Source organism: Neophocaena asiaeorientalis, unplaced genomic scaffold (genome assembly GCF_003031525.2).
Source record: "Neophocaena asiaeorientalis asiaeorientalis breed wild unplaced genomic scaffold, Neophocaena_asiaeorientalis_V1.1 scaffold648, whole genome shotgun sequence".
In the NCBI taxonomy this organism is placed as follows: domain Eukaryota; kingdom Metazoa; phylum Chordata; class Mammalia; order Artiodactyla; family Phocoenidae; genus Neophocaena; species Neophocaena asiaeorientalis.
In genome coordinates this window covers 5,356,868-5,496,979 of record NW_020172781.1, presented here as the reverse complement: position 1 = coordinate 5,496,979, position 140,112 = coordinate 5,356,868, and the positions used below count along the sequence as shown (strand labels likewise).

The following is a 140,112-nucleotide window of genomic DNA, read 5'->3' as shown; positions in this document are numbered from 1 at the left end:
AAGAAAGGAAGGAAGCAAGGAAGGAAGGGAAGGGGGGGGAAGGGAAGGAGGGAGGGAGGGAGGGGAGGGAGGGAGGGAGGGAGGGAGGGAGGAAAGAAGGAAGGAAGGGAGGAAGGAAGGGTCCAGTTCAGCAGAGAGCAGGATAATAAGCAGTCAAAGGCAGGTAGGAGGCAGTGAAGGCTGAGGGACCAGTGCACCTGAAGCTGCCAAGTCAGGAAGGAGCAGAGCACGGACGAGACAGTGAAAGAACCAAGTGGCTGGCAGGTGGGGGAGTTTGAGGGGAGGGCATGTGGGTGGCGTGAGCCTGGGAGGATGCAAGGACCAGGCCACACGGGGCTTGAAGGTCAAGATAAAAACCTTGGACTCAGTCCCATGCAGATGGACGGCATTTGTGAGTTTTAATCTGGAGGCAGGTGTGGGGGTGATAAGAGACTCAGTGGGACAGGGGAGAAACTGAGGCTGGAGAGAAGGCTCATCCTCCTGGCTGACATTTATTGAATCCCTACCATGTGCTTATCCTTTTTCATATATTATCTCATATAACCATTTTCCCATTTCCAAATGAGGAAACAGGCCCAGAAAGCACCGGGTCGCACAGCTGGGACGTGGCAGGGATGGGACTCACACCCTGGTCCCTTCTAAACAGGCTCCTTCTGATGTGCCCCTGCCACTGACCCCTGTCTGTGCCCTGCCCTTTGCAGACAACCGCTGCATGGACAGAAGGTTCCTTCCAGCCAAGTCCAAGCAGCTCATCGCTCTGGCCAGCTTCCCAGGTGCCGGCAACACGTGGGCTCGCCACCTCATCGAGCTGGCCACCGGCTTCTACACCGGCAGCTACTACTTCGACGGTTCTCTCTACAACAAAGGTGAGGAGGCGGAGGGGAACAGGGAACGGGGGCAGGAGCTCGGGAAGGACCCCCTGGGAGGGCATGGGAATACCCCTTCCTGAGCACCTACTATGTGCTGCTCAGCTCACCTGGGCATGTTTATCGAGACCTACTATATGCTTGGTACCTTCCCTTCACTTACATCCCACAAACATTTCCTGAGTATCGTGTCCTGGGTACCTCACCTGCTTCCGTCAACATTAGACACTTATTAAGCACCTACTATGTGCCTGGGACCTTCCCTCCATTTAAGTCATTCCTTCAGCACTTACTGTATGCTGGGCACCTCATACAGGAAACTGAAGCCCAAAGAGGTGACACGATGTCCCAGATCACTCATTTGAGTTGGAAACACAGCCAGTGTCTTGAAGGTCTAGTATTGATACATTAGCATTCTAACTGGCTTCGAAGAGCCCATCCAAATGCCTTAACTCTCATGGGCATGGGAGGCCAAGATGGAGAAGAGCACAGTCTTGGGCGGCAGGATGGCTTAGCTTTGAACCTTATTCGCAACCCCTACAAGGCCCTCATGGCAGAGTTCAACCGCAAGTATGGCGGACACATCGGCTTTGCTGCCCACGCCCACTGGAAGGGCCTCTCGCTAGCTCTGTAACTTGGGCAAGTTATTTGCTCTCCCTGGGACTCAGTTTTGTCATCTATCAAATAAAACCCACAAAGGATTATTGAAAGGATCAGTTGTCTACTACATGAAAAGGGCTCAGAGCAGTGTTCAGCATGGAGTCGGTGCTATAGAAGCATCCTCCGGCTACCCAGAATGGCTTTCAGTTCCTCAGCTTTTGAAATGAGAACCTGATCCGGTCCCTCCTTCCTTTTGCTTAATTCCTTTTAAGGGCTGTGTAGTCTTTTTGGTCCAGTACTAAAACTCTTCATCACATCCCCCTCTTGCCCTCTGCTCTCCTGTACCAGTCGCTCATGCGCGACACATTTCTTCCCACCCACCACAGGACCTTTGCACCTGCTGTTCCCACCACCTTTCCCTCCTCACTTGGGTTGGTAAATTCTTCCTCGTCCTTCAGTTCTCAGCCTAAGCACCCCTTCTCCCAGGAAGTCTTTCTGGATGCTGCCTGACTAGGTCAGTGACCTTGGCCAGGCTGGCTGGGCTGCTCAGCTGCAGACTGCAGGTTGGACCCGTGTCTGTTCCATGGGTCTCTCACCATCTGGGACCAACAGGCTTCCAGGGCATGTCCTTCTCACAGTGACAGCAGAAACACACAGAGTGAACAGAAATGTGATACATCCTGAGACTTTGGCAGAGACCCATTTCCGCCCTCAATCCGCTGGCCAAAGCCAGTCATACGGCGTGCCCAGCATCAGTGGGGTAGAGATGTAGACTCCACCCAAAGAGGAATCCTCCAGCACATCACTGTCAGGCCCCTCTCGTGGCACGTAGGCATGCTTACTCCTCTTCTGAAGCTCTAACCACGGCAGTGACTTTACATTGATTTGTGTCGCTATTCAAATTATCTGGCTCTCAAAAGCTAAGACCCATGGATGTTTTTGTAAATCATTTTCTCCCTGCACAGTGCCTGGCATGTAGTAGGTGCTCTATAAGTACGTGAGTAAATGAATGAGTAGACAAATGAACGTCTGAGGATTCCTGAAGGGGTCCAGGAGGGGGTGGGGTGGACCTCTTGTCTCCCTCAGCTCAGTGCCACGTTCCCTATTCCCCTGGTTGTGGGAAGGGTTTAAAGGTGAGCGGGACCACTGGCGCAGCGGGAGGACCATCTGCATCAAGACGCACGAGAGTGGCCAGAAGGAGATCGAGGCCTTCGACGCAGCCATCCTGCTCATCCGTAACCCCTACAAGGCCCTCATGGCGGAGTTCAACCGCAAGTACGGCGGACACATCGGCTTTGCTGCCCACGCCCACTGGAAGGGCAAAGGTACTGCTTTGGAGTGGGGGGGGTGGAGCCCTAGGGTGTAGAGGGCAGTGCGAGGGGCTAGTGCTGTCTCCTGCCAGGAATCCAGGAGGGCATCCTTGAGGGCATGTGTGTAAGTGTCCAGGTCCTGCTTACAGATGAGGAGGTATGCTTTGCACATCCCACCATACCCACCAGCATCACCCTCTGTGAGCTAGGTTGTTACCGTGGCACAGTGGTTAAGGGCATGGGCTCTGGACCAAGACTCCCTGAGTTCAGATCCCAACTCCACCACTTCCTAGAAAAGCGCCTTCACCTCCATGAACTTAGATTGTCCTGTTTATAAAGTGGAGGTAGTAAAATCCAAGAATTTAACCCTTTAAAAACACTCAGTGGACCCTCGTATTCAAGAGCCCTTTCCTGGGATCTGAATCCAGCCCAAGGTCAGTGGCTGAGTGGCCATGAGGTCACCTGTGAGCTCCTAAGATCATCATTCTATGAAACCCCTCCACTACTCTGGATTGGAAAACTCAGAGAGGTTAAGTGACTTGCCCCAGGTGTAGCTGGGAAGTGACAGTGTCAGTCTCCGAGCGCTAAACTTCATTCAGATGATCTGAGTTTGATGTTCACCTCTGGTGCTTAGTAGATTCCAGAATGGAAGAACGTCTCAGTACAGAGCAGCAGCCCACAGTAGTGGGGAGAGCTCCGAAGTCAGACCCAACCTCCTCAAAATCCCATGTCAGTTATCACCCATATCTCCATGACCACAATGAAAGTCACCTCCATGCGTGACCAGAATGTCAGCAACACCCCAAGGTGAGAGACAGCCTGGTAGCTAATGCCTGGGTTAGGTTCACACAGTTCACCCTGTGTCGTGGATGGGGCAAGCTAGTTTCAGGGAGGTGAAGGCACTTTTCCAGGAAGTGGTGGGGCAGGGGTTTGAACCCAGGGAGTCTTGCTCCTGAGCCCACACCCTTAACCACTGAGCTATGATAATGAGTTAGACTGAACGTCAGTGGCTACAGATCCACTCAGAGCTCCTGATGCCAAGTAAGTACTCTGTGAATGTGAGCCCAGCCGACCTCATCCAGCTTCAAGGAACCAGGCTGCTGCAGCCTCTAGGCCCAGGGGTGCTTCCCACTCCTCCAAACCCTCCCCCTGGCCCCCAGCTGCTCCACGCTCCAGCCCCTCCCCAGAGAGAACCGGAGCAGGCAGGACAACGTTAACTCAGCCAATCACATTCTCAGCACTGATGTCATTGATGAAAACTCTTGGGCCTGCCTGACCAACTGTGCCCTGGGTTCCCAGTTTGCTCAAGGGGCCTGTCTGTCCCTTCCCCTGCTTCACCCCCTCTCTCAGTGAGGGGATGGAAGCTTGGACAGGTAATGACATTTGTTCCCAGGGGTAAAGAGACCTCTGAATTATTTATTTGTAGAACAATCAAAAATGACCACTGTTTGGGGCCAGGCTGAGAAGTCTGCAGGTGCCAACGGCAGGATCCTGTCCCAGGAGCAGATGTTCTGCTTGTCAGGCTGGAAAGGACCTGGGAGATCGCTGAACCCAGGCGTCCTCAGCCCCAGCAGCACATCAGAATCCCAGGATGTGTGGAAGTCCCAGTTCCAAGGCTGCACCCCAGACGATTACTGGAGTGGAGCCTGGGCACTGGTATTTTTTAAAGCAGTGTGCAGGCAGGCCTGAGAACCACGGATTCATTCTCTATTAATGGGGAAAATGAGGCCCAAGAGAGGCAGGGCCTGCCAGAGTCACTCGGGCACATAATGGCAAGACTAGATAGAGTCCAGCTCTCCACCTCCCAAGCATCCTACTGCCCCAAGTAAAAAGGGAGGGAATTCACTTGGGAAGCTCATATGGGACCAGGCACTTAGCAATAATTATCTCATTTAAATCTTCTAATTACCCGAGGAGGTAAGAAGGGCTGCCACAATCACCATCCCAGGAAGGGAGCGAGTCGTGTGGCGGAGGCCCCAGGAGTTGAGCGAGCTGAGATCCAAAGCCAGGCGTTAGCTACCAGGCTGTCTCTCACCTCGGGGTGTTGCTGACATTCTGGTACATTCAGAGGCTCCCCGCTCCTGGCATAACCCCTCGTCTCAGGTTTAGGCAATTTCCTAATTCCCAGGAGCCACCTTGCCTCTTCCTTATTCAAGACAGTTGGGAGCTTTAAAACCAAAGATAAGGGAGGTGTCAGGACAGGCTGAGCCCAGAGGCTGCAGGGGATGGGAAAGAGGAGATTTCAGGACACACACCTCCTATGGGGGGCCTGGGGCCCCCTCATTAGTCTGGGTTGGGAGGGACCTTTTCCCAGTGCTTCCTCCCAGGCCTGACCCAGGTCTTCAAGTGCTCTGCCTGAGAGCCTTCCCCAAAGAACCCCATCCCCACGGACCCCACCCACTCATTCCTCTCATTTGCATTAACATCTGACCCTGTAGGCACTTGAGTTTGAGACCCTTGCCTGCTCCAGCAGCGTCAGTATCACTTGGGAATTAGTTTGAAATGCAGATTCTCAGGTCCCACCTCACGCTTACTGGATCAGAATTCTCATTTTAACAAGATTCCTTCCAGAAGCTTCTTGTGAGCTTTCAAATTTGAGAATCACTGCTTTAGGACACCCTCGGCCGGGAATGTGAGGGTTACTCCCACCTAAGAGCAGAGGTCACTCACCTGCTGAGAGGTCACTCACCTGTGTCCCCCTCCCAGTTATAGCTGGGTCGAGGCTCGTGTCACCACCACCCACCCACCCCCGGCTTTTGTTTCCATAACATTGATTTTATGATATCCCTGGAGTGGGCCCAAAGCAAAGTTTTATGTGATATGATTACACAAGGTGAATTGTCCTGGATCTGTTTAATGAAACAGAGACCGTGTTTAATGATTCCGTGGAGAATTAAATACAGTTAAGCTATTAATCAGACCCCGGTTCCTCCCTTTGACAAGAAGATGAAGCAGAGAGTGGCCAGCGCGTGTCCCGCCGGGCCCTTGTGGGGGACAGTTCTGGCAGAGCCAGCACTCATCACCTGTGGTCCATAGCATAGTGTACCTTTATTACCCAATTTGAAGGCAGCCATCAATTACCGGGAATCCTGAGCTAAATGAGGGCTTTTGTTTTTCATTTTCATTCTTCTTCATTCCAGCGAAAGCGAGGTCATTCAGGAGCTTCAAGTGAGGGATCTTTGCTCTAGGAAGGGGTGGGGAGGGGGCGAGTATCTGCTGCCCCAAAATGATGGGCCACTTGGGGCATCTCAGAGATGCTGGGGACCAACATCAAGAATAGTTGTAGCCCACATTTATCCAGCGCCTGCTATGTCCCAGGCCTGGTGCCAGGGTCTGCAAATCTTATTCCATTCCATCTGTATGGCATGTCTAGGATGGAGTTCTTAGCACAGTTGCCATTGTGCAGATGGGTAAACTGAGGCTCAAGGAGACCTCCTGACGTCCCCAAGGTCACACAGCCAATATGGGGAGGAGCTGGGTTTTGAACCCTGGCAGTCTGACTCCAAAGTCTTCTGTGAACAGACCCGTGTCTTAGATGACACCTGAAGGTGAGGTAAGCAGGATCTGGGGCGAGAAGAGTGCTGGAGATGATCAGATCAGGTGCTCTTAAAGGGTTTGCCGGGAGGGCAGGAGCCAGGCTCATTCCCGTGTGTAAGATGGAGCTAGAGTAATTCCTACTCTCCAGGGGCACTGGAGAGGTAGTGCGTGCAAAGTGCCCAGCACAGTCCTGGCACACAGTAGGTGCTCAGGCAACATACATTCCCACCCCAGGGAAGTTTGCAGTCACAGGGATGCCATGTCATCTCCCCCTCACCTGTGTCCAAGGCCAGGGGCACCACCTGGGGGATCCAGGCCATCATGCAGACAGGCCCTTCCTTTTTCTTGAGGACCACCCTCCAGGAACCTCTTGAGATGGTCACAAGTGGCTAAGCCTGGAAGTCCATCCAGATGGACTGAGTAACTGAGTGCCTTCTGCATCCATCTGGGTTTCTGCCATGGGAGCGGCAGTTGTCCTGAATCACCAGGGATGCTGTGAGATGACTCAGGAATGGGGACATTCTTTCTCAAAAAGTAAAGCAGAGTATACACATGCTAGATTTTTTCCTAATCACACAGATACATCTGGTCTTATAACAGTATGGGCCCAGTTAGCTAGATACATTGTAAATAATCTATTTGAAGGATAAAAAATATCTTTGTCAGGGGCTTCCCTGGTGGCGCAGTGGTTGAGAGTCTGCCTGCTGATGCAGGGGACGCGGGTTCGTGCCCCGGTCCGGGAGGATCCCACATGCCGCGGAGCGGCTGGGCCCGTGAGCCATGGCCGCTGAGCCTGTGCGTCTGGAGCCTATGCTCCGCAACGGGAGAGGCCACAACAGTGAGAGGCCCGCGTACCGCAAAAAAAAATATATCTCTGTCATCAGCATAAATATTTCCCAAGCAGCTGTGGTGTTCCAGGGGGTCACTGGGGGAGCAGGAGCCTCACCACAGATTCTGATGTGCTCTGCGAAGAAAGAGGAGCCCTTTATCACATCACAGCTTGGCGGCTGGGAATTTCAATTTAGTTCAACAACCATTTATTAAGCCCCTGCTGGGTGTGAGGCAGTGGGAGGGAGTGGGGGTGAGGCTGCTGGTGCCTAGGAAAGATGGGGGCCTGGAATCAGGCAGGCCTGGTCTGGATTATGCTTCCTGGCTGTGTGACCTTGGGCAAATTACTTCACGTCTCTGAGCCTCAGTTTCCTCACTGGTGACAAATGAACAGTAGTCTTTTCCTTTCAGGGTAGTTACTATGATTAAATGAGATAAGGGGTATCCATCATCCAGCAAAGGATGAGGATTTAGTTATTAAGAACCAGCTGGGCTCCCCAACGCAGCTTGGGAGACTCACTGAGCCTCGTTCAGTAAACATATCCGTCTGGAGGGTGCAGGGTGGTGCTGCCCCTGTGAGAAGCAGGGGGTATGGCTTCAGGGTTCCGGAGTACAGGCCCTGTGATTCTCCAGCTGGGGCTCAGAATCGAGGCTGCAAATCCCTCTCTCTGTTCCCAACATCCTCCAAGACCCCCCGTCCTGGGTTTCCCTTTATCAGAGTTTCAACAGCTCCTGGGGCTGGCTGGCTGTCTGTCTCTCTGAGGTCTTCTCCAGGGCTCTCTGGTGAATTTCCCACATTCTGTTGTAGCCTGCCTCTTTCTTGAGTCAGGGGATCCCAAACACACACTCCCAATCTGGGTGACAATCCATCCTGTCCTTTTACCATGGCAAGGGAACAAACAGCACAAAGAAACAGTGTGTGATACTTCAATAAAAAGCAAAGAAAGAAAGATAGGATAGAAAGGTGTCAAAATGACAATGTAAATAATCTGATTTAAACTGCCCTCAGCCCAGGGGAGGTACCTGCCTGAGCCTGGGGAGTCAGGGAAGATGACATCTCACCTGAGAACAGGATAATCACAGTAATAATAGCCAACGTTTACTGAGCACCTACTGGGTACAGGGCACCATGCTGAAAATTTTGTATGCTTTTTCCACTTCTCTGTACAAAGACCCTATTACTATCCTGTGAGAAGATACTGTTACTACACAGGATAACTAACTTGGTAGTTGAAAGCCCAGACTTTGCTGCCAGACTGTTTGGTTTCAAATCCTGGCTCTGCCAGTTACTAGCTGCGTGACCTTGGGCAAGTTACTTAACCTCTCTGTGCCTGAGTTCCCCCTTCTGTGAATGAAGAAAACGATGATGCCTGCCTCACAGTGTTCTTGTGAGGAATAAGTGAACTGATAGCTCTATTAGTATATTTATTACATTCTATATTAAGATCAATATATATTAAAGTATAAAAATAGAGTAACAAGGATTTATATATGTCTGTGCCTGGCATGGAGTAAGCACCAGACAGATGTCATTCTCCCCAGAGAGAAGGAAGGGCTAAGATGATTCCAGGCAGAAGCAGCAGCCCCGAGGTGGGAGGAGGGAGGCGAGTTTGGTGATCTAAGGGTTAACAGTGGTGGCGCTGTTGTGAATAGCCAACGCCATCTGACCTGTGTCCTCCCGCTGACCTGGGCCTCCTTGCTCTGTCCACAGAGTGGCCAGAGTTCGTAAGGAACTACGCCCCGTGGTGGGCCACGCACACACTGGACTGGCTCAAGTTCGGCAAGAAGGTGCTGGTGGTGCACTTTGAGGACCTGAAGCAGGACCTCTTCGTCCAGCTGGGCCGGATGGTCAGCCTGCTGGGTGTGGCTGTCAGGGAGGACCGACTGCTGTGTGTGGAGAGCCAGAAGGACGGCAACTTCAAGCGCTCGGGGCTCCGGAAGCTGGAGTACGACCCCTACACGGCGGACATGCAGAAGACCATCTCTGCCTACATCAAGACGGTGGATGCGGCCCTTAAAGGGAGGAACCTCACGGGCGTTCCCGATGACTACTACCCCAGATGATGGGTCGGAGCGGGGCGGGCAGCTGGCAGTCCAGACCAAGCAGGCCCTGGGGACTCCAGACCCCTGGGGGCCCACACCCATCAGTCCCCTCTTCGATTTGGGGACAATCCCCATGGCTGCTGTTGCCTTTCACTGAGTTTCCTGCATGACAAAGGAGGCTCAAGCGAAGAGATTGTGCAGGCACGCCCCACCTACTCACACCGTGCCCCCAGAGATGGAGGGGGCAACTGGGTTAGGGAGCTCTAGCCACATGGACCCTTCTCTGTCTCCCGTGTCCCTGTGCCCACCACTCTGGGCTCCACTTGTGGGAAGGAGGGCTCATGGGTGTCCCAGAGACAAGGGTGCCCCACCGCAGGTTCTGAGAACCCTGGTGCAAGAGCTAAAGAGAATGACATGGAAAGATGTGGCCCCAGACTCTCCTCCGTGCTGAGCTGCGCACTCATAGCTTCCCCGTCTCTGCCCCACCCAGGAAGCACTGACGCCAGGGTTTATCCTAGCCACTTCTGTTTGAAGAAAGATTGCTGGGAGGTTCCTCTGCGGCCTTAGGTTTCTGACATTCTGGGTGGGTCAGGGAAGCAATGGTGCTCAGAGCAGGTTAACTGGGGCCACCGCGTGGGGTCACTGACATCCCAATCCACCCCCCTACCAGGTCACAGCGCTCCTGAGAAATGACCCGGTTCCTGTCCACCTCGAGGGCTGGAATTCTTCCCTTTCTTCCCCAGCTGTATCCAGGTGGTGACCCACTTCCAGGGTCCTCAGGCACCAACCATTCTCTCACCAGGATGGCCACAAGCCACATGCAGAATCTGAGTGAGAATGAGAGCTCTGGTAACACACCTCCCCACCGTGGGGTCCAACACGTTGATCTGACACTGCCCTTCTGACCCCTACCAGTAGGTCCCTTGCTATCCAGGAGAGAGAGCAAGAGTGCTCCGAATCGGGTGGAACCATGAGCGAAAGTGACCCCCACTACCTTCCCAGACCGTAGACCTCCCTTTGGTCATAGGCCAGCTTCTCTTAGGGGGTTAAGGAATGGGGTGAATGGGGTGGTGGTTCATGTCCAGACAAACGCTGCTCTTTTGATGCTGAGACATCAAACCAAAGGATTCCCGAGGACCTGAATCACTGATCATCTATCTCAGAAAGCATTGAGATCCAGGATCCCATCTCTCCCCCCAACCCTGGGTACCAGTGATTTCGCATCCGGCCCACATTTGTGCACCTACACCATCCCCCCACCGTGTAGGTGCAAAAGCCATAGGTCACAGCTCTTTGCTCTTCTGTCTGGAGCAGCCCCCCAAGCAGCCACCTCTGAAGCCTTGGGGTGCGGATAAATGCTCATTCCCAAATAGCCAAGAGACTGTGGAGAAGGCGAGTGTAAAGAGATATATTTTTTTAAGAGGAATATGACTAATACATTCCACCCCTTCGAACGTGGCCATGCAAAGAGAAGGGCCAGGGGATTGGACCTGTGGTTCTCTTCCCTGAGCCCCTCATCTGTAGGATTTGGGCCACCCCGGGGCCCAGCCAGGGGGCTCTGAATGTATTTTGTACCGTGTTTCTTTCCCCCAGGCAAATTTCTAGTCTTCTTTCACGAAGCAGTTAGAGGGCTTGGCCTCCTTTCCCTCTTAGAGGTCAGCTCTCTCTGGGAGACTCTGGGTCCAAGACCTGGGCCAGTTCTTTGCTGGTGGTCACCTCAGACCACCAGCCTCTGTCTGAAGATTCCTCAGGTCAACACCATCATTAAAAACAAGTTTTGTTGATAATTCTACCACGTGATAGATTGTCATGTAAGGCGAGGTCACAAATGGAATGTTTTTCTGGTGTGTGTGTGTGTGTGTGTGTGTGTGTGTGTGTAAGAGACAGAGACAGAGAATGTTCTGCGAGCGTCATTGCTTTGATGTCTGTGCAACTCTAACTGCCTGTGAAGAACTGTGTATCTTGGTGTGTAACATTGTCTCTGCCTCTGTGTTCAACTGCCCTTCTGTGTGGTGATGCTGCATCCCCCGGGCTGGTGTGATGACCGCCCAGTGTCTGATGTGTCTGTGTGCCCTCTCCAAAAAGTGCCACCCAAACCCTGGCACTTGAGGAGGAAGGAAAGCTTTGCATTCCAGTGGTCCCCAGAGCAGGGGACATGCCTGGCCTGCAAGCCGGGACACGTAGGCTCTCATCCTGCTGTCACCTCCGGTACACCTCCAGAACTCAAGGAGAACAAACAGGGCCCAGCATCTGCTGACGGCTGGGATTTCCTCCTGATTTCTCCAGGAACCCTGGAGGCCGCTGCAAACGTATCCCTGGTAGACAATGTGGGTGGGAGAAAAGGATGGGGAGGCAAAGGGGATGGTGGGGGGCAAGGTCCTACAGGGACCCAGCTCCTCCTAGAGGCTTTCTTCCCTTCCCCCCATCTCTCTTGCATTGGTTTGTTTTCTGGCCATCCCCACCCCCGTCACTGTTTTTCTTTACACTGCCTCCTGCTCTCAATTTCTCTCTTTGTGGTCTCTTTCATTTCTTCCAGCTGCTCATTAAACCTCTCTTCTTTCTTGTCTTTCTCCTCTCTCTCTCCCTCCCCCCATCCCTGAATCTCTCTCTCTCTTCCATCGTAATCTCTTTCTTGATTTCTGCTTCTCTTTGTGCAAGCAACTCTCTCCCTGTCTCTCTTAATCTCTGTGTCTCTGCCTGTCTCTTGCTCCCTGTCTCCCTTCCTCCCCACCCCTGTTGTTCTCTCCCACCTCTTCCTCCTCATCTTCCTGGAGAGTGGGGGCGACTCAGTGGGATCCAGACCCAGTGAGACAAATGCTACCCAGGCCGGTAACCAAGGAAGTGGTTTCCTTAGCAACAGAATCTGCAGGCACGCGCTCCACTGCCCCATCCCTTAGCTATTACAGTAAGTACTGAGAGGGCGGGGGGCAAGCCTGGAGATGGGGCAGTTGCTATAGACGCTGCTGTATTGGTCCTCTTGAGAGGGGACAGCGGTCAGAGACCAGCTCAGTTCCTGGCACTTTGGGGACACTCAAAAAAAAATAGAGGGGCTGTGGGGTCAGAGAGAGGCAGAGAGAGTGGAGACAGCTGGGGAAGGAGTCCACAGGACCTGGTGACAGGCTGGATTCAGGGAAGGGGAGGTGGCCAGGAAGGTAAAGGGGCACCAAGATTCTGTCTGTGCATCTCCAGAAGGAGGTCCTTTGACTGAGATGGAGAACAGGGGGCAGAGGAGCAGGTGGGGGTGGGGGTATGGTAAACTGACATAGCTCCCTGTCCCCAAGAGTTCACCATCTAGTTGGGGTGATGTTGTGGGAGGGAAGGTGGCAACAGACAGAAATATCTCACTCAATTCTCCCTACAAATTGGCAACAAGGAGCCCAGGAGAAAAAAGCACGGCCCCGAGGGTGGTGAGAGACTCAGGGACGGTAAGTAATTTGATCGTGTGGCCCAACGTTGGTGGTGACACTTGGATTCGAAGGATCCAGAACCTGTCCCGAAGATGGAGGACAGAAGAGGGTAGACTATAAAGAGACAGGCAGAGAAGGAGACAGGAAGAGAGAGAGATTTAAATCATCCATCTGGCACTTTTTCCTACAGGGAAAACAAAAATATGTTCAGTTTTAGAGAAATGACAAAGGGGGAGGGAGGAAACAAAAGCACCCTACAGGATGATAGCTTCTGCAGCTATAACTATCCCCAAAGAAAACACCTGTCAAGATGCATTCACTCCCAGGGAGACGGATTGTGTCCCTGGTCTAGGTTGATATTTAAATGACTCAGAGCGGGTTACGGGGGGCGAAGGGCAGAAAGTTGATCAATGTAACATGAAAACCTCGCTCTGCTTTTCCCCAAATGCAATAAAGCATGCAGGCGAGGAGAGCTGTAAATCTGGATGATAATAATATCCGTCCCCGCAAAACCAACATGTTTATTTATCACGTTTGCACATTTACTATTTCCCCTCAAATTTACAGTCTGCAATCTGCCGGCGTGCAGGGGGAGAAGCATGGAAATGAGAACAAACTGGCAGAACATCAAGAAGGGAAGAAATGATGAAATATTTATTCCCTCTGTCCACTCGCCCCCCCCACCCCCCACCCCGGCTGTCTTAAATCCACTTTCAAACCAAGGTGGTGATTTATCCGAGCAGTACCATGCATCTCTATTTCAGGCCTCTGCCAGCTAATTGAAATGATGTCATTATAGAATGGAATGTGTTGCAACAAAATGATTTTTGTGTATTCTGGAATCATTTGCTAAACAATTATGGGGAATGAACAATCCTCCAGAAGTGAGAGAGGGGGTCGATCTTGGGGGGGACAAGACTTGTGTGTGTCCTAATGTCGGGGTTGAGAGGGAACAGGAAGCAACTTAGAGGCCAGATTCTCTTCCAAGACCTGAGTTAGGCACCCAACCCATAGTCAGAGTTCCCCGGGCTTCCAAAACGTGGAATGCCCATGCCTTATCCTAGACCTTCTGGATCAGATTTCCCAAAAGATGGAGTCCAGGTGTGGATGTGAAGGATCTGGTGGGCTTGCTGGGAGGCAAAGTCGTATTTACAATTGCCTTGTTGATAATTACTGGCTCCGATCTATGCTCCATGGTAGAAGCATTCAAAGGATTGTTGTTACCATCCCTACACCCATGGCTTTTCACGCAAAGTGATCTACGTATCCCTAGAACTAGCACAGTGCTTGGCACACAGCAGGTGTGACCAGAATGCTTGTTGATTTTCTGAATGAGTCTATCACGGACTCTTAAAGGATATTCAGAGAAAAACCACAAGTCATCAGCCAAAGCAGGCCCTTAGCTGCCCTGAATTTTCTCTCCAGTAATACTGAATTGTTTTTCTATTCTCTCACCCCCAGCCTGAGCCCCTAAAGCCGATGGTGTGGTGCAGCCCACTTATACTAGCTCTCAAAAGCCCATTGTGCACATCTCTTCTCAAATTCACATTCAGTGACATCACATCGGTAGCTTGAAATTGGCCATGGTGAGAATATTTACACCATGGAAATTGGCAACTGCTACAAATCAGGTGAGTGGTTTTTTCGTTTTGTTTGGAGAGCCAGTTGTTAAGTATCTGCCAGCATACCACTGCCCAAAGCACACAGGCACATATGTGCTATTTCTAGTCTTTTCCATGCCTTTATTCATGCTGCCCCCTCTACCTGGAAAGCCTCCTTAAGACTCAGCTCAGGATCTTCCTCCTCCAGGCAGCTTCCCCTGATCACAAAGACCAAATTCAACTCCTCCTCTAACAACTCTGGACGTGGCCATTGTTGTGATCTCTTCAGTAAGCTGGTGCATGTCTCTCTGTCTCAGTGCTCAGGGCATGAGCTCTGTTAGGGCAGGAACCTTGTCTTCGCCTCTGGATTTCCACGTGCTTCCTGGCCCAGATGAGCAAACGCTGACCCAGTGAAAGAATGAATACATCGATTACATTTAACACCATCCACCAGCCTCTCAGCTATCACAGACTTTATGGTGAGTGGATAGAAGGATCCACCTGCCCAGACAATGGTCAGGAAGGCAGGAGAATGAAAAACTATTCAGAATGATGACAGTAGCTAATATTTATTTAGTACTAATTGTATGCTGGGCGCTGTGCTAGGAGCTTCATAGGTATGAATCATCGCCAGAACTCTGGGAGACAGGGACATTTAGTCTCCCCACTTTACAGTGAGGGAAATCCAGGTTCAGAGAGGTTGAGTACTTTGCCCAGTGTCACACAGCTGGGAAATGATAGATCTGGGCTTTGAATTTAGGCAGTCTAGCTTCAGAGTCCATATGTTTAGCCACAATGCTGCCTCGCAGGGGGAGAGATGAGCGCAGAGCCGAGAAGGAAGGGGTGGTTTTCAGGTCAACACAGAGAAGATTGCTGCAATGGGAGATGAGGGAAGAAAACACATCATGCAGAGGATTGGCCTTTCTGGGGTTGAGGAACCACCGGGTGAAGAGGAGATAGAGACAAGGCTGGAAGCTGGTGCTCCAGACAAGTCTGGGTTCTCAGCAGCAAGGTTGGTTTATAGGTTCCCATGGCAACTGCCAAGCAATAATCTCTTACTCCACGGCTCAGTGATTCTCTGGAAAGTCCTTCCTACTCTCTGTCACTACCACTCCTCCCAGCCGACAGAGGCAGGGTGACGGCTTCTTCCCCAGGACAGACTGTGCTGGAGGAGAAGAAATGGCCTCAGACCCTTTCATGATGATGATGGAGGAGAAATTTGAGTGGGGGGACCAAAGAAAGAACAAAGAGGGGCATAAAACCTCACAGGTCTAATCATCAGACTGGGAAGGGGGTGTCAAATCAGCTTATAAATCTCATGAAAACCATGAACTGTCTCTCCAGAAAAATGTGAGCATACACATATACCCATGCATACCGAGTTTTGCATAGAGTTTCAAGGAGCATTTAGGCTCTTTGGGACCTAAAGTAGGAAATTAAAAATCATGTAATCCAGTGGTTTCCAAATTAGGGCAGTGGAACCCTATCTTCAATCAAAACCAAATGTGAAATCCTAATCTCTAATACAGTGGTTCTCAATCAAGGGGGATTTAAACCTGGGGATACCTAGCAATATCTGGAGATATTTTTGGTTTGGGTGGAGGACAAGGATGTAGCTCAAAATCCTACAAAGCACAGAATAGCCACCACAACCAAGAATGTCTGTCCCAAAATATCCATAGTGCCAATGCTGGCAAACCCTGGTGTAATACAATAAAAGGGGAGCTGTTCATTCATTCATTCACTCATTCAGTGAAATGGGCAGGGAGCAGGGTATGGAGCTCCTCCAGCATCAGACTAAACTGACTTACCTTTGGAATCAGCTGTGTGTCTCGGGACCAGCTGCCAAAGATCTCTTAGCTTTAGTTTCCTCATCTCTAGAATGGAGATTATCATGGAATATAACTACTGGACTTCTTGTACTGGGCACAGTACTCTATACACAGAGGGAATAAAAAGTGCAAACGTATTCTCTTTATTATCATTACTATGATTATTCATGGTGTTGTGGAAGATTCTTGCAAATGAGGAATTAATTCAGTTTGTAATAACCCGGAAAATTGTCTGCCATTGGCTAACTTGAGGGATCAAGAACAGCTATAAACTATCTGTTTGTGTCCTCCTGAAATTCATATTTTGAAGCCCCAGTCTCCAGTGTGATGGTACCAGGAGGTGAGGCCTTTGAGAGGTGATTAGGATTAGGTTAGGTCATGAGGGTGGGGCCCTCGTGATGGGATTAGTGCCCTTATAAAAAGAAGAAGAGGCACTAGATCACTTTCTCTGTGCCATGAGAGGACACAGCAACATGGCAGCCATCTGCAGACCAGGAATTGGGTTCTCAACAGACACCAAATCTGCTGATACCTTGCTCTTGGACTTCCCAGTCTCCTGCCCCTCTGTAAAACCAGAGCACTGAACTGGGCGATCCCCTAATGATCCAATCATCCCTAGGATAGGACAACTAGGGGCATATGTACAACTTAGAATCACACATGCCAACCCACTGGGAAGAAGGTCTGGAGGGGGAAAGAGGTTTGCTCAAACTGTATTTCACACCTACGTTCCCTTTTGTCAAAACTATGGTTCGGAGAACAGTCACCCACCACGTGCCCTTTCTCTGTGTGTTGATGGGCTAAGTGGACTAAGGCCACTGGGTCTTGATGGGAGGCTGGCAGGAGCCCGACCTGGGAAAATCACACCCTCTTCCTCCTCTTGGTTGCTGCCCTGGAAAGCCAGCCATCCACTCTTCTCTTGCCTCCCAGGGCTGTGGAAAGTGTTTAATTAATAAACACACCTTCAAAGCAAGCTAATGTTTAAAAGCAATGTTTCAGTGCTAATTATTGTTATCAGAGGCTGCTTTCCACCTCATTGGCGGCAGGGATTTGGTAATTGTTAGCTAACCCCCAAGGAGAAACCAGCGCCCCCTCAGGTGTTAGGATTGCATCTTTCCCTAGCAAATGGCCTGATTCCCAAGCCACAGGATGGCTTGGATGAGGTGCCTTCACCTTCCCAGGTTCAAGTCCCAGCTCTGCCACTTCCCAGGTGTGTGGCCTTAGAAATGTTGTTTCATGTTCTTGAGCTTCAGTTTTCTGGTCTAGAAAGTGAGACGTGTATGTGGAGAGCCTGACTCACTGAAGGGATTTAATTATTATTGTTGTCAATATCAGTATGCCTTCCACCGTGGGCTCAATGTTTTCTTTTGCTTTTTGATCAGCTTTATTGAAGTATATTTTGCATATAACAAAATTTGCCCGTTTCAGCTATACTATTTGATGAATTTTAACCATCACCATATACAATCATGTCACCACCATCACCATCGTGCTATGGAACATTACCATTTCCCCCCAGAAAATTCTCTGATGCCCTTTGCAGTCGATTCCTTCCCTCCGCCCCCCACCCCATAGCCTCTAGCAACCACTAGTCTGCTTTCTATCATTATAATTTTCCCGAATTTCATGTAAATGGAGTCATACAAGTCTTGCTTCTTTTAGCTAACATAAGGCTTTTGAGATTTATACTCAATGTTGCATATGTAAATAGTTCATTCCTTTTCACTCCTGAGTAGTACTCCGAGTACTCTTTTTTTTTTCACCCATTCACCAATTTATAGCAATTTGACTTCTTTCCAGTTTTTGGTTATTATCAATAAAGCTACTACAAATGTTCACATATGGGTCTTTGTGTGAACATAATGTTTTCAGTCTCTTGAGTAGATACGTAGGAACGGAATTGCTGCCAGATCACAAGGTAAATAGATGTTTAACTTTAATAAAAGAGACTGCCAAACTTTTCCAAAGAGGCTGCACTGTTTTGTATGCCCTCCAGGAAGGAGTGTATGAGAATTTAGTTGTCTGCATATTTAAATTTTGTGCAGGGATTCACATGACAAAACAATCCCCTGCCCCATCAGTTGGGGATGTTTTGGACAATAAGTATTAGAATATCTGACTCACAGATATGTGAGCCCCCATGAGAATAGGGACTTTGATCCCTCCCCCTGCTATTAGTGGCTGCCATTTTCCTGGACCTATTCAGAAGCAGGCAACTTCCCAGCATGTAATTCTCACACTAACCTTACAGTTCAGAGAACACCACTAACCCCTTTCACAGCAAACTGAGGCTTAGAGGATTAAATGAATTGCTCAAGAGAAGCATGGAATAGTCAGGACTTTGGTGGGTCTGAGACCAAAGGCAGAGGGTTGAACCACTTGTCACATGGCGTATAGCAGCAGGTGGGGAACGGTGGTGGGGGAAAGATGCTGCCATCTCATGTAGGAAGTAAGACATGGACACAAATACACCAGAACGCAGTTTATTAGAAAGAAACCAGAGCCTTGTGCAGGGTGCTTTGGAGGTCCAAGGAAGCAGAAAGTCTGAAATCTCCAAGAGCCCTTTTTTTCTCCAGCTCCTTTGTGGTTTGCAGTCCCCAAGCAAAGCTTTCCCTTAATCCAATTAAAACGCACTTGTTTATGCTTATCAGCTCTTTATTTGGTTTGTTAAAAATGTGCAAATTACCCAGAGGCCTCTTTGTCCTCTGAACCAAAAGGCATCTATAAAGCTATTAAGTTAAATCCAATTAAGCGCAACTGCTGGAACTTGAGTGTGGTAGAGCAGAACAGAAGGGAAGGAGGGAGGGGAAGGGATTTTGCTGCAGAGAGGAGAGATTCTTCCTCCTCCTTTCAAACATTCCGTGAGTGTGGGCAGGAAAAGGACAGAAAGATCCACGTCTACCACATGCTGGATGGTGGATTTATATGTAGTGTATCGTTCAATTATGTCAGTAACTCCAACAGGTGGACACGATGGACCCATTTTGCAGATGAAGGAACTGAGACTCAGAGAGGTGAAGCTGGTAGTCCAGAATGTCCCACGACTGGGAAGTGGCAAGGGCAGGATTTGAGTCCTGATCTGTCTAAACCCTCTGCCTAGAATCTTGGAATGTCAGAGCTTAAAGGGTCCTTAGAGGTCGTCTGGCCAAGAGCAAGCCTCTGGAAACACACAAACGTGAGTTTCCACATCCATAAAATGTGTATAGCCATGCTAGCCTCCCCGGGTTTGGGGAGGATTCGATGAAGTGATGTGTGTCTTAAGTACCTGGTACATAGTAGGTACCTGTTACAGGCTAATTTCTGATAACTGCATTCCTGTCAAAACCCATCTCCTTCCCCTTCCCTATTTTTTCAGAAAGAAAGGCTGAGATCCAGAAAGGGAACATGACCACCTCAAAGTTACAGAGACCCCGTGACAGAGGTAGGACTCAAACACAAGTGTCTTGCCTTCTGATTTAGCACCTCATTTCAGAACCTGCACTGCTTCTCCATTTTGCAGATGAAAAAAAAAAAAAAAGAAAGAAATTGAGGCACAAAGTGTAGAAGACACTTGGTGGCCGGGTCATCAAGTTCAATACTGAGCCCAAGAACTTGGCAGCCGCCATGTCCTAAACTCTAGTCTTGGCACCGCTATTCCTTAGCTGTGTTGCCTGGGCACATGTCTTGACCTCTCTGAGCACCTGGTTCCTCCTCATTAAAATTGGGGCTCATCCCCCTTGTCCCAGTAAACTTTTAGGGTGCAGTGAGGTCAGGCAGGTGAAAGCCTCTTGTAAGCCAGAATGGCTGCAAACAGCACTGCACATGGAACATTTGGGGAATGGCTTGAGCATCTGTTCTTGTAGTCTCCAAAGATCCAGGATGGGTCTCTAATTCCCGGCAACCCTCTGACCCAGGGGACGCAGAGAGCTCAGGAAGGGAGAGAGGATGCCCAGGATTCCAGGCAACATTAATCCTATTACAGATGCATTAGGAGACTAACACTGGCTGAGTCCCAGGTCTCAGAAATCTGGGAAGCAGCTCACCTAAGTGGGCAGAAAATCACATGCGGCTGTACACAGGAGCCTGATTACAGCAACACCATTCCTGGGCTGCAATGATGCGCTCTTCCTAGTGCAAGGATAAACAGCTTGAAGTCAGACAAAGGTGGGTTCAACTCCCATCGCCATACCATCTCCCCAACCCAGTCACCTTGGTCAAGGGACTTCACCTCTCCAAGCCTCCATTCCTCCTCTGAATGTGAAATGTAGAATAATTGTCAATAATTGTTGAAAGTCGTTAATAATGATCTTAATAGTGATCATTATGACTTTTTCATTCCACTTTTTAAGACTCAAACCCTGTTGGGAGCAGCAGAAAGTCAAGAAGTAATGGTAACAGGTGGCTCTTCCGGAAATGATAATAAAAGGAAGCTTTTATTATTAGTGTTCCAAATGCAACATCTTTGTCCAATTGGCCCCAAGAGGCTGTGCGCGTGGGAAGAGAGTTGGACCTGTTGTATAAGAGGAAGAATGATGGGATATTCTGCTCTGACACACGCAATGGGATTTGCAGCAAAGCTGTGGACTAAAGGCGGGCTGTTGTCTTGAGGAAGGATTTTCCAACTGCCTTTATTCTCTTCTTTTAACACACAAAAGAAAGCCTAGCTCCTGGATTCTGCCAGGGTGCAGAGCAGACCCCCTTCCTGCTACCACTCCAAGGCTTACCACCAGATGATAGGGGAATACAACATAGGGAGAGGAAAAGAAAAGATGCTTCTTTTTCCAGAACCAGGAGTCGTAGAAGGAGAAGGGGAGAAGGATTCAGGAGAGAGGACTGCCTAGACATTTGCTTGGCCTTCCTTCTTGCAGCTTTGCCCCAGGTACAGTGAGGACAGGGGGGCTCTCTAGATCACAGCCTCATCTCACTGGCTTTCTCAGCACCCTCAGTTCTCATGTGGTATGGATGTGGGGCAGGACCAGGTGACCTTCACACAAGCTGGGATGCCTCACCTCAGTCCAAACTGGGAAGAGGGCAGAGGAGGGGTGCTGGGGTTCATATTCAGGGGAGCCACGGGAAAGCTAACCAGCCAAGCCCAGGGCAAGACCCTCTTTCCCTGGTCTTATACTCACACACACAGGACCAGGGAGAATGGAGACATTTCTCCACACGCACTGGGTCAGGGAGCCCTCAGGAGCTCTGGACTCCTCCACAATCCCCTGGGACCATCAGACCAAGCCCCGCCCTCCACATGCCCAAAACCACCCCAGGAGAAAAGCAGGAGGACACTTAACCTCAGGAACCTGTATAACTATCATCTGGACTAAAATGTCAAAACGGGGTTAGACTCGTTTGCTAGAGCTGCTGTTAACAAATTACCACAGATCGGGCGGTTTAAACATCAGAAACACATTGTCTCACAATTGGAGGCTGGAAGTCCAGGATCAAAGTGTCAGCAGGGTTGGTTCCTGCTGAGAGCCTAGAAGGAAAGATCTTCTCCACGTCTCTCTCCTTGGCTTGTACATGGCTGTTTCCCCCTCTGTCTCTTTATGTCATCTTTTCTCTGTATGTGTCTGTGTTCATATTTCCCCTTTTCATAAGGACACCAGTCATATTGGATTAGGACCTACCCTAATGACCGATTTCAACTTTATTACCTCTGTGAAAACTCTATCTCCAAAGCAGGTCACATTTTGAGGTACTGGGGGTCAGGAGTTCAACACATGAACCTGGGGGACACACTTCAACCCACAACATGGGTAAAGCTTAATTGTTTGTTTTTTGTTTTGTTTTCTGCCAATGCAGGGGGGTGGGAGAAGTTGGGACAGATGTCATAAGGAAGACCAGATCAGCTGCAGACAAAGAAATTACATTTTCTTCACACACCAACATTGCAGCAAGCATTCGAGGTGCAACCCCAATACTTAATTTACGCAGATTTGCGCAGCCTCCTGAAACAACGGTCTGAATTAGGCACGGCCCCCAGAGATAACAAAGCAAGTGCAGTCTGGTAGCTCCAGTAAAAGGGAAAAAATGGAATAAAACATTACAACAGCGAGAGCTAGCAACTCTGGGGGCATATAATATTGTCCAGAAGCTGTGATAAGCTCTTGACATGGATTATGTTATTGAATCCTCATGCAACCCTGCAAGACATTTTCCCCCACACTCCGAATCATATGGATGGGGAAACTGAGGCTCAGAGAGGAAAAGTTATTTGCCCAATCAACCTGGCCTCATTCCAGAGGCTATGCGTGTGATCACTGCCTACTGCACCCGCCTCTCTTCCCTGAGCTGGCTGAGCTCCTCTTAAGGCCTCCAAAGAGCGTGTCCCTCTCCTCCAAGGGAGAGGGTGGGGTCCAGACCTGAGGTGGGGCTGGTGTGCGGAAAGCTCAGATTAGTCAGATCTGCAGATTTCCCCCGGGCTTGAGGGTCAGGCTTCAGAAGCATAGCTATACCTAGCTTCTCCGGGGAGAATCCATCAGGGAGTTACAAAAACAATAATGGCCAACAATGACACTTCTAAAAAGGAAACAATCTACATGTCCCTCAATAGGGGGTTGCCTAAATAAGTTGTGGTTCTTTTACTAGGTTTGCTAGGAAATCAACTGAGCAATTAATGCTCTATGAAGGAATATGTGGTTGACACAGATTGATGTGTCTGAACCAAAATGTGAGAAAAAGATGGAGCTGTTGAAGGGGATGGACAACCACATTGAAGAGCAGAGGACAGTGGAGCCGGCTGTGGGGATATCTGGGTTCTTGCCCTGGCTCACCTCCGATGAACTGTGGAGTCCCATCAGGGATCCAGTGGAGCGGCTCCACTAGACTGACCATAAGGGTCTTGTCAGCTTTGACGTGTTCAGCTTGAGCAAGCCGTTTCCATAGAACTATCTGCATCCTTGAAGATGCTGTGGCCAGGGGACCAGGATGAGGTTTATAAGCAGGTGACACACCTGGGAAATCCAGGAACAAGAAAGGGGTGACGTTTAAGATTCCAACAAGCTGAAAACCCATTGTCCCTTGTTAGGGGAGCAGGGAAGCCCCCGCTCCATTCCCAATTTCTGGTTCCTTCAACCTTCTCGGTTCCTGCAATTCCACCTTTAGCATGCCATTCGTTTGGGCTAAGCAATGCCAGCTCCCTGATGCTCCTTCAAAGGAGGGAAGGAATATTGGATCAAATCACTCTTCTATTTTGAGGAGTCAGAGATGGGGGAGCAGTCGCTGACAGATGCATCCTGGCCCCCAGAATCAATCCCAGTTCAGCAACTCCCAGCCAAGATGTGAGTCTTCTCTCTCTAACTCCTGGGAGGTTCAAGGCTTTATAACAGAAAGCCTTTCTCTCCCTTCTGTACTAATTTCTTCGTACCTCATTTATTGAACGAGGCAGCAGCATATCTAGTGAAAGGGTAAGAGCCACCAAGCGATACAGGCGTGGGATCAAATCTCAACTCTTCTCCATACTAATATGTCGTAAGATTCAGGAAAGTGAGGACAGTGATTGCTGTCATATCCCCAGAGCCCAGCACAGTGTAGGTGCTCAATAAAAATCAATGAACCTTCCCAAGTTTCATCAATATAGAAAAAAAGGTGAAAACAATTTGGAAATGGTGACTTGTAATAGCCATTGTCATAAACTCGATGATGATGATGATAAAAATAACATCAGCTTGTGCTTATCTCTTCATTCATTCCACAAAAATACCGTGAGCACTTTTTGTGTACTAAGCACAGCTCTGAGTGCTGGGGATACAGAGGTGGGCAAGATATACACCAATCCCTGCCTTCATGGAGCTCACCGCCCAGTAGGGGAACAGCCTTAAGACAGTTAAACACAGAAATAAATGAAATTATTCCAGATGGCAATAAGTACCCTAATGGATATCTGTGTGGTTCTAGGAAACTTGAGCTCTTGAGTTGCAGCTTCTTCATCTCCAAAGTTAAGACACTTTTACGCTTCAGTCTTCTAATGAGGATGAAATGGGATGATGGATGTGGAATTGCCTAAAATCCCATCATGAGTCAAACCTTCCCAGTAAAGCGCTGGACCCTGAGCATTGTAAACTGCCTGCCGTGAACCAGGGGCTCATAGGCTGTTAGCAGCCACAAGCCAAGGCTGAGAGCCCCCTTTCCCACCTCCCTGTGTGTGTCCCTGCTCTGTGGCACCAGCATCTGGGAGCCAACCAGAAACTCATTCTATTATCCAGATGTTTATTCTATAGGTGTGTCAAACATCTGTATGATGGAAGCCAGGGAGAAGATAATCCAGATCCGCCTCTTCCAAAGCTAGGCATCTGGGCTCCAGGGACACTTGGGCATCAGGGAATCATTATCTGGCTGTGCTTCCTGCTGTAGTATCACCCAGTGCCCAACACAGACCTGGGGCCCAGTCGATTGCTCTATCCATGACTTCTAAGTGGAAGCTTGTGGTCATGGTTGTACCAGCCAAATCCTTAACAGAGTCCTGGTCTGGAAAAGAACTACAAAACAGTAGGAGGAGGGGAAAGAGGAGGAGGGAGGCATCTGGTTCCTTTAGTTTCAGGCTGCAATTAATCAGACAAAAGGGAAGGGAAAAAACCGAGGGAGGTAGAAGCACTCGATGGAAGCCTCCTTCATTTGTGACCGCTCCTAATGGTACAAGGGAAAGAACCGTGGCTTCTCCACTTCCAAACTAGGTGACCTGGGGCCTCAGTTTCCATGTCTGTGAAATGGGGGATAGTCCTACCCTTTCCAAGTTCCATCAATATGGGAAAAAATGTGGAGGTACTTTGGAAATGATGTAATAATGATTGTCATGAAATTAGATGATGATAATGATGATATAAATAACATCAGCTTATGTTATTTTTTCATCTGTTCAACAAAATACTGTGAGCACTTTTTCTGTGCTAAGCACCACTCTGGGCGCTGGGGATACACAGGTGGGCAAGATGGGCACGGTCCTTGCCCTGATGGAGCTCGCTGCCCAGTAGGGGGACAGTCTTAAGGCAGCTAAACAAATAAATCAAATCAATCCGGATGGCAGGAGGTACCATGATGAAAATGAAACAAGAGATCTGATAGACAGTGAATGGGGATGGAGGCTACTTTAAGTGGGGGAAGGGGTCAGGAAGGACCTCTCTCAGGAGGTGACACTGGAGCTGAGATCTGGAGGAGGTGGAGGAAGCAGTCATGCAAACAGAGGTCCCAGGATAGCAGACACGAAGGCCAGAAGTGGGAACAGCCTTGGATGTGTTAGCATTGTTGCCGTTGTTAACCTGCCTCTTTTGTTCTGGGGACGCAGAGAGGAATGCCTGACTGGGGAGCATCACGAGATAAAGATGGAGGAGGTGATGTCAGTCCTCTAGGGCCTTGTAAGCCACAGTAAAATGTTTGGATTATTGTACTCTGTGACGGATGGATGCTAACTCTGGCTGCTTTGTGGTGAGTGGTTGTCGGGGGGCAAGGCTGGAAGTGGGGAGACCAGTGATGGGGTGGATGCATGTCTAGATGAAAGAGGGCAGTGAGTGTGAGCCCAACACCTGCTAAATGCTTACATGCCACATCTCCTTTAATCCCCATAGCAACCCCGTGAGCTGCAAGTTCCTATTATACCCATTGTACGGATGAGAAAACTGAGGCTTTGGAGATGTTGAGTAGCTTGCCCAAGGTCATAGAGCCTTAACCTTAGCCCTAACCCTAGCTGATGTAAATGGTGGAGCTGAGGTTCCAACCCACTCAGTCTGACTCCTGAGCCCATGTGATCCTGGACCTTAACCATCAGAAGCCCTTTGAGTCAGGGGACAGAGCTGGGCAGGGTGTGCTCAGTCCTTCCTAAGGTCCTGCCTCTTTGGATAGACCCTGCAGGGATTACCCCCCTCTGAGTTGCTCCCTTGAATCAGAGGGAAGCCCCCAAACCTGGGTCTGTCTATGCTGCCAATGCAAGTGGGAAGTCATTCCTGCAGACGCCATGAATTATTTTATTTTTAAAAATACTTCTAATTGAGGCATAACTTAATTACTGTGAAGTACATTAGTCTTATATGTACAGATAAATGGGTTTTTACATATGAAGACAGCCATGGAACCACCATCTACATCAAGATAGAGATCATCTCTCACCCATACCCAGAACAATTTTGAAGGGTAAAGTTTATGCCCCAAACACAGCATGTCTCTGCCCTGTACCAGGTTTTTCCAAGATCTCCTGTTTCCCCTGGAAGGAAGACTCTGCTGGAAACTCCCAGTGACTCCCAGGTCTTAGGCAGGGGTCCTGCAGGGCAGACCAGCACCAAAGCCCTTGTCAACAAACTGAGAAGTGAAGAGGGTAGCTTGGTGAATGTCCAGGTCTGTAGAATAATGGTATTTAAAAATGATCCACATGAGCATTTCCACACACATCTCATTTCACAGCAGTCAGTGAGGTAGGAAGGAGGTCCCAATATTATTACAAAAAAGCCTCAGTTTCACCATCTGCAAAATGGGGGGATGGGAAGGGATGAACTTGATGAAGCAGAGTTCCTTCCAAACTCAACAACCCTAAGATTCTCAGGCTCAGGAGGAAGTGACAAAGCCACCCAGACACCACTTCCTCCCTCCAAACGAAAAACCTATCTCTCAGATTCCCCCACTCTCACCGCCTCAAAATCTGACACTGGAGAGAGAGCACATGCTTGCCATCGTTCTCCAGGGAGGAGTCTCTTCAGAGGACAGTTTATGTTTGCAAGTTGCTTTGGGGTCCAAAGAGACTGGGGTTTGAATTCTAGCTCTACCACTTACTAGCTGTGTGACACTGGGCTAGTCACTTCACCTCTCTGAATCTCAGTTTCCTCATCTGTACAGGCAGATGGTAATGGTCCTTACCACAAAGATCGCTGTAAGGATTCAATGAGTTAATGACAGGAAAGTGCTTGCAGGGTGTCTGGAGGATCCCCCAGGGCAGAACTCGGTGACCTCCAAGGTTAAACCCCAAGTTCAAGCACTTGGAGTGTCGTCTGCTTAAATTCCCCTCAGCCACCACCCACAACTGCGGCATTAATATGCTTCCATTTCTCTTAGGTTAATATATGTATTATTTATAGGGCTTTATTAACTGCTCAGAGGGCTCCCCTGAGAAATATAAGTGTGCATTGGGAGGTACATTTGAATAATATTTACAATTAATTTCCGTCAATAAAGCAATGCACCGAGGTCTCCGTGCAGCTGAAACGAGCCCTGGGTTGGTTTCCCACTAACCGGTCCCTGGAGAAAGCTTGGGTAGCTTTTAACTAGCTTTGGAATAGTCCGTTTCTCTCAAGCTCCACCTTGGCTCCCAAAGTCCAGGCACCAGGGCATTCACCTGGATGCCACAGCAGCCTCCCGCTTCCCCTCTCGCCCCTCTCCATCTTGTCCCCCAGAGCAGCCCTGGGCATCGGGCATCCTTTTAATAGGCAGGTCTGAGCACATTACTCCCTTAAACGTGGCTTCCCCTTCACCCCCATCCCACCGTCTGGCCCCGTCTCCTCTCCATCCTATCTGGTCCCTATTCATTCTACTTGCTCTGCTGCAGCCTCCACCCACTTTCAGTCACTCAGAGCCATTCTGCTCCCTCCCACATCAATGCCATTGCCTATGCTGTTTCCTCCACCTGAAACACCCTCTCCAGCACGTACCCACTGAATCAGTGCCTACCCATCCTTCACATCTCAGGTGTCGCTTCCCCCAGGAAATTTCCTTGGCCTTTGGACAGGGTCACATCCCTCTACAATATGTGGTAGCATTTACTATGGTTGTTTTCCATTTGGGGTATGTTTTTTTTTTTTAATTGGCTGTCACCACTGGCCAATGAATGTGCTCAGGAGGACAGAGATGGTGTATGTACTGATCATCCCCGCATTCCCAGTGCCTGCAGGGCCTGGCAAAGAGGACGTATTAAATAGATGCTTGTGGAGTGGATGAATGGGTGGATTTATAAACAGATGGTTACGGAAATGGATGGGTGTGTGAAAGGATGGCTAGATGAATGTGTGAATGGCAGCATCTGTCCTTGGGTGGCCCGATGCATGGACTTAGGAGTAAGGAGTCCTGGGTTTCACTCCCTTCTCTGCCATGGCTTGCTATTTTGTCTTGGGTAAGTCACTACCTGTCTCATATCCTTGGTTTCCAGGAAAATTACATGAGTTGGAGGGAATATTTTTCGAGATGTGGATTTCTTGAAGTTCAAAATTTGGGGAATGGGAGGTCGGGAATTTCAGGGCTTCTCCTGCTATCTCACAACATAGCTGTGTGACTTTGGACAGGACATTTCACCTCTCTGAGCCTCAGGTGGTATTCCACGAGTTGGGCGGGGAAGGCAAGGGTCAGGACCCCCCAGCATGGAGCCCCACGCTTGCTTCAGTTTCTTTATTTAAGAGAAATGTTGTCCTCAGAGAGGGGAAGCAAGCAAGCCCCCTACCTCAAGGTCTGACGAGCAGCTTCCTGGTTCCCCTGGTCTTGGATACCAGCCCCAGTAGCAATTTTCCAAAGCCAGAGCATCACGGCATGTCAGGAAGGAACGGGAGACGGAGGCCAGAGGCAGGAGTTGGGGAATCAATGACCACTCCATCCAAGCCAGCACCACCTAATTTTGCAGATTTCTCGAAGGGCAGCTCTTACGACCTCAGTTCCCTCATCTGTAAAATGGGAAAGACCTGGGTGGTTTGAGTCTGAATGGCCCTGTGGCTCTCATGATTGGTTGCTCTCTTCTCCCACCCATCCTGGCCCCTAAGCTCTCCAAGCTTAAGGGTTTAAGGCAAACTCCTCCCTCAGCCAGCACCTGGGTCGGTCCCCCCTTCTGAGCCCCTCCCTCTTGTCTTGCTCCTACTTCTTCTCTCCCTTCCCCTTCCCCTCCCCCTCCCCCTCCCTCTCCATCCTCCCAAGGGCTGAAGAAGCTGGGAATTCAGGCAGCAGACCCAGTTCCATTTACTACTGTGTGACCCTGAACAAGTGAGGTCCACCACCTGACCCTCCCTTTCTGCACTCCCCAAGGTGGGTCTGATGGTTCTCTTCTCACAGGACCGTTTTTGAGGGTTTGATGAGATTTTGTGCCTGACACATGGTAGATGCTTGATAAATGCCAGATCTCTTTTCTTCATTGTCCTTCTCTGTTTCCTTTGTGCTTCCCTCCTCCCTCCCTCTCCCCCACCCTCAAACAGCATCTTCTCTGCTTGTCCCTCTGCCCACAGCCCCGTGCCCCCTCCACCCACCCACCAAACCCAGGAAGCAGCACTGAGGCTCCAACTGGCGGGTCCTGGCCCTGGAGGGAGGGCTCTCGGGCACAAAGCGTGTTGGCTGCCTGTGGAGTAATTCAGGTGAACGTGCTTTGTGAACTGCAGGGCCTTTGTATGTGTGACCTGTGGGGTCGTCAGAAGCTGTAGGGACAAGGTTGAAAAGGGTGTTATGGCTGCACTTAAGCATTTGATGGGGAACTACAATCAGAACAGGAAGACTTGGTGGGGCAGCCAGAAAGAGCGAGCCCTGGCTCCGAGGAGGAAAACAGCTGGCTTTCATTTCGTTCCTGTTCATCAGCTTTTCCAATGACAAAATGATTTCCTGGCTTCCCCAGCCTGGCCTGACCTGCACGCAGCCCGGAAGGAATGAGAAACTGAGCCCCAAGGAACAGCACGGTCCTCCCCGAGTGGCTGGTGACTGTCTCTGGGGCCTGGAACACGTCCCACTCCATCTTGTGCCCTGGATGCTTCCCCTGTGAAGTTGGGAAAGGGGGTGACAGGGGGCGCTGGGCAATATTTAAAGCTCCCTTAGCTCAAGCTAAGTTCAGATTGCTCAAAACAATCGGAGGCCCCAGTGGGGTCAGTTCAGAGCTGCCTCACCAACACACTGACCCAAGAAGGGAAGGAACAGTTTGTCTCTTAACGAGGTGTGATTCCAAACAGCCCATGGCCTCAGGAACTTGCCGCCCGTGCTGTGTTGACGTTACATCTGTTCACTGTATCTTGTTGAAGTGGCTTCGCAACAAAGAAACTTGGAAGAGAGCAGAATATGGACACTTGGAGGCCAAAGGGCCCTCCTGTCAGGCCTCTCTCCCCACTGCCCTCCCCCAGAGAGCTGGGGGGGACACAGGAGGTGGGAGCCAGGGTGGGTGGCTGTGAATGGATGCCAAGGGAGCTGGGAGCCAAGTACATTTTCTTTGCCACGTTGGATCGTTTTGGAAAACTATTTGCAAAGCTGCCTTTAAAGCCCTTAAGATGTTTACATTAATCTGCTGAGGGATGCATATATATTTATGGTCAAAACCCCAAGCCTCTGCTGACTTATTTGAGCCAGACCGACCTAGGTTCAAACCTAGCCAGACTCTAACAGAGACCTGCTGGGTGCCCTTGGGCAAGTTACTTAAACTCTGAGCCCCAGATGTCTCATCCATAAAAGGGAAGGGATAATTGTACTTAACTCAGGGCTGCTGGGAGGGATAAATGAGATACACATGGAAGTGCTTAACATAGACGTGCTAAATAAATGTAGGTTACCAGGATAGTCTAGAATATTCTCCGTAGATACATTCTCCATAAAAGAACAGAGTTTCTGGGACCAGACGGAGCTGGGTTCAGACGGGTAACTGTGCCCCTGGCCAGCTGTGTGACGTTGGGTGTGTAACTTCCCTTCTCTGAGCCTCAGCTGTGTCATTTGTAAATGGGACAATGACACTGCAGCACAGGGAGGTGTGGGTCCCAGAAAAGACAATGTGACTGCACATAGGAGGGGCCCTAGGCCTGTGGGCCCCCCTCGGCCCTGCGTCTCAGGAGCACAGTCCAGTGAGCCAGGCTCCAGATTCTGCTTCAAGCTCGGGGACTGAGCCCTCGGACTCAGCTTCAGCCCGTGAGGTGCTCCGAGGTTGCTTCCTGCAGCTGATTTTGGACTAGCCTCCAGCCAGGCTTTGAGGAAGTTGGGAAGGAGTAGATGTCCCCCACCATCCTCCCATCTGCCTCCTGCCCTGGAGTGTTTTCTTCTGAGCATCTCCAGCAAGAACCAGTGGATCAGGGAAGAGGGAGGAATCCCTGTGATGGGGTGGAGGCTGCTGGTGAAGCTGCCCACCTCGAACCAGCCCAGGGTAAAAAATGCAAAGTGAGAACAGGGCTTGGGACAAGGGGCTGGCATCACCCCCACCCCAAAATAGCTACGGCCCAAAGCACCATCGCCCTGGGAGGTTCGAGGGTGAGTTGATACATGTCACGCACCCTTTGAAAGGTCTTTTCTTTCTTCATTCCTTCCCCCAAACCCCTGAGTCCTCATCACAGCCCTGCTTCTCTTGCCCTCACAAAGAGCCCCATGGCTCCTCAGGACCTGTTGCCTGTCTTTTCAGCTGATCTGAAAGTCAAATGCATGGTCCCGGGAGTTCCTGTGCTCATATGTCACCTTCTCTTCCCAGGGAACCTGGAGAAGGTGTGTGCATTTCCACACACCCTAACCCAGAGGAATGGCTTGAGTGGCAGGATTTCTGGCCAGCTATTGACAGAGGGATATGAGCGAGGCGTGACCTACATCACACTGGGTTTGCTCTGACCTCCTCTGCTCACACCAGGAATGGACCTTGAAAAGCGTTTCTGTCATTCCTGGGAAGCACTCAGGTAGGTAACTGATCCCTCTGTCTTATGCCCAGCCCAGTTCAGTTCATGGCAGTGCTTTTGAGAATTCTCCCTTTTTTGCTTTGCATCAGTCAAGGCTGGTCTCCCAGGATGCATGGGATGCTCTTCCAAGGCTGAGCACTGTAGCATGCTCTGTCCGCCGTGCCCCTGGAAGAAAGGAGTTCTGAGCCCTGGATTCCCAGTTCAAAACACAGTTCAGCCCCATGCAAAATACAGCGGGCATCTGTGGGCGCCCAAGATGTTCTTGCCGTGGTCTCGAGAAGGCGTAGCTTTGAGCCTCCAAGGTTGGGAGTATCCACGGGGGGCGGGGGTGTTCCAGGCGAGGCTCAGAGCATGCTGGTCTCCCTCTCGTTCATGGATGACATCTTGGTGAAACTTCTGTGGCTGGGATAGGAGGAGTGGCCTGTGTCCTCACTCAGAGCATGGACCAGACGGGAGAAGAGGGCCACCTTGAACTTCTTGAAGTCCTGACCCACGAAGACGTACAGAATGGGATTCATGCAGCTGTTGGCAATGGCGATGGCAGTGGCCAGGGGCACACCCAGGCTGAAGACGGAGCCAGGCATGGCGCTGTGATGGAGCTCCAGAAGGTACAGCGTGTGGTAGGGGCACCAGCAGAGGAAGAAGGTGATAATGATGGTCACGATGACCTTGAAGGGCTTCTTAGTCTTGGCCAGGCGGTTGCGCCGCAGCTTGCAGACGATGGTGACGTAGCAGGCGGTGATGATGAGCATCGGGGTCAGGAAGCCACAGAGGAAGCGGGTGATGGTCACCGCCACGTGCCGGCCAAAGCCCACAGCGTCCACTTGGGGATGAGTGGGCCACGAGGAAGAGCTGGTGGCAGACAGGCTGAAGTTGTTAAAGCAGGATATTTTCCCGTGCACATGGGCTGTGTCCCGGAAGACGAGGGATGGGGAACTCAAGAAGAAAGCCAGGACCCAGATGACCATGCAGGCCATGTAAGCCAACCGGACGCTGCGGTGGTTCTGGGACCAGACGGGAAGGAGCACGGAGATGCAGCGGTCGGAGCTGATGACAGTGAGCAGGAAGACGCTGGTGTACATGTTGTGGATGAGCAGGAAGTTGCTGATCTTGCACATGGCTGTGCCGAACACCCAGTGGTAGTCCATGGCGGCGTAGGTGATGTGGATTGGGAGGAAGACGTTGAACAGGAAATCCGCAACGGCCAGGTTGAGGAACCAGACGGTGTTCACCGTCTTCTTCATCTTGCAGGTGGCGATGATGATCACCAAGCCGTTGCCCAGGATCCCGAGGAAACAGATGATGCTGTAGACCACCACCAGGAAGATCCTGACCACCCTGCCTTCCAGGGGAGATAACTCCTCCAAAACCACGACGGGGTCGAAATCATCAGAGTACACGTACTCGTAGGTGAGGGAGGTGTTGTTATCCTCATCCTCCATTCTCTGCAAGCGGAGGCAGGGGTCATTAGGGGAACTTTGATGAGAACTGGCTTTAAAAGGTTGACCTTAAAGCCAGCGCAACTGACCATGTCCTCCCTGGCTGTGAGCAAGGCCAGTTGGGTGGCTTTGCTATTTTATTTACTGGACTAACACCTCTCAGGCACCTCCTATATATCGGGTACTATTCTAAAGGGTTGAGGTATGTAAACTCTTTTCATCCTCATAATAACTCAATGAAAGTTGTTACAAACCCCATTTTACAGATGAGGAAACTGAGGCACAGAGAGCTTGAGTCACGTGCCCAAAGTCATACAGCTGGGAAGAGGCAGAGCCAGGAGTCAGGCCCCAGCTTCAGAGTCTATGGTCCCTCTGGACCACCATGTTTTTGCTTCCTCTCTGGGACCCTCCCCTTTCCCTTACAGTCTAGTGGGAGACAACTATTCATCAAAAAACTCCTCAAATCATGGAAAAAATCGCAACGATGCTAAGCGCAATGAAGGAGAGGTGCGTAGTGCTGCAAACTTGGTTCCGACCATATTTCCAAAACCCAGGGACCCCTGCACTGACAGTGCACCCACCTCATCCTCGTCCCCCACTGATGCCCTTTGGAGAGATGAGTTCAGATTCCGTGTCCCTTACCGTTCCCTGTTACGATGCCCAAAGCTCTCCAATGTGGGTCCTTGGCCAATCAGTTCCCAAACACAGCTGGAAACACCTGCAGGGAAGAATGAGGAACAGCAGTTGGCTCTGGATCTAAGAACCAGAGGTTTGGGTGGACCCAGAGCCAGAGGTTGAATGTATCGCTGTTACTCCCACTTTCCAGAGGAGGAAGCAGAGGCTCAGAGAAGCTAAGTGATGTGCCCGAGGTTACCCAGCTGGGAAGTGGTGGAGCCCCCTGAACCCAGGTCAACAGGTGAACCCTTCATCCCAACCCCCATCTCCACCGACCCCCCCCCCATCCCAGCACATCCAGAGACGAGAGCCCGATTCAGGGATGGGTGCAGGGGAGAGAGTATGGATGGCTCGATACAAATCCACTGCCAGGGCAGGACCCAGAAAACACCATTTCAGGCAGTGTTGGGGACACAGGAGACAAGAAGAGGAACTGCCCAGAGCACCTACTCTGTGCCAAGAACTATAATTTCCTCATCACATTAAATCCTCCCAGAGGTTCTTCCAGGCAGGTGATACTACTCTTGGCTTGGAGCTGCGGAAACTGAGGCTCAGAGAGAAGCATCCTTCTCACCGGGCATCTTCTGGGCCCTCTGTTACCAAGAATTGGGCCCTGGTGTCACAACGGTCCAATGAGACAGACACAAATACATTCCCTGAGCATCTACTATATGCCAGAAAGCTGAACTGGTACTTCATACAATCCCCATAACAACCTTGTTGGGTATTTTCCCAATGTATGGAAGAAGGAACAAAGAGTGGAGAGTTTGCAAGCTTGGGAGATCTTGGAGGAGGTGGTCTCATGCATCGTTCACACCCAGCCTTGGCCACCTGCCAGCTCTGTGGCTTTGGACACACGACTTCTCCTCTCTGAGCCTCGGTTTCCTCATCAGTAAGATGGGAATACTCACTACTTCACGGAAAGGATGTAAGGATTACAGGCAATCAGGAATTTGGAGCATTTGGCTCAGTGCTGGCACACTCGATAAATATTAGCGATTACATTGCAACCCAAGGGTAAACAGCTGAATTCTGAGCTGGAATCCGAGCCCAGGGCGCTGACAACCCAGAGCCCATGCACTTTCCACCACCCATGTCCTCCCCATCTGACAAATGGGCTCTAAACAAGATGTCTCAGCCTGGCGACACTGGCAATCGACACTTCATTATAAGTAAGTCCAACCCTTCTCCATATAAATTCATCATTGCTGCTTGATGGGCTTGAGGTTGTATTTTATTGCATAAAAGTCATCTTTCGCTTTTTATTAAATAAAAGCCACTTGGAAATTTCCATTGAGGACTCTGGGCTCAAAGGAGTGGGCTGCATCATCCCGCTCTACAGCCTGGGTGAAGAATCCGGAAGTGTCCAACCAGGGGTCCCCAAGGACTTCCTGTGGGATGCGGAGAGAAGACGGGGAGGCAGCAGCTGCCCCCTCCCCCAACGCCCACAACTGGGGGAAACGTCACAGGTGTTCACGATAATAATGTATGTGCTGAGCATGTGATTCAGATGGTCTCACTTTGACCCAGGAGGGGCCACAGCGAGGCTGAAGGAGATGAAGACCCTTGCCCAAGACATCTGGGCAGGGGGGTGGGAGAGCCTGGATTTGAACCAGGTCTGCAGAATGTGGGATCTTGCCCGCCACTCCACGCTGCGAAATCGTGATCTCATGACAGCCACCGAGTGTGTCCTTGAGGAAGGAAGGAGCATGCCCGCGTTCCCTGTTCCGGGCTGTGCACGATGCAGGGACGAGGCCATGGCTTCCCAGGTTGCTTTTCCACAGGGGCTCACGGTCAGTCACAAGGGACAAGACAGAGGTGGTGCTGTGTCCTGAGCAAGGCCAGGCTGCACCCAGGGAGCCCCCCGGAGGGGCATCCCCTATCCTGGGCATTGGAGACTTCCTGTGGCAGGTGGGCTATGGGCTGAGGTTTTTTTTTGTTTTGGGGGGCGTTTTTTTGCTGTACGCGGGCCTCTCACTGTTGTGGCCTCTCCCGTTGCGGCGCACAGGCTCCAGGCGCACAGGCTCCAGACGCGCAGGCTCAGCGGCCATGGCTCACGGGCCCAGCCGCTCCGCGGCACGTGGGATCTTCCCGGACCGGGGCATGAACGGCAGGCGGACTCTCAACCACTGCGCCACCAGGGAAGCCCGTACGGGCTGAGTTTTAAAGGGCAGTTGTGAGTTAAGACGGGAAGGAGGGAGGAGGGAGGGCGTGCCAGGCCGTCTCCCCCGCCCCCGCATCCCCCCCTCATTAGCGGGGCGGGGGGGGCGGCGGTGTCTGAGCCCCCAGAGGAGGGCGAAGAGCAGCAAGGTCTCAGGACCCAGCAATTGGCACTGAAGCAGCTGCAGAAATGCGACATCACATCTGGCTCTCCGGCTGGGCTGGAAGCAGCTCGGGGTCGGAAGTCACAGGTCTTTTCATCTTTGAGCAGGGTGGAGGCCAGGCTGGGCCTGCACAGGGTGGTGCTGACATCCCCCGGCATGTCTGTCCAACTACTCCTCACCCCTCATCCCCCCAGGAATGTCAGTGTCCCCCACAGGTGTGTGCCCTTCCCCTCCACTCCCCCCTGCCTGAGCCCCTGGGATCTCCCTGCAGGGGGGCGCGCCAGTCACAGGTTTGCCCTCAGCCTCAGCCTCTGCTCTATCCCCGACATACATCCCTCCTGTCCTGTACTGCCCCCAGCCTGGGCAGTAGAGCAGAGCAGTCAAGGACACAGACCTTGGGGCCCGGCCTAGCTACCAGCGTCCACATCCTCCTCCTTCATGAACTCCCTGTGACCTTGAGCCACTCAGGTATCTTCTCTGTGCCTCAGTTGTCTTATCTATAAAATGGGTATGATGTAATAGTTCAAATGGTTGAGAGGATTAAATGTCACATGCAAAGTACTAAGAACAGGGTCTCTTATGGGGTAAGCACTATGTTTTTACTGTCATTATTACTGTTATTATTATCATCACTTTCCCCCCTCAGTCTTCTACTCTTAACTCCCTTCTAAAATGGCCTTTGCCATTCGAAAATGGTGGGAGGGGCCAGGAAGGCCAGAGGACCTGTGCATCTTGCCCGCTTGTCTCCCCAGCTCTGGGTTCAAGGGCAGGTCAAGGGCGATACAGGCAAGAATTTGCTTCTCTAAGCTCCGGTCTCCTCACCTCTCCAGAGGGGTAAGAACCCTTCCCTCATTGCTGTTGGAAGGGTCATAAGAAATGACAATGACTCCTTTGCCAATCGTAAAGAGCTGTAAAATTCTCATTGTTCAGATTCCTTAAACCCTCTATAACCAGGAAGCTTAGGAAAAAAGGGTATAAGTATACATACATAATATGTGTATACTAACATTGTATACATAATATGTGTATGGCTGACATTTATTTGAGCACTCCCTATATGCTATTGTGCTCTGCAATAGCCTTACAAGGATACATTAGCTTGCAGTTAGGAAAACTGAGGTTCAGAGAGGTGAAGCAACTTGCCCGAAGCCACACAGCTGGGAAATCTGACCCCAGAGCCTGACTTCCAAGGATCCCAAGTGAAAAGTCTCTTGGGTTCCCCCTGCTTCCCTGAGAGATTAGGAGTCCCAATCCCACCTCTCTGAGCTCTCTAAGCCTTAGCTTTGAACCCTGAGAGCCCAGACCTTCATCACATTCTTGATCCTCCCATGGAGCTGCCTTCCCCGGTCTCCCTTTGCCTTGCCTTCAAGGTCCCTACAAGCAGCTACCACAGGGAAATCACATCTGTGATGCTGTATTAGTCCTGGACAGTGATGCTACCCACTGCCTCTCTCAAGGTGCCCTTTATGAAGTTCCCTGCCCAGTGAGAAATGCCCTGGAGAATTCAAGGTAAGGAAAAACATTATTTCCTCTGAGGAACTAGGCTGCTTCCTCAATCTTAATAAACAAAGTTCTACAAAGGATCATGGTTCCCTTTTTGATGTGGCCAGAGTCACATCTGCAGGTCAGAGGCAGCAAGCCCATCCATCCTGCTGGTCTGCAGTTCCTGCATTGGTTTGGGTTGGCTCTGATGTCTACATCTAGCTATACTTCATGTTGGTTTTAGTTCCTTGTGATAGATAAATCGGGGCACACTCTAGCCCAAACATTGTACCAAGCTTTTTAGTGGCATTCGCTCATACGTCCCCAACAAACCCCAGCAGTAGTACTGCTGTTACTCCCAAGGTAAAGGTAAGGAAGTGAGGCTAAGGCACAGTCAGCTAGTAGCCAGTTCACACCCAGGTTGCTGGGACTCTGTGCCCTGCTCTTAACCATCTTGCTTTCCAGGAAGTGGAGCACATCTTTCCATGTCTGTTCACACCCTTGCTGATGCCCCAGGGTCCCCAGCTCCACCCTCCCGGGAAACCTCCTCTTTGCTCCCCTTTCTTAGCCCCTCAAGGAACCCATGTTCCCCAGTTTTGAGGACAATCTGGCTGAGGTCTGGGGCACAGATGGGAATCGTTTGCCAAAGCTGACACTGTCCATCACAGCCCAGGCGGGCAAGCGAGCCTGTAGCCAGACTGTCCTTCTTTCTGCCCTCGGCTCCCCAGGGAGCCCAGGGGACAGATGAGCTGTGCTGGCGCGGCTCCCAGATTCTTCGTGTGATCCCAAACTCACACCCATTTGGAACCAGGACCTAGAGCTGATCTGCTCTGAGGCTCCTGAGACAGACTCTCCAAGCCCGTCTTGGCAGTCCTTTCTTTGGGACAGTTCCCATAGGTCCCCAGAAGGGGATGCCAGGGAGGAGGTGGTAGGGGAGGCAGGAGACCCGCTATGACACCGGAGCAAGTTTCTTCCCCATCTCTGAGCCTCGGTTGTGCCATCTGAAAAATGGGAATGATAACCCCTGCCCTGCTTACTTCTCAGGACCGCTGGGAGCACGCATTAAGGCCCTTCAGCTTGTCCCAGGCTTGGTGAGGATGATGGAGAGAGACCCAATGTGAGTCAAGGCCCTGGGAGGTCTGAGAGCTCCACTTTGTGGAGTGACAAAGCTTCCCGAAGTGAAGTAACACATTTGCTACGTGGCATCTGCCAAAAATCAAAATCACTCTTTTTTTCAGGGTGTAAGAGTTTCTATTCCCTTTTAAATTTCCTCTACAAGTTCAAACTCATCTCTGAAAACCAGGCTCCTCTCCAGCTGGTTTTCCCTTGGCATCCCTCCCCCCACCCCCTGCAGTGGGTTAAATGTCTTCCCTCAAAAAAAAAAGATAAAAAAAAAAAAAAAAATAAAAAAAAAAAAAAAAAAAAAAAAAAAAAAAAAAAAGATAGTTCACCAGAACCTGCAAATGTGACCTTATTTGGAAAAAAGGGTCTTTGCAGATGTAATTAACATAAGGATCTCAAGATGAGATCATCTTGGATTAAGGTGGACTCTAAATCCAATGACAAGTGTCCCTATAAGAGGAAATGACAGAAGGAGGTTTGACACAGAAACAGAGAAGGCCATGTGAAGAGGGAGGTGGGGCCTGGAGGGATGCAGCCATGAGCCAAGGAACACCCAGAGCCCCAGAAGCTGGAAGACACAAGGAAGGGTCCTCCCCTAGAGACTTCAGAGGGAGCACAGCCTGCGATGGCTTGTTTTCAGACTTCTGGCCTCCAGAACCACGAGAGAATATACATTTCTATCGTTTTAAGCCACCCGGTGTGCAGTAATTTGTTACAGCAGCCCTAGGACACTAATACACCTCCGTTCTGGCTCCGCCGGCACCCTGCTCCCCACTGCGGGGCACGCAGTATTTATATGATTATTACTGGCTTCACACATCTGACTAGATTGCAAGCTACCTGAGGGGGAGGACTGGGTCTTATTCAGGCTCCGTATCTCAGGTCAGAGCAGGATGTGGGCACCAAGTGGGTCCTCGGGATATTGCTGTGTCCTCACATGGTCTTCCCTGTGTGCGTGTCCTAATCACCTCTTCATATAAGGACATCAGGCAGATTGGGTTAGGGCCCACCCTAATGACCTCACTTTTCCCTAATCACCACTTAAAAACCCTGTTCCAAATACAGTCACATTCCCAAAGTACTGGGGTTCAGGACGTCAGCATATGAATTTGGGGGAGGGGACACAATTCAGCCCATAACACCTACATAGTTGTCATTATTGTTAGAACTTAACATTGCTATTTGCTGTTCCTCCAGATCGCTCCCTCTGTACTGGGATTGCCAACTGGAATGTACAGGGAACGCCTTCCTGCAAATCAGAAAACACAGCAACCCCAGCAGAAAAATGGGCTAATGATAGAAACAGGTAATTTACAGGAGGGAAACCTCCAAACCGAGGTATTAGACAAACTGATCATCAAAGACATGCGAATGAGAACTGTGGAAAGGTTCCAGAAAGCTGGGATGGAGACCCCCTGGGGCTGGCACAGGCTTCATGCCTTGCTGCTGGTACCCGTGAACCCCTGCGTGCCCCCCAGCTCATGTGCGGTGTTTGGAGGGGCATGCCTTAGCATTGGTTCTCCAGAAGCAAACCTCACATAAGCCTTCCTGCAAAGGTGATTATTAAGGAAGTGTTCCAGGAAAACCCAGTAAGGGAGTGGAGAAGTAGGATTAGGAAAGGGAGGAGGTCCGACAAGGGGGCAACGCCAGGCAAAATCCCCGGGGGAACGTGGCTTGGTTCATGCCGCGGTCAGGGAAGAATGGAGGTTGAATTCCAGAAGGCTATTTATATCCCTCCATGCTGCCCTAGGCCGGTCTGCAGTCCCAGGCCCTCCCAGTGCCCGAGGGCCAGTCCTCCGACAAAGAGCCACAGGTGCCGCTGTCAGTAGCGAGAGCTCACGGGGAGGCTGTGTGCCCCCAAACGGTCAAAGATCCAGGCATCTCGGGCAGCGCAGGGGCATCTGCTGACGGCTGGAAGCTGGAAGCTGCTTACGTCCGGTGTGGGAGAGGCAAAAAGCTACGCAGCTGTTAGAAGCAACAGATTAGCAAGTGTACTCACAGCGAAAGAACACGGCTATTTAAAACCACCTACCCAAATAGCACTTAAGTACACTGAAAACAAGCCTCCAAAAGCAGTAACACACTTTCTGCAAGAACAGGGCCAAATAATGAGATACACGCTGAACAGATTAGAATAGCTCCTTGGGTGCGGGGGTGGGAGGGAGAGGGAGAAGGAAAAGGGGAAAAAGGAAATGAATGCAGAGAAGAATGAAAATAAGACAAGGGCGGGGGCTTCAGAGGCCTCTGAGGCAGATGGGGATGGGTGGAGGGGTGTCATTATGTCAGCCTTCCCTCCCCTCCTGAGGTCCAGAAAAACCCAAAGCAAACAAACACACACCCCAAATTCCTGCCCCCGGGGTTCAGGCTTGGGCAGTGACCAGCCCATGCCTGGGTCACTGAATCCCTCATAAAGCCACATTGGGCAGGAGAAGGACCAAACAAGCAGCCTTGTCCCTGCCCGGGGCCTTGAGAGCCCCGCCCTGCCAGCCTTCTCCATCAGGCTGGGAATGAACTTGGATGAGCCCACAAAAGGAACAGCATCAACCCAGTCAGAGGTGGCTGTGCGGTGGCCAAGGGCCGATTCCTCCTGCCGGAGGCCAGATAGACCAGGCAGAAGACCCTGCACAGATGGTCCTGCCCTGCCCACCTGGCCAGGGCAGACAGACCTTTGCTGGGGAAGGGGTGGGAGAGCTCAAGGCCACATCTGGTTCCTCCCACCACAGAGAGCAGAAGCCTCAGACAGATGTTCTTTGCTTAGTTTTTATTAAGCAAATGTGTATAGAGCCCTCACCAAATTCCAGGCACGGTTCTAAGCACTATTACCGAAGAGGAAATTGTGCCAGAGAGGTTAAGTGCCCAAGGTCACACAGATAGCTCAGGTAAGCAAGATAGGCCAAATTCGTCATTCCAGACAGGAGGGAGCTCAGAGCCCGGTGAACTGCCAAACCCACTCTCCTTCCTTGTCCACTGCCTCGCCTCCTTGGGACATTCCAGAATCCTCTAGTCATTGCCCCAGTGGAACCTCCCAAGAGTCCCCACGAGGTCAGGGTGTGCATTTTCCAGGTGGGGCAAGACGAGGCTCTCCTGGGTTTCCCCCAAGCCCCCGTGCCTCTAGGTAATGGCCTTAAGGGGAGCATGTCACATCCCAGGTGCTGCAGGAAAAGCCCTTTGGAGGGGGGCTCATTCATTCATCCATCCTTCAAGGATGCGTGGAGCCTGCTGCCCCCTGGCCCAGGAGAGGAGGCCAGGGTGCCATGGGCACAGCTCTTCCCACCTGGACCTCCCCCTAACCCTGCAAGGTCACTGTCTTCAGTCCTGATTTACCGAGGGGATGTCTGAGGCCAGGCAGCAGTGGGAGAAGGGTCATCTGCCTGCAGTCACACACCTGGTTAGTGGCAGTGCAGGAATTTGAACACAGGTCCTTAGGAATCCAGGGCCCCACCTCCTCCAGCTGCCACCTGCTGGCCTATGTCCCCTGGGCTCAGGGGACAGCAGGGCTGAGAGCCATCTGGGCGGCAGACGTGGCCTTCAGCTTCCTCTCCGTGTCATTGCCACGCCCCTCTGCCAGACTCTGCAAAGGACTTGCTCCCTTTCTGTCCGAGTCTGGTCTCTCCCTGCTTGCTTCTCCATCGTCAGCCTCTATCTTGGTCTCTCTCCCTTTGTCTCGTCTTGTATTCTCTGTCTGTCCCTGTCTCTGTGTCTCGCCCTGCCTCTCACTTCTCTGTGCAGTCTCCCTGTCTTCTCTTTGTCTCCCTGTTCCCTCCCTCTCTCCCCACCCTCCCGCCTGAGAGGCCAACCCCTCACCTTCCGGCATCACTCACCTATGTGCCTAGCGGGCTACACCGCAGGCTGCCACCCTGTCTCCCAGACCGCTGCCTTCCAGCTGCTGCGTCTCCAGCCTATGGCTAACCGTCTCCTGGCTGCAGGCCCCAGGCCGAGTGCAGGGGCTTTATCAGGGCCCGTGGGCGTGGGAGCCCATCGGGGAAACTGGAAACTCTTCCCCCCATGTTTGCCCTGGCTCCTGTCCGCGTCTCCCACCTCCCCCATGGCCCACCCTGACAGTCCGGGCCGGGCGGCCCCGGATGCCTCTCCTCCAGCTTTCAGAGCCTCCAACAGGCTCTCAGGAGCTGGGAGGCCCCTCAGAGGGCATTCTGTTTTGTAGCCGGGGAAACGGAGGTCCAGGAGAGGGACTGACCCTCCCTAAGCCTCAGAGAAGAGGGCCTTAGCCTGTCTTGCCCGTGATGTATCCCAGAGCCTAGAAGCCAGCCTGGTGCTTGACACACCTTATGCCTCAGCACTCCGCCCTCAGGCCCTCAGCTTGTGACATAGATTTGCAAATGAAGCCTCACTCAGAGAGGTGAAGTGACTCACCCGAGCTCACACAGCCTTTAAGCGTCAGCCCAGGGTTTGAACCAAGGACCCTCTGACCCCCAAACCTTGGCTATTTCTACTTGCCCAAGATCACAGCCTGAGCCAGCAGGTGAAACATAATGGGGCCTTCCAGGCACCACTCTCCCTGTCACAAATGTCCCTCCTCGGCAGTGTCCCCACCTCCCCCAGGCCCTGCCAGCCAGCTTTGGTCCTGATACCTTGGCCTCTGCCACAGTCCCCTGTCTGGTCCCGTCCACCAGTCCCTCATCCTTCAGGGCAGAGAGAGGGGGCCTCAAGCCCCACCACCGGCTCCACGAGATACTCAGGGGTTACCATCCCTGGATCCCTAGCCCTGAGAGACTCGGGAATCTCGAAACTGCACGGCAGCAGCTGTTCCAGCCACAGCCCTGGCTGCCAGCGCTGGGACAGAATTAGCTCTGTGTTGGGAGAAAATTTCCTCCCTGGTCCCACGCCCACACCCGGGAGCTCGGGCTGAGTCACCGTAGTGGGGATCGAAGGAGCTGGCTGCCTAACAGCCTACCCCATTTTCTTTGGGTTGGGATGGGGCTGCGTTTGGGCTTAGGACTCTGCAGCGGTGGGAAAAAGCAAGGAGCTTATGCCCTTCGACGTGGGCAACCTGCTTGCCCAGAGGCCCCAGGAAACCTCCAGTGCCTGACGGGAGCACTGAAGCAGGAAGACTGCCCCCACCCCCCCCACCGCCACCGCCAAATGTCCACTCCGCTGCCTGGATCCCCCCCATTAGAATGATCCATGCCTTCTCCCCAGTGTGCTGTCTTCACATTCACTGCTCCCTGCTCTGTGCCCTGCAGGCTGAGCTGTAGGAATAATATTATTAACTCCCTGCCCTCTGACCTCCAGTTGACTCAATCCATGAAGGCCCAGCAGGGGCTGCAAGACAGGAAGAAAGCAGGTCAGGTGTTTATTGTCCCAGTGCCCTCCCTGCAGGGTCTCCATGAGTCGGTCACAGCTACACAACCTGGGTCCCAGTAAGCAGTCCCTCCCTGACCCCTCGGCCTAAGGGCAGGAAGGTCTCCTTGTATCTTAGACCTTGGGTCTAAGATACAAGGATACATCATTTAGGCTGTCCACACTTTCTAAGTCCTCCCTTGCCTAAGCACTCATCAAGTCCTCATTTGAGTGGGTCATCTGTTTCCCGCTGAGACCCTGACCCAGAATCCAGACTCTCTGTGTCTCCCCCTCCGACACCCACATATCTGTTTCCTAAACAGCTCACAAATCTGTCCATCATTTCTGCCCGCCTGGGTGAGTGCTAGAGATCCCTAACCAGCATGTGACTTCCACTATAATTTCATTTTCCACCTAGTAGCTGGAGAGACCATTTCAAAATGCAAACTGCATCACAGCTCTCCCTGCTTAAAAGCCCCTGCCTACCCTAGGACTGAGCGGAGGCTGGACCCCAGCCCCAGAGAGAATCCTGACTGGGAAGCAGATTCCTGGCCCAGGTAGAGGGCGGACTCTTCCTTGCAAACCCAGCCCCACTATTTTACTGCAGACCCAGCAGCTATTCCAGCCACAAAAGACCCCCAAGATTGTTTGGATGTATGTGTCTCTTTGGACATATGTCCAAGATTGTTTGGACGTATGTCTCTCTTTGTTTGGATGTATGTCTCTCTTTGTTTGGACGTATGTCTCTCTTTCCAGGCCAAAAGGCTACTCTGGCCCCCACCGTGGGTCCAATGCACAAACACTACGAATTCTCCCGGCCACTCAGCTTACATCCAAAGCGGTCAGGGAAATAGCCTGGGTCTCTCCCCCGTAAACAGTGCCCCAGCCCCTGGAGGTGGCCTGTAAACAGATTTTCTCCCATGCTTATAACCCACTGGACTGGGAGGCCTGGCATCCCGTTCGCTTAATCACCTGAAGTCAGCCTTGAGTCCACTCACGTAAATAATCCCCAAGCTGTGTACACAGAGTATCTGGAAGGCAGCAGGCACAGGGGTTTTACGTGAGCCGCTCAGGATGTGGTCGGAGGAGGCTGCCAGTGGTGGTCGCCGTCTCCCCAGTGCTGGCAATGCCCTCAGTGTTCTGCTCATGGCGTGGGCTTGGAGCCCAGACTCTGAGTGGCTCCTGGGTGCCCTGCGAGTTGTCATAGTTCCAGCCCCTGTCCCCCTAAATCCAGGCCAGCACAGCCCACCTTCAGCCCTGAGGGCCAGGCTGCATCTGATACCGCCCCAGAGCATGGCTTCTCCTCTGGGTACCTTGAGATGCGTGGAAGGGAGCAGCCAAAGGAACTGTCCCCATCTTTAGTGCCCCAACCTGCTGCGGGAAAGAAGGGCGAGGAAGCTGAAGACCGGCCTCATCTGCTTTTGCAGCCCCTCCCTCTCTCTCTGTTACTCTGAGAACCTTACCAGGCCCCTGAAAGTCACTCCTGGACATTCTGGTAAAGAGCTTTTGACCCTAGAATGCCAGGGTTAAATATTATAATAATCACCAAAATATCAATATTTTATTGAGCACCTACTATATATGCCAGGACATTGAGAAGCACCTTATGTGTATCATCTCACACAAACCCAGGGGGATGATTATGGCCATTTTAGAGTTGAGGAAGCCAAGGCCAGAGAGGTTAAGAGTCTTACCCAAAGTCACGTGGCTAGTGAGAGGCAGAGGTAGGATTTGAACCCAGATTAAGAATACAGTACTCTTTCTTTTATACCTTACAGGATCTACTTGGCAAATGTCTTTAGATAAATCCCTGACCATTTGGGGCCTTGGTTTCCACAACTATAAAACAAGGAGGTTGGAGTTGATGGCATCAAAGGCTCTCTTCCAGCTTTAAAATATGCCATAATTGAACGGGCCAAGTGTCTGTCTATTCCTAGCCTTGTGCCCATAAAAAGACAGCATGGCTCAGCTCCACGCTGTGTGACCCTAGACAAGTTGCTTTACCTCTCTGAGCTATAGTAGGGTTGCCTATAAAATGGCAATAATAAAACCTTCCTTTCAGAAAATCCAGGAATCTGGATGAAGCGATCTCTTGGGACCCCTTGCAGGATTAAGATCTCTGGGATGGAAGTTCAAGGTTAATTTACAAGCCTCCCCACCACAAAGACCCCAAGTCTGGGGTCCTTACTGACTGTGACAGTGTTGTCTCAGACTCGCCCCCCTCCCCCTTCCCAGCTGCACAGTGGCTAAAAGCCCATACTTGAAAGTCAGTCAGACCAGGTTTAAAGGCCCTTCCTCATTCAGTGGCTGTGGACATATTACCTCTCTTCTCCAAGCCTCATTGTGCTCATTGGTAAAATGGGGCTGATATTATTACCTCCCTCCTAGGGTTACCGTGAGCATATCACAAAACGATGAGGTGAACGTGGTATCTGGTGCGCAGCAGGTGCTCAGCAAACGTTTGTATAGAAAAATCAGATGGTGACGTGCCTGTGAGATCCGGTAGCATCCCTGTCTCATGGAGGGAGGGGAGAAAGCCAGGCCGAATATCCAGTTTGCAGATGCTGAACCAAAGCAAAGGGCTGTGTTACCAGGAAACTCACAGAGCTCAAAGATGAGCCTGGATGGTGTCTGGAAGTAGAGGAGGGCTGGGAGCCAGCCAGCGGTTGCTCTCAGCCTCCTCCTTCCAGACCAGATGCCGCCCGGGGCCGGATGAGGAAACGGTGGCTACTGCCATTCCCTCCCCGTCTCGGCCCCTTCTCCCTTCCTGGCATCCCCACATCCTCTGCCAGAGCTTCTGCAAAGCATTTTTCAACTTGACTATAGTCCCTCGGTTAAAACAAGCATTGTCCCACTTCCGGCCGCACAGGGCATTAAAGCATAACAAGGAGGTGCCCGGGCTATGTGGCCTCGGGCCCATTCTCCACATCTCCAACCTTCCGTTTCCAACCTGGCACACAGAGATGGCCCAACATACTGGGAAGATGAAGGAAAATGATTATATGAAGCACCTAGCAAAACAGCCAGCCGCTCATAGGGCCTCAGACGATGCCAATTCCCCCTTATGCCCATTTAACAGATAAGAAAACTGAGATTCAAACAAGTTTCATGATCTTTCCCAAAGTTACCCAGAAACTGAGCAATGGGTATAACCAGGAGCTCTAGGCTGGACTTTGGGCTTCTCCTCTCCTGGTTTTCCCTGGAATCATTTTCCGTATCACTTAGAACTAGATTTCAATTCCACCTCCAGCACTTAGAGGCTGTGTGACCTTGTATAGGTTGCTTCACCTCTGTGAGCCTCAGGCTCCTCATCCATAGCATCTTTCTCTAGGAGTTGTGAGGATACAGTAAAACAAGGCTGGTAAAGTGCTTGGCATTGTGCCTGCCATGATCACAATTACCAATACTATTAATACCAGTAATTAGTAATTAGTAATATTACAGGAAAGGGGGCGATTTATCTCACAGCGGTAAAACTGGAAAATATGTTTCCACCCTCTTGGTGGGGTCCTTTATTTTAGGATCCAAGGAGAACTTGGCAGGACACAGCCTTTTCTAGAATTCCCAGAATGTCAGGGAACATTGGGTAAATTGGAGACACCAGGAGGCTGCAGCGTCACGTCACAGACCCCTTTTCAGCCTTCTCCCATGTCCCATCTGCTGGTCGCCTAAGCAGCCCTGAGGCCCCAGCACATCTAGACGAGAGCAGCCCCGCCCAGGCCCCTCACTGTCTGCCCAACAGCCCTGTTCACTCCGGGCCACTTTGTTTCGGAGACTTCCTGCCTCTGGCCTGGAACGTTCTCCTCCATGGCCCTGTCACAGGAGGAAGTGTGCGCAGCATGGGCCTGGGGTTCCAGGAGTGCGGTTTGGCACCTTTGCCTGGGAGAGGTCAGAAAACAGAAGCCTTATTGGAGGGTGAGGGAGGGGAAGGGAGGGCGAGGTGGGGTCCCCTCCAGACAGGCTGACTCAAACCCTCCAGGAGGCTGAGAAACTTCCCACAGATGGCCTTGACATTGGGCTAACGGAAAGCTCAGAAGGCCAAGGATTCTTCCCTGCAATTCTCCGATCCTCCTCTCTCCCTTCCTCCATCCTTCCAAGAAATATTTATTAAACACCTATTGTGTGCCAAGCCCAGATCCAGATCCAGATCCAGGGGCTACAGCAGGGAACAAAATGGACACATTGCTTCCCTGGAGGGGCTGGCATTCTCAAGGGTGAGGATTGGGTAACAAACAGATAAACAAATTTGTAATAAAGAGGACAAACACCTCTAGAGCCAAACTGCCTGGGTTTGAACCCCTGCCCTGCCATTCACCAGCTGTGTTACTGTGGGCAAGTCACCACATCTCTCTGTGCCTCAGTTTCCTCATCTGAAAAATGGGGGTGATAGCTCTTTCCTCATAGGGTTGTTACGAGGATTAAATGAGTTTATGTTGGTAATGTTTAAAAGCATGCCTGGTTCATTGGAAGCAGTATGGAAGTGCTGGAAAAATGAAACGAATATAACAGATGATGATATATGCTATGAACTAAAATATAAAGAGGAGTGGGGCATAGAGATGGGGGCGGGGTGCTATTTTAGGCAGAGTGTTCCGAGAAGGCCTCTCTGATACGGAGACCTTTGAGCAGACTTGAATACAGGGAGAGGGAGACATATCACTATCTGATGGAAGAGCACTTCAGGCAGTGGGAAGGGTAAGTGCAAAGGCCCTGAGGCAGGAGCAGGTTTAGCAGGTTCAAGAAACAGCATGAATCCATTCATTCAAACATCCATTCAATAAGCAGCTAGTGAATACCTTCTAAGTGTCACACTGCTTGTTGGAGACTGTGGGAGTCTATGCCCCCAAGTAGGGGAGGTGGGTGCAGGAACATGGCATAGTCAGTGCTCTGAGATGTCACCTAAAATCCAGACTTCCAGCAAACCAGCCCTATTGGGCCTGCATCACAGACAGGATGGGGTTCTTGGCAGCCTCCCTATGTTCAACCCCTTGACTCTGGGGCAACGAGTCTGGTGTGATTCACCATGGAGCCTGCCCTGGCTCTCTACTGTTGTCGAAACAAGAGCAAGATAAGAGAAAGATGAACAGTCATTCTCACTTTCAGCTTTAATGGGAGAGTGTGGATTTCTTTGTGGAAGTGGAGAATGTTCTGATGTTAGTCAATCGTGTCTCCTGCCTGACCTTGTTGCTGGCTGAGTTTGTGGCCCTGGCTCTGTACAAAGCAAAGGGAAGGTAGCCAGGGAAATCAGGGGAGGCTTCTGGGAGGAAGTGACATTTGAGCTGAGGCTTGAGGGGTACGAAGCCTTTGCTTAATGGAGCAGTGGAAGGAGAAGGCATCTCCGCAGAGGAAACTGTGTGCAAAGGTACAGAGGCTGGGTAATGTGAGGTTAGATTGTGTGTGGGTGTCTGTGCGTGTGTGTCTGTGTGTGTGTGGCGGGAATTTTGGGGGGATGGCAGGAGACGTAGCTGAGAAAAGAAGAGGGGTTCAGATTATGAGACCTCCTGCAAGGTGCCAAATTTATCCTGTGGGCAATAGGGAGCCATGGGTGGTTTTTAAGCAGAGGGGTGCCCATTTTTCTAAACAACCCCAGCTCTAGCCCAGGTGGCTCATACGGAGACTGCATTGGAAGAGGAGAGACTGGAGGCAAGAGGCTAGCAAAAGACCTGATGAACTGAGTGAGAATCCCCCACCAGCTCCAGGTCCACTCAGAAGTGGCAGTTTTTGGAGGCTTCAGAAATCAAGGGCCCCATCACAGAGCCGGGGAGTCTGGCAATCTCCCCATTTTCTTGAGGGAATTCTTCCTCAGCCGGCATGGGCACATTTGCCTCAAGAGCCGTTTCCATGGCAACTGCCAATGCTCCAAGAAAAATCTTGGATGAGCAGAGGAGTAGGGACAGGATACACCAAAATGAGTCTTCATGGAAGAAGCCAGGTCACACTGGCCAGTCCCAGGGGCTGAGACCCAACCCCAGCCCGAGAATCCCTGATGGCCACAGATGAAATCTAGTCACCATGGCAACACTGATTCCCCATCCTTGGGTGTCACTGGGGATGGGGAGAGACAGGAGGGAGGAAATGCCAAGGGGCAGCCAGACCAGTAGCTTACAAGGTATGCTAATCCTAGGATGGGTGTGAGAGGCAGGTAAGTGAAGAACATAGGTGCAGATGAAAGAGCAGCCTCTGGGGTCTGATTTTTGGATTCAGAAAGGCATCCCCTACCCAAAAATTGATGCCTGGTAAACCCTGTTGCTAGGCCTTGAATTCCACCATTAGAGTTCTACTTTTAACTCCCCCACAATTAACTGCAGTAAAAGTAACAATGGCCTGTGGGCCAACACTCCCACCACCACCACCATTCACTGGCTCAGGCTGGTTGGGGGCAAGGCTGGAGCAGTTGTGGGTGTGGAGAGAAGCGAGGGAGAGAATAGTTTATGCTAAATGATGGGGGTGGCAGGACATCTCAAGGATGCAACCTGATCCCCCCCTCCCTGTCTTCCACTCCAGCAAACCTGAGGAGTGCATTGAGGGCTGAGCTTAGAGAACAAACTGACAGAACCTCCCATGGTGTCCCTGGTTTGCTGTGTGACTTTAGGCAAGCACTTTCCCTCTCTGATCAGGCCTCAGTTTCCACATCTCTAAAATGGACAGGTTGGACTGAGAGAGGAAGACTTTGGAGTAGAGGAAAGAGAGAGTAGGAAAGCAAAGAAAGTTGGGGTGCAGTGTGGAAGAATTATGGGGGTTGCAGAGCTATGAAAGACAGAAGGCAGAAATGTTGCTGTTATGTAATCATTAGCTATTCCTTGAAATAGGATTTGGGGGAAGGTTAGACATCCAGCTCATCAAGCTCAGGCTCTCACTGAGGCCAGATGGTGGAGGGGCTGAGTGCCCAGCTGGGGAGCCAGGTTGCCCGGGGTTAATCTCAGCAGTGGAGGATCATTTACCTGCCCTCTGCCTCAGTTTCCCTATTTGCAAAGTGGGGAAAATTGTAATACCTCTTGCACTGAACTATTCTGGGATTAAATAACTTGACACACACAGAGCGCATAGCATAGATCCTGTTTCTTGTTATCTCACTATTGATGAGACAAGGCTAAAAGCATCTAATTGGGGGGCATGTGCGTGCGCGCGTGCCTGATCCTGACGTTACTAAGTTTCAGGGAAGGGATGTTAAGGGGAAAAGGCAGCCCAGATCAGGAGGCTGGATGGAGATAAGCTGCAAAAAAGAGGAAGGGAGGGCCCCTGGCTGTGAGCACTGAGCTCTGTTCCCCTTCGCCAGCCCAGGGAGGTCAGCGACATGCACGCACCCACCCAGGACAGGGCGGCAGGGTTCATGGGGAACCGCCGGCTGGGTCCAGGGAGGGGCCACAGGGGGGAACCTTGGACCTCAAGTCCTTCCAAGACGACACACTCACTTGTGCCCCCAGGAGCCCAGTGCCCCTTGAATGCGTGGCGGTCAAGGCCTCTGGGCATTTGCTCTTACAGGTTGCTGTGCTGGGGGTCAGAGGAAGCTTTTCCTGTCCTGCTCCCCCCAGCCTTGCTACGCACTGGACAAAAAGACAGGCAGAACAGAGAGCAAATGGTAAGAAGACAGAGAATGATCCTGCTGGCATGTGCCAGACATCTGGCTGGATGCTTTGCCTTCCTTATCTCCCCGTAGCCTGACCAGCTCCCCACCCAAGACGGGGATGGTTATTATCCCCACTTAACAGGTGTTGAAACTGAGGCTCTGAAAGGAACCTGGTCAGGATCACCAGACAGCCCTGGTGGAGCCAGTACTTGAACTTGGATCTGTGGTCTCCAGAGCCCGTGCTCCAGTGCACCCCAGCTGCAATCCACACAGCTGTTTAAAATGTTCTCCTGTCCTTATCACAGCGCTTCTAAGAGTCCTGGGTGGGCTGCTGGCCTCTTTCACTGCTAGGCCGTGACAAGCCTTCAGGCCACATTCCTTCCTCTCCCTCCTTCTTCCCCGGGTTCCCAGGTGCAGCCCTGGTAGGGGAGGAATCTAAGCCACTGAGAGGCTGGGGGTGGGAGGTGGTGATAACAGTGGCCCTTACTTGTCAGGCGCCAACTGTGTACCCAGTGCCTCTACTCAGAACAAACCTTTAAGGTGGGTATTTTCATTCCCATTTTGCAGATGTGGAAACTGAGGCACAGAAAAGCAAAGCCACTAGCCCAAGATCCCACAGCTAGGAAGAGGCAGAGGTAAGATTTGAACCTGGGCTGTTCTGACACGGGGGCCCACACTTTCAATCACCGTGACTGCCCTTGATGTTCTGCGGCTTGCTGGCTGGGGACTCCACTGTGTGCAAGGCCCTCTGTTCCTGCACCCGCTGACTCCCCCATGCACAGGGCAGGCAGGGGAGCCGTGTCTCACATACCCACAACCCCACCTCAAAGAGCCCTCAGTGACCCGACTTACCCACCTCTGGCCAGTGCGGTCGCCACACGCCAGGCTCCAGAGCAGGCAGGGGGCTGCAGAGGCACGTCCAGCCGGAGGACCCCTGGGAGATCCTGTAGGCCTGAGCCGCCCCAGCCGCACCCCGCCCAGGCTGCCAGCACCAGGCACAGGGCCCCTGGGGCACTCAGGCAGGCTCTGGCCCCCTGGAATTGCCTGGCTCCAGCCCAGGCAGCTGACGGAAGGGCTGGCATTGGTGGAGTATGTAGGAGATCCCACCCTGTTCCCAGGCTTGGGGGGAGGAGAGACAGGCTGCCCTCCCCCTTGACCCTATAACTGTGCTGTCACCTTTTCCCAAGGAGAAACTCAGCCTTGCCCGAGAAAGGGTCTCACTGGGAAGACAGTTGAAGCCCAGAGGAAATGTCAGAATCCTTAAAAGCCACTGCTGGAGAGGCTATAGGCTCGAGGGGTCTGCCACCTCCATGTTACAGAAAAAGGAAACTGGCTCAGGGCAGCGGAGGGCTTAAGCCTCACACAGCTGCAGCAAAGCCAGGCGCCAAGGCCAGCCTGACCCCTGAGATCTCAGGCCATGACTCAGTCTCTTCATCTGCAAAGCGGGCCAGTGTAAGGCTTACATGAGATCACAAATGCAGGGTATATAGGTTGACCAGTCATCCCAGTTTGGGGGTGTCCTGAGAAATAGGACTTTTGGTGCTAAAACCAGAACGTTCCAGGCAAATCAGGACAGGCAGGTGGCCCTGCCTATATGAAAATCCCAGCTCCAACAAACACACCCTGTGGCTGTGATGTTTAAAGGAAGCTACTTCTGGAGTCGGATAACATCCACTTTGTTATTCTAGCTCTGTCATCATTTTAAAAAAAAAAAAAACTTTTATTTTTTCATTCAGTTAAATTTGACAGATCTCTGCCAGGCACTGTGCTAGGCGTGGGGATGCTGTAGAGAGCAGAGTGGGCCAAAACCGGTGCCTGGTAGAGCTTAGAAGGACACAAGACATCATCCCACAGGCAGCAGGAAGGGGAGCCCTCCTGGTAAGTTGCTTGGTTTCTGAGGCTTGGTTTCACTTCAAAATGAGGGACCATCCACTTAGAACCTCCTCTCGGGCATCCCCCAGGCCCTCGAGTCATCACTCAGAAATAAAATCATCAGAAAACAAACTCTCCCTGGGTTCTGCTATTTTCCAGAGAAGGTTGCCCTTCTCTCTCTTCCCCCATCCCCACAGCAGAACTTCTAGAAAAACCCATCAAGTCATTAGAAAGCTCTTCCTTTTTTTACTAAACTGAACTCCAGCAACCTGCCACATTCCCCTCAGCCTGGAGTCACACAGGATAAGCCGGCCACCTCCTTCCCCGGCAGCGGCCACTTCCTCACTTTAACCTTGGCCAGCACTTCCTCTGCATCATTCTTAACCCCTTACCTGCTGGTTCCTACAGCTGGGACTGCTCTTTCCCCGGGCAGGGGGAGGGGTGTTCACAGGCTGCTTTTGCTTGCAGGTTTGTCAAATTTTTTGTTTGCTTAGGTACCGGCTTGGTCCCAAGGGTGGGCTAACGCTCCGAAGAGGCTCAGGTATCCAAGGGAACGTAAATTAAAAGTGAGAGTGAAAGGAGGAAAGGAAACATGGGTGGAGACAGAAAACGGAGCCAGGGCTGAGGGGAAAAATGCAGACAATAAGTAATGTCCTAAATACTTAGCCTGGGTGGGCCACACAGTGGACTCACAGACTCCTAGTCTGGAAAAGAAAAACCAGTTACAGGAGTCACGTGCCCCTTGGCTCAGAACAAACCCACTTCAGGGAAGGCGAAACCTTCGGGGACCAGGAACAGAAGGACCTTGTCCAGAGTTCCGTGTAGAGAGGACACAGCATGATGTGCAGGCCAGCATCCTCAGAGATGTGCTGACGGTAGATGCAGGCTTGAGGTTCCAGATGTTTCAGGAGAGGCTTCCAAACACTGGCTGCCTGAATACAATACCCCCTCCTGTAAGCTGGCAGCTCTGCCCCAAAAGGCCATTCAGTAGGAGCTGCTTTCCCCAGACGTGCCAGGGAAGGAGTGACTATTTGCTTTGGTCTAGACATCCAGGGTTATGCATTGCTGGCTTAATGGGAGGAAATTTCTAGAATGTCTGGGAAAGGGCCTGAAGTGTGTGGCCCTCAAGGCATTCTCGCTGATGCCGTTTCTCTGAACTGATGTCTTGATACTCTAGGCAGCAGAGAGCAGGACATTATTCTCTGTGACAAATGCTAGAACCCAGCCACGCTCTCCACCATCCAGAGACGGGCCTGGGGTGTCATGACGCTCACTGCCCTGGGCTTGCTTGTCTGTTACCCTGTTCTATGGTAAAAGGATGCTGACAAGGACACTCACGACTCCTACAAGCATGGGTTTTCAGTCATTACCTTCTCCAGAGGATCTCTGCGTCCACTGAATATTAGCCCATGAGGACATATTTTTTTCCTACAGACACTTCCTCGAGGGGTCAAGCATTCAAAGATTTTCTTGGAATGAGATGGCAAATCCACAGTGAGACATGGGCTGGACCGGCCATGGCCACAGGGGGCCACTGGGAGCACATGTCAGCCACCAGGATGACACGGATGCTGAAGAAAGAGTGGGTCCTACATAAACCTCAAACAGGACCCTCTCAAGCCAGGTTCAAGGAGACCAGAAGGAACTTTCTCCTTGTGACATCGAGGAAGCTGGAGTCAGGTAGAGTAGACTTAAAATCCCAAATATGTTCCTGTGGTGGTCAAAGAGATAACGGTGATGAAAGCCACGGACATTAGCGTTTATAATATCTCTTCACAGTGGCACTTGCTTTAGCCTAGTGGGCGTCCATTCACAATTCTAAGTTGGCTTTTTTAATTTAAATTTTCGACTAGGCTACACAACTCCATCGAATTGGTGATGTTCAAAACTATCTAAAATTATAAAAAGGTTAGAATGCAAATCCTCATTCTATCCTGCCACCATACACCCAGTCCCCACTGCACCCAAATCCTTTTGTTTCTTATGTCTCCTTCCAGAGTGTCTTTAAACAAATACAAATACATCTCCAAGTTCTTCCCTGTTCTACATGAAAGTTGGTCTGTTACACACACTATTTTGCAACTTGTCTTTCTTACCTAACAATATACCTTGGAGATGATTTCATATCAGTGTGTAAAAAAGCACCCATCCTTTTTGATGGCTGCATAGTATTCCATTATTGGATTTGCCTTCATTTACTTATCCAGTCTCCTGGGCACAGGCACTTGGCTTGTTTCCAGTCTCTTACTGTTAGAGTTCATCATCATGTGTGTGTTACAATATTACATGAAATCAGTGTGTGTGTGTGTGTGTGTGTGTGTGTGTGTGTGTGTGTCATTCCCCAGTTATTCTTAATAGTTTCTAGGGCTCTCGAACCCTTTCTTTTATGATGAGAAAACAAGTCTTAAGCCCTTCCTTTTCACTGGCTGTGCTGTGATTTAATCCATCAAAAAAAAAAAAAGCTTCAGAGCCATGTAGACTGGGATCAGAAATGAATTCTGCGGTGTACGAAACTATCCGCAGAGTGTGGGAGACAGATTTAGGCCCGAGGCACCCTCAACAACCCCAAAGGGTAGATCTGGAGCCTGTAGCTTCCCGGAGAAGAAGGCACTCAGGCTGGAGGAGGCACAGAACAGGGTAGTGACGGACCAGTCAGCAGATTTCTGGGGTCGACCCCGAGCTCAGAGCCCGGAGCCTGAGCCCATGGGAAGCCATTTTCTGGAGCTGGCTTGGCCGCCTTGAGCAGCCCACAGCAGCTGCCGACTTAAGGCTGTTTTCTGCTTTCATTCTGTTTTAAAATAAGGCCATGATCGCATTCCTGGGGTGTGGAGAAACCTCTCCCCTCCATGAATGGGCCCTGGCCATCCCTGCCCCTCAGGAAAGGATCCAAAATAATTTTCCACCCATTTCTCATGAAGAACAAATCTTGGCGGGCAACAGAGTGCCCGCCCCACGCCCAGGCACTCCTCGTCTCTCCCTTACAGGACTCACATCTTCCCAACTTGGGACGGGCCCCAAGTGGCTGACAGAAGAGCCTTTGTCTCCCTCATCCCTCTTCCTCACCCTCCAGCCAAGAATCCTGGCAACGTCTCACTGGTGTAGGTTCCCAAGAGCCCCCGCAGTTTGCAGCCACAAGTGGGGACCCTTGAAATCACCGTGATGCTGAGCAGTGGGAACCATCACCATGAGCCCTCAGGATCCTTCCCATCCCTCACTTTGCTCCAGCCTCCCAAGAGCCCTGACACTACCCTCACTTCACAACTGAGGAAACTAAAGCTCAGAGGGGGTCAAGCAACTTGCCCAAGGTCACACAGTTAAAAAATGGAGGAACCAGGACTTGAACCCAAAGCCATGCTCAGCGTGACAGTGAAGAGGGCAAGCTCTGGAGCTGGGCCATCCAAGTTCAAATCCCAGTTCTGCCACTTACGACTTGTGAGACTTCTCTGTCACTTAAATTCTCTGTGCCCCACTTTCCCGATCTGCAAGATTGAACAGTAATAGTACATACCTCACAGAGTTGGTATTAGAATTAAATAAGAGAAGGAATACAGAGCATCCAGAACAATGCCTGGTCCACGTTAAGTTCTCAGTAAAGAATCTATCACTGTTTCTATTATTAGTGTCATCAGGTATGATTACGATTCGTACGATTGCCTGGCATTGCCCCAGACATGAATGTGGTACAGCCATAAGGGAGTGTGAGTATACAAAACCTCCTCTCAGAGCTTCTTTCACACTGAGGTGTAAATACCTGCTCACAGATTACATATTTCTCATTCATACATTCAGGAAACCTCACGGAGCCCATATTATCTGCCAGGTAGCAGGCAAGCAGCTAGGAATACAAAGATGTAATTCCAAGTCCTAAGAAACCCAAAGCCGGGTTCCTCCTCCCTCTGCTCCTCTTTCCATGGCCAGAATCATAGATACTTACTCCACTCTGGCCTTCCTCTCCCCAGCTCCCACCTTCTAAGGAAATGAACGAGCAACTTGAAATGAGTCCACCCCTCAGGTGAGGGCCACAGCCACACTAGCTCCGCCCACCATCCTGCTCCCCTCTCCCCAAGCCCGGACACCCTCCCTGCTGCAAGCATTCATTCATTCATCCATTCTATAACAGGAATAGAAGCTGCGCCCTGGAAGCTCTAGCACAGTCACATTCAAAGAAACAGTCCAGCAGCCATAAGCACTTATAAATAATTCAAATTTTACTGCCATCTCTCAAAGAACCACAAAGAATATTGTAGTAGGTGTTGGTGGCCCAGATCCCCTTTACCAGAGGGGGGCACCCATCCCACAGCTGTAGAGAATGCTAGATATCACAGCTCACTGCTGCCCCCTTCTCCTGAGAACTGCCCTCAGCCAAGCAGGAGCTGCTTCCCCCCCGGCTGCCATGGGGTACAATTCAGGCTCCAGAGTCCACCCACCCCCCGGGGATCAGGCTGAGGCTAGTCTCCACCTGCGACCATATTCTTGCTGACATCCTCCCTGTGCCCGATCCTTGAATGCAAATTTAAGGGTGTGCCCCCCCAAACCCACTAATCAGGATAAATAATACTTTCATGCAGCATTGAAAAATCAAAGCTAATGCACAAAAGGCACGATGAGCAAAATATCAAAATGTTCAATAAAGATGAGATCCAACCCTGAAATGGCGTGACCCTGCCTCCCTTCCCTCACCAAATCCCAGCCCTGCCTGAGACACACCCTCACCACCTCCCATTCACCAAATCCTCACCTCAGGCTCTGCTTCTGGGGAGCCCCTTCCTAAGACAGATATCCAGCTCAGAAGCCACAACAAGCCTCTTGGGACTGTCTTTTACTCATTCCTCTCCTGTGTATCCACCAGCTCGACAGAGGCCCTACGACCCCCTCTCAACTCCTCCCCACTCAGCCCCCTGCCCACCAAAACCTCGCCCTCTGTCCCAGCCAGAGCAGGCTCCCTGCGCCCCTTCCCAGCCCCCTCCTGTGTCCTTCTGACCCACGATCAGCATCTCCGCCTTTCATTCTCTCTCCCCCAGTCCTCTCCCTCCCCGCCCACTGCCTGGACTCTGAGTCATGACGGAGGCCTCACGTGGCAACCGTTGCATCCTGTTGCCCCTGTGGGGAAACCGTGGTGTGCCAGGTACATCCCCCTCTCTGAAGTCCAGCCCTGGCGCTGGCAGCCAGAGCCTTCATCTCCACGCCCAATTTCTCAGTTCTTTCTGGGCGCCCCACCTCAGCTGCACCCGTGCGTACCCTCACCTCAAAGGAGCCCAAGAGACCCTCTGAGCTCAAGCGAACTCCTGAACCAGTTACATTTCCCAAACGCTTCTGAGACTGTGCTAGACTTACCACTTTTCTAGGTTTGCCAAGTAAGGGCACGGCAGAATTAAAACTGTCTTTGACCATCTTCACCATTTCCGAAAACAAACTATGTTAATACTGACAAAAATCAATGAGACGCGGACTCATCCTTCTCAGCTGAAAATACTTCACTTTATGAATAAAACAATCACTCGATTGTCTGTGTTCTCTCTTTTTCTCTGCAGGCTGGTAAAAGCTTGGCCACAGACAGGTTCCAGTGGGTCGGGGTTCTCAACCCCGCTTTGGACATCAGGGGAAAGTGAGACCCACAGAGCAGCTCTATCTTTCCCATCCAAACCCAAGTCCTTGAATCTTCCCTGGAGGGAAACCACGCTGAGGTAGGAGGCCTGGGTTCCAGGCCCAACTCTGCTCCTAATTTTCAAAGAATCTGCACAAATCTCTCTTCCCCTCTCTGAGCCTCGAACCTGTAGGTATTTCAGATGACCCTGAAGATGCAGCATTGAGGACATGGGGCTCAGACCCTGCCCGAGCTCAGGAGCCAGCACAGCTGAAGAAATGGTCTGGACACCCAGGCTTCTTTCTCTGACATCACGTTTGGGCCTCAGTTTCCTCTTCTGGGAATGCAAGTGTTGTGGTTAATGCTGTCTGGGTTCAAACTCTGGCTCTGCCTTTACCAGCTGTGTGACCTTGGGCAAGTCACTTAACCTCTCTGTGCCTCTGTTTCCTCACCTACACAGCGGAGCAGCAAGGGAAGAGGACTCAGTTGTCTGAGAGTGTCCCCTGTCAGACCTGACGATCCATGCATTTCTACCCCAAGTTTCTCCAAATGAACCACAGAGATAGGAATCAGGTGAGGGGCCTCTCCCTGGAGCCGAGCCAAAGATTTCCAAGGGACACAATTTTGGTCTTTAAATGGATGGGAATATTCCGGTGTTGAACACAAAAGTCCCATGCTTTTTTTTTTTTTTTTTTTTACAAAGCGTATGCCCTCAAAGGAATTATGTGTGTTTTAAAAATAAGGCACATGACCTCAAAATAACTTTAGTGAGGGTTGGTTTTGCGTGAGGGAAAGAGAGGACTTCAAGTGATGCCCCAGATGCTGTCCCCCAAAATATCAGGGGTTGGCCCTCTGCTGTTGCGGCTCATGTGTTCATTCCCTCACTAAGGATTAATGAGGGCCCACGATTCAGGGTGCAGGTAAGTGCTTGGTTTTGACCAAAGATGCTCCATCCACTCCAGCTCTGGAAGATGTCAGTTGGCTCAGAGCACTGGCTGCCGAAAAAAGGAGGGGGAAGGGGAGAGGAGTGGAGGGAGAGCCAGAAGGGGTGGAGGGGTCCCGGGAGCAGGAGGTGCATTGAGAAGGCAGGGGCCAGGCAGCCGGCCTTCTACTCAGCTCCCCACGGTGGCCCTGCTCCGCACCCCATGAGCTTCAGAGCCCCCTAAGGAACTTGAGTGTCTGGGGTGCCCCCAGCATTTCCATATGACATCCTAGGGGAGAAACCAGCCAGACACCACTGCCGCCCCCGCCCCGGGGGAGCCAGATGACGCCCAAAGAGGCCTTTCAGGCGCTTCCAGAACTGATGGCTGCCCCAGGGCCAGGACCACCTTTGATGTCAGCCCTGCATCCTTACAACCACCAGAGATGGAGCTGACGCAGCCCCAGTTTTCAAGAACACAGCTCTCAGCAAGGCATAGCAACTTGCCAAAGCGCCACAGCGAGAAAGCAGAAAGGGGCAGAGCTTCTCACTAAATCTGCCCTGTCGCCGGGGACACGGACACCTAGATACAAAGTTGTGAACGCCGCACGCTTACCGAGCTCTGGGACCCCAGCTAAGTGCGTCTCCCACATGAACGCCCAATTCCAAGTTCCCCAACCCCAGGTCCTTTCCTTTAAACAAATGGCACGGCAAATACCAAAATAACAAAGATAAAAGATAAAATAGGGCTTCCCTGGTGGCGCAGTGGTTGAGAGTCCGCCTGCCGATGCAGGGGACACGGGTTCGTGCCCCAGTCCGGGAAGATCCCACATGCCGCGGAGCGGCTGGGCCCGTGAGCCATGGCCGCTGAGCCTGAGCGTCCGGAGCCTGTGCTCCGCAACGGGAGAGGCCACAACAGTGAGAGGCCCGTGTACCATAAAAAACACACAAATAAATAAATAAATAAGATAAAATAAAATGTGCCCTCCCCTAGATCCATGTCCCCCCCACCAAAGGCCCTGTGAGGCAGTGTCGTTCCCATTTCACAGATGAGGAAACCAGGACTGCAGAACTAGGAAGGCGAGGAATTTGAAGCCAAGCAGTCGGATTCCAGAAGCTCTGACCACCGTGCCATCCTGCCTCTCCAAACACACCTTGACGAGCCATGCTTCTCCCCCTGGTCTCCCGGCACCGGCTCCAATGCCCACACAGGGAAGGAAGGATGCCCGAGTGAGGGAACAGTTTTACCAGTTCAGCAGAAGGTGAGAGGGACCCCAGTCTCTTCATCCAGGTCACAGGACACAGCCTTAACCACCCTCAGTCACCGCGGCCCGTGGGCTCTGGCAGAAGGCCACAGGCAGGCAGGCAGGCAGGCAGTGTAGACGTGGGTGTGCCAAGATTGCAACACTTACCCTCACGGCCTCCCAGGCCTGTTCGGTTTCTCTGAGCTCCGCTGATATGCAGCTTTGTCACATTAAAAAAAAAAAAAAAAGTCAACGCAAGGAACAGAGAGGTCCCAGTGGAGGTATGAGGAAGTGGTAACACAGACGTCTATGGAACTGACTTAGTCACTGCCTGTCCTCAGGTTCCTGAAGCAGGGGAGGCTGCCGCTTACTAACCTCCAGGAAGATCCCGGGCCAAAGGCTCCCCTCCCCCGTGTCCAAAAGCCTGAGGGTCCACCACTGTGGACGCGCTGTGCTGGCATAAGGCACCAGGCTCACAAACCCCTCTCCTGCGAGCTGTCACCAGCTGCAAACACCTCAGGGTGAAGGAGTTGATCCCTTTGGTTTTCAGTGCAACATCTGGATGAGAAGAGTCTTCTGAGGGATGGGGCATGAGACTCATAAGTGTTGATCGAGCTATCAGAGATAAATGAGATAACCCTGACTGGTGTAGGGAGAGTCTGTGGCATCAGTGGAAAGGGCTGGAAATCACAGAGGAGGAGGGTAGGTGAGCTCTGGAGAAGGGACCAGGAGAATAGGAACAGCCCTTGTGGTGTCCAGGTAAACGAAGGGCAAGGCTCAGGAGCCTGACTCCTTTCGCTGTGAGCTGTGTGGCCTTAGGGAGCCAATTAACCTCTCTGATCCTCAATCTCTAAGCCTCATCCTTCACAGGAAAAAAATAACGGCCAACAGTCTGGGGGTTGGAGCAGAAGGGGGTGATTAAAGAATTCAATCTCATTTCAGGAAGTATTTACCAAGGACCTGCCACGTACCCCATTTTCAGGGCCCAGAAGTCTTTGCAGGGACCCACTAAGTGCGGGACCCAGTGCTAAGCCCTTTACATGGATTATCTCCTTTAATTCTCACCACACAACTCAGGGCAGAACCTGCCAACACTCTCATTTACAAGTGGGGAAACCGAGGCTGAGAGAGAGGAACCGACCCGAGATCACCCAGCTGGTCATCAAGCGACTCAGGATTCGAACCCAGGTCTGCCTTACTCCAAACTGAATCATTACTCTGAGGGCCCCGTCAAAGCACAGAAAGCCAGGGCCACTGGAGGTGGGACGTGTTCCCAAGGCAGAGAGGGAGGCTGTGAATTAGGGAATGGAGGAGGGGTGAGCACACATGTTTTCTCCAGGCCTCAGTTTCCTCGGCTGTAAAATTGGGACAGTTTGCCCCATCTCCCACATTTCTGATGGGTCTGTGTGACACCAGCAGAGGAATGACTGGCCCCCGAAGAGGATCTTGGCGGTGGGAAGCAGGGTTGGGCAGAAGTCCGGCGTGGTCTCGGCGAATGAAAGCTACCTGTCCCTTCAGACAGTGGAAACAATACAAAAAGCTCTTGGAAGGAGGAATTTGGGGGCGCTGCTGGCTTCCCAGCCCCCTGGAAAGCGTGAGCTGCCAGAGCTGGGAGAGGGCCGAGATTATGGAGCAGACGGGATGCGTGGCGCCAGGGCCAGCCCAGTGGGACGGGGCAGATGAGCAGCATCGCCCAGCCAGGCTCAGGGAAGCTGCCCTACCCTTCCCCAGGGTCCTGGTTCTGATTTCCCTCGTGTCTGAGGTTTTTCACAGGAGGGCAGGGAAACACAGAAAAAGAAAGGCCCATTTAAGCCAGTCAGGCCCCACTGGTCCCAGGAAAAGAAAGACCTGTGATCTGGGGTCTCTACCCAGACCCCGCCGTGTTTTCAGGCCAAGCCGGGAAGTGGAGGGGAAGCTTGGGGTGAAGCTCCAACCCTGGCACCGTCCACACCTGGCATTTCTAGCCTCTCACAGCTCAGGACTTCCGGCCCCCGCTGCTCTGCCCACCGCCTGAGCCAGCCCCTCAGGCTCAGGCCACAGCTGGTCTTCAGCCCCAACTCTGTGCCGCTCTGCATCTCACGTAAGCCAGCCAGCACCCTCCACCCCGTGAGGAAAACCCTTTAATCACCCCCAATTTACAGTGGAGCAAACTGAGGCTCAGAGAAGTTAAGGGTCCTCTCCGAGGTCTCACAGCCAGTGAGGGCAGAGGTGGGTTTCAAAACAGGTCCGTGAGCTGGCAGAGTCCCGCTTCTACCCCGGGTGGCCGTTTCTTTCTTACTCAAGGGATGTCGTTTTTCTTCCTGACCCACATCCCTGACCATTGAAGAAGGCCCCCTGTGAGTCGCATCTGTCATAAAAGAGACTGTAAATTGCCCGAACTCCCCGAAGACCTGCTCTTGACGTCAGTCAGCTCTACCCCCCGGCGATGGCAGGGGCCAGCAGACCCTTCAACGCCCAGCCCGGTTCATCTGGCTCCAGTGGCCAGTGGCCAAGTCCCTCTCCCCACAGTAAACATATCCCGGGCTGGCCACAGGTGCCACCCTAAGTCAACTCTCTTTAGCCCTGAAGGAAACACCTCATTTCTCCCAAGTTCCGTGCCTACAGCTGTCAGCAAGTCCTGGATGTGCTAGGAGAAGAGACCCAACATTCAGCCAAGAAAGCCACCAATGCAAAGAAGTATTCTCTCCTCCGAGCTGGTTTCTGGACCAGACAACCCAGGAGATGAAGCCACTAACCAACATGCCCTTCTGCCAAGTTGGAATTTCAAACTCAATTCACTTGAGATTGTCTGGAATCTTCACTCGTCCAAATGTTTGAGTTTAAGCACCAAGTTTGGAGAGGGCAAGGTCTGGGGACAACAAGATGCTGTTCCGGTGAAATGGGGCATACTGGACCACCCAGCAAGTTGCATGGGACCTTCAAGGCCCTGCAGAACATCCAGGCTCCCTCCGGCCGTTCCCTGCTTCCATTCGCCACATCAGATATTCCTCGCTTGTCAAGCTGCTCACGTTGCTCTCCCAGCCAGAAATATCTTTTATTTCTGGCCAAGTTTTCCTCCAGGCGCTCGAGGCCAGTCATCCTTGGAACCAGCTCAGGTGCACGCTCCCTTCTCCAGACACTATTTTCTGACTGTCCCGATCAAAGCTACCCCCTCTTTGCTCCCGTGGTAGTTCGGGCGCTGAATGCACCAGGCAGGCACTGATGGGAGTGTCTTCAACAATCGAAAAGGCCTCAGTCAGAAAGGCCCAGGTGAAACTCATTTGAGACTTCTGCCCTCCAGAAAGGTATGATCATAAATGTGTATTGTTTTAAGCCACAAAGTTTGCAGTGGTTGTTATAGCAGCAACAGGCTCACACACTATCTGAACGATTCGTTCATCCCACACCCCGGAATTCATAGATTCTGAAAACTGTTCAAACAAATTCTGATAACAAGGGATGGGCATATTTTGAATGTCCCCTGGCCCTAATCACCACCCCCAGATCACTGATTGAACACTGCAGAACTCAACAACTCTGAAACAAGAGGAAACTGAGGCTCTGAGACCAGAACCCAGGTCTGCCTGGCTACACCCCACCAGGCCTCCTGTGTCTCTGACCCCTGAGCTCCAGGAGGAAATACTGAGCACGCTAGCCACTGTTTCTTGCACCAAATGCCCCACCCCCCACCCACCCAACCCACCTCCTTGCACAAGAGCTGCTCTCAGTGGGATCCCAGGGCCAAGATCAGAGGACCCAAGTCACATACCCCAAGAAAGCAGAACCGATTCTGACATTCTGCCTGGATAGCAGCTGACCCTCCTGCTGCGTCAGCTGCTAATACTTCCAAGGTCACCAGAGTGTGTCTGTGGTGGGCGGGACACCCCCCCACTGCCCACGGAGCCTAGGACTCCCCCATGGGGCAAGTCATGAAGCCAGGAGACTGACTGAAATGACCTTTCCTGTCCTGGGAACCCGAGGTCACAGGGCACAAGATGTCCACATCACCCCCTGCGTACAAACATGAATATCGGTGCCCACTTCCCCAGGAATTAAAATAGAAGCGCCCTCATTGAGCTGGCCATGTGCTGTGCTCATGTATATATTTTTACGTATATTAACTCATTTAACCCCCAACAACCTTGTGAAGTGGTAGACCCTGAGAGTATCCCCCCGCTCAGAGATGAGGACTCAGAGGGGGAGGGAGGTTAAAGGGCAGAGACGGGGTTTGAACCCTAGAGCAGGTGACTGTGGAGTGCATGCCATGTCATGCTGTCAGCCGATGGCAGCCTGACATTAATGTTTCTTTCTTTGACAGCACCGTGTAGAATGAACATGGCCTCTGGCTTCCACCCAGCAGGGCAAGAAATTCTACTCTTCCTCTATCATGCTTGTGCCCAACGCTGCAAAAATACAGAGGTTCCAAGAGAGAAGTATTGTAAGTTAACTGGTGTGCTAACTTTGCCTGAAAACAGCACGTCCTGGGAGCCAGAAGCCAACCCTGCATCCCAGGCCCGAGGCTAGGGCCTCGCCCTCAGCCAGGGACACGTAAGGAGTCCTGACCTGGGAACCAGAGCCCCGGGTCTTACCCACCAAGTGACCCGGGGAATGTTGCTCAACCAATCAGAGCCTCACTTTCCTCAGATCTAATACGGGGCCAATGTAACTACCCTCACAGCCCCTCCACAGTCCCACGAGGGCAGGAATCCTGTCTTTTTCATCACCCTGCCTTGTGGAGTGCCAGACACAGAGCAGGTGGTAATAAATGTTTGTTGAGTGACTGAATAAAAGTCTATGTGACAAGTTTGCCTCCCCTCCCCCAAAGGCCTTAAAAACAGGGACTGGGCTGACCCATCTTAGGTTCTCGCACAGGTACAGCTTTCACTCCTCCGTGGGTTTATTCACGCAGGAAATCATCCACAAGCACCTACTACGCGCCTGGCCCAGTTAAGGCCTCGGTGGCATCCAGGACCCACACACAGCCTCAGCTGTGTCCTCACACGCCACCCCCTTCGCTTTTTTCTGGCCAGTGACTATAATACTTAGTCACAGTGGGCTTCCTCGGCCCAAGACAACGACCCGGCTGCCCTCTAAACAGCAAGCTTGGCCCATTCTGGGCACTTGGACAATGATTCCTTCACTTCCACTTCCTTATACCCCACCCTGGGGAAATACAGCCCAAGGAAAACCCCTACCCTAACCCCACACATGCACTGGCACACACACACAGCCTTGCACACATGCACTCAACGTGCAGTAGGACCCTAGGACAGAAGTTGGATTTTCTGAGTTCAAATCCCAGTTCTTTTGCTTATGAGCTGTGTGACTTTGGGCAAGTCCCTTTACCTCTCTGAGCCTCATTTTCTTCCTTTATAAAATGGGAATGCTAATCATGAAGCCTTTCCATGTAGTGTTATAGGGAGATTCAATGAGATAGTGGATACAAAAACCTTTGGTTCATCAAAGTGATTTGCTCAACAACATCGTTATTTTTGTTCCCTTTCTCCAGGAGGGAAAGAGAATGGCAGTTGCCTAGGTTTCAAGGAAATCCATGTTTAGGGGGCCTGGAATGTGGGAATTTACTCAGTCTGTTTGATGGGGATTATTTTGAGGATAGGAAAGTATTTGTGGGTCCAACATCACCATGTTAACTTTAAGATTAACTAATGAAAATTTAGAATCAGAGACTGGAAGAGACCCAAGAGGTCACCGTATTTGTGGCAGAGACAGCTAGCTGTCCACAAAAATTCGTTCTCCCTTCCACAGTACACAGCCATAGATGGGAAAGAGCCACCCTTGCCAAGAGCTACATTTCACAGCCTCGTTTGCAACTAGACTGGTCACATGACTAGTTCTTGTGTGTGGCAGAAAACAGTTAAGAAGCAAACATGCCCCCTGCATGCTTTCTTTCCTTGGTGACGATGTCCAAGGGATAGTCGGAATGTGAGATGGCTCACTGAATCACTGTGTGGAAGAGGACAACCCTCCACTCACAAATACCTGCCTTATAACAAACGTCTGTTTCGTTTGAGCCATTATACGTGCTTGGGTCTATTTGTTACTGCACCTACTACCCTAATACAACATTCAACCTCCTTATTTACAAGTGAGACGATTAGGGCCAGAGAATGAGAATACCTTGCCTAAGGTCACACAGCAAATTCAGCAATGGTTAAGAACTTTGGTGTCTTAACAATTTGGAGTAGATTTTGCAGTTTTCAACCTGCCCCCGAGAGCCATGAGGATTCCGAGAGGCCCTTCGGCAGTGAGAGTGAGGTTCAGTGAGCTGCCGTCTGGAGTCCTCCACTTCTGTTTCTACTAGAAAAACATCACTTTTATCTGTCTTCAAATTGCACTTCTCCATATATTTTCATCAGAAGAAAGGGCTCTGTGGCTTAAACTAATGTCAAAGCCCGAATGCTGGATGATGTGGTCTGACTTTCTGTGGTACAAGACCAAGTTTTGCTTCTTCTCCACCATTGTCTCCTGGCCTCAGCTGCTGACACAGGGCATGTAGACTCGCAGAAGAACATAGATATTCGCTTAGAAAGGAAAAAAAGAAGGCTCAGTGTGCAAACAAAGAACCCAGAAACTTGGACAAAGGACAAAAAGAAAAGACACTTAGCTCAGTGGTTCTCAGATTTTAGGGTGTGTCAAAATCACTGGGGGTGCTGATTCAAAATGCAGACTCCTATACCCCATCCTCAGAGATTCTGACTCAAAAAACTGATGCTCGTGGTCCCAGGATTGCCCTTTGAGAAGTCCTGGGTCTAATTCGACTCGGTGTAATTCGACAGCAAGAACTACAGGGAAGATTGGTCTTGAAAAGGAGGTCAGGGATGACAAAAAGGAAGCTGGGGGCTGGGCCCTTGCATAGAGAGAGAAGGTAGACCCACGGCTCAGCCACTTGCTTGCTGGCCTCTCTGAACCACATAGGTCTGAATGATCAGACTGACATCAAGTAACAGTTACTTGAGTATAATGATGTGCTGTTTGCTCATAACTTTGCCAAACGCTGGTCCAAATGGCTCACCCATTTAAAATGTGCTAATTTGAAAGCAGAGAGGGGAGTGGAATATTTTCAACAGATACCACTGGCAAAGGGTTCATATACAAAGAACTCTTAAATATCAATAAGAAAGGAGACAAACATGCCGGCAAGGAACAAATGGGAATAGACTTGAGCAGGATAGTCATAAAATGAACAATAAGATTAAAAAGGTTATTCAGCATGAATGAAGGCGTGCAAAGTCAAGCAGCCAGATGTTATTCTCACCTTTCCCATCAGGGAAGTTTTAGGAGATGGGTAGCAACCAGTGTGGGTGAGGCTGTGAGAACATCACACCCCAATACTGTGCCAGGGGAGTGCAAGCCGGCACAACCTTCCGGGGCAATAGCCTCAAAAGACTTAAAAACACGCCAACACGGGGCTTCCCTGGTGGCGCAGTGGTTGAGAGTCCGCCTGCCAATGCGGTGGACACGGGTTGGTGCCCCGGCCCGGGAAGATCCCACATGCTTCCCAAAAAAAAAAAAAAAAAACACGCCAACACTTGAGCCAGGAATTCACCTTAGGAAACGTATCCATAGGCCCAAACACGCAAAGATGATGTACTAGGAGCAGCCTTTGCAGTGCTGTTTATAATAATGAAAAAAAAAAAAGAGGAAGAAGAAGCAACCACACGGAGGAATGATTAATAAATCCCAACTCACCCTCTCTGTGCAGCCATTAAAATGTATATTGGAGGAACATAGAAAATACAGATGCAGGTTCATGATCCGTGGTTAAGGACAAGGTAAGGTACGAAACGAGATGTTGGAAAAGCATGTGTGTGTCCACATCTAGATACTCCTATGTGTCTGGTACATTGTAAGCACTCAACAAACATCACAGGTCAAGTAGTGAGAGGGTGAGTGAGAGTTCTACAGAGAGGCACCCGAAGGTTCACCTCTGGGTTAGGAACCCCTTCTTTCCTCTCCATAGCTGAGCGGTAGGACAGTCCAGCAGCTAAGAAGGTGGGCTCTGCAGACTCTCATGTCATTTGGATCTCAGAGCCCAGCCCCGCACCCCCCCAACCTGACTCTCAGTTTCTTCACCTATAAGTTGTGGACAATGAAAGCATCTCCCTTGTAGGGTTCTTGTGAGCATTAACCGAAGGGAAACACTGAGCTCGCTGCTCTTGTAACTATGGTGACCTCGCTGGTTTTTTACAATTAGCATGCATTACTTTGGAAATCTGAAAATCATAATAAAGCTATTTCCATTTTGACAAAAATTACATTTTACCAAGAACCAAAGAACTTCTCTCTCTATTACCATTTCCCCTTTCCTGGCGCCTCTGGGTGATGTCAGAGCGGAGCGTGATACCTTGTGGCTGGTCTCCTCTGCCCAGGTGTTCCCAAGCGTGCGGTGACTTCAGACCACTCGAGGTTGTGCAGGAGACCCGTGTTCCCCGACTTCTTTCTTGAAATCACACTGTCCTTTGGCTGTGGCCGTTTGCCCAGAAAGCAGTGCATCCATTCATTCAAGGGCCCCTCAAATAGCCCAGAGTTCAGCCCCCCTAGAACATTCTCATCCCCCGGAGGCTCCTGCGCTCTTTGCTCACCAGGGCTGCTGTCCTGAATGGGACAGGCCTCCGCCAAACAGCTGGAGGGAGGAGAGAGGGAGGGGCAGGAAACCGGGCTGACCGGAGGGCGGGGGCGGCCAGCTGCGTGGAGCGGGGCTGTCAGGGGAGCCTGCCTGTCGAGGGTGGTGGCTGATGGCGAGGCCTGCTGGGGACGACCCGCCCCTCTGGGAGCTGGGAGCTGTGCTCACCGTCTGAGCACAAACCAGGAGCACATGTGGGCCCCGGGCAGCTGTGGGAAGCACGTCTGCTCCCAGCAAGGGCCTCCGGAGCTCCAGACAGACTACGTACAAGCAAGACTAGCTGCCGGATATCCCACCACCTTGGGTCACCTCCTCACCCCAGGCGTTTGTGCATCATTCCACCTGGATGCCCTTCCTGCTTCCTGCCCCTATTCGTGGCCTGATGACCTCCTGCTTCCTTTTTTTTTGAGGGGGGGGGGCTTAAATTAAAATAGCAATGTGGTTTTTTTTAAGTATCAAATGAACAAAGATTAAAATGTTCTGTAATATTTGATTTTAGTAAATGTTACAGGGAAGCAAAATTCTTATCCATCATTGGAATATACCTACATTCATGTACCACTTCTAGAAAACTAACAAACTACATCAAACCTTTAACGATGTTCAGACCTTGTGTTGTTTAAATATAAATTCTGCTTTCATCCTAAACCCAGCTCCCCAGAGATAAATATCATTAACATGTTGGTTTGAACACATGCACATATATATTTTATATATAAATGTAAAGTGGCTCAGTCATGCTCTGTGTACCATATTGTAACCTGCTTTTGCATTCAATGATTATATATATAAAATATATGTGTATATGTATATATACTTTACCATATTTTAAAAGTTGCTAATTATTTCATTTACTCAATGTACCGTAGTTTATTTAATCAATACAATACTCTGAGGGTGGATGATTAGGTTACTTTCAACTTTTCGACTATAGTGAGCACGCCATTACACACTTGTCCAATTACTTTATTATACAAATTTCCTATGAACATGTTTATTATTCAAAGAGTCGCCCACTCTCTCTTCATGTCTCAGCTTGGGGCCACCTCCCAGGTAAGACTTCCCTGCCCCTTGGGGGACTGCTCTGGGCTCCCCCCATCACAGCACTGATGCAGTGTTGTCCCAGCTTGTTAGGGTGTCTCTTTCCCTTGCACTAGGAACTCCTTGGGGAAGGGTCTGTGTTTTGTCCCCTGCTCTATCCCCAGTGCTAAGCACGGTGCCTGGCGACATCACCATCATCAGTGAATTATCTAAATAGCTGACAGCCAGGCAGTGTGCTAGAAACTTGGTACTTAATCCTTATGAAGGAAGGAAGCAGGCACTGTTTCTGCCCCCATTTTGCGATGAGAAAATTGGGACACAGAAAGGTTAAGTCGCTTGCCCAAGGCCACACAGCTAGTAGGTGGCACAGCTGGGATTCCAACCAGGCCACCTGGCTCCAGAGCCCTGCCTTTAGCCTCCAAACTAAAGAACTAACAGAAGGGCCCACTGTGTGCATTGCCCTGTACCAGGTGCTTTCCATGGAGTAAGCAATGAACCAACAACGCTGCAGGAGGTGACACTTGCCCATTTTACAGATGAGGATTCTATGGCCACGGACGGAAAGTCGTTTTGGCAAGGGCGCCCAGATCATGCCAACAGAGGCATGACTGAACCCAGGTCTGTCTGATTCCAAAGCTGGGGCTGCTGAAAATAACCTGTGAAAAAAGGAAAAGAGAAGGGGAGGGGTGGGGGAGGGGATGAGAAAAGGTAACAGAGAAAAAGGGAAGGAGGGTGCATAGGAAAGAAGGAAAGGAAAAAAGGAAGGAAGGGAGGGAGAGAGGGAAAAAAGAAAGAAGGAAGGGGGAGGAAGGAAAGGAGGGAGGGAGGGGGAAGAAGGGACATCTGCTCTTCTTAGGCCTCCAGAACTTTGGCAAGTGGGGAAACATGTCCTTCACCATATGACCAGCCCGAGAACCTCATCTTCTCTCCCCACCATCCTCAACCCTTAATTCAGTGAGATTTACACTTAGAAACTATCTGGTTTAATGCTTTCATTTCAGAGATAATAACTGGAAGCACAGAGAGGTTAAGTCACTTGCCCAAAGTCACACAGCTTCCTAGGGTCAGAAGTCAGACCCAGCCTGACTCCAAACTCCTCTCCTCCCCACTCTGCCAGGCTTGCCCATGCAAATCCTTACTGTACAGATGGGAACACTGGATCCAGAGAACGCAAGGGACTCGCCCAAGGTCACCCAACAGTTAGCAGTAGAGCAGCAGCCCCAAGTCTCCTGGTCCAAAGGAGAGGACATTTCCACCATGCAAGGGGAATCCTATACATCACCATCTAAAGGTTTGTTACTAATACAGACCAGTGGTACTCAAAGCATGGATTCTGGACCAGCAGCAGCAGCCTTGCCTGGCAACTTGTTAGAAATGCAGGCTCTTAACAAGCCACCAAGGGATTCTGATGCTGGCTCAAGTTTAAAAACCACTGAAACAGTCCCGTGTCCCCTGCATCGGCAGGCGGACTCTCAACCACTGCGCCACCAGGGAAGCCCCATCTGTATTCTTAATGGAAAAGCCACTAAGAATACATTCTGGATCCCAGGACAGGTCACCTTCTCAATCCACAGAATCGTAGTTAAGAACAGAGACCTTGGGATCAGACAGACCCTATTTGATTGAATCCCTGTCTCCACCCCTGGAAGCTGTGTGGGCAAGTCCTTTCACCTCGCTGAGCCTCTAAGCGGGAGGAAGTAGAGGATGGAGGGGGGAAGGAGAAGGAGGAAGCAGCCTTCCAGGAAGATGGAGCACACTGGGGGTGGGGGAGGGGAGATCCTGAAAGGGGAGCTGGGAGAATCCAGCCTCTGGATGGATTTATGGATATTGCCTTTTCCTCCTTCCTTGGGTGCTGCTACTGCAGGCCCCCCGGAGGCTTCACGCCTCCCGAGCCAACCCAAGGCTATAAAAATGAGGCTCAGGTGTTATCAGCTGGGAGCCACAACAGGCTGAGGGAGGACGCTGGGCTCCCAGCCAGCCAAGCCTCGGAGGCCGGAGGCCGGAAGCCCAGAGGTGGAAGTCGGAGCTCACAGCCCCACCCGGCCCGGCGAGGAACAGGCGGAGTCGCGCTGCTCCGACCAATCCAAAGCCACAGCCTCGGGCCACCATTCTGAACATGGCGGCGAAGTTTGGCGTATTCTTCCTCGAAGTGAAAAGCCTTCCGGTGAGTTTTTTGACTTTTTGGTGTGTTTTTTGTTTTTTTTTTTTTTAAATAGGATTCTGAAATCTAAGGCCTGATATAGGAATACTGGGGCCTGAGAGAGACGTGGTGCTCTTCAGGGCCTGCAAAGACGCCTCTGTTTATTCCCATAGAAACTGTGGCGTTCCAAGGTGGTGGATCAGGCTTCATTCTTTTTTGTTTTTTAAATTTATTTTATTGAAGTCTAGTTGATTTACAATATTGTGTTAATTTATGCTGTACAGCCAAGTGACTCAGTTATACATACATATGCATTCTTTTTCATATTCTTTTCCATTACGGTTTATCACAGGATATTGAATATAGTTCCCTGTGCTATACAGTGGGACCTTGTTGTTTATCCATTCTCTATATAATAGTCTGTATGTGCTAATCCCAAACTCCCAATACTTCCCTCCCCCAACCCCCTCCCCATTGGCAACCACAAGCCTGTTCTCTATGTCTGTGAGTCTGTTTCTGTTTCATAGATAAGTTCATTTGTGTCATATTTTAGATTCGATATATAAGTGATATATGGTATTTGTCTTTCTCTTTCTGACTTACTTCACTTACTATAATCTCTAGGTCCGTCCATGTTGCTGCAAATGGCATTATTTCATTCTTTTCTATGGCTGAGTACTATTCCCTTGTATATATACACCACATCTTCTTTATCCAGTCATCTGTCAAGGGACATTTAGGTTTCTATGCCTTGGCTATTGTGAATAGTGCTGCTACTATGAACCTAGGGGTGCATGCAGATCAGGCTTCATCTTTTTTTTTTTTTTTTTTTTTTTTTTTTTTTGCGGTACACGGGCCTCTCACTGTTGTGGCCCCTCCCGTTGCGGAGCACAGGCTCAGCGGCCATGGCTCACGGGCCCAGCCGCTCCGCGGCATGTGGGATCTTCCCGAACCGGGGCACGAACCCGTGTCCCCTCCATCGGCAGGCGAACTCTCAACCACTGCGCCACCAGGGAAGCCCGATCAGGCTTCATCTTGATGCCCAACTCCAGTTGGTTGGTTCTGGAGTCCTGGAGCTCTTTGTTTAAGGGAATCTGAGGCCACATCCAGGCCTGGCTGGGAAGAGCACAGTGATTGATTAGCAATGCCTGCCCTGGACGGAAGTGGGGTGGGGCCGTTTTGGCTTTCTCATCCCACTCTGTCCTCCAACTAAAGTCCATCCCATTGGACTAGAAGGCTCAGGGGCTGGTTCCAGCTCTGCCCCGTTTGTTCCATGAATTGGCAGATCCTAGTGTATATCTAATCTGTATCTCAATTCCCACACTCCTTTGTATTTATTTCTGATTGATCTCTACTGTTCATGGATCCCTAATATCCTAGTTAAAGCTAAATGATTCCTCTATCTTCCTGATCATCAGCTGCTAAAGCAGATTGACCAGAGAGGCTCTCAAACCAACGGGAGCCTTCAAAGATGCTTTCTATGACATGCAGGATTCTCTGTAAAACCAAACTGTGCCTATTTTGCACTTTCTTTAAGGCATGAACAAGCCACACCGAATGAGAACTCCATTTCAGCCTTGGGCTGTGTGGCCTTGGGCTGTGTGGCCTTGGGCAAGTCATTTATCCTCTCTGGTTCCTTCAGTGCTCGTGAGATTAAATTACGGATGTGATTAAGTTGTGAATCTGGAGATGGGAAGATTATTCTGGATTATCTAGGTGGGCCCAGTATAATCCAAGGGGCCTCAGAAGAGGAAGGCAGGAGATAAAAGGGAGGAGAAGGCAGTAGGGGGATGAAGGAAGCAGAGATCTGAGATCACAAGCCAAGGAATGCAGGCAGCCTGTGTGCTGGAAAAGACAAGGAATGGATTCTACCCTAGGGCCTCCAGGAGGAGCCAGCCCTGCCAACATCCTGATTCTAACCCCTTAATACACATTTTGAACTTCTGACCTCCCGAACGGTGGGAGAATATGTACTGTTTTAAGCCCCTAAATTTGTGGTAATTTGTAAAGCGGCAGTAGGAAATGAATATAAGGGCTGTTCCAGAGAAGACCAGAACACTGCCCTTGGTGGCAGGCAGATCTGGGCTTGAGTCCCTGCTCCACTTGCTAGCTGTGTGGCCTTGTGCAATTCCTAACCTCTCTGAATCTCAGCTTTCTACTCAGCACATGAGAGTAATAAAGAACCAACCTCAGACTGTAGGGAAAATGAAATCAGTTGATACACACCACATGCTTAGAACAGAGTCTGGCACACAGCACTCAATAAATGTTGGATTTTCCCCCTTCTGTTGGGCCTTAAGAGGCCTACATTCCCAAATACAGGCCCTCTAATCTCCCCGGGATGCTGCTAGAGCCACCTTCCTGATGCTCCATTTCATTCAGTGTCCCTCCACTGCTCAACAACATTCCATGGCTCCCCAGTACAATGTCTTTAATCTGGTTGATCAAAATCCCCCATAACTGGGCTCCTGCCAGCCTCATCTCCCAGGAAGGAGAAAACAAAGGGATGGCAAAGCTGAAAAGAGTTTGAGGAGACAAACCTTCAGATGTCAATTGAAACGTCACTTTCTCCAGACCCCCTGAGACAGGTTGGCACCCCTGTTGTCCATTCTTGTAGCATCCTGACCTCCACAGCAGTACCAACCTCAGTCATAATGTGGTGATCATTTGTGCTGGGAATATACCACCCATCTCCCCCTCCACAGGTAAACTCCATGGGGGCAGAGACTGGTGCTAGGCATGTAGTCCCTTCTCGATAAGGATTTGTTAAATGAATGAAGAGATGGATGACCAGTCAGCAACCTCCCAGGCCAGCTGGGCTGAGGACCCAGAGTTTTTCCTGACAGCCAAGTCCTGGTTCTTAACCACTGAGAGGGCTGCAGAGTTATCGAGATAGGAGAGTTGAGCACTGGGCCAAGTATCACTGGACACTTGTCACACCCTCAGCCAAAAACTGTATTGCAAACTTGATTTGGGTTCAAGTAACAGCAAGGGTTAATTCTTCTTGGGTGAAGGCGGGTCCCTCGAGCTGTCGGAGATTGTCTGAGGTGAGATGTTGAATTGGAGGGGGGTTGAAAAGGAAGAAGAGATGGGAGGATGCCAGCAGCCCAGGTTTCTGTCCACTCAGCAAGCATCCAGGCCCTGGGCTTTCATCCAAGCTGGGAAGTGTTAACAGCGCTAATTGGAGCCTGGGTGGGATAAGGAATGAGGAAGCCTCAACTCTGAGACCAGGGGAGAGGACTGTCCTGGTGAGGGGTCGATAAGGCCCACCGCTCCCCTGTGAGCCATGGAGACCCCACCCGCCCAGCTCCTCCTGCTGGAAGAGACAGTTTGCCTCTGGCAGTGGAGCGGGGGAGACCACCCCGGATGCCTGGGGGGGCTGGGAGAGCTGGCAAGGTTGTTCCGGCCCATTTCTCCAGGATGGGGATGGGAGAAGCTTGGAGCCCCCTTGCCTAAAGTTCCCCAGCTCTCAGGTGGTGCCTGACAGCATGTAGCTTGATTCTGGGAAAGCTTCCATTTTCCAGGGGGTAGAACAGAGGCCCAGAGGGGGTTAGCAGCTGCTCAGAGCCACACAGCAAGTCCTGAGCAGGCAAGCTTCCCAGTTCCCAGAGAACCCTCTCACCTCTGCTACACATGGCGTGCGCACACACACACATACACACACACAGGTTTTCTATTACCTTGCCCCTGCCCATCTCCCCAGCCACATGGCCCACCTCTTCCCCTCCTTCAACTCTGACCCCATCGTGCAGTTTCAAATCCTGGCACCTTTGCCTGAGCTGCCCCTTCTGCCAGTAATGCTCTCTCTCACCGCCCTGTGCCCAGCCACCTGGTGACCTGGTCATCTTTCAAAACCTAGCTCAATTGTCCCTTCCTTCAGTCAGCCTTCCAGGATTGTCCCTTCTCTTCCCACCTACCTGGGAAAGTTGATTACTCCTTCTGCCAGGTGGGTCTGTACTTGGCCAACACATCCATCCTTTCTCAAATCACACTGCTTTTTCATTCTGCCATGTGCACACCTGTCTCAGCCTTTGGACTTCTGTCGCTCCAGTTCCTGACACTAGACCTGACCCTTACTGGAAATGTTTGATGGATTGAGGTAGCCCCCATGCCTGCCCGTCCCTCCCCAAGGCCAGCTGTTATGTGAGCTACTAGAAACGGATCAGATACACCAAAGCCACGGCGTATTAGGCCAGTTCAGGAACACAGCCTTTTATTTATTTATTTTTAAATTGAAGTATAGTTGATGTACAGTGTTGTAGGAACACAGCCTTTTGAGGTCAGAAAGATCTGGGTTTGAATCCCATCTCTGCTACTTCCTTGCTGTGTGACCTTGGGTAAGGCACTTGCCCTCTCTGGGCTTCCCGTGTCCTTTCTGTAAAATGGAGAACATAATCTCCACCTCATAGGGCTGGTTGGGAGAATTCTCCGAGATGATACATGTCGTATATGTGGCATGGGGCTCAGAGCAAGTGCTTAATACATAGTGTTGCCATAACTCTGTGAGTTATTTCTGGAAGCCCATTTCCCCCCATCCTCCCTCCTTGCTCTGGCCTTGCATCATTCACCAAAGACCCTGTTCTTTTTTTTTTTTTTTTTTTTAAAGGAACATTTATTTATTTTTTCTGCTGCGTTGGGTCTTCGTTGCTGCCCGGGCTTTCTCTAGTTGCGGCGAGCAGGGGCTACTCTTCATTGCAGTGTGTGGGCTTCTCATTGTGGTGGCTTCTCGTTGCGGAGCACGGGCTCTAGGTGCGTGGGCTTCAGTAGTTGTGGCTCACGGGCTCTAGAGCGCAGGCTCAGTGGCCATGGCTCACGGGCTTAGTTGCTTCGCGGCATGTGGGATCTTCCCAGACCAGGGCTTGAACCCGTGTCCCCTGCATTGGCAGGCGGATTCTTAACCACTGCGCCACCAGGGAAGTCCCTCTTTCTGTGTTCTTAACAGGGAAGAAGTAAAGCCACACTGGGTCTGCCACTGCCTGGCTGTGTGATCTTGAGAAAGTGACTTCACCTCTCTGAGCCTCAGGTTCCTCCTCTGTTACATAGGGATGGTAACAGTGCCTGCCTGGCAGGGTATCCTGAGATTCAAAGGAGTTAGTGCTTGTAAAGGACCTAGATTAGCACCTGGCACCTACTGAGCACTGGCTGGTAAAGACTCAAACTCACCATTGCCTTCCGGCACTTCCACGTGTTTCTCCTCCCATTGCCCACCTCCTCCTCCTGCCTCACCCACAATCTACAGCCAATGACTTGGCCTCTTTTCCCTTCACTGTTAGGAAAACCCAAGGCCTCCGAGATGGCTAGACAAGATCCTTCATGTCCTTAGACCTGCCTCCGTCCTCAAGCACTTCCACGGCCACTGATATCTGGCTTTTTCTTTAGAGAACCCTCTTCTTCCAGAAGAATCTGGATCCCCAAAATATAAGGCACATGAAAATGGACATGCTTGGCTAGAGGGGTCAGGGGACAGGGAGCCACACCCCTCAGCTCCCTGGTTGTCCCCAGGCTCCATCTGAGCACAGCCCCAAACTTCCATTTCATCCATTGACCCTGCCCCCTCCCACCTTGGGTGGGCGGACTTCTTCATTTTTCATCTTGATATAATGTTTCATTTTTCAAATTGAAGTATAGTTGATTTAGAATGTGTTAGTTTCAGGTATATAGCAAAGTGATTCAGTTACACATATATATATTCTTTTTCAGATTCTTTTCCATGATAGGTTATTACAAGATATTGAATATAGTTCCCTGTGCTATACAGTAGGTCCTTGTTATTTATCTATTTTATATATAGTTGTTTGTTCCTGTTAATCCCAAACTCCTAATTTATCCCTACCTGCCCTTTCCCCTTTGGTAACCATACATTTGTTTTCTACGTCTATGAATCTATTTCTGTTTTATAAATAAGTTTATTTGTATCATTTTTTCAGGTGCCATGTATAAGTGATATGGTATGATATTTGTCTTTCTCTGTTGACTTACTTCACTTAGTATGATAATCTCTAGGTCCATCCATGTTGCTGCAAAGGGCATTATTTCATTCTTTTTTATGGCTGAGTAATATTCCATTGTGTGTACCACATCTTCTTTATGCATTCATCTATCAATGGACACTTAGGTTGCTTCCATGTCTTGGCTACTGTACGTAGTGCTGCAGTGAACAATGGGGGCGCATGTGTCTTTTCAGACTAGAGTTTGTGTCTTTTCCAGATATGTGCCATCATTCTGATATCCTTTTAAACGTGCAGAAAAGTAGCAACAGTAGTACAAGGAACTCCCTTATACCTTCACCCAGATTCTCCAATTATTTATATTTTTCCCCATTTGCTTTACCTTTCTCTCCCTCCCTCTCCTTCTCTCTCTCTCTCTCTCTCTCTCTCTCTCTCTCTCTCTGTGCACATCTTTTCGTGAACCACTCCCATTTTGCTTATGGGAAAACTGAGACCCAAGGAGTTGCTTCTGGCCCCTACCTCCATGGTCCCACATTAGAGGCCCAGAACCTTGAGATCTACAAACCTGTCAAGGGCCTACAGAGATATTTGAAACCTGAACTCACAAGCACATCGACCCCAGAACACCAAAAGGCAACTGCAAACTCAAAATTAATAAATGTCTGATTAAATGTCTACAACACGTTAGTGAGTCACCTGCTATCCAACGGCACTTGTGTTTAGAAATAGAAAAGCACAAATCACAAAGGACACGAAAAATAATTTATTCTTCATAAACCCCATATATGTGAATTACTTTAACACCTTTTCAGATACTTTTAGCAAAAATGTATATGTGTAATGGGATCCATAGTGACATTTTGAGGTTTGCCATGGTATGGGGTGCGGTCCCTATAACGTCAGAGGTCCCGGGACCTTCAGAGGCCTTAAAACAAGCTCTCTTGGTCCATAGTCCCTTGAGTCCCACTCAAATTGGGCATAAGATGAAGATTTTTCCATGTATTTTTACAAAGAGGCTGTGTGTACCTTTTTATGTGGGTCATAAAAAAATTTTTTTTTAATTTAAAAACATGGAGCAACACGAGAAGTTTGTCATAGCAACGGGGCTGCCTCTCCTATTTTTAAAAAGTGAGCTGTTCCCTCCTCCTCTTAGTACAGAAAGTTTATTTTCCTGCTGGGGCCTCTGACTCAGAGGCAAGCCCAGAACTCAGTCTGCTGCCTCTGAGGGAGGGCTGGGGGTCCTGCTGACCCTCAGGAGCCCCAGCCTCAGGTTCCCTTCAACTGGCATGTCCTCCAGGCGCCCAGATGCCCCTGACATTCCTGGCCAGCACCCGGGCTTCCCTCCCTGTGTTCATCCACTACTCCCACCTAGGAATGCATCTTCAGAACAGCCCACCTTGTAGGAGCGCAGCTGGACGACTTGAGCTGGTTCTGTGAATATCAAAATACTTCCTGGCCAGTTGGGAAACCCCGGCTACACAGGACCCTCTCCTAGGACCACCCTCTGATCCAAGAACTAAAGGGGTAACAGCAGGCAAGCGGTGGGCCCAGAATCTTGACTCAGGGCTGCCTTCTAATTGGTCAGAGCCCACGTCCTCTCAGATGAGAGAGCAGATAACTCCATAGCCTAAGGACTTTGAGACAGCAACTGAAGGAGGTTGAGAGCACAGTGTGAGTTTGAATCCTGCCCTACCACTGATGAGCTGTGTGACCTAAGGCAAGTGGCTTAACCTCTCTGTGCCTCAGTTCCCTCTCATGGGTAATAATAGTGACAGTGAGTTGTGGTGGGGATGACTTATGTTAACCCAAATAAGGTACTTAGCATAGCACCTGGCACATAGCAGACACTGAATAAATGTTTATTATTATTACCATCAACATCATCATCATCTCCTACCTCCTATCCTTCATATCCTTTTGTGACCATCTCTTAGGAACAAAGCAATAAAATCAGAATCTAGCTCCATCAGTTACCAGCCGAGTGACCTTGGGCAACTTGCGACACTAATTTCTCATCTGTAAACTAGGCATAATAATAGCCCATAATATATTATATTATTATAATATAATAAGACATACTCATATCTTGGCTTATGAAGAGTGTTCCTAAACACTGGCTTTTATTATTATCGGGGTCAGAAAACTATTACCCATAAGCCAAATATGTAAATAAACATATTTTGTTTTTGTTTATTTACAAAAACACTGCCTGTTTTGTAAATAAACATTTAATGCTACACCCATTCATTTATGGATCATCTCTGGCTGCTTTGATGCTATAACCACAGGGCTGAGCAGTTGCAGCGAGAGACCGAATGGCTCACAAAGCCTGCAGTATTTACTGTCTTGCCCTTTGAGAGAAAGTTTGCCTGATTTGGATCATTCATACCTTCTTTAACAGCAGTAATTACAGTACATATACATTTTGTCTCCCTCAGTGGACGATACATGTTAAGATTTGCTTTCCAGGGATCACATAGCAACCCACGGTTGGGTTCCAGTGGTCCAAAAACCTCATCAAGTTATTCGCAGTAGTAACATATGGAGAGAGGGTCCCATAGCTTTCATTGGCTACTCAAAGCCTGTGACCCATGAGGACACAATCACAGGATCGTGAGCATTGGAGGAGCTGGCCCGGGTCTAAATCAACACCCTCCTCTATTTTCCCAGGTTTGCCTGTTCTCAGACCTGCTCCAGGGCACCAAGACATCGAGGCTTCATTACTAAGGTTTCTCTCTGTGCTGCTTTATTGCCTGTTCGGAAGCAACTGGCTGCCCCCTGGTTCAGAACCCTTCGTGTTCCTTTCGTGTGATGTTGGGGTGAAAGAAAGGGTGGCCCAGGAGCTCATTTGGAATTTGACAGAGGAAGCCTGTGAATTATTTACCCCAGAAAGATGTCTTCCTATGTCTGACTGGATTCGCTCCTTTGGACGCAAACGGGAGAACCCGCCATTCCTCATTGGTTTCACGGGATTTTGGTGACGTGGTGTGGAAAACCGCACACAAAGTAACTTGTGGACCTCCTAGATCTGGAGGATCTTGGTGGCCACGCTCCTTGGCTTTGTTTCATGCCCACAGATGTAACACATTGGATTTGGTTTCCACTATTTGAGGCGTGTTGGTTCCCAAAACCCTAACTGGGCTCTAAAACACCAGGCTGGACTCAGCAACCCGCAGCCCCTGCCTTGACTGGAGGTCATCATACCTGATGCACCCTGACACCACCGCCACCTGCATGTCCCCTCTTCAGCTCTGTCACCCTTGTTTCTTCCTGACACGCTGTCAGTGAGAGCCAGAGGACAAGCAGCCTGCTGAGATTCAGCAAATGTCCCCAGGGTAGCCCAGGTCAAGTAAGGACAGAAGTTCCTCCCCCAGACTGCAGGCTGCATGAGGGCCGGGACCATGTCTGTCAACCTTTCTGCTAAAGGTGGAGCATCTCAAACGACCCCAGCAGAGAACCTAGGAACCGATGTTCAGACGGCAAAGTCTACAAATCCTGCAGTATGAGGAAGGAAATCCTTGATCCGGAGTCAAGCTTCAGGGTGTTACATAATTATAATAACACAAATATGACACGGCATCTTTTTTTTCTCACTTACTGGAATATAACAATGACTCTGAACTTGGGATCCATGGGCCCCCTAGGAAATCCATTGGTGGTCTCTCAGGTGGACATAAACACATAAAATCACGTGTGTGGGGGCACAGATTTTTCTGGAGGGGTGTGCTTGTCCAGCATTTTCATCAGATTTTCAAAAGAGTTCCAAATATGTAAATAAACATTTTGAACCTGAAATGGTTGTAAACATGAAATCATAAATCTGATGCATAGCTCCGTCCCTACTGTCTCGTACTGTAGCCAGTGCATGATAGGTGCTCAAGACATGTTTGCTGAAAGAATCAGTCACTGAATGACCGTTTCAAACCACGGGTTACCAAACTGATAATCAGATTTTTCCAATTTTCCAATCTGGAATTTGGGAATCGCTTGAGCGGATTCTTTTTCTGTCCCAGGAAGGGAGAGGTACATGAATGATGCAAAGAATGAGCCTCGAGTGACATTAAAGGGTGCCCACCGCCGGCCAGCAAGGTGTTCTCGTCGAGTGACATTAAAGGGTGCCCACCGCCGGCCAGCAAGGTGTTCTCGTCGAGTGACATTAAAGGGTGCCCACCGCCGGCCAGCAAGGTGTTCTCATCGAGTGACATTAAAGGGTGCCCACTGCCGGCCAGCAAAGTGTTCTCAGAGCTGCCGTTTCCTGCTCCAAGCACTGAAGCAGTTCCCCAAGGAACTTTGCAAAGAAGATGCTTTCTCATCCCAGACGGTTGTCTGCACGCAAAAGTAATGAAACTTCATCTCTTAGAAGACAGTCCGGGATCTAATTAGCCATCTCTTCTACCTAGACTTGCCTCTGATCAACCCCACAATTTTCCCCCCAGACCAGCTAGAAAATACACATCTTAAAGTTCAGTGAATTCGGTAAAGAAGTCTTCCTTTGTAAATAATAGTACCAGAGGCTGCATTGACTAGGCACTCGTATGCATTATAGGGATGGGTGGTGGGCAGAGGAAGGCACACGGGACCATTACTTTTTTGGAAAGCAATCTTGTAAGAGGCGTCAAAGCATTCACAATCTTAGGCAGAGTAGTTGCCCTTCCAGGACTTTGTCCTAAGAAGAGCATCAGAATTGTGACAAAGATTTCTTCACAGAGACATACAGCTTAACATGATCAAGAACAGCAAAGAAACTGAAAACAATGCAAGTCTTCAGCAGCAGGTGTTAAACAAATTGTAGCATACTAATATGAAACATTAAATCAAGTAAAGTCATGTCTTGAAAATACTCTTGAAACTTCATAAAAATTTAAAAAGTTTTGTTCTTCAAAGGATATCATCAAGAAAGTGAAGACAACGCACAGAATGGAAGAAAATATTTGCAAGTCATACCTGATAAGGGACTTGTATCTAGAATATTAAAAGAGATTTTATAACTCAATATAAAAAGACAAATAACCCAATAACCCAAATTAAAGATGGGCAAGTGATTTAAATAGACATGTCTCCAAAGAAGATACACAAATGGCTAAGAAGCGCATGAAAAGATGCTCAATATCAGTAGTCATTAGGGAAACGCAAATCAAAACCACAGTGAGACACCATTTCACACCCACTAGGATGACTGTAATAACACGTGTTGCAGAGGATGTGGAGAAAAAGGAACCTTCACACACTGCTGATGGGAACATAAAATGATGCAACTACTTCGGGAAAATAGTCTAGCAGTTCCTAAAAAGGAGAAACAGAGTTACCATAGAACCCAGCAATTCCACTCCTAGCGATACACCCAAGAGAAATGAAAATGTATGTCCACACAAAAACTCAGACACAGATGTTCATAGCAGCACTATTCATAATAGCCGAAAAGTAGAATAAACAAAATACAGTCTCTCCATACAATGGACTATTGTTTAACCGTAAAAAGGAAATGAAGTACTGATAACTGCTACAATGAGGATGAATGTTGAAGGTATTAGGCTGAGTGAAAGAAGCCAGACACAAAGAGCCGCAAAGTGTAGGATTCCATCGATATGAAATATCAAGAAAAGGCAAATCTAGAGACAGAAAGTAGATGAGTGGTTGTCAGGGGTTGGAGGAGAACCGAGAATGACAGCAAATGCATACAATGTTTCTTTTTGAGGTAATGAACATGTTCTAGAATTGCCTCTGGTGATAGTTGCACCAAAATAGTATGTTTTGTGAACATACTAAAACCCAGTGAAATAAGCACTTTGGGCGAATTGTATGTGAATTATATCTCAACAAAGCTGTTTTATTTGTATTATTACACAATGAATATCATTTATTAAGTGTATGACATATAAATGTATATTGATAATATAAATATATATAAGTATAGATTAAGTATATATATGTAATGTGTAAATATATATTAAGGAAATGATGCTTGGTGAATATTATATAAAAACACTATCTTGAAATAGCAGACTGATAACTTCTCAGACCTACCCATCAAATGGTAAAGAAGAATGAATGCACAGCTCTGAGGGTCTGGGGTAGAGCTTAAGCCACTGGAACATTTTTCTCAGAAGCTTCATATTTTAGTTACAAAATTCCAGCACATTTTGCCTTCCACTTCAAAATATGGCCATGTTAATTTTAATATAAAAAATTATTTTCTCCAAATCCACGATAAAAGCAGATATAAAGCTCTATGTACAGGATGGGAGTACACGAGGCGGTGGGGGAAACGGAAATGCATAGGTCTGGAGAGAAAAAAGACCAGAAAGAAATATGCCAACGTATTAGCAGTGGTTATCTCCAGGTTGTGGAATTGCAATCTTTTAAAGCTTCCTGACACCTTTTTTCCTTTTCCATATTCACAATGGATGTTGCATAATATTAAACAATAAACATTTTTTTTTATTCCAACAGATGACACCCGGGAGGGAAGACATCAGGCAATGTTTTTCTGGGGATGCTTGGCCCGGCCCTCCCTCTGGTGGGAGCACACTCACACCCCTGGGATCAGAGCTGGGCCGAGTGGAATAACACGTGCCCTCATGGAGGCTCCCAGCATCCCTTGCTTTCTGCAGATGCTGGCGGAGAATGTGGACTTCTTTCCAGAGGAGAGATGAGACAAGAAGCTTTGCAAAGTTCTGGGAATAAAGACAAGCAAGATCATCATTATGTGACAACAGCTGGAGGAGGTGAATAAGGACTGGACCAGATGTCAGGGACAGAGCTCTCAACTGGATGGACACCAGGAGACAGATGTGAGTTCGAGCTCCTGCTCTGCTTCCAACAGGCTGGATGACCTTAGTCAAGCAAGTCACCGTCTCTCTCCAGGCCTCAGTTTCCCCCTCTTTAAAATGAGGCCACTGGGTCCTACTTCTGATGGTTTGTGATTCTATGGTCTCACATCTGCCATCTTTCTTCCTACCATCCATGTAACAAACAACTGGAAGCTCTTCCTATTGACAGCCCACTACAGCCCCTGCCCCAGGAATCTCAAGGGCCATTCTGCCCCCAAAGGCAGTCTCTAAATTGAGTGACACTTTTCAATCCATCTAATTGAAGAAGACTTTCCAAAGAAGGCAGTGTGAGCAAATGGCATCCCCACCCTCTGCACCCCCGAACCTGGTTAAGCATGAGGATATTTCTTGAGCTCAGCCAGCACTGGTTCTGTGCCAGTGAGTAAGACACACACTGTCCTGTTTGCTCGGAGCATATAGGATCAACCCTAACGACCACTTACAGACCCTGTCTCCTGCCCCAGAGGGGGATTCACGTACAATACTTATTTAATAAGCTTTCACATCAACGTTTGGAGGCTGATACCATTATTCACATTGTACAGGTAGGAAAATTGAGGCCAGAGAAGTGAAGTGCTCTGCCCAAGGTCACAGGTCAAACAAATGGTAAAACCAAGGTTCCAACCCTGGTCAGTTATACTTCCAAGGTACCTGTGATTTATCAGTGGTTTTTCTTTTTTTTTTTAATTGAAGTATAGTTGATTTACAATGTGTTAATTTCCGCTGTACAGCAAGTGATTCAGTTATATATATTCTTTTTCATATTCTTTTCTGTTATGGTCTGTCACAGGATATTTAATATAGCTCCCTGTGCTATACAGTGGGGCTTTGTTGTTTATCCATCCTATATATAATAGTTTGCATCTGCTAATCCCAAACTCCCAATCCATCCCTCCTCCAAAGCCTCTCCAAATTTAGCAACCACAAGCCTGTTTCCTATATCTGTCGGTGGTTCTTAACTTTACTGTTTAGGCAGAACAAAAGACCCTAAGACCCACCTGATCTCAACCTTGGTAATGTCGTAAGAAAGACCTGGAGAAAAACAAAATCAGTTACAATAAACTTGACGCTGAAGCATCGGACTTGCTATTGACTTTATAAGAGCAAGCTATGAGCTCGTACAAATGAATTTACATGATAAAAAAGTACCCGATAATATGAAAAAGGCACAAAATACATATGGAATCACAACATGAGGAAGTTATTCTTTCCAATTCTCTTTCAACCCTTCTAATGACACCTAGGAAAAAGTCTCCATTTGGTGCTAACACGTCTTCAGCATCTTCTCCGACACTTGCCAATTTCCCTCTATAACAAAGAAAGAGCAGGCTTCAGGCTCAGAGCCCACAGGCAACAGTATCCAGAGCTAACATTTAATGATACTGTTTTATTGTTTATGGGGGGCGGCGATATTTTATGGTTACCTCCTATGCGAGGAAAGTGATAACTGGTTTTCTATTTACTGTGGTCATATAAATTTCCCTTTTGAGCTACATTTACTGATTTTTTTTTAATGAATAACTTTACTCATTTTTTAATGAGTAGATTTAAAGAAAAATATTAAATTCATGACACCATAGAGGTGGTATACAAGCAGGGCAAAAATAAAAAAGGTGGCATTGGAACAATTGAGGCTTAAGAAACACTGCCCCATGAAATTAAAAATAACCCAGCCATGTAATTTTATTGTCCTGAAAGTACATTGCAAGTTCTCTAAATAGCACAAATTCACAGTAGCCCATCACGATTAAAGCAGATTTTTGAGGGCTTACGTATGCAGTTTCTGTAGCAACAGAGATAACTGAATCATATTCAAACCACTAGACCTATGTGCCTGAAAGTCTAATTATTGGAAAATTATAGACCTAAGAAACACAGCTATGCCTCACCGCACACCACAGGTTTGACCGAATACCTCATGGTAATTGGATAAACCCCATCTACATAGAAGCCATGTGGAAAGGAAGAACCCTCCCCCCCAACTGTGGCGCCTTCAACCACCTGTGTATGTGGAATTACATTTATTTATTCACTCACTCATTCAGTCATTCAACCATTCTTTGCAGTGTTTACCTAGCCCCTGTGATATGCACTGGAAATATAAGGAAGGACTGCAGTGAGCCTCCAGTCCAGAAGGGGGCGCCAGACATGAAGCCCAACTTCACATGCCTGAGTGCCTGACTGCCAAGTGGGCTCTGAAAAGAGCATCTTTGTTTGAAAACAAGTAACAAAGAAACTTGCCTACCCTGTGGGTAGTAAGGGAAGGCTTCCTGGAGGTAGTGACCATCAAGTTGCAACCTAAAGAAGGAATAGGCGTTAACTACGGGAGGTGGGAGAAGAGAGGGATAAAAGGGCAGGTGTGTCCATGTACGTGGATGAGCTTTCAGGTCCCACGTGCCCCTCCCAAAGTGAGCATCTCACCCTGGTGCCATCACCCAAGCGTGATCCTTGGATTCAAATATACGTATTTCATGTCTTGAGCCTAAATGCAAGCCAGCAAGTGTATGTGTTCTTCAGTGGGGAAACGGCTATCCAATCCCAACAATGAGGAAAAACTGAGAGATGGTGAGTGGGTCTCCAACACCAGCCTCCCTGTGGGATTTGAAAGAGTGATTCTGACCACTCAGAACTTTTATCGTAGGCAACAACATGGTGGATCTCAGCCAGGGCTTCACTTGGAACTCTGGGAAGTTTTCAAGTCTGCAAGTCCAGGCCACGCTCAGGCACAACCAAGCCATGCCCGGGCTATTAAGTTAGACTCCCTGGGGGTGGGGTCTGGTGACCAGTAAAGTGTAAAGCTCCCCACAGGAGTCCAACTTGTGGCCCAAGCTCAGAACCACATAGGGAACCTAGCCTTATGGAGGATTCAAATCTAGAAAAACTTACTGAGCACCTACTACACACCAGGCGCGGGGCAGGGTGGAGGGTGGTGGATGGTGAGAATCAAATCCCCTGTCGTTTAAGAATCACTACGGGGAATTCCCAGGTGGCACCGTGGTTAAGAATCTGTCTGCCAATGCAGGGGACACGGTTTCAAGCCCTGGTCTGGGAAGATCCCACATGCTGCAGAGCAACTAAGCCCGTGCACCACAACTACTGAGCCTGCGTGCCACAACTACTGAAGCCCACGCACCTAGAGCCCATGCTTCGCAACAAGGGAAGCCACCGCAATGAGAAGTCCATTCACCGCAATGAAGAGCAGCCCCTGCTCGCTGCAACTAGAGAAAGCCCACGTGCAGCAACGAAGACCCAGTGCAGCCAATAAATCAATTTTTTTTTTTGCGGTACGCAGGCCTCTCACTGTTGTGGCCTCTCCCGTTGCGGAGCACAGGCTCAGCGGCCATGGCTCACGGGCCCAGCCGCTCCGCGGCCTGTGGGATCTTCCCGGACCGGGGCACGAACCCGTGTCCCCTGCATTGGCAGGCGGACTCAACCACTGCGCCACCAGGGAAGCCCAATAAATAAATTTTTAAAAAGAGAATCACTACGGAAGCACGGAGCCTAGGTGAAGATGAAAAGTGCTCTGGTCACACGAATTGCCTGGCGGATCTGGTTAAACTGCAGATTCTGGGTCAGCGCGTCTGGGTTGGGGCCCAAGAGTCTGCATTTCTAAAGAGCTCTCGTTTCACTGCAGGAGTGTGGTGAGGCTCTGAGGGAGCCTCTCAGATCTCAGCTTCTCCCCACCGTTTCTCCACCACTCTGATGGCCCTGAGCATTGCCTGGAGGCGATCACAAACTGTAGGGAAACAACAAAATGCACCCTTGCCACCTGCCAGGTGTGGACCCGTGTCCCTCAGACTCCAAAGGTCCAGTGACCACCTCCAGCTGTCACCCACACACATCCCCAGAGCGTGGGGGCAGATCTCAGGAAGAAAGAGAAGGGGAGGGGGTGGAGACGGGGTCGATGGCTGTCATAAAGGGTAAACCATCTGCACGGCAGCAGTCCCCCACTGCCTGTGGAGTCCCCCATCTGGGGTCAGAACAAAGGCAGAGAAATTCAGGAGGCTTCAGAGAGCAAATCAGCCTCAGAGGGACTTCCCTGGTGGCACAGTAGTTAAGAATCTGCCTGCCAATGCAGGGGACACGGGTTCGAGCCCTGGTCCGGGAAGATCTCACATGACACAGAGCCACTAAGCCCGTGTGCCATAACTACTGAGCCCGCGTGCCACAACTACTGAGCCCATGAGCCACAACTGCTGAAGCCCGTGTGCCTAGAGCCTGTGCTCCGCAACAAGAGAAGCCACCGCAATGAGAAGCTCACACACCGCAACGAAGAGTAGCCCCCGCTCGCCGCGACTAGAGAAAGCCCACGCGCAGCAACGAAGACCCAACGCAGCCATAAATAAATAAAGAAAGAAATTTATTTTTTTTAAAAAAAACCAGCCCTGTAGGCTCTCTTGCTGCGAGACCTCGTTTCTAATTAATCACCCGTCCTTGGCAAATCAACTGTGCCTGTTTCACAAGCAGTACTCCAAGGGCGAGAGGTGGGGTGGGAGCTGGAGCAGAGGTCATTGGAGCTGACTCCCAGGGTAGTGAATTCATGGGGAGGGGACAGTGGGGTCAGCCCTGACCCATTTCAGCAGGGCCAGAAAGGAATGGATCAGGGGACAGGAATGCTTGCAGAGGCCAGGCTGGTCATAGGACTCGGTGGGCTGGAGGGGTGGGGGGATGGGGGGTTAGGAGAGACCGCCCTGGGGACTAGGGCCAAGTGGACACTGTACCACCCAGTAGGTTGGCAGCTACTCAGTTCCACTGCCAAGCAGAAATGTAGACCCGTTTCTGCATTTCTGGAAGATGTGCTAGGGCTTCCTTTCTTTAAAGATGGAATCTCCTGGCTTATAGAAGTTGGCTCAAATTGTTTTGAAACATCCCGCCACCCATCCAGATATGTTTTGGAGCCACATACGGAGTGCAGACTGCCAATGTGTAGCCTCTGAGAGAGTGGACTGTAGGAATTCCATGGGAAATTAAATGGCCTGTGGGTGTGGACGTCCTCATGGGGCTCAGAGCAGGAGAACGTGGATGGACGACTTCCAAAACACAAGGGAAGTGCCCGGAAGGCCTCCAGAAATCACTGGGAGAGACACTGAGGGGAGAGTGAGGTCCTGCAAGTAGGGACCGAATGCCCTTGTACTTTGAGAGTTATGGTCCCTGCAACCCCGTTTGCATTGCTCCATGTACGTCTTAGCAACAGTACTTACTGAGCACATACTATGTGCTGACACCATGCCAAGTGCTTTATGTGTATTTACTCATTTAATCCTCACAACCTCCCTGTGACGTGGGTATGACTGTTAGCCCCACTTTACGGATAAGGAAACTGAGGTTCCGTTAAGTGACTTACCCAAGTCACACAGCTAGTAAGTGGTAGAGCCGGGATTCAGACCCGGGCAGTCTGGTTCTAGAATCCATTCTCTTGACTATAGGCAGCCCTGCCTATCCTAAGTCCCAAAGAGCCTTGGGCAGAGCGCAGCACACAGTAAGTGCTCAGAAAATGTCTGTTTCATTGAACAGAGTCTCTGGGAATTAGACGTACTAGAATCCAATGCTATTATTTCGCCCGATTTTGTGTTCCTATTTCAAGAACTGGTTTGTGGTTTCTGCTGGGACGGGGTCCTTGCCCAGGTGATGGTGTGAAATCACCCAGGCACGGTCTGTAAAGACAAGGAATACCTGTCCTCCCCTCCAACTGTCCGCCCCTGACCCTGCAGCCTCCTGCTCTCGTCTGTCTCCAGCCTGGCCACCCTACTCCAGCTCTCAGGCTCTGCCTCCCTCCTGGGCTACGACTTCCACTTCCAGATCCGTTTCAGACGTATCCCTAGAAGTCCGTCTCAGCACTGGAGCCTTCCGAGTCACTTTTCTGGCAGTGGCATTTATCTAAAAGAGGAGGCGGGGGTCATCGGCACAAGGCTAAGCACTGTGGGGGCTGTTGAAGCCTTTTAAAAGTTCCCTTTGGGACATTTCAAGCCCTCAGATGGAAATTTTCACTGTCTGGGAGGCAAAGTGTCCACCTGTGGGAATTCCAGTTCCCCACCCGCCGCTGCTCATCACCGTACGGGAAACGCACGAAATAGGACAGGCTGCGCAGCAATGCAGCTGCTGTTGAAGAAATTGGCCACTGAGCCCAAATGCAGGCTTTCCTTTTTAATTGAAGTGTAGCTGATTTACAATGTTGCGTTAATTACCGCTGTACAGCAAAGTGAGTCAGTTATACATATGTGTGTATATATATATGTATATATATATATTCTTTTCCGTTATGATTTACCATAGGATATGGAATATAGTTTCCTGTGCTATACGGTAGGACCTTGGTGTTTACCCATCCTATATATAAAAGCTTAACATTTGCTAATCCCAACTTCCCACTCCAGCCCTCCCCCAGCTCCCACCCCCTTGGTAACCACCAGTCTGTTCTCTATGTCTGTGATTCTGTTTCATAGATAGGTTCATTTGTGTCATATCTTTTGTTTACTTATTTATTTTGCAGTACGTGGGCAGGCCTCTCACTATTGTGGCCTCTCCCGTTGCGGAGCACAGGCTCCGGACGCGCAGGCTCAGTGGCCATGGCCCACGGGCCCAGCCACTCCGCGGCATGTGGGATCCTCCCGGACCGGGGCACGAACCCGTGTCCCCTGCATTGGCAGGCGGACCCTCAACCACTGCGCCACCAGGGAAGCCCCATATCTTTTATTTTATTTCATTTTTTTGACTGCACTGTGCAGCCTGCGGGATCTTAGTTCCCCAGCGAGGGATCAAAGCCAGGCCCCTGGCAGTGAAAGCACCAAGGCCTAATCACTGGACCAGCAGGAAATTCCCTGTGTCGTATTTTAGATTCCACATATAAGTGATACCATTCGGTGTTTGTCTTTCTCTTTCTGACTTACTTCACTTAGTATGATGATCTCTAGTTGCATCCTTGTTGCTGCAAATGTCATTCTTTTTTATGGCTGAGTGGTATTCCATTGTATATATGTACCACATCTTCTTTATCCACTCACCTATTGATGGACACTTACGTTGTTTCCATGTCTTGGCTATTGTGAAGAGTGCTGCTATGTACATAGGGGTGTAGGTATCTTTTTGAATTATAGTTTTGTCTGGATACATGCCAAGGAATGAGATTGCTGGATCATATGGTAATTCTGTTTTTAGTTTTCTGAGGCTAAAGTTTTTCCACAGTGGCTGCACCAACTTACATTCCCACCAACAGTGTAGGAGGGTTCCCTTTTCGCCACACCCTCTCCAGCACCAAATGCAGGCTTGTAAATCACAGAGTTCTAGTTCCAGATCTGCTGATAAACGTTCATTCACTTATTCATTCGCTCATTCATTCATTCAACAAATATTTATGGCACGTGCTATATTCTAAGCACTGAGGTGGTTGCTAAGGAAGCGTGCAAAACCAACGGGTCTTGGTGAAATTTACAGTCAGGAGGTCAGATGTCTTCTCTAAACATCAGCTTCTTTTTCTGTAAGGTCGGGGTGCTGATGAAGATGTAAGTTCCCCTCAAAAGTCCTTTTCCTCCACGGTGCTGCTAATCCCTACCTCTAGGAGAAGGGTATCCTCGTGCCACAAAAGGAGCACTGGAAAAAGAGTCGGGATGCAGCCTTCTGGCTCAATGCTCCTGCTTAGATCACTTCCCCACCCTGGCCCTCAGTTACTTCATCAGTAAAATGAGAGGGCTGGACTGTGTGATTTTTAAGAGCTTGTCTTTCTCTAACCATCTGTGATTCTCCGATTCAAATATTCGTGATTCTAGCATGAGACTAGCCTGTGACTCCAGGAATGGACCTTCTCCTGTTCCGGGAGCAAATCTCCTCCTTATGGGATGCCTTTCATCATGACGGCGGCAGAAAGGGACTCATGAAGTGAGCATGAAGGGCCATGGGGCGCCTCCTAGGAGCTGCTCTCCCAGGACCCCCAGAATCACTAAATGTATCTTCCCCGTCATGCTCTTATTCTCTGAAAATTTAATGGCACAACCATAAGCTGCCTGAAGACCGTAGCTGACCCATCACCAATAAATCAGAAACTCCCAGTGATGCTTTTGAATAAATGATAGCCCCTCTGATCAGTGGGCAGGCGAGCTGGGGCTGTTTAACGTACCTTGGGAGACAGCTCAACCCGCACTCTGCTGGGGTGGGAGGCTAACGTACCTTGGGAGGTTCAACCCACACTCAGGGAGCGTGGTGAGCAGATCGAGAGGCCCCTGGAGTCATCCCTGGGTATTTGGACGGAACCAGACCCAAGCTCTCTCAGTCACGGCTGGCTCTACCTTGCCTGAAAGAGAAATATCCCCCAGAGAGAGGGGAAAAAATGTCCCAGGGTGTATGGTCAGGCCACTCAAGGGGGCTGTTCTCTTGCTCTCTGTACGTCCCCTGCTGGACCAGCCCCTGCTTCACCTGCACCTGCTCACGTGACCGTACCTGCCCTCCCGCCCCCCAGCCCCCAGCAAGTGATTGTCCTAATCCTTAGCCCAGAGCGGCTCCATCTGCTAGTTTATTAAAGGGAAACACCTGGCCTCGTGATGGTCATTAACCTGAGGGCCGGGAGGGGCGTGCCCAAGCTGCTGGTTTCCCGGGTAACTGATGAGCCCACGTGACGGCGGTTCCCCATATAAGTGGCAGCCTCCCTCCCCCCAACCCCGTGGTGAAAAGAGTGCCGCCATGTTTTGCTCGCCGTTTGCTGCGCACGGTTGGGTGTCGCTCCGAGACCTTCCTTCAGACGTGTAAGATCCCCGTCCAACAAACCACTGATGTCTCTGTCACTGTCTCCAGGCTCTTTCTTCGGTTTCGGGACTGGGCTAAGGCTCGCGGGCCCACGGGGTGCAGCCCAACATGGGATTGTGGAAAGAGACATCAACTTAGAAACCTCAATTACAATCCCAGCTCCTCTCAAGATCCCCTGCTTGGCCAGTTTGTTCATCTAGAAACTGGGGGTCCCAGGAAACAAAGACGTGTGCTTTGTTTTGTCTTGACCTTGACCGTGTTTGTCTTGACCTTGCACGTCGCAGTGGTAACCACTGACGGGCCCCATTTTACACAGAGGAGGAAATAGAGGCTCAGAAAGATGAAGTCTCACAGCAAGTCGGGATTCAGGCAAATGCCCGAGCCCCCGACGCCATGCACTGTCTCCCTCCATGGGAGGCCTGGGAACTCTTTGGCTGTTTTTTCACTTTTGGGGGCTGAAGCCCCTGGGAAGTCCCAGCTGCACAGCCCCCCCTGGGGCCTCGGGGGGCCGGATGCACACCATCTTCCTACACGCCCCGGCTCTGCGTCCCTCCCACTGTGGCGACTCCGAGAACCAGGCAGATGGGCAGCCGTGGATCCAGATCGGAGTCGGTTCCCGGTGGGTGGTGCGTCCAAGGACATTCCACGCCCCGCCACGGGCTGTTTGGAAATTGCAGCGGACCCTGGATCATGGGAAGCAGCTCTGCTTGGAAACAGGTGAGGAAATGCAGTTAGCCGTTGTTTATACTCAGCCCTTCACTGATGCGGTCTCTGAATGCTTCTAAGTACATCGGGTTCCCAACGGCTCTGTCCCGGAGCTCGGCAGTCCCACGTCCTAGGGAGACCCACGCGGCCGCCTCTGTGCTTTCGCTACATTCTTCCCACTGGAAACTCCAGGTCTGGAGCCCAGGGTCTCCTTCGCGCCTCCCCCTACAACCACAAGGAAACACTTGTTACCCCCTTAGAGTTGAAAAGGTGATCCAACGCAGTGGTTTTTAAGACATCTAAGACTTTCTTCAAATGAAGTCTTACTCAAAATCCCAACACAAAATGGATAAAAGGAGAAAAAAGAGATGACAATCCAGGTCCGCGCCTACATGGCTGCCTCTTGCCTCCCAAGGGAGTCCCAGGGCCCTTCTACAGAACCCCGGGCCCCAAGGAACCCAGTTGGCAAAGTTCTGGTCCGGCTCAGGGATAATACCTGGCCCAGGGTTACCCAGGAAGGTTAGTGCACAGGTGAGGCCCCTTAACCAGGAGGGCTGCTGAAAGCCCAGACAGGAGGCAGACAGCCCTTGCCCTGGGCCAGAGTCTTGTGTGTATTTGCCTGAAACTAGTAAATTTTGGTTGACTTGTTGGTTAGTAGTTATTTGGTTGTTTGGTTGGTTGGTTTGTGGGATTGGATGATTAGTTGCTCATTGAATGGTTGAGTAGTTGGTTGGCTAGTTGGCTCGTTCACTGATCAGTTGGCTAGTTTGTTGATTGGTAAGTCAGTCGGTTGATGGTTGGTTCCATTATTTGGGTTGAGTGGTTAGTTAACTAGTTAGATGGCCAGTTCATTGATAAGATGATTGATTAGATGGTTGGTTGGTTCACTGATTGGTTGAACAAATGAGGGTTTCACGTGGTAGTGCTTTGGAGAAGGCTCTGAGACGTGAAGTGGACATTTGAGGGAAGAGGCACCAAGGAGATGGCCTGCGACGTGGAGGGGGAGTGATACGTACTCGGAGTGAAGGCTGGAAAAGTAGCAAAGAGACATCAACAGATGCCTCTTTGCCTTTTTGGCTTGGGAGGTGAGCAGATGAGCCAACGAATGCGCACTCCATAAAAGCTGTAAAGCCCGTTACGTGCGTCAGGGGTCCTCTCCCTCCCCCACCCCCGCCCCGGGCTCCCAGCGCCTCCTGGCTTCCGCCATCCCTTCCCCTGCTCTTCAATCCTTTGTTCACCCTGGGCTGTCAGTGACGGGTCACAGCTCGGTGTGTTTGAATATATACCTTTGAGAGATGGAGCGTGAAGGGGAGTATTTCAGCCATCCTGAAACATAGCAGATGGGACTGGGGTTTAAAGGAAAGATTCTTCTAGAACCCAGTAGTCACATCCTAGGTCAGAGTAAATGCTGCTCACAACAATAATGGCGGCACTCGCGTAACCCTCAGGGTAAATTTCTGTACGAAGCATTGCTACCACCTCCATTTCAAAGATGAAATCTGAGCCTCAGAGCGGGCAGTGACCGAGTCCTGACTAGTGGAGAGTGGGGCGCCCAGACTCGACCCCTGTCTCCCAAACCTCATACTCTCGCACAACCCCAAGATCCCTCCGTGACACCACACTGTTCTCCAACCTCGCAGCCCCTTCTTCCTCCCCTTGGGCTCCTGGATACCAGTCCTGGTGCTGTGGGGAGCCCCGAGCATCACCCACCCCTAAGCCAGGGCCACGGCGGGCTGCACATGCCACGTGGCGACTACCACCTGCAAAAGCCCTGCCTAATGAGCTCTGAACTTGGTTCTGAAGCTGCCATCAATTAATAGGAAAACTCCCAGCTGCGGCCACTTCCTGCATTTATTTGCAAGATTAACGGTAGATACAAAGTTGCTGCTTCACCTTGGAACTGTCGCAAATCTGGAGAACACCTGTGCCACAGCCTCATACGTATTCCTCAAGGCCACTCCTGCCTGTTGCCACACCCTTTGTTATCAGAAGGTCGTGCTTTTCTGTCCACGCTTTGCAGGGCTGAGGGGAACATGCCAGGGGATGGGCCCCATTGGTAATTAAGAGAATTTCAGGCTCCCTCCTCCCTTTAACATTTGCCCTTCCCAGGGATGTGGGAAGAGAAGCTGCTTCAGGGGGCCCACAAATGGCTCCCCCTTCACGTATTCCTTCTTCAGAGGCCAGCTTGAAAAGTTTAATAAAGTAATAATTAACTCACCCATATTGTGGGCTCGCTGTGAGCCGAGCACTTCATCTTGGCAACAGCCCTGTGAGCTTGGAACAGTTACGGTACCCATTTTGCAGATGAGAAAACCAAGGCACAAGATCACAGCAATTTAGTGGAGGAGGCTGGACTTGAACCAGAACCTCCTGACTCCAGAGCCAGAGCTCTTGGCACAGTCCCTGTAATATGGGCTCCACGAATCTGACCCATCCTTCTAAGGGGTGCTACAAGGTGGTCCCTGTTCAAGACTAAATGAGGGGAGTAGGTCCTGGGAGTCTCCAGGGATGGACCCTTTGAAACATCGCCTGCCTTTGGGGCTTCCCCACTTCCCTTCAGATCTGCAGCCCGGCTGCCTGGTGGTCAAGGGCTCAAGGTCTAGGTCAGACAGGAGGTTCCACCCTCGGACCCTCCACTTTCCAGCACTGTGGCCTTAGACGTTCTCTGAGCTTCATATTCTCCTCTACAAAGAGGGTTGCTTAATAAGGTGTTTTTTTGTTTTGCTAAGTAATAAGTGCTCATGATAAAACAAAAGCTCCAAATGTACAAAAGAGGAAAGTCTCTCTTCCACCTGTCTCCACCATCTCCACGTTCTCCCCACACCAGATGTAACCACTAATACGAGCTTCTTACGCATCCTCTGAGGCAGCTCCATCCAAGAACTTCCCAGTGATGGAGATGCCCCACACCCGTGTTCTCTGAACCATGGGCTACTGAGCGCTTGAACTGGGGTTAATGGGATGAGGAACTAAGTTCTGAATTTTATTGGATTTTAATTCACTTAAATTAGCTGCGTGTGGTGGCTGCCGTATTGGACAGCACGAGTCTGGAGACCCTGATGATAACTAACATCTACCGAGCAGTGACCGTGTGGCAGGCCCTGTTCTAAGCACTTCCCATGTATTAACTCCTAATTCTCATAAGAACCCCATGAGTAGGTGCTAGATCCCCGGTGCTCCCTCTGGAGAAGCTGAGGGGCAGCAAGGTTACATTCTAACAAGTTCAATCTACCAGGACGTCGGGGAGCTGTGCTCTGAGCCCAGGCTGTCTGACTCCGGAGCCTGGGATTTGGCTACCTAAGCAGGGGTCATAAGACACATAAGCAGCTTAAATGAGAATGTGTGTAATGAGCTTGGCACCGTGCCTGGCACAGAACATGTGCTCAGTAACTTACCCCTGTAATTGGGTCCATCGCCTCCCGGCTCTGTTTAGGCCCTACTCATTCCCACCCCTGGGCCCTTGCTTATGCTGTGCTCCCAAATCCTCCCCAGTTGTCAGGCGCCAGGATGGGCTAGAGGGGTCCAGAGGCCCGAGGTGGCCTGGGAACGGGCAGAAGAAGTAGGAGGCATGGGGGAAGCTGTGTAGAGTTCGGAGGACTGTGTAACAGAAGTCGTGGCCTTCTGGAGAGGGATGTAGCCAAGTCAGAAGCCAGCAGGAGGATGACAAGACAGGCGTCAGGAGGATGCAAGCTGCATAGTGGGAAGCAGCGGTAAAGGAGGTTAGGTAGGAAGGGCTGGGGCAAGACCTAGGAGCTTTGACTACCAGATATTAATTTAGATCAGATTGAATAAGGGGTAAGGGGCTGGCGGTGACGTATTCATGCATTTAGCAAGCATTTATTAAGCACCTACTTAATTGATCATTGATCACGGGGGGCCACGTTAGTGGTCTTCCCATCACGTTTCTGTGCTGAAGACAAACTGGACTTGCTGGTGTACGTCCTCAGTGGCCCCTTTTCTGAGGAGGAGAACGTGTACGGGCAGAAACAAGCTTCTTTCCCTTCATCCTGTTGACAGGTACTTTCTTTGGACATGAATCCACTTAACATGCCATGAGAAATGTATTAGGCTATCATGATCCTGTACTACAAGATGGCAAAGCAGAGACTGGGGGAGTTGAGATGCTTTGCTCAAGGTCACTTCACCTGTTGGTGGATGGGCTGGAGGAGCGTGCAGGCTCCAGTCTGAATTTTTTTTCTCCTCGGTCTAACTTCCCTTGCAGGGCACCGAGGTCTGTAGACTCCATCTGCCGGGGCGGGCCTTGCCAGCAGTGGCATCCGACATCCCTGGCACTGGTTCAAAGGACTGCCTTCCCCGCTGTGGACGGAAGGAATCCTTTTGCTTAGCACCCCATCTGCCATTTTCCACCTGGGTAGGTTTTAATCTTGCAGACAACAGATACCTACGCAGCCCATCACCCCGGAAGAAGCAGAATTTCAAAGTGCCCCGGAAGAAGGGGCTCCAGATCATGCCCTGTGTCTGGGCAAAAGGGGCAGCTGTCACGCTCAGGATCTGTGATTGCGAAAAAGCATCCCACACAGAGCCCTGGGGAGAAGAAAGCAGCAAAGAGGATGATCCTTGGATCAGGTGAGGGTGTCCACTGGCAAAGGACAGTGGGTCATCCCTAAGTACCCAAGAGGACCCCCGCCGCTTGCTTCCTTCTGGGTCTGGGCTAGTTGGCCCTGTAGCCGTGCCCCGTCCTTCCCTGGCTCAGCTCTGAATCTCGGGGTCCTGACGCCGCAGGCTGCATTTCCCAGGCTCCTGGGTCATCTGGATTCTGTCTGGACTCCACTAATGAGGAGCTCGGGCAGGAGACTGGAGGCTGGGGGACAAAGGAGGAGCCACGGCCTTTCTCCCCCTCCTTCTCCGATTTGGGCGTGTGTCTGACAGTGTTGGGCTCCTTGGAGGCATCAGTTTCCCCTGAAAAGGCTACTGTTATTCCAGCTTCTGCCGGTGACACCACCCCCTCCCGGTGCTCTCGCAGCTCCTGACCAGGGAGGTAACAGCCTCCTCCTTGTGCTCATCTCTGGGGTATCTGCCATCTGTGTTTGGGTTACCCTCAAAGCAGATCCCAAGACAAAGACTTGGGTACGTGCGGTTTACTTGGGAGGCAACCGCAGCAGAACAAGGGAGGGAGTGGGGAGGTGAGATGGGGAAGGAATAAAAGCTGATAAAGAGTATGTGAATTAGCTGGTGACCTTGATGGGCTCAGTTCCACTGGGGCCCTTCTAAGAATCTCTGGGAAACATACCTTAGAATCAGCCTGCTGGAGGGATGAGAGCTGTGTCATTTATCTATGAAATTCCATCTCTACTGCTTGAAGATTGCCCCTGGGGTGTTATGTCTGTCACATCTCCAGACTGCACTGCAAGCTCCCAGGTCCAGGAAGAAGATCTCATGCAGAGAAGCAGAGCTACATGGGTGGAGTTGAAAAGATACCGCACAAAAGAAGATATACAGGGAGTTCCCTGGTGGCCTAGCGGTTAGGATTCCAGGCTTTCACTGCCATGGCCCAGGTTCAATACCTGGTCGGGGAACTGAGATCCTGCAAGCCATGCAGCACAGCCAAAAAAAAAAAAAAAAAAGCAAATGACCACTAAGTGCGTGTAAAGTGGTTCGCCAGCACTAGTCACACAAAAATAACACCAGAAGGAGATGATACTACATCCCCATCAGAATGGCTGAAATTGAAAAGACTGGTAATACCAAGTATCAGTGACGATGTGGAGCAACTGTAACTCATGGACTCCTGATGGGGCTGTAGAATGGCACAACAACTTTGGAAACTCGTCTGGCTGTTTCCTTTAAAACTAAGCAAGCACTTTGCCGAGGCACAGCCGTCTCTCTCAGGTATACGCCCAAGAGAAAGAAAAACACACGTCCATACAAAGACCGGTACACAGGTGTTTATACCAGCTTTATTTCTCATAGACAGAGCCTGGAGAATTCCAGACAGCCATCGATAAGAGAATGTATAGAGAAATAGTGGTATATTCATATAGTGGGATACTACTCAGTAACAAAAATGAACAAATGACCGAGACACGCAATGGCATGGATGAATCGCAAAAAAATGCTAGTGAAAGAAGTTAGACACCAGCTGTGTGATTCCATTTGTATGAAACTCTAGAGAAGACAAAACTAATCTGATAAAGATCAGGATAGGCATGGTCTGGGAGCAGAGGTGTATTGGCTAGAAAGGAGAATGAGGGAAACTTCGAGAAGAATAGGAATGTTTCATATCTCGATCTGGGTGGGTAGTTACACCATGTTCACACAGGTGAAAATTCATAGAGCTCAACACTTAAGATTTTGTGCCTTTTACATAAATTACCACTTCCTTTTTAAAATACAAACATAACAAATGAAGGAAGAGCTCCATTCTTAAAAGGCCTCCTTTAAGTGCTCACCTGATCACCGAGGATGACTGTGCATTTGGCATCTCCAGCTTCATTAGAGGAAGGCAAGGGAGGGTCCGGTCCAGGCTGAGCCTGTGGAGCTACGAGTGCAGAAAAAATGCTCACTTCCGTCAGTGAGTTATGATTACGAATTTTCCTCCTGGGCTCCGAGTGTTTTACTGGCTCATCCATCAATCTGTCAGGGCAGCCGTCAAGGCGAGAGTAGCAGAAAACTAACACTTCCCACCCAAACAGCCTGAATAATTCAACACCCGCCTCAGCCTCTGGACTCTGGGAGCGTGAAGCTAATTTTTTATTTATTTCTCAGGCTCTGCGGTTTATTTCCGTGCCCCTGGAGGCTCAGGCTGGGCACGGGTCTTCCATGGACCAAAACAGGACAGGCCAAAGCCACAGAGGCTGGGGTATCCCACCCTGATGTCTGGGGCACGACAGGGAACCCAAACAAGGGGCACTGCCAAATGGGGGTCTCTGAACAGGGGGGAAAAGGAGCAGACACTGGAGTCTCAAGACGTGGGTTTAAGACCTGATCAGCCACTTCTCAGCTGTATGATCCTGAGCAAGTCATCTACTTCTCTGAGCCTCAGTTTCCCCAACTATGAGATGTGCTTGGTGACAGGACACTTACATAGTACTTACTGTGTGACAGATTTGGTTCTAATCACTTTTTTCTTTTTTTTATTGAAGTATAGTCGATTTACAATATTGTGTTAGTTTCAGGTGTACAGCCAAGTGATTCAGATGTAGATGGATGGATATTCTTTTTCAGATTCTTTTCCCTTGTAGGTTATTACAAAATATTGAGTGTAGTTCTCTATGCTATACAGTAGGTCCTTGTTGGTTGTCTATTTTATATATAGTAGTGTGTATCTGTTAACCCCATACTCCTAATTTACCCCTCCTCCCCTTTCTCTTTTGGTAGTCATAAGTTGGTTTTCTATGGCTGAGAGTCTGTTTCTGTTTTGGAAATATGTTCATTTGTATCACTTTTTTTAGATTCCACATATAACTGATATCATATGATATTTGTCTTTGTCTTAGTATTGTAATCTCTAGGTCCATCCATGTTGCTGCAAAGGGCATTATTCATTCCTTTTTATGACTGAGTAATATTCCATTGTATATATACATATACCGCATCTTCCTGATCCATTCGTCTGTTGATGGACACTTAGATTGCTTCCATGTCTTGGCTATTGTAAATAGAGCTACTGTTGAGGCGCGTGTATCTTTTGGGATTAGGGTTTTCATCTTTTCCGGATACATGCCCAGGAGTGGGATTGCTGGATCATATGACAACTCTATTTTTAGTTTTTTGTGGAATCTCCATATTGTTCTCCATAGTGGCTGCACCAATTTACATTCCCATCAACAGTGCAAGAGGGTTCCCTTTTCGCCACACCCTTTCCAGCATTTATTATTTGTAGACTTTTTGATGATGGCCATTCTGGCTGGTGTGAGGTGGTACCTCATTGTGGCATTGAATTGCATTTTTCCAATAATTAGCAATGTTGAGCATCTTTTCATGTGCCTATTGGCCATCTGTGTATCTTCTTTGGAGACATGTCTATTTAGGTCTTCCCGTTTGTTTGTTTGTTTGTTGCTGTACGCGGACCTCTCACTGTTGTGGTCTCTCCCGTTGCAGAGCATAGGCTCCAGACGCACAGGCTCAGCGGCCATGGCTTATATATATATATAGCTCCATTCTAATCACATATGCATTAACTCATTTAATACCCAAATGACCCTACATGGTACTTACAACTTCATTCCCACTGTACAGATGAAAGAACTGAGACCCAGGAGCTCACTCCAAGGAATCAAAGCACCTATCTCATAGGGTGAGAATTAAAGGAGATTGAGCTTACAGATCTCCTGACCTTATGCCTGGCACACAGTAGGTGCTCAATAAAGTATAGCCACTGCTATTGTTATTATTAAAATGTCTTTTAAGGTCATTATCTCATTTGAGTATAACAACCAACACGTGAGGTTGATGGCTTGTGTAAATATAGGTGGGGAAACAGGCAGAGAGTGAGGTAAATGGTTTGCCCAAGGCTATACACGTTTATACTAAGGACACTGCTCTGTCCTCAGATCCACTTAGGCTCCCCTAACGGAGCTCTTGAGAGTGAGTCCCAAGTTCTATAGGCCAAACAGACTCCAAAAGAAAGACCTGGCTTCAGATCCTGAGTCTCCTGCTCCCCAGTTGTGTGAGTAGAGCAGGGCCCTTCACTTCAGCTTCCTTGGCTGTGAAATAGGATGAAACAGCCAGTTACACGGGAATCAAGAGCAGACTTGGGTATGAACAACCGGGGTTTGGTCCCCAGCCCTGCCACTTGCCAGCCGCAGAACCTTGGACAAGTGGTTTTCTCTGAGCCAGTTTCCTCATCTATAAAATGGGAAATCATCATCCCAACCTTGTAGGCTGGTGCTGAGGACTCCAAAAGTTAGTGTTGGAAAACCCCTTAGCCCAGGGCCAGGTCCATGAAAAAGTGGATGCTATTAGTATTAGGCATCGAAGTTTCCGTTTGCTACCGTCATTTTTGCAAAGGATCTTGGAAGATGAGAAGCTGGCCTGAGAAATAGGAAGATCTGATCTGCATGGTCACCTTTTCCCCAACCTAGGGAAGGTTTGTGACGGCCAGGAAGGGGAGAGCTGCCACCACAAACCCTCTGGGCTCTGTGAAGGAGGAAAGAAGTGGGAGATTGCTCGATTTATACGACAGAACAAGGGTTTGAGGGACACTCACTGCAGTTCTGGCGATGTGTCACACAGTGAATAATGTACTGGCTGGGACCAGTGCACTTGTAGGATTTCTGAGTCAGAAGCCATTCTGATAGGGGCCAAACATCCTTGTGGCTGCCGCCCCCTGAGTCCCCAAGGCTGGTCTTTCCCACCTGCACCCATCAGCTCTTTATTGAAAATTGGCATGAGCCTGACCCAGTGGTGGGCAAATCAGGCAAGGATGTTCTCAGCCACCAGGGAGCTCAGGCAAGGCCTCCTTTTGTTCTCAGAAGCTAGTCACATCGGGGAAATTGAGGCAGCTTAGTGACTATAAGGCTTCCCCCTCAGGACAAGGTAGAGAAGGCTAAGACTCCCAATGACCTGTTCCTGGGACAAAGGGGTCCAGGATGACCAAACTCTCCTGTCTCAGGAAACACCAGATAATTCCTTATTACTGGCTTGACTCCATAGCAGAAATTCTGTTGAGGAGTAAAAGGGAGGAAAGCACTAGAGCAGTGGTTCTCAAACTTGAATAAGCATCAGAATCACCTGGAGGGCTTCTTAAAACACAAATTGCTGGTCCCATCTCAGAGTTTCTGATGCATTAAGTGTGGGAAAGGGTTTGAAAATACGAATTTCTAACAAGTTCCAGCTGATGTTGATGCTGCCGGTCTGGGCAACAGATTTTGAGAACAGCGAATCCGGAGGGAAGGTGAGAAAGATGGAGTTAAAATCACAGCCCTGCCATTTCCTTGCTCTGTGACCTTGGGCAAGCTGCTTGGCCTCTCTGAGACCCGTATTTTTCATCTTAAAATGGGGAAAATAATGTCCGCTTCAGAGCACCAAGGGAGCAAATCTTCCAAGTTGTTTTCTCTCTAGTTCCCACCTGACTAAGGGACAGATCGCTTCGCAGAGCTTCTCAGTCAGGGGACCATTCCATTAACAATCCTCAGCTGGCAAAATGTCATTGTCCACATTGTCCTGGGCAGGGAGGGCCCCAGGTAAATGATACCTGCATTTCATAAGCTGCAGGTACGTGATATTCTGTTGCAACACCATCTTCTTCTGTTGCAATGACAAATCTGGGCTCTGGGCCTCGGTTTCCTTTTTGTACAAAAGAGGACGGTTAGAGTAACTGATCTTTAAGAAGCTTCCAGCTCTGATGTTGTATAATTCTGTGTACAACCGTCTGAAGTCGGAAACAGGGATCCAAACAGGACCAAGAAAGGCGAGGTTTTGAACAAGTTGTAGGGACTGAGCTAAGCGGGTGGAGCCTCTTCAGCACCACAGACAGCGCCAAACCAATGGGCTTATACTGCTTGCATCTGTGTGAAGGTCCAGGTACACTTAAGGGTAACGTTCACATTGTAGTCTAAATCAGGGTTTCTCAGCCTCAGCACTGTTGACATTTTGGGCCAGATAATTGTTGTAGAGGGCTGTCCTAGACATTGTAGGATGTTTAGAAGCATCCCTGGGCTCTACCTGCCTCAACCTACTCCCAAGTCATGACAACCCAAAATATCTCCAGACATTGCCAGATAACTCCACTTGAGAACCACTGACCTAAGTGAATAGCACTCCCTGGAGTTGCGCACGTATGAGGTCACTTTCATAGTCCCTGTCCTGAAACTATCCTTCTAGACTTGAAGAGCCCAGGGGCAGGCCTCTATTCTTCTCTCTTCTGGTAAGCAGTAGTGAATAGGTTAAAGAACAGGTAAACAAATAAAATAAATTTAAAAATGAAAGACTGCTATAAGTGCTATGAAAAAAACACAGGGGATATGATCTAAAGATAGTGGGAGAACATGTGCATTGGACAAGGGAGCCCTTGTGCGCTGCCAGTGGGGATGTAAACTGGTGAAGCCACTATGGAAGGTGGAGGGTCCTCAAAAAGTGAAAACTAGAACCACCCACATGGCCCAGCCATTCCGCTCCTCGGTATTTATCCAAAGAAAATAAAAACACTAACTCAAAAAGGTATATGCATCTCCATGTTCCTTGTAGCATTACTTACAAGAGCCAAGATATGGAAACAGCCTAAGTGTCCATCAGCGGGTGAATGGGTAAAGAAATGTACATACATGCAATGGAATATTATATATATAATTATATATATATATATTATTCCTTCATCCATAAAAAAGAAGGAAATCTTGCCATTTGCCACAATGTGGATGGATCTCAAGGGCATTATGCCAAGTGAACTAAGTCTGACAGAGGAAGACAAATACCATCATTGGTACAGAGAACAGATTGGTGGGTGCCACAGTCAGGGGATGGTGGGTAGGAGAAATGAGTGAAGGGGTTAAAACACAGACTTCCAGTTATAAAATAAATAAGGCCTGGGGATGTAATGTACAGCGTGGTGACTATAGTTTATAACATTGTATTGCATATTTGGAAGCTGTTAAGAGAATAGATCTTTAAAGTTCTCATCACAAGAAAAAGAAGACAACAGGAGAACATGTGTCATCTTAAATAAGGTGGTTGTGTAGGGCTCCTCTGAGGAGGTAACAATTGAACTGACATCTGAAGGATAAAAAGAAACTACTTGTATAACAAAGTGGGGAAGTGCATTCCGGGCAGAGCAAACAGAAGGTCCAAAAGCTCTGATGTTGGAAAGAGCCTATTATGTTGGAAGAATTACAAAGAGGCCAGTGTGGCTGGAGCGGAGATAGTGGGGAGAATAGCAGATGAGACATGAGCAGGAGACAGGGGTCTGGTCGTTCAAGGTCTTGGCAAGCAGGTTATATCTCAGACAATCCCAGCAGAAAACTGAAGGCGCTAGTGAGAGGCTCCCATCCTGTGTCCTCAAAACTGCTGGGCATCGGCCTCAGGCTTTCTGCACTGTGGACAGCTGCAAAAGTTGCAGGCTTATCCCACATATGCAGCTGAAAATGAGGATCTGTCCGGCTGCCCTCAACACTTTCATTTGCCCTCCTCTTTTCAGAAAACTAACAGATTTTCTGCAACTTATGAAAGATGCCCATATTTCTAACCCAAGGTCAAGATCAAGGAGTTGCAGCACATTTTACAGCATCCAGGGAACAAGTTTTGCTCTCCCTTAAGCACGTGTCATGCCCTAGATCCTTTGGTGTTAACTGAGCTTTGGAGGGCATCTTGTGACGTTGTAAGACGGCAGGGTGTGGGGGAGGAGAGAGAAAAATAGCAATTTCCTGAGGATTTATGACCACGTAGTTTAGTTTTTCTGCCTGAATTGTTGCCTCTTTCCCCAAGCGTCCTTCAAAAGTCAATGACTTCGGTGCTTGACTGTGGTAGGAACTGCCATGGTTCTACTCTCCCAAGGGGAAGCTCAGGGCACCTCCAACTTTCCTGTTTAGTGAGTAGAGCACTGGGGGACAGTGAGGTCTTGTGAGGCGTTCCCAAAGCCCCCATAGGAAAAAACAGTGCTAGCCACCTGCCGTCTCCTAAATGCACAACTTTATTCATCGCTGCCTGAGAAATATGTATCTGTAGGGGAAAGCCAAAAGCTTGATTCCCAGAGAATTTCAAGGAAGAAATGGGCACAGCTTCAGACCTTGACAGGGACAGTGGAAATTAGATTCCAGGAAAAGGAATGATGCTGGTAGTGCCTATGCATTAGAGCTCTGTGGTCAAACAAACCCGGGTTCAAATCCAACCTCCTCCAGCTTGTTAGCTGTGAGACCCTAGGCAATTGATTTTACAGATCACCTGCACCGTGGTGGTGAGTGGCCTCCCAGATCAGTATGTACAGAGGAGGTGGGACTGGCTCTGGGAATTTCCTGCCTCTCCCTAACTGTGTAAGGTCCCCGCACTGGAGTACCCCACTTTTCTGAGCCTCCATTTCCTTGACTGTAAAATGGGGTTGATAACGCCCACCTTAGCATTGTCATCATCATCGGGACCCTTCAGGATCATACAATACAAAGCATCCATTTTCCACATTCATTCATTTGACTAATGTTTATTGAGCACCTCCTGTGTGCCAGGCACTGAGGATATATGCATGAATAAGATGGACTTGATCCTTGACCTTGCAAAGTTAAAGTCGGAAAGAGGGGACAGAGCACTGAACCAGTGATTCAGTGTGTGTGACATGATGAGAGATGCTGGGACATCAGGGAAAGTTTCTGGTGCATTGATTTCAGCCAGGTGAACGGGGGGACAGTGTTCCTGGCAAAGGGAACAGCAGGTACAAAGAGCCTGGAGGTGGCAATGGGCAGAGCTTAGTCAAAGTGAAGACATTCTGTTTGCCTGAATCTTAAAATGTAAGGCGCTGGGGCAAAGGTGGAGAGAGGGTGAGAACTGAGCTTGGAGAGTGCAGGAGGGGCTGGATCACCAATGGCCTCATAGACCTTTATCAGAAGTTTGGGCTTTATCCAGAGCAATGGGGAGCTGTGGAAGGGTATAGACAGAGGGATAAATGTGTACCTTAGGAAGATCACCCTGGCTGCAAGGTGGAGCATGAATTGCAGGCGGCAACAGTGCAGACAGCACGACCAGTTAGAGGTGATGAGCTTAGAGTGGCGAAGGGCTGGAAGGATATGGCAAGGTGGCCAGAGGATCTCGCCCTTCAATAGCCAGTCCAGGGAGAATCAATTAAATCCATGGTCATAATCGGTTGTATAAACTAAAGCATAGGTGATGGGGAGACTCGTGTTGGAGATGTTGGCCAATGGACGTTGGTCCATTTTCTTGTGCCCCCTCCCTACCCAGGGCTCTGCCTGGGGTGACCCATGGGATAGGCTGGCTCAGGTCACCGACCTCCCTTCAGCCACATCATCACCAGGAAATGATCACATCTTCCTGGTTCCCCCAGGCAGCCAGCCCAGATGAGGGAGACCCAGAGGTGGCCGCTGGCGGTGCTCCTGAGTTAATTGGGAGCACACAGGATGAGACATTGCTCTGTTCTCATCTTGATGGATCTAATTAGACAAGCTGTGAGCGGGCTAAATGGACTGGCCTGGCAGACAGAGGCCACAGCCAGACACCTAGGGACCCAGAGTGGTCTCTGCTGAGAAAATTGTCTTTCTTAAAAGAGATCAGGGTGGGGGCCAGGGGGAGTGTGGCTGAGGCTTGTTGGACACACATAACCTGGAGAAATCAGATTTCCGTGGCCAAAATCACGAAGTCATGTCCCAGTTTGCCAAGATCTACTGGGCATTTCCAGGGCTCCCACTATGGGCCGGAAGCTGTGATGCACACTGAGGACACAGCTGTGAATGAAACTGACTTGTCCCTGCCCTCCCAGAGATTACAGTCTATCAGAGTGACAGTTATTAGCCAAATGATAACATGGGAAAAGATAACAATCACAGCCAAGCAGCAAGGAAGAGATCCTAGGGCCATGAGAAAGAGTAATAACTGAGTGTTTGTCCCGAACATATATTAACTCATTTAATCATTAAAACAACCCAACGAGACAGGTTTTATTATTGTCAGTTCCATTTTTTAGTTTACTTTTTAAATTTTTTAAAAAATTGAAGTATAGTTGATTTACAATGTTGTGTTTCTGGTGTACAGCAAAGTGATTCAGATATATGTGTACTTCTTCAGATTCTTTTCCATTATAGGTTATTATAAGGCATTGAATATAGTTCCCTGTGCTCTACAGTAGGACCTTGTTGTTTACTGTCAGTTCCATTTTGTGGATGAGGAAGCTGAAGCCCAGAGAGAGCAAGTGACTTTCCCGAGGTCACCCAGCAGAGAAGCCTCAGAGCTGGGATTTGAAGCGGGTGCTCCAACCCCAGCACCCAGGTGCCTGGCCAGCAGGCAGAGGCCGTGCAAAGGCCCCGTGGAGGAAAGGAGTGTGAGTGGTGGAGGAACTGCCAGCAGGCAGGGGAGCTGGAGGCAGAGATGGAGGAGGTGGGGTAAAGGCTGATGCTGGGAGGAAGGAGGGTGGGAGCTGGGGCCAGACCACACAGGATGTGTCAGTCCATCAGGGGCACGTGTCTTTATTTTGAGGGCAGTGGGGAGCCACAGAAGGGTTTTAAGCAGGGGAGGGATGTGATGAACTTTGATTCTTACCCCACCCAGTAGAAACAGCAGGTCAAGAGCAAAACACTCGTTTGACAGAAGAGGCTGGAGGCTTGGAGGGGCCCCTGAGCTGGGTGACCTTGGGCAAGTCCCTTGACCCTCTGGGCCTCCACTTCCCTACCTGTAGAACAGGGACATAGGATGATCATCAAAGATCGCTTTCACTCTGACCTGCTAAAATTACTTTCTTTTCTTCTTTCTCCTTTAAATAAATTTATTTATTTAATTTATTTATTTTTGGCTGCGTTGGGTCTTCGTTGCCGTGCGTGGGCTTTCTCTAGTTGTGGCGAGCAGGGGCTACTCTTCCTTGTGGTGCACAGGCTTCTCATTGCAGTGGCTTCTCTTGTTGCGGAGCACGGGCTCTAGGTGCGTGGACTTCAGTAGTTGTGGCTCGCAGGCTCTAGAGCGCAGGCTTGGTAGTTGTGGCGCACGGGCTTAGTTGCTCCGCGGCCTGTGGGATCTTCCTGGACCAGGGCTTGAACCCGTGTCCCCTGTGTTGGCAGGTGGATTCTTAACCACTGCGCCACCAGGGAAGCCCTCTTCTTTGTTCTTATTTATTCTTTTTTACGTTCTTTTTCTTTCTGTTCTTCCTTCCATCTAATCACATATGAAATTCCCACTAAGCGCTAGGTGCTGTGCCGGTTCCAACCCCGCCATGAAGAAGATCGAGCACCGTCTCCTACTTCTTTCACGTCCCCGCATTTTGCCACAAATTCAGGGGGTGTCCAGCACCTGCCAAGCTCACCCAGGACTCCCACCCAACGCCAGCCCCGTGCCACCCGCTCCAACAGCTGTGGCCACAGCAGGCCTTCCGTCTCCACTCCCGATCATTTTTCCCTCAGATGAGGACAGATGGAGAGACTTGGAGGGAAACACAGCCCCGCCCCGTCCCGGAACTCATGGCTCTGGGATGGGAAGAGGGCCAGAGCTAATTCTGACACCAGCTGCCTCTCCCGGGCTCCAGGCTCTGCAGCTAGCTCCTTGGAGACTTTCCTGCCCCTCTGCATGCTGCGGGGAGCTCACATTCTATTTCCTCGAGCCCTGCTTGCTCCAGGCCTGGCGCCTCCTTCTGCTGGCACAGCTCCATCTGTCTCCCAGGCAGGTGCACAGAGCGGCTGCCACTCTCTCTCCAAGCCCCTAGCCCACCCCACAGACCTCCATTCACCCGAGGATGCAGGAGCCAGGCCTCCAGCTCCACAGCACTCGCAGCTCAGAACCAAGGGCTCAGAGAACAGTTGGGGATGGAAATTTATAAACAAGTTTTAAAGTGTTTTTTGTTTCTCTGTTTTTTTTGTTTTTGTTTTTGCGGTACGCGGGCCTCTCACTGCTGTGGCCTCTCCCGTTGCGGAGCACAGGCTCCGGACGCGCAGGCTCAGCAGCCATGGCTCACGGGCCCAGCCGCTCCGCGGCATGTGGGATCCTCCCGGACCGGGGCACGAACCCGTGTCCCCTGCATCGGCAGGCGGACTCTCAACCACTGCGCCACCAGGGAATCCCTGTCTGTTTGTTTTTATTCAAACAGAAAGTCACAAAAATTGTAATCATCCTCATCAGTTCACTCAGTCCCATGTAATTAATTTATTTTTTCATCTTGATCTTTTGTTAGCACTTTTATGAATTCATCAGTAACATAGTTACCAGAAACCTGTACTTGTCAGAGTCTTTTCCATGAATTCCTTGAAGATGAAACCCTTTTATAGGAACATTTTTGCAAAAGCATCACAGTACACCCAGAACTGTCTGTAAATGACAAAAGACTTAAAAATGACCACGGTTAAAGATTTGATGAAAGCTCATAATAATGCAATTGACAAGGAAATTTAGTTATTTCTGAGATATACATTTTAAAGTAATAACTAGAATTATGACTTATAACATTATACCAGCACAATATAAGATTTTTAGAAATTTCATGTAATGTCTGAAACATTTATATTAACATAGTTCCATACAGATAACCCAAAGAAAGTTTAGTATTAGGTGGTTTTTGTCCCTCCAACACTAGCCGGTAGGTCTGATTTAGTCTCCTATGGGGTCAGTGCTCCTTCCCCTGGGTCCCAATGCACACACTCCTTTGTGTGTGCCCTCCAAGAGTGGAGTCTCTGTTTCCTGCAGTCCTGTTGAAGTCCTGCAGTCAAATCCCGCTAGCCTTCAAAGTCTGATTCTCTAGGAATTCCTCCTCCCGTTGCCGGACCCCCAGGTTGGGAAGCCAGACATGGGACTCAGAACCTTCACTCCAGTGGGTGGACTAATGTGGTATTAGTGTTCTGCAGTCTGTGAGTCACCCCCCCAGCAGTTATGGGAATTGACTTTACTGTGATTGCGCCCCTCCTACCGTCTCATTGTGGCTTCTCCTTTGTCTTTGGATGTGGGTGAGTTCCAGTGTCTTCCTGTCGATGACTGTCCAGCAGCTAGTTGAGAGGGAGTGAGAGCACGTCCTTCTACTCCGCCATCTTGGTTCCCCCTCAGTTTTAAAGTTTTAAAACGTACAGACTCCTCAACCCAGCAACATCTTGGCTAGAAATTTATCTTCCAGAAATATTTGCCCAAGTTCATGGTCTTGTATTTATCTGTAATTCGAAAATCCAAGAGGCTTTGAAAACTGAACACGTTTCCGGAAGTTTGGAGCTGACACTCACTTGGCAGCGAAACTGGCCCTGTACCAGCCTGAGGCTGTACCAGCGTGAGGCTGTTCATAGTCCCACTTGGTGGGAACATTTATGTGTTTCACTGAAGAATTTATTAGCATATGGATTATAGGTGCTGCCCCAAGCTCCCCTAGTAGTACTACATAGTGTGTGATATATGTACCCAAAACCTGTCTGAAATTTTAAAAAACTGAGTCCCAAGATGTAGAAAACAAACTGATAGTTACCAAAGGGGAAAGGGAGGGGGAGGGATAAATTAGGAGTTTGGGAGTAATATATACACACTACTATATATAAAATAGATAACCAACAGGGACCTACTGTATAGCACAGGGAACTATACTCAATATTTTGTAATAACCTACAGGGGAAAAGCATCTGAAAAAGAATCATATATATATATAAATAACTGAATCACTTTGCTGTACACCTGAAACTAACACAACATTGTAAATCAACTCTACTCCAACAGTTAAAAAGCAAAACAAAACAAAGGAAAAAAAACCCGAGTCCCAAAACACAGGCATCCCCGGAAGGTTTGGATAAGGGGTTGTGGAACTGTGTTAGCAAAAAGTGGAGACAACCCAGAGGTCCACCCGTAGAGGACTAGGTAACAAATTAGGACCCATCCAAACAATGGAATAGCTGTAACAATAGCGAGAATCACAGCAAACCCTTTAAGACAGGTTCTGTCATTACCCCGATTTTACAGATGAAAACACTGAGGCTGGGGTGGGGTGGAATCCATCACTTTCCCAAGGAAGATCACGCTAATACAGAAAGAATAAGGTAGCGCTGACGTGAATAAAATTAGGAAAAATAGCCATAATGCACCGTTGATTTTTTTTTTTTTTTTTTTTTTTTTTTTTTTTTTTGGCTGCTTCGTTGCTGCGTGCGGGCCTTCTCTAGTTGCGGCGAGCGGGGGCCACTCTTCACTGAGGTGCGCAGGCTTCTCATTGTGGTGGCTTCTCTTGTTGCAGAGCACGGGCTCTCAGCACGCGGGCTTCAGCAGCCGCGGCTCGCGGGCTCCAGAGCGCAGGCTCAGTAGTTGTGGCACACGGGTCTAGCTGCTCCGCAGCATATGGGATCCTCCCAGACCCGGGCTCAAACTCGTGTCCCCTGCATCGGCAGGCAGACTCCCAGCCACTACGCCACCAGGGAAGCCCCACCGCTGATTTTTTTTTAAAAGGCAAGTTGTAGGGTAAGAGGCAGAGCATAAATCCATTGCAGGTGTACATGCATGTAATCCATACATATATAATATTTGACATATGATACCAGTTTTATGGGTCAATTTGGCTAAGCTACAGTACTTCATTATTTCAGACCAAATCTAGCAGCACCCAGTCTAGGTGTTGCTGTGAAGGTATTTGCTTGTTGGTTTTGTTTTTCTCCTTTCCTAATTTATTTATCTCTGCACAAAATAAGAGGCCTCTGGGAATCATTTCTTTTTGCTTTTAGTAGTAGAACTCTTGTTTGTTTCTTTGCTCCAAATTCAATCCTCTGTGGAGCCCTGCATTGGCCTTTTTGAGGAATGACTCTCCCTCATTCTGAGCAGTTTGGGGAGCTGTCAGTCAAGAGACAGCCTGGGTGCCTGGGTGGCAGGTGTCCCAAGCCCTGCCGTTTGCTGTGAAGGAATTTCGTAGATGTCATTAGTGTTCATAACCAGTTGACTTTAAGTAAAGGGGATTATCTTTCATCATCTGGGCGGAACCTGATTCAATCAACTGAAAGTCTTTAAGAGGAGAACCGAGGTTTCCTGGAAGAGGAAGAAATTCTGCTCCTGGCCTGCAACTCCAGCTTCTTCCCGAGAGTTCCAGCCTGCCCCTCCGCACAGCCTGCTCTGTGGATTTCAGACCTGCCCAGCCAGCCAGCCAGCCAGCCCGCCCGCCCGCCCACCCCTGCAATCATGTAACCAATTCCTTGCGGTCAATCCCTTAATATAGACCTCCCACTGGTTCTGCTTCTCTGGTCCAACCTCGACAGATACTCTATGTGACCGAACAGTTTCTTCTGTCTCCTCCACTTTTCCCACGTTTGGGGTCTATGCTGCCCTTTGGGAAATACTGAGAGGGTGGATGCCCATCTGAAAGTTATATATGATTACCTCTGAGTGGGCACTCTGGGCTGGGCCCTGTGCCAAGGATTGTCTCAGTCAGTCCTGCTTACCATGCTGTAAGGTGGATACTATGATTAGTCCCACTTTACAGATGAGGAATCTGAGTCTCAGAGAGGTTAAGCAATTTTCCCAAGGACACACAGACAATATGACTATCTTCTGTCTGACTCTAACATATGTGCTCTTAACCACCAGTTCTCCAGCTTGGAAATATCTCCCTGGACAGAACGGGGCATGCAAAGGGTGGGAGCTTGACTGCCCCCTCCAACCAGGCAACTTGCAGACAAGTGGAGAACAAAGCAGATGTCCAGGGTTCATATTCCAAGGTGGGGGCAGTAACTTCTTTGATCAGCTAGCTCTGTCTCCTGCCTGCCCAGTCCCTCAGTCTCCAAAGAGGGCCAGGCTAGTGGCCACGTGTCCAGACTCCTGAAACTGACCCCTTGCCCCAGACAGTCGGCAGCAGAACAACTGAATCGGCGGTGCTGCGCACAACACGAGCCTCCGGATGAATTAATGAAGGGCTACGAGTCTTCGTATGGGAGAAAGAAAGCTAGACAAGGACCTAGGACCCCTGGTTTCTAGCCTGATTCTACAAGAGAGCTGTGTGACCTTGGGCATGTCACCGAACTCCTTGGAGGCCAAGACTGGGAAAAGTCAAGAACCAAAATCATTTTTATACAAATAAGTCCTAAGATCCTACCACCTCCATCACACAGATGCGGAAATGGGCTCGCTCTCGTCACAGAGATAGGAATTGGCAAAGCTGAAACGCAAACCCCAACCCATGGACTCCAGAGCGCAAGCCTCTTTGTAATTCCCTGGGCCCCAGCAGAGCTTAAAGGCAGCAGGAATTCTGGGAATATGGGAGCCGGCCTGGTTCATTTCCCTCAGAGCGGAGGGTTTGTTCATCTCATGGCAGCTACAGAATGGTCCACGGGTGGAGAATTACTAAACAAGAAAGCCTAGCAGCCTCTGGTTTATGAGATGCGTGGAACCATGCCAGGCAAGCCAATCAGCTGGCATACATTTACATATTAATGAAGCTCACAAATAATGCAGAGGATGACAAACAGTCGAGGCTTGCCACCAGGCAACCAACACCAGCCCTTGAAGCGACGGGTCTCGAACTTGAGTACCGGCATCGCCTGCAGGACTTGTTACGATGCCCTCAGGTTGTCCATCCAGGATGTCTGGGGTGACAGCCGAGAAGTCGCATCTCTGACCATTCCCAGGTGGTGCTGATGCTGGCCCAGGGACCACATCTTGAGAACCACTGCTCTAACGCACTGACGCTGCTCCCCGCTTCCCTGCCCAGCAGGAAGGGAATCAAGATGCCCAGCTGGCACACCCAAAGAGCTGAATTTCTAGAGGTTAAATGATACATAGATGACTCCACTATAAGCCACCCCTTCCTCTGGGTGGCAGGAAGTCTGCCTTGAGGTTCTTCTCCATTTTGCCCTTTCTTTTCCCACAGAGACATGAACTCCGTGAGCCACCTACTTTGCAGCTCTTAATAATCATAAGAAACCTTTATTGAGTACTTACTGTACGCCAGGCTCTAGCTAAGCAGAGCTGATCCTCATTGTTCCTGGAGTCCATATTTGAGAATTCGCCTGCTTGCTAAAATTTATTTGTAACCCCCAAATCAATATTTGCGGCACTTTCACAGGCATGCACAGAGTAGCAAAAAAATTGAGTCACCGGCCGTGCGTGTTCCCGGCTGCCTCCTTGTATCTGCTCTCGTACTATAAACAAGTGTTCTTTTTTGCTGTCGGCTTAATGTGACATTTTTGCATTTTGCGCTTTCTGTTTGGTGATTTCGCGTTTAAAAAATGGCCCCAAGCGCAGTGCTGAAGTGCCGTCCAGGGTTCCTGAGTACAAGAAAGCTGCGATGTGCCTTCGGAGGAAAATACGTGTTACATAAGCTTCCTTCAGGCGTGAATTATAGTGTCGTTGGCTGTGAGTTCAATGTTAATGAATCAAGTATATATATTAAATAAGGTGTCTTTTTTTTTTTAATATTTTTTTATTTTTTGTTTTTGGCTGCCTCGGATCTTAGCTGCGGCACTTGGGATCTGTTCGTTGCGGCGCATAGGCTCTTTGTTGCAGAGCACGAGCTTCTCTCTAGTTGTGGCGCGTGGGTTCTGTAGTTGCAGCACATGGGCTCTAGTTATGACACGCGGGCTCAGTAGCCCTGCGGCATGTGGGATCTTAGCTCCCTGACCAGGGATCGAACCCGAGTCCCCTGCGTTGGAAGGCGGATTCTTAACCACTGGACCACCAGGGAAGTCCCCAATAAGGTGTCTTTAAACAGAAACATACATCAAACAAGGCTGTGTATTCATTGATTGATGAAAATATCGTGACCAGAGACTTGCAAGAACCCAATCCTGTATTTCCCCCAGGAGCAATGGTCCAGTGTTCACTAATTCAGTGTTTGCAGGGACTCATAGAAGGTAACTACCACAAATCACGAGAACAGACTGTACTTGACATAAACTAACCCATCTTAATTTTGTGGACAACCTTATCAAGTAGGAAGATTGTATTATTTTCCCCATCTTACAGTGAGGAAACTGAGGCACAGGGCAGTTAAGTGGCTTTTCCAAGATCACACAGCCAGTGTGTAGTGGAGCCGGGATTTGAAGCCCGGTGGTCTGGTTAAGGGACATGAGCGCCCACTACAGTACTGGTCCATCTAACTGCTTTTATCTAGTGTCCGAGTGTGTGCATGAGGGCAGACATTTGAGAAAACTTGAAATGCACAGTTCTGACCTTCCAGAAAAACTTGAGATCTGCACACAATCTAGCACTGTGCAAGGCACCAAGGGAAGTGCAAAGGAGAAGAAAGCCCCGGACCAGGGAGCAGATTAGGAGGAGCTGAGACCCCTTGAGTCCATGGGACACCCAAGTCTCCAAGGAAAGCTCCACCCAGAGGTTATGGCATTTGCTACAACCATGAACACCAAGGGCCACAGACAATTGGGGTCTGGCCCTTTAAGATAGTTTCAGTATCCTCCAGACCAAACGCCCATCTGCTCTTCATGGTCCCAACAATCCCTAGTACTACCCATGCTACTGGGTCTATGTGTCCTGGAGCTCTGGAGGGTGAAACTCCTTTTCTCCAGCTGCTCCTGACTTTTTCCTCAGCTGCCGCAATCCCACCCGGATGCCCATTTCCCACCCGCTGTTCTAAATCCCTGGCAATGTATTTTTCCTGCCAGCATCAGCAGTCAGTTCTGACCCCTACCCAAACAGCCACATCTTTCCCCAAGCCCTAGTTCATCTGATTTATGGTGGGCGGGACCAGGACCGGAATTAAGCCTCTGGCTCTGCCCATTAATAGCTGTGTGACCTGGGCTAAGACATCTACCTTCTCTTCGCCTCTATTCCTCGTCCATAAAATGAGATGTTTGGAGCAGATAATTTCTGAAGTCATGTCCAGGCCAGTTTCACGTCCCATCTTTCTCCATAGATTCTAGATGTTACTTAAATACCAATCCAGATGACCTGTCAGTAGGCTTCTACTGAGGACAGAAACTTAGAGGAAGGATGGAGAGAAGATCACAAGGCTGCCGACATATATTTCATGCCCTCTACACATTTTCTGGCTGATGAATTGGACCACTACATAGGATACTGAAAACAGTAACCCCATTCTACAGTTGACAGTTCAGATGTGAAATGCAAAAGAAGAGGGTGATCATGTAGGATACTAAAGTCCTCTTAACTTGCAAGGCAGGAGTCCTGTTGGAACTCCTTGAAATGATAAGAATGAAATTTAATTTTCATGTTCAATTAATGCCTAATGTTCTACTTTGTATGGAGAGCAAGTGACTTGCATCAACTAAAACATGAAGTAGGTCTCCAACTTGAGGTTTTCGAGACACAAGGCTCCCAGGATTGATATCACCTCATGCCAGATTTGGGGACTCAAAGATATTAAATCCCAATGATCCAGGACCAAGCAGAGATTGATGAATGAATGAGATCCATCTAATTCAAACTTTGTGATGGGTCATCTGTCTCCCAATGCATGACCAAATGCAGTAACTTACAGCTTTCTCCTTGCCTCTTTGATCTTTCGATTCCTACCACACTTCAAAGTATTGTATCTCAAGCCCCTGCCTCCACCCCCGTTTCTAGGGAGGAGAGAGGCTACAGCAAAGAGGCCACGGCATTGTGATTAAGCTCTGGAGTCAGACTCCTGATGGGTTTGAATCCGATGTGTCCTCACTCTGTGTCCTCTGCCATTTTAAGAAACCTTCTTAAGCCTCAGTTTCCTCATCTGTAAAACGAGAATAAGAAAGAGAAGTACCTTCCTCTTAGGGTGATTTAGAGCTTCTCAGCTGCGCCGGAATCATTTTGGGACCTTGCTACGATGAAGAATCGCATTCAGGAAGCCTAGGGCTCTATTTGCCATAGGGCAGAGTAAGAGCTTAACAGACTAACCATGCCATATATAATGACTGTACACTCTGAACAAAATACAAAAAGGTACCTTAGGTCTCTGGGTGGGGAGTGGGGTTGGGGGGAAACCAGGTAGATTTAGGAGGAAGTCCGGTCTTGGAGGACGGGACGAGCACAGACTAGTTTCTCACTGAGTTATTCCGGTCTGAGGGCAGGCCACGCTTGTGGCCCAGCACAGGGCAGCTCAAACGCTTAGAAAATCGTGCCAAATTTCTGGCAACCACAGTCAAAATGAGGGATAATCCTAGAAAAGAGAGAACAGAGAAGGGATACCTTAAAATACTGGGTTTTGGGCATAGGCTCAGTCCAAATCTCTGGCTGACCCCTAGACCACACGTCACAAGCATGCTTACAGCTAATTATTAAAGACCTCAAGTAAGATTTCCCCTGCTGCCCATGCAGGTAAGACAGAGTTTGCCATCTACCAAAATGTAATTGCCCGCTAAAACAAAAACAGCCACACTCTTTGGAGCAATATAACAGAACCGATAATCTTCCACAACAAAACATTCACGACATCCAGGATAAAATTCAGAATGACTCAACATGTAGGGAACCAACAAGATGTGACCCGTTTTCAAGGAAAAAGACAATAGAAGCCAACCCTGAGATGACCCAGATGTTGCAACTATGAGACAAGGATTTAAAACCACTATAAAACTATGTCTGATTATGTTTTTAAAAAAATGTGCTCATGACAAATGAAAAGACGGGGAATCTCAACAGAGAAATAGAAAATGCGAAAAAGAACCAAATGGAAATTTTAGAACTGAACTACAGAGGGAAAGATAGGGGAACTTGAAGACAGATCAGTGGAAATGAACCATTTGTAAGAAGAGAAAAAGATTGAGAAATAAAATGAACAGAGCCTCAGGGGGTCCGTGGAACAAAATCAGAAGGTCTAAAATAAGGGCAGTTGGAGTCCCAGAAGAAGAGAAAATGAGGCAGAAAAAAAATGCATTTGAAGAAACACCAAGCTTTCCAAATTGGTGATTCAGTAGATCCATAGGAAGGGCTGAGATTCTGTCATTCTAGTAAGCTCCAAGGTGGTATTGATGAGTAGATCGGGTCCGGACTAGCGCTGTCCAGTAGAATCTTCTGCGATGGCAAGAATGCCCTATATCTTCACTGTCCAATATGGAAGCCACTAGCCGCATGTGGCTACTGAAAACTTGCAGTGTGGCTAGTGTCACTGAAGAACTTAATTTTAATCTTAGTTGATATAAACCTAAATCTGAAAAGCCACGTGTGGCTAGTGGCTGCCATATTGAATGGTGCAGGTCTAGAGGATTCAGTGGGATGGTGCTTGTAAAGAACTCCCATGATGCCCAGCACAGAATAGCTCTCTGTATGAGCTAACCATCGTCAACCTCATCATCATCGAAGTCCATCTGGGGGAATATAGCCAATATTTTATAATAACTATAAATGGAGTATAACCTTTAAAAATTATGACTCACTATATTGTAGCCCTGTAACGTATGATTTTGTACGTCAGCTATACTTCAATTAAAAATAAAATCCATCTACTTCTCCCCGTTGTTCAGGATCATCCCTGCCTTGTCCCCCAACAGCAGGGGACAAGGCGCTCATGGCCCCCAGCTTCTCTCACCACCTAATCATTATTGACATTATTGTTCAGCCTCTTCTACTGTTTTCATCTGCTGTGGGTTTTACTTCTCTCTCACCCCCAACTCCATTAATTCTCCTGTAAGTCAAATGATGTGAGTCCCCTTTGGAGAAGGCTGGCAGCCCTCCCTGTATACTCCTTGTACCTTAAAGGACCCTTCAGCCCTTCTCCTGAGATGGTGTGAGGTTTTTGTTCTTTGCTTAAGGAAAGATTGGTGAAAGCATGACAGCCCTCGGGCTTTGGGGAGCACTTCTGTTCCATGCCTGCTGTGCTCTTGTCAGGTCGCCTACACACTCAGCCTGTACACTCATAAGGATCAAGCCTACATGCGAATACCTATTAACTTGGTAGAGAGGAGAGAAGTCATCGTGATCAAGCCGTTTCTGTACAACAGGGTGGAGCAGCAGCCACTGGGAATGTCTCTCATCGGCATGTTTCTGCTCCAGCTGGAAGGAGAATAGAAGGAAGGAGGGGATGCAAAATGGGCTCCTTCCCTTTTGCCTAGAGTGGGAATAGGGATTATCTGGAGGTTACTGCCTGATTCCAAGTAGCTGAGAGCAGAGGCGGACATGCCAGAGCCCTGGAGCAGGCTGCAAAAGACCCTATAGTATAGCAGCTGTGTGACCTTAGGCAAGTTCCCTAACCTTTCTGAGTCTCAATTTCTTTATATGGTAAGTGGAGGTAATAATAGTACCAATCATATAGAGCTGTTTTGAGGCTTTAAGTGTGAGGAGCTGCCAGATAATTAATGGTGATGATGATGATGATAACAACAGCAACTAATACTTATTGTGGGCTTATTCTATAACAGGCATTGTGCCAAGCGCTTTCTTCTACACTAGTTAATTTAATCCTAACGCCCTTATAAGGGAGGTTCTATTACTGATCCTACTTTATAGATGAAGAGCTACATCTCAGAGAGGTTAAGACACTTGCCCAAAGGCACACAGCTAGTGAGAGGAAGATCTGGGATTTGAACCCAGGGATATCTGGCTGTATACGCTTTACCACTATGAAATATCTCCAAAGGCCTATGACAAGGCTGCTATCCCAGAATCTGCATTTTCCTAGGGGAGGGAGACCCAGTAGCCTAAAGTACTAGCCCATAACCTGTCAGTGGTTCTCACTCCTGGCTTCATATTACAATCACTTCCAATTAAATCAGAATCTCTGGAGGTAGGGCCCCAGATCTCAGTATCTTCAGCTCCCCAAAATATTTCCAATTTGCAGCCAAGGAAGAGAATCGCTGGCTTAGGGCCTGAGCTCTGACTGCTAAGGGGGAAGGTACAATTGACAGAAACAAAAGACTCAGCAGGAGAGAGGTGTGATGTGGCCAAGAAGGCGGTCCCCACACTCTCCTCAGCTTATCAACAATATCACTGTACAATCCTGAGGTCTCTTTATTATCCATGCATAATGAAGCCTGATGAGGATTAAGATGGGTACTCAATGGTGGAGGGAAAGTGAGAAGAGGATTTCCACGGGCATGTAATTACAGCCCCTAAACGTCCAATGGTAAAGATCCTTTTCCTGCATCTCGTTGAGATGTTTCGTAAACAAAGGGAGAGGGGAAGAACGAAGTGACAGACACAGCTGTGTTTCCCAGGACTACACCTGGGCAGGAGTCGGAAAAAACCAACACTCCTTGGTAGAGTGGGGTTCAGTGAAGGAGTCAGAGGGTCTTAAGTGGCAAGAGTGAGGTCATTCTGATATGGTCATTCTACAGATGGGGAGACCCAATCCCAGCTCCTAAAATAGCTGCCCAGGACCCCATGGCACCCTGTCCATTCCCAGGATAACCTCTGCAGTGGACCTCTGCTGACTTTTGCCTGGCTGGCATCCTTTCCTCTTCATCTGCTACCAGCACCTTCATTCTTGTACAGGGACCTGTTCCCGCCCACCCATCAACACTGTTCTTTGGGAGCTGTCAAAGTACCCCATCATCTCTTCGTTGAGAAGCAGGCACATGACCCAGTCTGTACCAAGCATTCTCTCCTAGGAATCTGGCTCTTAAGCACAGTGAAGACAGATTAGAAGTAGGTGGAGCTGATACATTGTTACCACCAAGACCCGAAGCCCTTGGTTTCTACGGCTGCCTGGAGCTCCACCCAGAATGCCCAAATCCTTTTCATTCATGGAATCTGTTGTTCAGCTATTCTTTGGTTCTATGAGTTCTTCCTATCATTCGTTTTTGCCCAAGTTAGTTCAATGATACAAGTGTCCGATGTTTCATATGACAGCACCTGGAAATAAAACTCTGAAGTAGCCAAAAAGACTTTGCTTCCATTGTCACAGGGCTTTGAACTCACAGAATATTATAATGAGAAGGGATTTTATTGACCAGTTCCCTCCCTGCTGAGAAAATCCTCTAGCCCCTGCCAAGACATTGTCCAGCCTTCTAAGTGGGAAGTCCTCTGCCTCCCAAAGAATCTGCTTTTGTGGGTTTTGACCAGCTCTGCCACTTATTAGCTGCGTGGGTTTCGGAAAAAACACTTCACTCCTCCAAGCCTCAATTTGTGCGTGTTACATTGTGGTATGTTCTAAATGAGATGATGTATGTAAAATACTTCACAGGTAGTAAGTGCTCAATTAAAGGCAGTTACCATCACTTGTATGGAAATGAAATAGACCCGGTCCCAGAGCCCCCACTTACGCATAGACTCGAACGTCTTTGGGAAACACTTCCAGCTGTTTATGTTACTTAGGAAACGGGCCCAGGATGCCTGAGGAAATAACCCCAAATCACACAGAAATAACCATGGTGCAGGGCTTGAGTTTCATTCTCTCTTGCTGGCTAGTCTCTGAGCCACACCTTCAGTGTGGTCTCCAGGGACCAAAGGAAGAACTGAATCCACCAAGACAGTCTACAGGGAAGAAAACTGTTTCTTGTGGCTGGAGAAAGAAAAAAAGGAAATTATGTGGTCCAGTGTTGCCAGATCCCATCTTGAACGTGTCCATCACCCATCACCTCGCTGGGTAATTGCACACGCATTTACTAAGATAAGCTCAAATTAGATGCTGTGCCCTACATTGGGAAAACAAAATAATTCACTCTGCTAAATTTGGCCCTGGAATTCTGCGTTTATAAATCCAGCCCAGCGTGGGATCCAGGACAAATAAAACTGTGTTCCCTGGACAGGTTCGGACGAGGCATCCATTCTTATTACCAACCCAATTAAAGTTCGCCAGAATCCGAAGACTTGTAAAGGGGTGGTGATGCGTGTCAGAGATCTCAAACTCAGATGCCTGCAGAGGCCAGGCAAGTACTAGCAATGGATGAAGAGGCCAGACGGGTACTGAGTGAATTGAAGGGCGCACGCCCAGTCTCAAGGATGTGGCTGCTACTCAGCCAATAACTGTCACATGGGTGTGTGAGCCCAAGGTTGCCAGCCCCAACTCCATCACTTAGCAGCTGTGTGACCTCAGTCTAGTCCCTTCACCTCTCGGTTTTCTGTGACTCAATTTTCACATTAACAAAACGGAGATGATAATAATGCCTGCCTTTTAGGGTGACTGAAAATTAAATGAGCTGTTACATTGAAGTACTTAGAACACTGCCCATCCCATAGTAAGAACTCAGTAACGTTGGCTGTTATTAAGTCAATAGTTTTGTTTTGTTTACAAGTCAATAGTTTTAAACAAGGGTTTCTCATAGCCAGTAATGGGAGCAGGGGTATTGTAGAGAGGTTCATGGTATGGGACAAGACCACATTGACTAAAGAATCTTTTATTTTGGCCAGAATGCTGGCAGTGTACAGTCACATTGGGACTCCCCTGCTAATCATCACCTTATCATACTCTTGCTTATACCTTTTAAAAAAATATTTATTTACTTTGGCTGTGCTGGGTCTTCATTGCGGCATGCAGGATCTTCGTTGTGGCATGCGGGATCTTTAGTTGCGGCACGCAGGCTTCTTAGTTGCGGCATGTGGGATCTAGTTCCCCGACCAGGGATCGAACCCAGGCCCCCTGCATCGGGAGCACGGAGTCTTACCCACTGAACGACCGGGGAAGCCCCACTTATATCTTTATTAAAATTTGAGCAACTTATAAATGATTATTTTCTGCAGTAGATTTAGTGATCAAAATATTTTCAGTTAAGGAGTCTTGGGGATAAAATAGTTGGATTCTTGGTGAGAGGAAATTTGGGACCTGTTGTTCTAAAACCAGAATATAGAACCGGGTTTGACAGCAAATATGCTGAAATCCTTGACTTCATAATTACATTCAAAAGGAAGCTCACTGGTCACCGGTGGAGCATGCAGGCGAACCAACTCTTTATTGTGAAAAATAGAAGACAAAGGGAAAGAAGCAGCATTTACCCCGGCTCTTCTAAAAGAACTGTACCTCAGGCTAGCCAGGTAGTAGATGACACTTTGTAGATATATTCCAAATAATGAACGAGCACCGAATTATAGCGTTAGAATATCACCCTCTTTGCAACCCCTAGAGAATGGAGAGATTTAGGCACTGGGCACCAATAGCTACTAATATCATCAAAAAATACAAAGCACCTGCTATGAAGTCGTCTTACAAAAAGAAATGAACATGAATTTAATATAGCCTCTAGATCCAACTACCAATTTACAGGAGAAAACAAAGAACAGACGAGTACTTTAAAGAAACCATTAGGATATAGCAAAATAAAGACTGGGGGAGACTTACAGGAAAAAAGAACCCAGTGTCTTCAACAGTAGATTGCAAGGACAGAAAACGTTATAGAGGAGGGACCTATAGATCTTAAAAGAGTTGAGAGACGCATCAACCAAACGTAATATATGGGCTTTATTCGGATCCTGTGGTAGCAAATAATGGTCTCCGTTTCCTAAACCCTAGAACCTGTGAGTATGTTACCTGACACAGCAGTTCCCGACACACTTGGGTATGAGATCCGGGGTGTCCCATAGCTTGTGTTGGCCTGCTAGTGGGCAGGGCTGGGGCCCAGCTGGTCCCAGGGCAGGGTCTGGCCTGCTGTGAGCTGGCTGGGTCCGCAGGCTTCGAGACTGTGGTTGTCTTGCATCTGGTGTCTGCCCCCTGGTGGGTGAGTCTGGTCCAGAGGCTAGAGCAGCTTCCCTGAGGGCAGGGCCAGGACCCAGGGGATTCTGGGCTGGAGTGCGGTCCTGGACTCCCTGATGGGCAGGGCCGTGTCCAGAGGCAGCTGTGGGCTCAGGGAGTCTTAAGACAGCCTGACTGCTGATGGGTGGGGCTGTGTCCCCACTGAGTTAGTTGCTTGGCCTGAGGCGTCCCAGCACTGGCACCTACAGGCTGTCAGGTGAGGCCAGGTCTTGGCACTGATGAGCTAGAGGGAGGATTCCGGGGTGCCTGCCAGTGTCAGCATCCCTGCGGTGGAAAGAGCTCCCAAGAATTGCTGCCACTAGTGTCTGTGTCCCCAGGGTGAGCCACAGCTGCCCTCCCCCTCCCCCGCCTCTCCAGGAGACTCCCAGACCAGCAGGTAGGTCTGGCCCAGGCTCCCATCAACTTACTGCTTCTGCCCTGGGTACCGGTGCACGTGAGATTTTGTGTGCGTCCTTTGAGAATGAAGCCTCTGTTTCCCCTAGCCCCCTGGGACTCCTGAAATGAAGCCCTGCCCGCCTTCAAAGTCAAATGCTCTCTGGGGGCTCGTCTTCCTGGCTCAGGACCCCCAGACCCGGGAACCCGGCCTGGGGCTCAGATGTCTCACTCCTGTGGGAGAACCTCTACGATGTAATTATTCTCCGGTGTGTGGGTCGCCCACCTGGGGGAATGGGACTCGTCTATGTCGTGAGTCTGCCTCTGCTGCCTGTCTCATTGCGGTTCCATCTTTATATCTTTAGTTATAGAAGATCTTTTCTGGTAGGTTCCAGCCTTTTTCATAGGTGGTGGTTCTGCAGGTAGTTGTGATTTTGGTGTGTGCGTGAGAGGAGGTGAGCTCAGGGTCTTTCTACCCTGCCATCGTGGCCAGTCTCCCATAGTCACTTGGTATCACATGGCCAGACGCTCAGTGTTTAGCAGAGCCCAGCAGAAAGGTGGGTGTGGCTTTTCACATGGCCTACGCATCTGTGCTTTAGATGGTGTATAGTTCAGTGGCTTAGATGGTATATTCATTTTGCAGGGCTGCTGTAACAAAGTTCCCCAGACTGGAAGGCTAAAAACAACAGAAATTTATTCTTTCACAGTTCTGGAAGTTAGGAGTCCAAAATCAAGATGTCAGCAAGGTTGGTTCCTTCTGGATGCTCTGAGGGACAGACAATCCCTTGCCTTTCTCCCAGCTGGTGGTTGCCAGCAGTCCTTGGCTTGTAGAAGCATCACTCCAATCTCTGCCTCTGTCTTCACGTTTAGTTCTCTCCCTGTAAATGTGTAAGTGTGCCTCCAAATACCCCTTTCTTTATAAGGACACAGGTCATTGGAGTTAAGGTGTACCCTAGTCCAGTAACTTGACTTTTGACTTGACTACATCTGAAAAATTCCTGTTTCCAAATAAGGTCTCATTCACAGGTACCAGGGGTTAGGACTTCAGCATATTTTTATGAGGGGCACAATTCAACCCACTACAGATGGCAAGGTCTTACTCCGAGCCCCAACATCCATCTCTACCAAAGATCCCTCTAGTTCAGTGTTATCTGCCAAGTCATATGGCCCAAGCAGCAGGGCTGCTCAGACGGCAGCTTGGACCCACTCCAGAGCCCTTTCTTGCCCTGGGCTCTACTAAAAATCTAGCAACCTTTTGTGTCGTGCAATAAATGGTTATTTTCAAGTGTGAAATAATCTGTCTTCAAAACCCAAAGAGGCCCACCAAGCATCGTGCTGCTTCTTCAGTGGTACAAGGTGCAAAGTAACTTGTCCTCAACTTAGGAGGGGATGTACTGGCGTGCCTCAGATCGCCGGGCCCCTAAAATCTTCACTGATATGGCAAGCTCCTGAATCTTATTTTGTTGTTTTATCTTTTTTAAACTGGGGTATAGTTGTTTTACAATGTTGTGTTAGTTTCGACTGTACAGCGAAGTGGAGTTCCCTGTGTTATACAGCAGGTTCTTATTATCTATTTTATACATATTAGTGTGTACATGTCAATCCCAGTCTCCCAATTCATCCCACCCACCCCCACCTTTTCCCCCTTGGTGTCCATACGTTTGTTCTCTATATCTGGGTCTCTATTTCTGCCTTGCAAACCGGTTCATCTGTACCATTTTTCTAGATTCCACATATACGATATTTGTTTTTCCCTTTCTGACTTACTTCACTCTGTATGACAGTCTCTAGGTCCATCCACATCTCTACAAATGACCCGATTTCATTCCTTTTTATGGCTGAGTAATATTCCATTGTGTATATTGACCACATCTTCTTTATCCGTTTGTCTGTGGATGGACATTTAGGTTGCTTCCATGACCTGGCTATTGTAAATAGTGCTGCAGTGAACATTGGGGTACATGTGTCTTTTTGAATTATGGTTTTCTCAGGGCATATGCCCAGTAGTGAGATTTCTGGGTCGTATGGTAGTTCTATTTTTAGTTTTTTAAGGAACCTCCATACTGTTCTCCATAGTGGCTGTATCAATTTACATTCCCACCAACAGTGCAAGAGGGTTCCCTTTTCTCCACAACCCTCCAGTAGATTTTTTGACGATGGCCATTCTGACTGGTGTGAGGTGATACCTTTCTGTAGTTTTGATTTGCATTTCTCTAATGATTAGTGATGTTGAGCATCTTTTCATGTGCTTCTTGGCCATCTGTATGTCTTCTTTGGAGAGGTGTCTATTTAGGTCTTCCGCCCATTTTCAGATTGGGTTGTCTGTGTTTTTGATATTGAGCTGCGTGAAGCTCCTGAATCTTAATAGGTTTTCTCTCCTACCTTCTGGAGCAAATCTGTCTTATCAAGGCATCCAGGGTACTTAGCACGTTTTTTATTCATCAGGTTAGATGAACACAAAGTTATCGATGTAGTAGACCGATGTGCTATGCTGCAGAATTTCTAGGGAGTCCAGATTCCTTTGGACTTTACTGAGGCAGAGAATTGGAAATTAACATAACCCTGGGGAAAGACCTCGAATTTATCTGTTCTCTGTCCCATGCAAATGAAGACTACTTCTAATTCTCATTCTTGACAGTTATTGAAAAGAATGCATTCACCAGATCAATAGCCGTACATCTTCACAGAAGAGGCTGGGATACTCTTTCCTTTTTTTTTTTTTTTCCTGTACGTGGGCCTCTCACTGCTATGGCCTCTCCCGTGGCGGAGCACAGGCTCCGGACGCGCAGGCTCAGCGGCCATGGCTCACGGGCCCAGCCACTCCGCGGCACGTGGGATCTTCCCGGATCGGGGCACGAACCCCTGTCCCCAGCATCGGCAGGCGGACTCTCAACCACTGCGCCACCAGGGAAGCCCTGGGATAACCTTTTCCAGTAAAGAATCTGCAACTAGCATGCAGTGCGCTCAGGGCCACTACTGATTATATTTGAGTTCATCCACTGTTATCTGCCATGATCTGCCTGTTTTTTGCGGGAGCTAGACTGATTAATTAGAAAAGAAATGTGAGGCCAATATCTGTGCATTCTATAAATCCTTGCGGGGGGTGCTCATCTCCATCATCCCCCTAGAATATTGTTTTTCATTTACTCTCTTGACTTGGAGGAAGCAGTTTCAGGGGCTTCCACTTGGCCTTTCTTGCTACAGTAACCTACTTCACAGGTCGAAGAACCAATGTGAATATAAGGGTCATGCCAACAATTAAGCACATCCATAGGTCTGATATCCAAAGGTAGTGGGCATCAGATGACAGGGACGGAAAGTATTATCCTATAGGTAGCTGTCTCATTTGAGATTTCTGCGTAATTTTCAAGCAAAGGGAGGCTATTATCTTCTGACAAGGGAGAGTGGGCTGCTTCTGCAGGGGGTTTGAGGTTCTCAAGTGCCCCTTCCCAGATACCCTCACCCCAGTTCTCAGGGTCTCACTCCCTCCCTATCAGGGCGCTGACTTTGGCATAGAGGACTTGCCTAGGTTGCGACTTCAGCTTTCTCTGAAGTTCGTAACTTTCACAATTGAGTCTTGTACCTGGTTTTCAGTTCGGTCTGCCTTTCAGCTGGTCTCTATTTAAAAAAATTTTTATTTTATATTGGAGTACAGTTGATTTACAAGGTTGTGTTTCAGGTGTACAGCAAAGTGATTCAGTTACACATGTACATATGTTTATTCTTTTTCAAATTCTCTTCTCATTTAGCTCATTACAGAGTATTGAGTAGAGTTCCCTGTGCTATATAGTAGGTCCTTGTTGGCTATCTATTTTATTTAATTTATTTGTTTCTTTTTTCAGCTCGTCTCTTTAAACGTTCCCAAGGAGGCACTCTGACTCTCACACATGGTTTTCAATGATAATGAATAGATCAGAGCCTGCCATCTTCTCTGTTCCATGAATCCAGTGATTCAAGGGAACAGCTGTTCAGTTTTCTAATTCTTACAGTTTTTATTTCCCCTGTGTCGTTCAAATGCCAGAGACACTGCATAAGTTATGTACCCCCTTCCCCCAAAACCCACCCCAGCTGAAAGTCTTAGTGACGGTCCTGCTACACCAAGCCCGGGTCCGTCAATACTCCCCCTGTCCCCAGTGAGGGGTTCCCCACTCCCGTTAAAGCAGCAAGCACTCCGACTCCAGAGTTCCATGCTTAGAATTGGCTTCCTAGGGCCACTTCTTGTCCCAGCTTCCCTAGGGTGGATTCCTTAGAAGCAGAGACTGAGCTGGGCATTCGTGCAAAGGGTTTGTTGAGGGAGAAAGGGATCGAGGGACGCGGCATAGGGCAGGGTGTGGGGAGATAAGTAAAGATGTGTTCTCTGCTGGAGTCTGATCCTGTGGGGAGCCCTGGACCATGAGTGGTACCCCAGCCGTTGTCCCGCCTTGATCAGTCAGTCACTGATAACCTCTCAGAGGAGGCAGCTCTCATCCAACAAAGGCAATTCGACTGAGCGTGGGGTAGCTGTGAACCATCGGCTGCCAGCACTCACAGCAGTGAGGATGGATGTGCGAGGGAAGGTGATGCAAAGTTCACTAGGCAAAGAAGTGGGAAACGGGGAGGATAGATATTTTAGGCAGAAGGTTGCTTCCAAATCATCCCATATGACGACTCTGTGGCTTTATTATTTTAAAAGTAGTTTTCGCACCTGTTCCCTTATCTGAGCCTCACAAAAATAAAACCCATGTAGGAGTCAGAGTTGGCATTACTTCATGCAACAGCATGAATGAATCTCAAAGTAATGACATGGGGTGAAAGAAGGTAAACAAAAGAAATACATACTGTGTCATCCCACATGCAGAGAATTCCGGAAAATGCAAATTGGGCAGTAGTGGCAGAAAGGAAAACAGTGGCTCCTTGGGGGGAATGCAGCCAACACCTTGACTTTGGACTTCCGGCCTCCAAAACTGTGAGAGAATACGCTTCTCTTGTCTTACGTCATCGGTTTCTGGCAATTCATTATGAGCCTCAGGAAACCGGTTTGGAGGGGTTCCGTATTGGGCAGGACTGGCCAGGTTCTATTACCCCACAGCCTTCAGTCTTTGGCTGGGAGCATCTGGGAGGAACACAGCCCAGTGTGAACATAAGGGGTGGTCCAAAGATGCAACAGCAGGAGGCTCTTGGTCAACCAAGCTCCCTCAGGGGAGGGTCTGAGAGGCAAGCCTCTGTGACCGTCACAAGAACCCTGCGTGATGTCTAGCACACAGCAGATACTCAGTGACTGTTGTTGGATGTTGACTATAGAGTATAACATTTGTTCTGTCCAGCCTCATGGGGCAGACCCTATGCTAATATTATTAATAATTAATTAGCTGATATTAACAAATAAATAATATTATTGTAAGAACAGCCAACACTAGATAAAAACTAATTACCATGCACTGTTGCATGTACTTAGTGCCATGCATAGATGCCTAGACACATGTATGTATCTTTGTACATATATGTGTATACGTATATACACACAGTTAAATCAGCTTTAAATTTCATGTAGACTTCACCACAGCCCTGGGAGGGAGGAATTGCTAGTCCCCTTTGAGGAAATCGAGGCACTGTGTGGTGCAGTTACTTGCCCAAGTTCGCGCACAGCTTGTCGGGGGCAAAGCAGGAATTCAGACCGCCACCCCATGTTGCTCTTGAAAGCAGGAAGAACATGAGTCAGTAAGACAAACAGCAAAGCTGTTGTTTAGTCAGACAACAAAGCTCTGACACAATGCAAAGACTGAACTCCCATTATCGGAGATACGCAAGAAATAGCCATTTTGTTGAACTGTCCCACAGCTGTCTGTTGCATGGCTAGGACTGGGCGTCAGGGGTGAGCAGGAAGCTAGAAGTGGCGCACAGGTGCCTGTGTCTGCTGTGTATTGAGTGTTTACTAAGTACCTTTCTAAGGCTTTTATCAGGACTCGCTCATTAAAATTACCTGACAGTTCTACAAGAAAGGTAGCATTATTCTTATTCTAGAATGGAGAAAGAAATTCTTATAAATAAATAAGTTCAAGGTCACGCAGCTAGGTCAACCTAGCTCTGCCTCCCAAGCCCTGCCTCCCATCCACATACGATGGTTCTGTTCCAGGACCCCGTGGCCACAAGCCCACAGAGACACCAGATGCACCTTTTTTTTTTTTTTTTTCTTTTTTTTCCTTTTGCCGCCTTCAGGGTCTGAGATGGAAAGGCAGCCCCTTCGGGGCCATGGCAGTGACTCCGGGGGGGATGCCTCCTCCTCGTTCCACGCCTGCTATCTGGCTCAGACGTGGAGCCATCGTTGACACCAGGGTGGCATGTTCTGACAGTTTGCTGGTAATTGGACGCCACTGGCAAATCACGAGCCCCCTCCATTCCTGCCACATGTGGCCGGGCTTGACTTGTTGCTGTCGAACACCTGACACATTTCAGCTCTGGCTGGAAATTGGATCCAACCTGGGAAGTCACTTGACCACTGTGGAGGTCTGAAGGGAACAGCTGAAAACCCCGCTCCCCAACTCCTGCTTTCTGTCCTTCCCTGGGGGTTTGGAAAAGTTCCAGGCACAGTGAAGTAGACTGCAGTCAACTGAGGGGTGGAGAAGGCAGAACTGAAGAAAGGCAGCCAGAGTCCTAATCTTGTCTCGGCTGCACTGCTGCTCGCTGTGTGGCCTTGGGTGAGTCATTTACCTTCTCTGGGCAACGCAGGGTAGACCCGGTGCTCAGACTTTGGAGTCAGACAAGCCCTGGGCGGGAATCCCAGCTCTGACATTACCAGAGGGATGACCTTGGGCAAGTTCTTTAACCTTTATAAGGCTCAGTTTGTTTATCTATGGAATAGAAGGAAATAACCTATTCGCAGGGCGACTGAGTATCCCGTGAGAATGCTTGTCACACTTTTGGCATAGTGCCTGGCATATAATTAGTGCTCAGTCAGTAGTAGCAATGCTTACCACATCACCACCACTTGACGGACAAGCATATTTATAATGGGCACTCCCCATCTCCACTGAGTTATTCACATGGAAGATGAGGTTTGGAATCAGGATCTTTTCAAGTTCTCATTCAGTGGATGCAATCAGTGGTCACATACCTAGAATGAGATGTGATACCACCACTTATTGAGGACTTAATAGATACTAGACAAATAAGGATAACTACAACCCAGCATCTGCCCTTGAGGGATTCCTTGAGCCTCAGTTTTCCCATCTGTGAAATGGGCGCAGAGATCCTGCATTGCCTTGCAGGCTGGTTGTGCAGATCTGATGAGATAACCAGCGTTACACATGCGTCATCTCACTTAATCCTTGTGGCAGCCCTGCGAGGTAGGTACAATTCTCATCCCGGTTTTATAGGCAAGGAAGCTAAGGCTCAGAGAGGACGGGTAGTTTTCTTAAGGTCACACAGCTGGTTAGGGGAGAGGGGCAGGGAGTCAAACCCAGGCATTCTGGCTCCAGAGCCCATGTTCACAGCCACATCAAGGTGGAATCAGTCATAAACAGTGGCCAGTGCTCTCTTTTCCTAAATTTCCCCAGCATCCTTCCAGTCTGGCTGGCCTCTTTTGGTCCAGTGCAGCCAACCAAGGAGACAGGTGGATCCTTGCTCCCAGAGCTGTCTGAACACAGCTCACGTTTCCTGACCCCAAAGAGCTGGATTCTCAGAAGTACAGGCTTGAGCTTATTTCGCCCACTGAATTGGATGCATTTTAACATCTCTTGGGGCTGCAGAAGGCTTGCCTGAAAGAGCTTCTGCCCTTTGCCGCCGTAACAGCGGGACCCCTGTGTCCTTTTGCATTTGGTGGCTCTTGTTTCTTCCTGACAGAATCATTATTCCCACTTATTCTCCCATCTCAATCCTTCATCCCTTCCCTGCTCCATGATTGCAGGGGTGCCGAAGGGAGAGCTGTGTTCAAAGGGCCTGGCACACAGATATCTACTCCCCAGGCACAGGTGAATGTCTCAGCCTCGGGTGGGATGGCACAGCACTGCGTTTGTCGGGGTCACTGTTAAACCCGCAGAACCAAGCACAGGGCATGGCTCCTAGAAGGCACTAGGAAGATAATTGCTATATGCAAAAAGAAACATCAGACTAGTGTTAAGTCATGGCAGTGTTCATTTTAATTGTTAATTAATTTAATTAATTGTTTAATTGTTGTTATTACCAAGTACTTACAACGGCTGGGTGTTTTACATACAACACCCCATTTAACTATTTTCCCTCTTAACGGACGAGGAAACTGAGGGGCACCGTTGTTCGTCGTCCTTCCCTCTTGTGGAGAATTGGGGGCAGGGAGAGAAACCGGTCACCGGGAAAATCCTGTCCCAACACCAGCAGCAGCTCTCATTTCTGGGGCATCTTCTACACGCCAGGCCCTCTGCCCATCACTTTACACGCATTGTCACCAATCTACACTATAACCTGCAGAAAAGATATTATTGTCACTATTTTACAAAGGAAGAAGCAGAGTCATGGAGTTAAGTAATTTGTGTCTATGTGGCAGAGGCAGGATTCAAACCTAGGTCAGCCCAGGTCCAAAGTCTGCGTGCCTTTTTTTTTTTTTTTTAATTGGAGTACAGTTGATTTACAGTGTTATGTTAGTTTCAGGTGTAACTGCATCGGCAGTTATATATATGTGTGTGTGTGGCAGGAATTTTTCAGATTCTTGTCCCTTATAGGTTATTACAGTATATTGGGCAGAGTTCCCTGTGCTATACAGTAGGTCCTTGCTGGTTATCTATTTTATATATAGTAGTGTGTATATGTTAATCCCATCTCCTAATTTATCCCTCCCCACCCTTTCCCCTTTGGTAACCGTAAGTTTGTTTTCTGTGTCTATGAGTCTATTTCTGTTTTGTAAATAAGTTGAGTTGTATCTTTTTTTTTAAGATTCCACATATAAGTGATATCACGTGATGTTTTTCTTTGGCTTAGTTCACTAAGTATGATAATCTCTAGTTGCATCCATGTTGCTGAAAATGGCATTATTTCATTCTTTTATGGCTAATATTCCATTGTGTATATGTACCACATCTTCTTTATCTATTCATCTGCTGATGGACACTTAAGTTGCTTCTGTGTCTTGACTATTGTAATTAGTGCTGCTGTGAACATTGGGGTGCGTGTATCTCGTGTACTTAACCATGATGCCACACTGCCTCACCCTCCCTTCCTGGAAGGAAATTTGCAAAATTCACAAAATTCAAAGGCACACTGCTTGAGTCAGCTTGTGCTGGGCACTCACTTAAATCACTTTGGGGCCAAGGATTCTCTAATCAGAATCCAGCATCTGCAGAGAGAGACCCCAGTGTCTACCCAAAAGCCCTGTGCGTCCATCCTCTCTGCAGTTCCTGACTCACCTGGCCAAGCCTTAGGTGTTGGCTGTCCATCCTCAGGGGCCTCAGAAATGGGCAGAGTGCTGTAAGGAGGGAGGAAGCAGATGACCCTTTCTGGAAACCCGAGTCTTACCTGAGGAAGAAAAATCAACAAGGAAGTGGAAAAGGAAGACAGAGACAAAATTGTTTTTGACAGCTGGGTCAGAGAAAGGATTGTGGCCAAGGCAGCAGCAGAGAGGTGGGTGTATCCGACAGCAGAAATCACTGGCTGTATACCAATGTCGAGAATCACTGTCCTGTATTGTAATGGATAAAGTCATGCATTTTGTATATTCATCAGAATAGAAAGACAGTCACAATATTTTAAGTGACTAGCATAGGTTGAAAACAGTAGAGATAACTTATTAGCGCTGGGGAGTACTTTATTGGTTACCCTCCCAGTACCATTCCATCGCTTTCTTCCTTACTCATGGAAGAGTTTATGAGTGCAGTTTTGCAGTATTGGACAAATATTTTCAGCCCCAGGGGATGAGTGAAGATTTGTCTAAACCAGTCGTAGCACGTCTGTCGCCCTCACCCATTGACTGGTCTGGAAGTATCCATGTAGCCCAGATCTGATCAATCACACATAAGGGAAATCTGCAGAGAGGCTTTCAGGAAATTATCTTCCTCTCACCCTTCAGTAAGAGAGAGGTATAGGCAGGGAAAATTCCTTTCTCCTTTAGCTATCTTCCCTTCCTGATTTTGGACACTGTCTTGTGAGGATGTGATTCTTGGAGCTGCAGCAGCCATCTCGTGACCGTGAGGGAAGTCACTGCCAGGGAAGGCAGGACAAAAAGAAAAGAAACACCTACACCTTTAATGACAGTGAACCATCCCAGAATTACCTTCCTCCAGCCATTTGATATATAAAGAAATAAATTTCTATGGTTTAAGCTACTTTAGGGTTGTTGTTGTTTTTTTCTGCTACTTGCCATAGGATTTTGTGTGTGTGTGTGTGTGGTATGCGGGCGTCTCACTGTTGTGGCTTCTCCCGTTGCGCGGCACAGGCTCCCGACGCGCAGGTTCAGCGGCCACGGCTCACGGGCTGAGCCGCTCCGCGGCATGTGGGATCTTCCCGGACTGGGGCACGAACCCGTGTCCCCTGCATCGGCAGGCGGACTCTCAACCACTGCGCCACCAGGGAAGCCCTGCCATAGGATTTTTGATTGCAAGTAACAGAAACCCTTTCAATCTAGTTGATTTGGAGAAGAGAGATTTCCAGGGATCTCCATAAGGCTACTGAGGAAGCTCCAGGGTAGCACGTGGCTGGATTGTGGAAACGTCTCTGAATTCTCTTTACGTCGGCCCCCCTCCCGCTCCTTCCCTGCAGATCACTGTCCTCGGCATCTAAACCTACATCACAAGGCAGTGTTGCCCCTTCTAGGTTCTCACCTGCTTCACCACAGGGATCAGCAAGATTGAGGGTGGAACCTCTGGGTCTCTATTCCAAGTCCCAGTCACGGCACTGACTGACTCAGTGTGGGTCAGTCACGAAGTCAGGACTTAATCAACTGTAGCCAAGATTGGGTCAGGCTTCCAGAAGCCTGCTTTGGAGCAACATGCGTGGGCCAGTTCCCAAGATGGGAATGGGGACGCTCGGCAGGCAGAGAAAATGTCCACTGCAAATTCCAGAAGGATTACACACCAAAGTTTAACAGTGTTTACCTATGTGGGGTTGGATTACAATTTTTTTTCTTTAGACTTACCTGCATTTTCTCACTTCCCTACAACATGCATATAAAAGGAACCAGAAAGCCCTGTCTTTGCCATTTACCAGCTGGGTGATTTCACCTTTCTGCACCTTCTTTTCTTCATCTCTAAAAAGAAGCATCGCCCTCCGTATTTCAGCAAGAGCAGGAAGGATTCAAGGGGATAAATCAGGTCACCAGCTTGACATTCTGCAAACTGGGAGGTGTTTATATATTTACATACTGAATATGTGTGTTTCTCTTATGTCCCCTGTTCAACTGTTAGCAAGCACCAATCTGGGTTTCCCCAAGTGCTTATACTGGGTTGAACAGCGTCCCCTCAAAAGTTATGTCCACCCAGAACATGTGACTGTGACCTTATTTGGAGATAAGGTCTTTGCAGATGTTACCAAGTTAAGGTGAGGTCACACAGATTAGAGTGGACCCAAAACCTGATGACTGGTGTCCTTATAAGGAGAGGGAGATCTAGAGACACAGAGGCACAGAAAAGATGGCCATGTGAAGACAGAGACAAAGGCTGGAAGGATGCTGCCACAAGCCAAGGAATGCCCAGGACTACCAGAAGCTGGAAGAAGCAAGGAAGGATTCCTCCCTAGAGCCTTCAGAGGGGACATGCCCTGTTATCACCTTGATTTTGGACTTGTAGCCTCCAGAACTCTAAGAAAATAAATGTCTGTGGTTTTAAGCCACCTGGTTTGTAGTAATTTGTTAGGACAGCCCTAGGAAACTATTAATAGAGTACTTAACTTAGTACCTTGTATATGGTCCATTCTGGCAGGCTGTTGAATGAGTGAGAGAATGAATGAATGAATGAGTGAAGGAGTGAAATGAATTGGAAACAGAGGCTGACAGGGCTTAGCTAACCGCTGTGCCAGCCTTTTTGGCAACCACAGCTAATGTTTAATGGTCTCTCCCAATCCTGGTCCAGCCAGGCATCCATTCATTCATTATTTATCATTCATATTTACTGAGTTCCTGATTTGAGCCAGATCCTAGGCTCTGGATAGCAGTCCCCTTTTAACTAGAGCAAGGATCTGGGAACTGGTCTTTTTCAGTCCCCACCTCCCTGTGCACCTGTGCTTTGATCAGTGACTCCCCAGAAGCCACCCAACCATGCTCACACAATAAAAGGAGAGAAGAAAATTTAATAAGATTCTAAATTGCCTTCCCTTGAATTCAAATTGCTTCATATATTATGTTCATGATAACTACTGTAGTCCCTATTTTTTCTCCAGCCCCCCCCCTTTCTTTCTAATACAAGTTCTCGTGTTAATGAATTCTGGGTTTTCATTTAATAAATGTTGCGTGGGAAGCTTCATTATTTGCAACTTCATCCATCTAGAGCAGACACATAAATGCCCCCTTTCTAAGTACCTGCGATCAATGGCGTATGACTCTCACGTACTCTGGCCCTGCGCGCTGCCACCAAGAATTCAGTAGTTGAAAAGACCTCATAAATCAATACAGCCAAATTGAAAACTCCAGGAGAACTCCACAGCATTCACTGAGGCGCTTGTTAGACTTCTCTTTACTTTTAGAGGGGAAAAAGAACACCAGGAAAAGGTTGACGAGGGGGGGCAAAAGAAAACATATTTCTATTTAATCCTAATCATTTGGCAAAGCAGATGGAGCTTCTGCTTAGCATGTGGATCTAATTTAGTTTTGACTACTTGTCCTGATTGATTTTTTTGTCTTTGCCACTACTCAAAATAAGGTCTCTCCACTCCAGACCATGTAGGGATGGTTTCTGAGTCTTCTCCAGGGAGGCACTAAGAGAAAGACAGAATTCCTGTGTTCACCAGTAAGCCTGCCATGTACGGGGTACTCAACAAACGTTGTGGATTTCAGCTGAAATGTGTGACTGCTATCCTAGAATCTTTGAAGAATGGGAATAAAGCAGAACCCCTTCCTCTCTGTCCCCCTACACACTTCCCTTGCCTGACGGTTCTCTACTGTGGCCACAAGAGTGGAACAAAATTTATCTTGAGTGTCCACGGTGAAGTTTGGGTTGTTTTCTTTTTTCCCCCTCTTTGCTTCCTGACTGCAGAGAGAAAATCAGCTTTAGTAATTGTAAATTGCCCACCCTGCAGGGAGAGGAATAAGCTGTCAGTTGACGGCCGCTCGGGGATGTTTGGATGTTTCAAGGATGTCTCAAACACAGCCTGCACAAACCTAAATGGATCACCTGCATCCCTACTCCAGACCTCCCCCATCCGTGTGCTTCTCCTCCTGTATCCATCAACCCGTGGTGTTCAAAACCCATGGTGTTGAACAGTTCCCCTGCCCCCTGTACATCCCATCCACGGCCAAGTCCCCATCTCCACTCTCCTTCCTAGATGTCTCTGGATTCCATCCACCTCTCCTCATTGCCTTTACCACCGCCCTCTGGCAGCTCATGCATCACTACAACTGCTTCCCACTGGATCTCCCC

At 49.3% G+C, this 140,112-nt stretch overlaps 2 protein-coding genes and 1 long non-coding RNA gene across 8 annotated transcripts in view; 2 read left to right on the top strand and 1 right to left on the bottom strand.

Moving 5' to 3' along the window:
- Positions 1-9,598, top strand: part of WSCD2 (WSC domain sialate O sulfotransferase 2) — a 43,952-nt gene extending 34,354 nt beyond the window's left edge. Inside the window, exons 6-8 of the mRNA XM_024741557.1 lie at positions 702-866; positions 2,591-2,791; positions 8,853-9,598. Coding sequence (XP_024597325.1) covers positions 702-866; positions 2,591-2,791; positions 8,853-9,205 — 719 coding nt within the window. The 3' untranslated portion in view covers positions 9,206-9,598. The remainder of the gene's footprint in view (positions 1-701; positions 867-2,590; positions 2,792-8,852) is intronic.
- Positions 9,599-24,941: 15,343 nt separating this feature from the next.
- On the bottom strand, positions 24,942-69,652 carry CMKLR1 (chemerin chemokine-like receptor 1). Of its 6 annotated transcripts, XR_003002778.1 has the most exons (5): positions 61,109-61,306; positions 33,660-33,735; positions 31,515-33,023; positions 28,413-28,629; positions 24,942-26,452 (listed from the first exon to the last, which is right to left on the bottom strand). XR_003002778.1 is itself a non-coding variant. In XM_024741503.1 (3 exons), exon 3 carries the CDS (start codon positions 33,018-33,020, stop codon positions 31,923-31,925), a length of 1,098 nt encoding a protein of 365 aa, XP_024597271.1. In that variant the 5' UTR covers positions 33,021-33,023; positions 33,660-33,735; positions 61,109-61,306; the 3' UTR covers positions 30,473-31,922. The 6 variants fall into 6 exon arrangements, 1 of the variants encoding a protein (XP_024597271.1); XR_003002780.1 differs by lacking the exon at positions 61,109-61,306 and adding an exon at positions 69,449-69,652 and having other exon boundaries at positions 24,942-28,629; XR_003002779.1 differs by having other exon boundaries at positions 24,942-28,629; positions 61,015-61,306.
- A 3,227-nt stretch (positions 69,653-72,879) lies between these two features.
- On the top strand, positions 72,880-86,450 carry LOC112397252 (uncharacterized). Its single transcript, XR_003002767.1, has 3 exons — positions 72,880-72,932; positions 81,527-84,551; positions 85,307-86,450. It is a non-coding gene; the product is annotated as an uncharacterized LOC112397252 (long non-coding RNA).
- The last annotated feature ends 53,662 nt before the right edge of the window (positions 86,451-140,112 follow it).

Coding starts and splice junctions, on each gene's coding strand:
- CMKLR1 (XM_024741503.1), bottom strand. CDS start 33,020: ATGGAGGATGAGGATAACAACACCTCCCTCACCTACGAGTACGTGTAC.